The 123437-nt window shown below is 41.2% G+C and overlaps 4 protein-coding genes across 19 annotated transcripts in view; 2 read left to right on the top strand and 2 right to left on the bottom strand.

Moving 5' to 3' along the window:
* The window catches only part of LOC100556963 (galactosylgalactosylxylosylprotein 3-beta-glucuronosyltransferase 1), a 69412-nt gene extending 53097 nt beyond the window's left edge, over positions 1-16315 (top strand). For all 9 annotated transcript variants that reach the window (XM_062974749.1, XM_016992601.2, XM_062974748.1 and 6 more), the window contains one exon: positions 6109-16315. The gene's annotated coding sequence lies outside the window, so the exon portion shown is untranslated. The remainder of the gene's footprint in view (positions 1-6108) is intronic.
* Positions 16316-20068: 3753 nt separating this feature from the next.
* Positions 20069-33032, bottom strand: LOC134297378 (uncharacterized). 3 transcript variants are annotated; one of them, XM_062974737.1, is made up of 3 exons: positions 32925-33032; positions 30985-31177; positions 20069-29442 (listed from the first exon to the last, which is right to left on the bottom strand). In XM_062974737.1, exon 3 carries the CDS (start codon positions 25517-25519, stop codon positions 21173-21175), a length of 4347 nt encoding a protein of 1448 aa, XP_062830807.1. In that variant the 5' UTR covers positions 25520-29442; positions 30985-31177; positions 32925-33032; the 3' UTR covers positions 20069-21172. The 3 variants fall into 3 exon arrangements, with proteins under 3 accessions (XP_062830807.1, XP_062830809.1, XP_062830810.1); XM_062974739.1 differs by having other exon boundaries at positions 20069-28441; XM_062974740.1 differs by having other exon boundaries at positions 20069-26867.
* A 90-nt stretch (positions 33033-33122) lies between these two features.
* LOC100557158 (beta-1,4-galactosyltransferase 3) lies at positions 33123-51385 on the top strand. Of its 4 annotated transcripts, none has more exons than XM_008107894.3 (8): positions 33123-33209; positions 38010-38497; positions 42552-42787; positions 43699-43889; positions 45535-45657; positions 46957-47058; positions 48686-48763; positions 50981-51385. In XM_008107894.3, exons 2-8 carry the CDS (start codon positions 38242-38244, stop codon positions 50988-50990), a joined length of 996 nt encoding a protein of 331 aa, XP_008106101.1. In that variant the 5' UTR covers positions 33123-33209; positions 38010-38241; the 3' UTR covers positions 50991-51385. The 4 variants fall into 4 exon arrangements, with proteins under 4 accessions (XP_008106101.1, XP_008106100.1, XP_003219196.1 ...); XM_008107893.3 differs by having other exon boundaries at positions 50978-51385; XM_003219148.4 differs by lacking the exon at positions 50981-51385 and having other exon boundaries at positions 48686-49888.
* b4galt4 (beta-1,4-galactosyltransferase 4) lies at positions 51386-107695 on the bottom strand. 3 transcript variants are annotated; one of them, XM_062974742.1, is made up of 10 exons: positions 107546-107695; positions 106608-106726; positions 85602-85884; positions 84137-84315; positions 81080-81553; positions 79552-79784; positions 71707-71894; positions 69844-69966; positions 53762-53866; positions 51386-52595 (listed from the first exon to the last, which is right to left on the bottom strand). In XM_062974742.1, the coding sequence occupies exons 5-10, from the start codon at positions 81351-81353 to the stop codon at positions 52454-52456; spliced, it is 1065 nt and encodes a 354-aa protein (XP_062830812.1). In that variant the 5' UTR covers positions 81354-81553; positions 84137-84315; positions 85602-85884; positions 106608-106726; positions 107546-107695; the 3' UTR covers positions 51386-52453. The 3 variants fall into 3 exon arrangements, with proteins under 3 accessions (XP_062830812.1, XP_008106102.1, XP_062830813.1); XM_008107895.3 differs by lacking the exon at positions 106608-106726 and having other exon boundaries at positions 85602-85654; positions 85792-85884; XM_062974743.1 differs by lacking the exon at positions 106608-106726 and having other exon boundaries at positions 85602-85654.
* Positions 107696-123437: the final 15742 nt, after the last annotated feature.

Below are 123437 nucleotides of genomic sequence, written 5' to 3'. Positions count from 1 at the left end.
GCATGCATGCATGCATGCATGGTTTGGATAGCATAGGTGTTTGTTTTGCCATCTGTGCCCCTGTTCAGAAGATATCACCTCACTTTCTGACCCTGTAAAAATTGGATTTTGAAAAAATGGTTTGTTGGGAAAACAAAGATTGGTGATAAAGCTTCATTTGAGACACCTTTTCTCCATTATAACTCTTTCAAGAGTGATTTTCCCTTCCTAGGGGGAGATTTTTCTCACTTCCTGTTGTGTGACCCCTATTCTTAACGATGAGTAGTTTGGAAATAGAATGTTTATAACTCAGGAATCACCTGTATAAGAAAATAAAAACAATTTTTACAACTGAAAATGGCCAGTTCGGGGGGGGGGGGGGGGGAGAGAGAGAGAGATTGCTAAAAGTGATTTCCAATAATTTCTTCAGCAATTATTAAATTAAATCAAACTGTAAGAACCATGAGTACCTCTCTGACACAATGATTCCTCACCTCCTTTCTGTAAGATACAATTGGTGGATGTCCAAATAAAATTTTATACCCTTATGTTTTCTGCAGAAGATCCATCTATCTATCTATATTAAAATGTAATATGTGTTTTATTATGGAGTAAACAACAAAACTACTAAACCAAATCACACCAAATTTGGCCCCAAAAGACATAGTCATCCAAAATTTAAAAAAAACCAAGAAAAATAAAGTCCAAATTAGAGGAAGAGAAAGAACTGTTTTTTCCCCTTGCTGCCAGTTAGAAGGGTAGGCTCTGCCCACTTTGTCTCCTAGCCCTCTTCCACACTGCCTTTAAAATACAGATTGTCTGATTTGAACTGGATTATATGGCAACGTAGACTCAAGGCCCTTCCACACACCTATATAACCCATAATGCCAAGGCGCATAATCCACAGTATCTGCTTTGAACTGGATTATCTTGAGTCCACACTGCCATATAATCCAGTTCAGTGTGGATTTTATACAGCTGTGTAGAAGGGGCCTCACATAATCCAGTTCTAAGCAGATAATATAAGATTATAAAAGGGGAATTCCAGAAAGAAAACAACCAGGCCCAGCTAACACCTCCCAACAAAGGATTCCCCCGGACAGGAGGCAGCCAGGCTTTGAAGCTGCAATGCAATTAAATGCTAATCAAGGTGACTAATTGCAGCATTCATACTTGCTGCACTGAGACTATTCACTGCTGTTCAACCTGGCCAACCAAGATTTCCCCTAGATAGAAAACCCTCAGGTTTTGAAGCTACAAAGCTATTCCGTCCCATTCAACTTGCCCAAGGAAGGATGCCCCTATATAGAAAGCGACCAGGCTTTGAAGTAGCGAGGGTATTCAGTGCAATTCACATTAGCCAAAAAACCATTCCCCTAGAATGCAAGTACCTAGCCTTCCAAGCAGCAAGCCTATTCTGTTGTATTCCAGCTCACCAAACAAGGATTCGCATAAGAAGAAAATGGCAAGGCTTTGAGGCTGCAAGGCTATTCACTGCTATTCCACCTAGTCAACAAATGATTCCCATAAGCCACAGCAACATGTGGCCAGCCCCAGTATTTGTGAGGGACGCAAAACTCTGAATTAGAACCAAAAAAAACTATTGAAATGAAGGACTTCTGGATCAGGAATACCATAGAATTATGCTGGAGGATCTAGAAAAGGCCTAATAATTATCTTCATGTGTTTCTAATTCTGTTCTTTTATCCATTTAAGAAGTTTAATTTTGTTCGTTCATCACACAATATATTAGACTTTCTAATTTCAATCTTAAAACCTTTTAAAGATAATCCTCATAATCTCTCACATTAATATAAACAGCAGGAAACTCAGTAGGTATTGATGAAGCCCCTGAGCCAAAAAATTGTATTTGTCCAGTACATCTGATTGTTATCAGATTAAGAAAAGAGAATACTGTTTGCCAACTTCAGTGTTTGTTAAAAACTTGTATGTAGAACAGTGAGCTGATGTAGTTCATTGCATGATCTCCCCAACTTTGGTCACGGTTGACAGTCCCTTAGAGCTTGGTGGAGTTCTCAGGTCATTGTGGGCTATCTCCTTGATATCCCTTTGTCTAGAGATACATCACCAGTCAGAACCTGCTTGCAAACCAGTATAAGAGGTGTCAATCGGCCTTTTCCATCTTCCAGTCTGTGCTGGATATTATTTTTCTCAATTTGTGTTGGCCTTGAAGTGTCACCCAGCAGAGCTACCACAGCTGCACGCCTCTACTATACATAATAATTTAACTACCTTTACAGGTATGGCACCCACATATATCACATATATTCATTTTGAGCCACAAGCAATCATTGAGTCAGTGGGAGGGACTCTAAAGACAAGTGCTTTATTTCCCTTATTAGTTAAACTCGCCCAAAGGCATGAATCTAAAACTCCCTATATGCATTGGTTCGGTATAAACTGATCTTTTGTTCTCCAGAATAATTGTTTTCTTGCTTGCTTCTTTTTAAGTGAAAGAAGCAAAGGAGAGGAAAGATTGATGGTTTGTGTAGGGAGAAAAATAATCAGTTTTTATGGTTTTTGTAAACCAAAAAGATCCAGTCCTGTTTGCCTGGACACTGCACAATTATGGGAATCTAGAGAGCTAATGTGCCATTGTGCTCGAGAGCTCTAGTGCACATTCCTGAACCCCAGCACTAAAGCTCTCCAGCAGAGAGTTCTCAGCACCTCGTCAAATTAAAATTCTGATGAGTCTATGGATAGAACATTAAAATGGTATTAAAGTGCTATAACCCTCTTGTGTGAAAACACTCCTGGGCTATGCACAGTCTCAAAGAAGTCTATGTTGTGTGCAAGGAATTAATATCTGCTAACAATTCCAAAGCTTAACAGGGCTGCCAGCACAGCATTATGAGACAGAACCTTCTGTTCCAGTTAACTCCAGTGGGACTTAATGCAATTAATGTTCCTCAGAGAATGTGCCCTAAATTTGTGTGCAAATGAAACTGGGCTGCCTGAATCAGCTTGATTTGGGTAGATTAGGAGAATGAAAGAAGCCTGAATTATGGGTTCAAATTGATACTAAATGCAGACTATGGAAAATAGCTTTAGTCTACTTATTCAGTCAGACCTGAATTTATGTTCCAAGGAACATGTAGCTGTCCAACATGCCGGTGGCATCCATCAGTCTTAACTACCGTCAGCAGTGGTGATGGGTGAGTTTGAACAACATATGCAGGGTCACATTTTTAACTGTAACTGGCCCTGCTAGAGATTGTACCTGAATCTTCTGCATAGGAAATGTGTCATCAACCACCAGCACTATAACCTCTCCAAGATGTGTTTTCTTCTGCATCCACAATTTTGTAAAATAATGAGTTAAATCCATATTTAGTCATAATTATATCAGTAATTGATATAACCGTGTTAAAATAGAATATCATCTTCCTTTGAAAAACTGGTAGGAGAAGAATGGTGCGAGAAATCTGGGAGGGTCCCTGAGGCTAGATCATATAAGTTTGTAGAGTTACATGTGACCTACAGTTCCCATGATTTCCCCCTTGGTGTACTGATTAATTTTCTTTCATATGTTGATGTCATGACATTCTACTTTAATTCCTATCTCACTTTACATAATTCTCTGGAGATCATATATGGACTGGAAGAAACAAAGGAAGACTATCCCAAAACCAGGCCAGAATTGAGTTCAAGGGAACAAGGAGAGCACAGGTTTCAGAGTCCTAGTTCCTAGTATTTCCCAGAAGATTCTGCACACAATTAAAGTCCCTTGTTTGGCATTGATAATAAATGGTGGGGGTGCAAGGGGAAAGTGTATTTTTGATTCCCTACACTACCTGGCAGATGAAGTTGCACTGTGACATGGAAAAGTTTATTTAGCTTGGCAACTATTTGCATCTTGCTAGGCAGATCTGCTTTATATTTGGGGAAGCCTAGGGCTAAATGGACCATTTGCAAGATGTTCTTAACTACAGGATTGAAAATACTCATTTGCAGGGTTTTGTTTTTGTTTCTTGCAACTCCTCAAATGCCCTCCAGAAGAACTGAAAGATGAATGCAGTTCCTGTTTTATGATTATATAATAAATGCTCCCCACTCCCAAAAAGGAGGGGGAAAGGCTTCACCCTCCCTTCTTTCCTGTTATTTTATGCAGCTGCTGTGCCTCCATTCTACATTGCTGGAACAAAATGCAGCAGGCGTATGTCTGAGATGCCTTTGAATTCCCAGCAAATATCCTTTGTCTCTCTTCTGGGAGAGGATATTGATTGGAAGCACTGCTTGAATAACTGCCCTTAACCATGGAAGTGAAACTTGGTTGTTTCCCATGATTATAATATAAATTTTCTAGTCTGTGGAGGAAAGAAAAAAAATTCAAGAATTGTTATTGTACTCCATTAATTTCTTCAAGCCAGTAGCCACAGGCTGTTATAGATTTGAAATCATGCTTAAACTTATTGGAAGCAATGCCTGGAATACCCTATTAGCTATGTAGGAACACAACCATTGTAGTTACATAGGAACTTCATGTCTCCAAGCCTAATCCCCTGAGCCTCATTTAACCATGCAGCTGTTGATGTGATCAATCAGAGTCTGTTCCCCTATTAATCAGGGAGCATCTGACATTCACACCATCTCCCACAAGCACCCCATATTGCAAAAGGCAGAAGCATGTTCCCTGTTGTAATTTCACTTCACAGTGGAGTTCATTTGTGCAAGAGTGAATGGAAACATCATTCAGTTGCTTCCTAACAGGGGAACAGAGCCCTGTTGATTGCAGAGGCTGCTGCTGGGCAAGTATGGATTATGAGACTTTCAAAATCCCTGTGTATTCCCTAAAGGAGTAAATAGATGGTGAGCATGAATACAAGCCAATTATAAATGCATAATCCAGAATTTTGTCTTCCTGAGCTTCAAAGAGAATTTGAAAACATTATTTTGGGAGACTATATTTCCCAGTGACTAACATGCCATCTCAGCGACTCTGGGAGCTGTGGCCTAAAAAGTAACTTGCCTAAAGAAAATGAATATACTCGGATCCATTTGATGTTGCCTTCGATTGTCTTAAGTCAGTGGTTCTCAACCTGGGATCCCCAGATGCTTTTGGCCTTCAACTCCCAGAAATCCTAACAGCTGGTAAACTGTCTGGGTTTTCTGGGAGTTGTAGGCCAAAAACACCTGGGGACCCCAGGTTGAGAACCACTGTCTTAGGTGAAGCGAATGCTCCGGAAATTGATGTAAAGAGAATGGATGGAGAGTTCGATTGTTCATTCAGTTTTTAGGAATCTTGTTTCAGAGTCAGTGTGCTGCAGTGAGTACAGTACTGGTAATGCAAGAGATCTAGGTTCGTGTGACTGTCTGCCGGGACACTACCTGGATGTCCAGGAGTCATAGAATCATGGAAGAGACCTCATGGCCCGTCCAGTCCAACCCCCTGCCAAGAAGCAGGAAAATCACATTCAAAACACCTCTGACAGATGGCCATCCAGCCTCTGCTTAAAAGCATCCAAAGAAGGAGCCTCCACCACATTCTGAGGCAGAGAGTTCCACTGCTGAACAGCTCTCACAGTGAGGAAGTTCTTGTTAATGTTCAGGAGTCCGCTCCCACTGCTACCGTGGTTCAGGAGCAGAGCATGAAAACACCTCCATTTAATCTGAGGCCCATTTGAAGCAGCAATACTTTGAACTGGCCCCAAATTTAGGTGCCTATGTAGATGCGCCCCTTGTAATATTACCTTGAAAAGTCCCAACATGCAGGAGGCTAAATTCATTGATACATTTATATTTATATATGTGTGTGTTTGTGTGTGTATCCATTTTCATCTCTACCATGAGCAAATATTTTGAATCAAACTAGATCTACACTGCCCGTTCCAGATAAAGCCATCACACCACCCAGACATTTTTGTTCACAACCCTCATACCTCATAACCATACATTGTTGCTGTAAATGTTTGTTTTCGGGCAGAAAAAATTACAGCTAAGTCCAAAAAATACCCCAGAAAAAGCCAAAGGCTATGGCATAAAATGTAATCATCTCATCTAATCAAATATCTCCCAAAGCTTCAACCCTACAAGTTCTTTTTTCATTACATCACTGGTTACAAACCTGTATCTGTCTTTTCAAAGCCCTTTTTGTATTTATTTTGCAGGTGGTCACTTTTCACCGCTCTACAATTGCTCAGCAAGGCACTGAAGCAGCAATCAGAAACAAATTCCTCCTTGTGATCATATCTTCTAGCTTCCAATTCTCCTTAAGCCATGAAAGAAAGAAGCAAAATGAATGTCATGCCCAAGTCCTTTTGCTTTGTATTCTGACGATTCATCATAGAAAAAAAAAGAATCATGTTTCTGAAGTTGTATTTATTTCTTGAATGATATTTTAAAGACCAGAGCCAATTCTTTCTATACAACACCTTGGAGAATGCAAGAAGAGCCAGGTTTGCACAGAAGACAGAACTCTCTTTGCTTGATCCACATATCCGATAAGATTTTGAAATTTTGAGAAGCAATAAGATATGTGCTTCTACATATGTTTTTTTAACGCATGGCACTTCAAAAATAGGGCATCCCTACTATATTAGCAGTGAGATATTACTGCATCATGTAAAATAAGAGATACTGTCAGAATGGCTCGTTTAATCTGAGGATTCCTCACCATCACCCCCCCCCCCTCCCCAAGGATATGATTGGGCAGTTCTATATGTGATTCGTACTTTAGGAATTAGTTGAGTTCTCCACCAATTCTTCTGTTACGTTCCAAAATTCAGCACAAGGTTTCAATCACCACCAGTTATTCTTGGATCTAAATACCGACTGAGCCAGAAAGTGTGAGCCATAAAAATCATGAATCCCTGTCAGCGAGAAATGATCATCTGCTGTATTCTTTAGATCAACCCATTCTCATAGGGAATGCTGAATTAGCCTTTATCCAAAGGAGGAATGATACCTTGGGCAATAGCTACGTTTTGGTTTCCTGGATCCAGGGGCAAAGCTTTGGCAACCGTCGGGAAAAGATTACTGTGCTAGATGGATCTTTAATCTGAAACAGCAGGACTCTTTTTGTGTTCATGTAGTGTTGTAGACCTCTTGCACATTCTTAAATGATTTCTGTACATGCATGATCAATTTAAGTTCATTATCTGGCTGGACTGCTATGAGCTTTGATGAAGCAACAGGTTCAAAATGAGCAAAGAATGCTCAGTCATAGAGAATCATGGATACGAAGTTCAATACAAGTTTAATACAAGGAAAATACACTTGTAGAAGGAAATGGCTGAGATCAGAAATATGTATGCAACATGAAGCAAAAATGGAAAATTAACAGTTTGCAATTGTGTTTGTATTTAGAGAAGTACTGTCAGGAAATCAGCATAGTTTGGGGCAAGTATAGATTAAAGAGGGATTCATGGGTAAAAGAACTGGACTATAATGAACTGTAAGAATTTAATGATAGCACAATTGTTTGTCTCTGTGGTGAGCTCTGCTCACTTAAAAAAGAAAAAAGCACACCCTTGGGGTTTTCTGTTAGAAATTCTCACAATTAACTTAACTGAAAAAGGACTTTCCCATTTTCTGAGCCAGCCCTGAGAAAGTAGCAGGGTATCAATTTGTTTCATAGCTTATTTATAATATGGGACTTTTCTGCCTATTCCATTTATATTCATATGGATCATCTGGTATGTTTGTGAAGATCTTTTTTTCCTTCCCATGCTCTTCGGGACTCTGGTAGGAAATAAGAAACTATTATTTTTGCTTCCGAAATGTCTTATATTTAATGCTCACTGCATTGATAACAGGAGGGACCCAGTTTTTTAAATTAGTCAAATAATTAGAAGCACAGTAATAAGGTAAATGTGTAATTTTTAAAAAAAGAATTTAGTCTATGTGGGAGTTTAGGTTGGCAGAAAAGGATTGTCAAATTTCTCAGTTCCTTTACCAGCTGTTTCTGTGAGGGAAACCATGGAGATCACCTTATAATAGAACGAGCACTCAGCACATTCAAGGATATTCCTGGGTACATTTTCTTTCTCTTTATTATTAATGCAGATATATAATCTAGGGTCTATCTTATGCCCGCTACTGTAGGGAGGGGAAAGTTATAGTTGCGTTGCAACATACATTGTTCTTGTTCCAGCTAGGATTAGTGGAAGTTAAATCCAACATTTGGAGGGACAATTGCATTGGTGTCAGTAGGAAATCATCTTTATTTTTTTTCAGATTCTACCAGATAATAAGAGGAAATATTGAATATCATATCTTTTACACTACCAGTAGCAGGTCTGCTGTACCTTTGAGAACAAAACACAGCTTTTCCATTCAATATGTGCTTGCTGGTATGGCTATAAAGTGAGATAATTTTTACAGCAAAAAATAGCATTTGTGTGTGTGTGGGGGGGGGGGGGGGGAGAGAGAGACTAAGTCAGCAAGCACCCCTGAAGAAATAAGGCTAAACCTAGATGCCCTAACAGTTGGGAAGAGGCATCTCAAATATCTCATTGAAATTAACTCCTACTTCTTCTGGGCACATGAGGTGAAACACATCAACTTCTACCTGAGGCTGCATGGTTTTTCCAGCCCTGAACACATTCACTGTTAACAGTGGACTAAGGCCATAAGAATGGGAATCATATTTGTCAATATTAATATCCCAGGTGAAAAGGGTTCCCCCCTTCAAATGGTATTTTCTGTGTAGAAACCAGGCTTTCCATACAGAAAATATTTTATGTGCAGCACAAAAAGTTACTGAGCATAAAATGTGGTTTTTTGGCAAAAAAAAAGTGTCAGGTTTTTTTCTCAGAATAAATATTCAACTCCAAATAATTTTCAGACACTGCCAGGGACTTGATCACAGCAAGAAGAAAAGTGATTAATAATAACATAATAACATTTAATTTATATTTTGCCCTATCTCCCCAAGGGGACTCAGGGGAGATCACAGTACACATACACGGCAAACATTCAATGCCAATAGGACAGACAGTCAGAAAGGAGGTATGTTGTTTCCAGGTCCAGGTTCAGTGCCTTAGAGGTTGTGCTTGGATTCAGCCACAGGGGGTGCTGTTACTCCATTCTCTTATGACAAAGCCATCAGGACTTCCTCCTTCCTTTTGGTCACTGGCATTTCTGGTCTTTTTATGGTGTCGTAAAATACCTCCCCTGCTTAATTAGCTGAACCTAATTTCTCTACTTACAGCTCTAAGCTATTTTCGAACTGCTTAAGTAAACAGTGAGCTAGGCTTGAAAACTGGATGCTCACCCCAACTGGGCTACGAACTGGGCACCTTTTGGTTGGTAGATCTTATTACTGCTGGTGATTTACCAGCTGTGCTAAAACCCAGTTCAGATTGCGTTCTTGCCCATGGGAAAGAAATGTATGAAGATTTGCACCTCTCTCCTTTCAGCCACTCACGTCCCCCCACGCCCCACATCTTTGCACAATGCCACCTTATTGAGATTGCTGTTTAGTTCCTGATACTAGCAGCAGATAAGCAAAGGCCTTGGAAGCAGAAAACAGTTATTTTTTTCTCCCAATATTTGTAAAACAGCCAGGTAAGCAATTATCACCCACGGCATCAGGGCTGCAGATTGTACCTGTTCTATACAATACAAATAAATGCTACCTGCATGACAGAGGAAAAGAATGACCTCTTTTCCCCTGTTTTATGATGAAATAATATGGCTCAATGAGGAGGAGACCCACAGGCCAGCTGAGGTGGATGAAGGAAGACGAAGCATACTTAAGCTCAGATGGCTGGAGAATTTAAAAAGGAGAGTCTAGTGAGAGAAACTGAGTTGCTCGAAAAGAGCAGTACAAAAAGGGCTTTGTGGAATCTCCTTGGGGCCAGTGTTCTAGTCCTTGAATTTCATGAATACTATTAACTTTCTGTATTGCTTTAAAAAAAACCTGCATTGTTAACAAGAGAAAATGTCAATGAAGTCATTTCTGATGCTTATTTATAATGGTGGATGCTCAGTTATTATTAAACATTGTATAGAAATAGCACCACTCATTCCTCTGAGGAAAATGCAGCTAAGTGGTGAATGACAGAACATATTCCCCATTTCCAAATGGTGAGGACATATAGGAGATACTGGGGGGAGGGGTGTTGGAGCCCTAGAGACAATGGCTTTGTGATATTTGTTTTCTGTCCATGTGTTTCATAAGGATAATACATGATATAATTTCCACATTGACCAACCTACCCATCCAAAACTCAAGTTTCCATCACAGATTGAGCCCCATCCAGCTCACTCCCTAGCTAGATGTTCTCATATCTCCTTTCTTCCACTTTTAATTATATGTTAACCTGAAACCATTTTTGCTTTCCATTAGCCACGTGTTTCAAAAGCTGGACTGACATTCCTAACTTTTGGAAAACCATCTCCTGTAATCAGATCTCTTCAATGGAACATCAAGTTGACAGCAGTTAATCTAAAAGATGAATGGAATAAACTGGATCAAGAAATGCCTTCTGTTCACAAGGCCTTCCTAATTTTCTAGTTTTAAAAAAGGTTATCCAAATGCACATCTACCTCCTTCTAGGCATACTAAGTGCTAGAAAGGCATGTATATCTAACTACAGTATTTCTTATGTCCTAAAAATTTAAAAACATAGAAGGATGGCCAAATGGGTGAATGTGCTTCCTCTCCCAAGGCTGAAGATTGACTAACCACATTTGTCTACCCTAATTTATTTCAGGATAGCAAGTTGTTCTTAAGGCATTTACCTTTGATTTTTCCAAAATGGTATAGCAAACATGCCATGCTTCCATAAGGACACCAACCATCTTCCAGAATTCAATTTCTCCGTCCAATATCATCGTTGGTGTGTATAGATGGCTAACTGTGAGATAGATAGATAGATAGATAGATAGATAGATAGATAGATAGATAGATAGATAGATAGATAGATAAAAGAAGGTTCACACAGTCTCCTCTGTGGACTTTTACACAATGTTTATTTAATGAAGATTACTTTATACAGATGAAGATCATTACATAGTTTCTTATTTGCAGATTTGAATCCTCAGGGAGCAAGGGGAGGTTGCAAGTTGAAGATAAAATGGAATAGAAGTGGTCAGCTTACAAGATGGATGGTACAGGAACCAGAGTTTGTTACAATTTCTTTCTAAAATGTATTATCTTTATACCCACTACACACCCTCCAGGCGGCTGTTCTGAAAGAGGTGAAGAACAAAAGATGGGAATGAAAAAATTGCACATTCCCACTATTGTAAAATTACAGAACAGAGACAAGATCTGCTGAAAAATACTAAGACATAATGTACAAAACGTAACAGAAAGAAATAACTTTCATATTGGCAAATAGATACACAATTTTCTTGTAAAGCTGTTTGTGAGTATATGTGTCTTCATAAAAAGCAAGTAAAAAATGGAATCCAATTCCGAGCATGCAAACATTCATGGAATCAAAGTCTCTTCATGAATAACCAATTCAGTTCTTGCTCTGTCTTATCCCCAAAATATCCAAACTGAAACAGTAATGCAGCGAGAATGGCTTTGTATATCAAAAGTTCACAGACCCTTCTGAAGCCTGAAAATGTACTAGGAAAGCTATTCCAGCAAACTCATTTTCACATAATCACAGGTGCGAAGGACATTTGAAAGGAACCATTTCAAAGGCAGCATATTTGTTCATGTAGTCATGGCTGCTACAACAAAGCCTTTGGTAAAAGTGAATATCCCACCTATCTCTCAAAGAAGACTTCTCTCATAAGATAAATGGGATAAACAGATAAGGGTCAGTAAGATGTCAATAATGATGGATGTATATATTTATTAGAAAGCACTAACCTTGTGCAATTGTGCAGCTTATTAATCTTAGACTCTGAACTTAAAGGTCTTACATGATCTTGTATTTATTTATTTATTTATGACATTTGTACTTTCTCTACCCCAGCGGGGACTCAAGGCGGCTTTACACATAAGCAACTATTTGATACCTTAAAACAATGTACAATTAAAATAAACAGTTTAAAATTGAATTATATAATACATATAAAGTACCACTTGTATAGGGAGCCCCCAATGGTGCAGCAGGTTAAACCGCTGAGCTGCTGAGTTTGCTGACCAAAAAGCTGGCGGTTCATATCTGGGGAGTGGAGTGAGCTCCCACTATTAGCCCCAGCTTCTGCCAATGTAGCAGTTTAAAAACATGCAAAATGTGAGATCATGTGCTGGCCACATAACCTAGGAGGTGTCTACGGACAACGCCAGCTCTTCGGCTTAGAAATGGAGATGAGCACAAACCCTCAGAGTTGGACACGACTAAACTTAATGTCAGGGGAAACCTTTACCTTTACTTACCACATGTATTATTTCAACTATAAAACCCACCTTTCTATTCTCTTCCCTCATTTGACCAAGACCTTTCTTTACAACTGCTACAACAATCTTGACATATTAGATCAAAAACCCAACAGCCGATCCTGATTTAAAATAAGAAAAAAAAAACATATTATGAGCATATCCAATTTCACATTACAAACACACTTAAATCCTAGCACCATCATCACTATGGGGAGAAGATTTTTTTTCTGCTGACCCAGTATTAAGCACAATTTCTTTGGATTCATTTTTGTAAGGAAAGGCACTGCTTTTCAAAGGAAAAATATGACATTCAGTAAACATTCATCTAGCTATCCCTCAATGATAAGAATGCTACAGTGACCATAAGGAAATCTGATGGGATCCAACATACCCATGCTGACCCAAGGACTTACATGAAAGCTCTGCAGCCCCATTACTTGCCATTCAATGGTTCTGTGAAGTTGGACCCTGATCCATCTCCGTATCTCAGCTCCTTATGTGTAGCTCTAAGCCAGTGGTTCTCGACTTGAGGTCCCCAGATGTTTTTGGCCTACAACTCCCAGAAATCCCAGCCAGTTTACCAGCTGTTAGGATTTCTGGGAGTTGAAGGCCAAAAACATCTGGGGACCCCAGGCTGAGAACCACTGCTCTAAGCTTTACAGGTGCTCAGGAATAGCAGAAACTGAGAGATTACTCTTCACAACATGGAAGAAGGTAGGGAAGAATACATAGAAAGAATATCTCAACTGAACAGGAATATTATTGATCTTCCAAGAAATGTTTAAATCATTCTAAAGCAAATTGCCTGTAAAAAAAGAAAGTCTTCCCTGCTTCTTTGATACTAATGTAATTTATTGAGCCAAAGAAGTATAAGCTTTTCATAAAACGGATAAGTGAGGCATTGCAATAGATTATTGCACTGTATTCCCAACTTCTGTCAGGCTTGTGGGAAAACGAAAAAAAATGGTAAGACGGGGAAAGACAGCTAATTTACATTTAATATGTTGAGTTGTTATAAAACTGTCTCTAGGTTCAGCTGCCATCAACATTCTGAAAGTCTTAGAAGCACAAAGGATTTGTCATAAATGTTGTTTTCACTCCTTACTTTTAATTTACTAAGCTGCATGTGATGGAACTCTACAGACAGCACAAAATTTTGGGTGATGTGGTTAAGTTTCATTTCCAAAATCATCCTATTTAGGTACAGTATGATGACTGGGTAAGTCCTAAATGGATTTATGACTGCAGTTTCTATACACAGACACACGCAAATACACACACACAATAGCATGATGTAACAGTTTGAACATTGGACTACAACTATGGAGACCTTCAAATCCCCACTTGGAAAACCACTGGGTGACTGTAGTCAAGTCACATTTTCTCAGAGAGATACAAAGGCAAAATTCTTATGATCAAATCTTGCCAAGAAAACCCCTGATAGGGTCTTTTTAGGGTTGCCATAATTTGGAAATTATTTGAATATCCAAAACAACAAATATATGCTCACTCAGGAGTATATGGCTAAATCCAATTGCTAATCTCGAGTAAAGTAAATGAAATTCTACCTTCAGGAAAAACTTTAGTTGGTCAAATATTTGGATTTTAGCTGATCTCTGCTTAGTCCATCCAATATTCCTCAATATTTCTTATTTTGAAATCCCAAGGCATTCTATTGCTATAGTTCTCTGCTGGTCTTAGTTATGATTCCATTAGTTACTAATGATTAGTATGATAAGGGTAGTAAGAAACAACATGCAGCCTGCCAAACAACATTGTTCAATTGCATTGATACTGAACTTCACTCAGGCAGTTAATCAACTGCTCCAGAGAATAAGATGGATGATAGATATCCCAAAATAATAAACATAAAAGGTAAGAAATAATAAATACTAAAAGTATATTATTGATATAAATGTAATACCATTATGATTGGCATAGTTTGATTCTACAGCCTGCAGCAATAATAATAATAATAATAATAATAATAATAATAATAATAATAATAATAATAGCAGCAGCAGCAACAACAACAAAAACAACTTTATTTTTGTATCCTACCACCCCCAAGGCGACTCAGGGTGGCTCACATGGGGCAAGGCCCAACAACACAATTAAAATGATGCTTACATAAAAAGCAATTCATAATAAAACAGAATAAAACCTATGCATTTCATTTTTTTCTGTAGGATTCTATATTTAGGCAGAAATGCTGAAATGTACATAAACAGGATGGGTGACATCTGGCTCAACAAGTGTACATGTGAATGAGAACTTGGAACTTTAGTAAACCACAAGTTGAACATGAGCCAACAATGTGATGCAGCAGCTTAAAAAGCCAATGGGATTTTGGCCTGCATCAAAAGGAGTATAGTGTCCACTGTCTAGATCAGGGATCCCCAAATTTTTTAAGCCGAGGGCCAGTTCATGGTCCCTCAGACTGTTGGGAGGCTGGACTATAGTTTGAAAAAGAACATGCACACATTTGTATGTTATTTGTAATGCAAAAAATAGAAGAACAATATAATATTTAAAACAAAGAACAATTTTAAACAACATCAACTTACCAGAATTTCAATGGGAAGTGTGGGCCTGCTTTGGGCCAACGAGACAGTCAAGTTAATTAGGATTGTTGTTGTGTGCCTTCAAGTCGTTTCAGTCTTAGGGTGACCCTAAGTCTAAAGTTTAGGGTGGTAGATAAAAGACCTTGCAGGGTTGCACCCATCCCACAGGTTTTAGTTTGGGGACCACTAGTTTAGATCAAGGGAAGTAATGGTGCACCACTATTCTGCTTTGGACAAACCTCACCTGGAATACTCAGTCCAATTCTAGGCACCATAATTCAAAAAAGATATTCGCAAACTGTAATGTGTCCACAGGAGGGCGACTAAAATGATCAAAGGTCAGGAGACTATGCCCTATGAGGAGCAGATTAAATTGCTAGGTAAATTTAGACTGCAGAAGAGAAGGCTGAGAGGAGACCTGATAGCCATGTTCCTTATGAAAGGATATCATAAAGAGGGAGCAGGTTTGTTTTCTGCTGCTCTTGAGGCTAGGACTCAGAGCAATGGGTTCAAACTACAGGAAAGGAGATCTCACATGAACTTTAGGAAGAATGTCCTGACCGTAGGAGCTGTTCAACGATGGAACTCACTGCTTCAGAATATGGTGGAGGCTCCTTCTTGGGATGCTTTTAAACGGAAGCTGGATGGCCAATTGTCAGGTGCTTTGTGTTTTTCCTGCATGTCAGGGGGTTGGACTGGATGGCCCATGTGACCTCTTCCAACTCTATGATTCTAAAAGTCCTGTGATTTATCTTTTAAGTACTTAAGATTTTTCTGTTTATAGGTACAGAACATAATAGAATTCTGTGGTAGAGAAATCTACATATTTTACTAATCCAGAAATCTCAGGATCCTGTAGTATGAAGCCATGATAGATGAAGTGGTATGCAACAAACAATTGTATAGTGCAGATCATCCTAAAACTGAAATAAAGTTAAGCTCAGATACATTGTGTATATCGAAACCATATCCTTTATTGGGAAGCATTCATCCACATGGTCCTCCCCTCATGACCTGAAATGGAACAGTCCAACAACACTTTTAAAAGCTCATCTGCGTAAAGCAAGCTTTATTTGGTAATTTATTTGGGGTCCCATTGTTCAGATTGCAAAGGGTCAATCTTGTTTGTTTTCTGACAGCTTTCTTGTTTTATCTGTTTATTACAATATGTCTGCCCTGGACTAGAGACATGTAATAGAGAATCTTGTTGACAAAGAGCTTTTTTCTCCATAATATACTGTCCCGTATGGAAGACAGAGGGTCTTTCCAGATGTTTTACTCTGTGCAGATGTTACTTAGATCTCAAAACATTGTTCCTTATGGAATTCATTCTGTTGCAGAGATATTGTTATGCCCCCAAGCTGGAACATTATATAAGGGCAGGATATTTGTTACATCACTGGTGTTGTATCAGAGGCTAACGCTAATAAACAGCTAAAAATAAAGTCTTTTTGAAATCATTGTCTGGAAAAGTTCATGCACTTCATGTTTTGATTTTGTTTTGCTTCTCTCTCAACCTGTGTACTGCATAGCTATATGGTCCTAAGCAGCCACTTCTTAGTGCTTGTTTGTATATCTACAAAATGCCCAACTATGGCAATTTGTAGTATCAATGTCCTACCATGGCTGAATTTTAGGGGTGTTCAGAGGAAGAAACAGATTGTTTGTTGCATTACAAGCTCCTGTTTATCTCTTTTAATCATTATCATGATTCAACAATTATTTCTCCAAGATGTGGGATATGACATCAAGAATACTTTTACAGTGTTAGTTCTCTTTCAGTATGATGAAGCACTACTGCTTTTTTGGTAGAAAAGGCTAAACACTTTGTAAAATGACAACTCTCATGATTCTATAGCAAAAAGTCTTGGCAATTGAAATGGTGCCAAATACATTAATTCTACAGTGTACTGTATATGCACTCTTAGCAACTTCACCCCACTACTTAGCAGCTAAGGGATGGGAAACCTTGCCATAGGGCTTAGAATTCAGAAGTGTGACTGTGATTACAATTCCCAGAATCCCCTATCCTGTATGGACACTGGCAGCATGGAACGGTAGTACCCCAAAATAACATTTCCAAGATCTGTTTAGAACTGACATAGCTAACAGTTCAGATTAGAGACCATCAGAAAGAAGAGATGCTTTGGATTGAGCAGACTGAACGCCAGGATGTTTTATTATATGGCTTTCTTTCAGTTATTGCTGGCAGCAGAATTTACTGTCAATTTCCTGCTCACCTCGGTGCAGCAGGAGCTTGCACCATGAACCAACAGACAAACAGATCACTATGTTGGAAGGATCACTCAGAGAAGCACCAACATGCCATCTTAAAACCCTCCATCTGTCAACATGCTACAATGTTAGCCTTGTTTCTTTGCTCAAGTTCAAGACTGATTCAAAGAGAAATTACATTTCAAGGGTGTATGCGCAGGAGAACTGACACCTCCCTCAAATATCCACAATCCCTTGCACAAACTTAATTTCAAGCTCTGTTGAAGAGCGTATTTAGCTGCACTTTTAAAAACTCATCAGTTTAATTTCAGAAGCCATTGCATAAAACCGAGACGAACGGACCTTGGCTGAGAAGAGAGCTGCACGCTTGGAGCTTAAAAATTCAGCTCACACTGTCCTGCACTTTCCTAGGATGTGCAGGTGAGCTCTAGCGATGCGCCAAACAGCAGCTATACCTCTACCATGCTTCAGTGGAGATACGTTAATCCCTTTCCCTAGCTGAACCTAGTTGAACCTAAACATTATATAGCTAAGTTTGGAATATCTCCTTTTTGTCCAAACCAGTAATTCATAGTTTCACTTTTTGCCAGTTTGAATTTCAAGACAAACTTGGGTAAGGTGGTATTGGTAATCTCTGTCCTCTTGTATTGCAGAGTTATCTTGAAAAGATTTGTCATTGCCTTCCTTTGAGGCAGAGAGAATGTGACTTGTCCAAGGTTGCCCAGTGGGTTTCTATGGCCAAGAACCCTGTTCCCATTGTTTGAACCCAACACCCAAACTACTACACTACACTGGTTCCTTGTGTTCCCCACCTTTTGCTTTAACTTTCCCTGGCTAGGACATTTTAGTTCTCTAAATGCACAAAATACTATACTATTAATATACTTGTGTTCCCAAATCGCATGGAAATGCACAAACATCTGACACATCCATAAAGATTCCAACCATCACCCGCCATTTTTTCGTATGCACGATTAAAAGAACAATTTAAATTGATTCCAATTGCAGTCACTTCTTTGGAGATTGATGTTTTGACTTCCCAGAGCTAATGTAACATATAAAGTAGCCCACTTTGCTTTGCTTGCAAAAAAAAATAATCAGAAAGAGAGCACTAGATAAAAATGCCATCAACTGCTATGGAGATTAAAAGAGCTATTTTGACCCTCCCCCATAATATATCTGTAAATATTGAAAATTCACATTGTTTTTGCTCTTTGTGTGAGCATGATAATGGCCTTTGTTTATCTTTTGCTTCAAGAGTACTACGATGTGCACTGTGAACCTGTACTTTTTTGTCATGGCCTTGGGCTGCTGCTTTTTTTTTGGGGGGGGGGGGGTATCTTCTCTTTTGGATATTAGTATCTCACAATAATCCTGTAAAAAATGTTAGGCTGAGAGGTTGTGAATATCTTAAGGCAACCACATGAACTTACGGAAACTAAACTCTAAGCAGCGTGTTAGTATGTGTTTTGGCCATAACATGGTAGGGATTATACATAGCTCAGATCCCATTTATTAGCTGGTGACAGATTAGTTCCATACAGAGGAGGGCAGTGACTTGCCTCAGGCAGCAAAATACCTTCGGTCAGACTTGAAGGTGAGGTTTTAAACCCAGGCTTCTTAGCTTCAAAATCACTAATTGTTGGGACAACTCTGGCATAACATTTAATGGAGCTTTAGTTTCCTTAATGCACGGATGGACAACTGTATCTCTGTAGGTATTGTGTTGTCGAAGGCTTTCATGGCCGGGATCACAGGGTTGTTGTATGTCTTTCGGGCTGTGAGAGAGAATACTTCTGGAACATGGCCACACAGCCCGAAAGACATACAAAAACCCTCTGTAGGTATTGTTTGCCTACTGTTTTCATTAGATCCGAGGTGCTTCTACACTATATAATTAATGCAGTTGGACCCCACTTTGTCATGCTTCATGGGGGTTGTAGCTAAATTGGGTTGGTGACTGACCAAACTATAACTCTCATCATTCTGTTATCGAGCAATTTAGAGCAGGATTGGATAGTGAGATCCAAGCAGCTGCGGGTTAAGCCTAGTGAGAAAAAAGAAGCCAATAATTTCCAGAATATATCTCACCAAGTAGAAGCAGAAGTCACTAAGGTATTCTATTTAATTTCAGATGAAAGTGATGCCAGTCTGCGATAGTTCACCAAAATAAGCTGAGATCCATAACATAGCAAAGCATGCACTTTTATACAGTTTTCAGGTTCAAAATTCTCACCGCCTCCGGCTGGACCCAGCCTTGCTGTGATTGGCAGGGGATCCCTGGAGAGGTGGGAACCTAGTGCACCTCGTCCAATGAGAGAGTGCCGCCTGCCTGCGATGCAAATTCTCCCTCTGTCAAGTGATGAAAAAGGGGCTGGCAGGTCTCTGAACAATGGGGGAGGTGATGGCTGATGATAGGATTAGGTGATTCAGGATCCAGGGAAAGGAAGATGGTATTCTCTTGGAACAGCTGGAGCATACCTGCCTCTCCGCAGAGGGGATATTCCATTCATGAAAGATGATTAAAATGTCCAAAGGTTGCTCAATTCTTAAATGGTCTGGCTTTGCCCTCCAAAGCTTAAGAAAGAGTCCATTGAGTTATTGCAGATGGTGATCATGATAAGTCCATTAAGCAAGAATGTGAACTTGGGGCTGGGTGGTGGCACCCAGGTCAAAAGGAATGCTGGCCAGAGTTCACAATGAGGTCACTTGCTTCACTTTATAAGAAATCATAAAATATAACAAAAACATAATAATATTGATAGAAGACACATATAGAGTTCATAATGGAGGAGAAAGGATATTCAGCATCTCCATCATGGTGAGAGACAGATGCAAGTTTCATCCAAGATGCTAAAGGGGGCTCCGATCTCTCCTGCGCTTCCCCTGGGGGGCAACGTAGGGGATCCCACATAAGGAATCCATAGGGGTTGAGGGGGACCCAAACTTGTGGAGGTCTGGGGTTACACACAGTTGGGGCCCACAAGGGCTTTTGAGGGGCTCCTCCCTCCTTCATGCCTTCTCGTTGGGGAGAAATAAGAAATTACAGAAAAGGATAGTAGGGGAAGTGTCTCTTGTGTCAGAGGCAACGCGCCCAGAAACAAAGGAAAACACACGAGATGGGATAGGAAATCCGGCACAAGGGGATTATGGGTGTGAAGACTTGATGTGATGACAGGGATGGAATCTTTTTGGATCCCACCTCTGCCACCAAATTGCGAAGGATTCAACTTCTACCTCTATGTATCCTACTTTTCAATGTTGTCGCTGCCACCACCTTTGAAAGATGCTTTGCTCAAATAATAAGCAACATTTGAAGAAACAGTAACTTGTTTATTTTTAGCACAAAGCTTGATGGTTGCAAGAATGTTATATCTTAAGTTGAACGATGTTACTTCTGTACAGTAAGTGTTGCAAGACTTCTCAATAGTTTCACTGAGCTTAGTATGGTATCAGCTTTATATTACTTGTTTCTTTCAGTTAGGAATACTGTCCTTCTTGAACTTAGTTGACCTGTACCCGATCAAACTTGGATTGGGGAGTTTAACTGGTTAACCCTAGTCCTCTTTGACTTAGGGATATAGCCTCAGCTCTTTAGTTATTCCTACTAAAGGCTCAGCAACTTTAATTTTAGCCCTTCTCCGCTAAAACTCTCTAGCTGCTCAACTTCCTCCCACAATCTCTTTTTTTCGATCACACTCCTTTCTCACTGAACAGAACCAACTGCTCTGCTCAACCGACAAACTCCAACTGCCCAATTCCAACTGCTAAATTTTGAATTCTAAGGCTTCCACCAGCAAGGTGAAGCCACACCCCTTTTCCTGGCCATGCCTTAGAGGCTCTCAGCTTCTGTATAAGAATAGCTGAAATATATAACCTTAAACAGTCAACCTAAACATAGCAATCATGAATAAAACACAATGATCATGACATCTTTACATACCTTCCAACCCGGAAAGATTATTTTTGCTTTTTCTAGACCCAGAATAAGCAAAAATAATAGAGAGTAACACAAAATACATATCTATACATAAACATAGCATCATACCTTAAACTCTAAATACAAACCTGTAAGTCTTCCGATCAAGGTGCTCTGGATAGAGCATCAGCTACTACATTACATTTGCCCTTTATATGTTTAATATCAAATGTAAAGTCCTGTAGTGATAAACTCCATCTCAATAATTTGTTATTGGTCCCTTTTACATTATCCAACCATCTTAGGGGTGCGTGATCAGTTTGTAACGTAAACTTCCTTCCCCACAAGTATGGTTTCAGTTTCTTTATGGACCAAATTATCGAGTAACATTCCTTCTCGATTGTGGACATGCTAAGCTCATTAGAATGCCACTTCTTACTGAGGAATAGTATGGGCCTATCCTCTCCATCTTCATCAATTTGACTTAGGACTGCTCCTAGTCCAGTGTCTGAAGCGTCACAAGTTAAAATAAATGGGTTATCAAAATTTGGGGCTTTCAAAACCGAATCAGAAGTAAGGGCCCTTTTTAAATTGTCCATGGATTCCTGACACTTGGAAGACCATATTACTTGGTTTGGGTGTTTCTTTTTTGTAAGGTCTGATAATGGGGCAGCTAAATTACTGAAAGACGGAATGAACTTTCGGTAATATCCGGCCAAACCAAGAAATGATCTAATTTGTTTTTTTGTTTTCAGGATTGGCCATTGGTGTATATCTTTGACCTTGGTAGGATCAGGTCTGATACACCCTCCACCTATAATATGTCCCAAATACTTAGACGTATGGTTTCCTAACTTGCATTTAGAAGCTTTAATAGTTAACCCAGCTTCTAATAACCTGCCCAACACACAATCAAGATGCTTAAGATGGTCCTCCCAACAATCACTATAGATACCTATGTCATCCATGTAGGCTAAACAGAACTCACCTAAGCCATAGAGAACTTTGTCTACCAGCCTCTGAAATGTCGCAGGGCTATTTTTTAATCCAAATGGTAAAACTACGAACTCGTAGAGTCCTCCCTGAGTTCTAAAGGCTGTTTTGGACTGGTCTTCAGGTGCCATAGGCACTTGCCAGAACCCCTTAGTCAAATCAATACTACTTATAAATTTGGCTTTTCCAATTCTTTCTAGTAAATCATCCAAACGGGGCATCGGATACATGTCGTTTTGGGTGATTTTATTTAACCGCCGGTAATCTATGCAAAACCTTACGGTTTTGTCTGGCTTCTTTACTAACACTATGGGCGAAGCCCAAGGGCTGTTAGATGGCACGATTATATCCAAATCTAACATCTCCCTGACCTCTTGCTCTATGCATTCGCTTATCTTACCCGTTACCCTATAGGGAGGGGATGCTATCGGTGCGGCGTCGCCGGTGCATATTTTATGTTGCACTCCCTGCACTCTCCCGGGTAAATCCGAAAACATGACTTTATACTTAGCCAAGATTCCTTTAACCTCTCTTTGTTGTGATGGAGATAAGTCTGAATTTATGGTTACTTTATCCAAGTTTCTATGTATCTCCCTATTACCTTCCCAAAATGAAAAAGGACCTGTATCTTCCTCTGATACTATACAGTAAACATTTGCCGACCTATTTACATACGGCTTAATCCTGTTTACATGCACCCGTTTCTCAATCCCCAATCGTTCATCTAGGATGTCACAGTTCACATGGTTCTGCTTCCTGACGATCCTCCACGGTCCAGTCCAGTCTATCTGTAGTTTGTTGTTCTTGTTGGGTGTTAAAAACAGGACCTCATCTCCGACGTTGAAGTCTCGGGGTCTCGACGTTGCATCGTACCGGATCTTTTGTTGCTCCTGGGCCGTCATAAGATGTTCCTGGGCGATGTCCCTGGCCATCTTTAATGTTGACTGAAGATCCTTGATGTAGTCGTCGACAGGAACAGGATCTGGCGTAGGACTTGCTTCCCAGTGCTCTCTGATCAAATCAAGGGGTCCACGAGCCTTCCTTCCGAATAACAATTCAAAAGGCGAGTAACCAGTGCTGTCCTGTGGGACTGATCGATATGCGAATAACAGCTGCTGCAACTTGGTGTCCCAGTCGTGGGGTCTCTGCTGGCTATAGGCCTTGATCATTTTCACTAGTGTTTTGTTCAGGTTTTCTACTAGGCCATTCGTTTGCGGATGATAAGGTGTGGACGTTAGGTGTTTAATTCCGCACAACTCTAATAACTTCTTCATTAGCTGCGAGGTGAACTGAGTCCCCAGGTCTGACACAAGCTCTCTGGGAAATCCAGTCCTTCCCCAAATTGATAACAGCGCATTGGCTATGGTGGAAGTTTCAATATTGGTCAAAGCCACTGCATCTGGATACCTGGTTGCATAGTCTATTACTGTGAGGATATATTTGTATCCTCTCCGACTGGGCTTATACAAAGGACCAACTAGATCAATCCCTACTCGGAAAAAGGGTTCCCCAACAACCGGCATGGGAACTAAAGGAGCTTTGGTCTTATCTCTTCCCGTGCTAAACCTTTGGCAAGTATTGCACGACCTGCAAAACTCCTTGATATGTTGATACATGCCAGGCCAGAAAAAGTTCTTGCTGATTCTTTGGGTGGCTTTTCTAACCCCCAAATGCCCTCCTTGTGGATTGTCATGGGCCACATCTAACAGTTGTTTCCTGTAGTTTACAGGTACCACTATTTGGGTACGTGTTTCTGGCTTATTCAAAGTCTTATGGCTTGTACTTTTCCTGTATAAAACTCCCTCCTTAAGTACGAACTTAGGAGTTTTACTTTCTTCTGTTCCTGTGGCGCTCTGAGCTTGCAAGAACAAAGGTTGTAATGTTTCATCTGCTAGCTGCTCTCGCAGTATCTCTTGTTTTCCCTCTATTCCGCTGACCAACTCAATGATGCTCGAACTAGACTCAGGAAGTTGCTCTGAGCTAGCTTGGATGGTCAAACACTTGGCTTTTGGAGTGTGGACCTCCATGTTGCCTTCATGTTTATCAGCTTCTTTCTGCCAATTCCTAACTTTTCCATTTAAATCATTCCCAATCAAACATTTGTATGGGATATCCGCGCAGACAGCGAAGTCCCATAATCCTTCCCAGCCTTTGTACTTGATGGGTAAGGATACTACAGGGGTTGGTATCGACGGGCCTATCCCCTTTAAATTTATCTCTGAAGAGGGATGTTGGTATCTCTGTGGGACCACTTCAGGACGTATAATACAGACATCCGACCCAGTGTCTCTCCATCCCTGCGTGTGTATCTCATCTATGACAATAGATTCTAAATAGTCTTCAGAGACTTCTCTTGAAAGGATAAATAAACATTGTTTTTCTTTTGGCCTCGCATCAGGGCTTCTAGACTTAACTTCAGGTTCCACTTCTTGTTCTATTGGAGCTCTATTTACAAAGAAAGTAGACCTGTCTTTCTTGATTAAGTTACATTGATATCTAAGATGCCCTGGCCTTCCACAATGGTAACATTTTATCTTTTCCTCAGGCCTGGCTTGGCCTGCAACTGCCTCATGCTTCCTATAGGTGGTGTTTTCTCCTGAACCTCCCCTTTGCATCTGTGTGCGTGCGTGAGGGTAAAACGTCGGCTTTAGAGGTTTTTTCTCTTTTGGTTCTTCCTCCTTCCTAAAACCTTCTTTCAAGGTAATTAGCTGGTCAATCATAACTGCAGCTTCGTTGGCTGTCTTTGGGTTTCGGTCTTGAATTAGCCATCTGTATTCTGAGGGAACTAGGTGAAAGAGCTGCTCCAGCTTCAATAGTTCCTTAAGTTGCAGAAAGGAATCTACTTCAGAAGTCCTCACCCAGCTGTCAAAGTATTGAGCTTGCTTTGAAGCAACTTGCGCAAAACTTTGGTGTCTGTCCCTCTTTAAAGTTCTGAACTTTAATCTGTAAAATTCAGGCGTCAACTGAAACTTTTGTTGTACCTGCAGTTTAAACATCTTATAATCTCTGTGAGTGTCTTCAGCCATATCACTATATATTTCCAGAAGCTTTCCACTAATTTGTGGCCTCAGATATAACATCCATTTGTCTTCACTCACTTCAAAATCTTTACAGCACCTTTCAAAGGATATAAGGAACTTTTCTATATCATCTTCCTTGTTATATCTGGGAAACCTTTTTAAAATTACATCAGGTGCTTCAGCTCTCAAATCCCCTTCTTGGGTATCAGCATGAGGTTGAGAGTGTGTCAATCTTTGCTTCTCCAAATCTATTTCCATTCTCCTCAACTCTGCCTGCCTGGCCCTCTCCTCAGCTTGTCTCTCTTTCTCTTTTTCCTCAACCTCCATCTTTTTCATTTCCAATTCTCTCTCTCTTTGCTTATCCCCCAATTCTAATTTTCTCAATTCAATTTTATATTTAAGGGTTTCCCTTGTCTCAGGGGTTTGCTCAGAGTTCGAACTATCTCCTTGGTATTCACTAGCCTCTCCTGCTAACTTCTTCTGTTTCCTGGTGGCCATTTCCAGACAAGTTTTACCTCAGCCCTTTTACCTAAAGCTGATCTCCGGCACCAAACTAACCTTTGCCAAACGAATTTCAGGCACTGAATCAGTTCTTGTTACACGTATCCCAGGCACTGAATCAGTCTTTGTTACACAGATCCTAGGCACTGAATCAGTCTTTGTTACACGTATCCCACCGCTGCCACCAATTTATGTGAAGACTTGATGTGATGACAGGGATGGAATCTTTTTGGATCCCACCTCTGCCACCAAATTGCGAAGGATTCAACTTCTACCTCTATGTATCCTACTTTTCAATGTTGTCGCTGCCACCACCTTTGAAAGATGCTTTGCTCAAATAATAAGCAACATTTGAAGAAACAGTAACTTGTTTATTTATAGCACAAAGCTTGATGGTTGCAAGAATGTTATATCTTAAGTTGAACGATGTTACTTCTGTACAGTAAGTGTTGCAAGACTTCTCAATAGTTTCACTGAGCTTAGTATGGTATCAGCTTTATATTACTTGTTTCTTTCAGTTAGGAATACTGTCCTTCTTGAACTTAGTTGACCTGTACCTGATCAAACTTGGATTGGGGAGTTTAACTGGTTAACCCTAGTCCTCTTTGACTTAGGGATATAGCCTCAGCTCTTTAGTTATTCCTACTAAAGGCTCAGCAACTTTAATTTTAGCCCTTCTCCGCTAAAACTCTCTAGCTGCTCAACTTCCTCCCACAATCTCTTTTTTTCGATCACACTCCTTTCTCACTGAACAGAACCAACTGCTCTGCTCAACCGACAAACTCCAACTGCCCAATTCCAACTGCTAAATTTTGAATTCTAAGGCTTCCACCAGCAAGGTGAAGCCACGCCCCTTTTCCTGGCCATGCCTTAGAGGCTCTCAGCTTCTGTATAAGAATAGCTGAAATATATAACCTTAAACAGTCAACCTAAACATAGCAATCATGAATAAAACACAATGATCATGACATCTTTACAATGGGTTAGGTAGTTAGAAACAGAGAGAGGAGGGGGGAAAGAATGGCAAGGGAAAAGGAGCAAAATGGGCAGTGGAATCTAGTCTAAAGGAACAGAAAAATGTGTCAACGGTGATACAGAGAGACAGAAAGATAGGAAGGATACATTTCAAATTTTGAGAAATAAGGGCAAGATTGTAAAGCTGCTGCTGCTCAATCACAGTTGTTTCCGACTCTTTGTGACTTCATGGACCAGTCCACGCCAGAGCTCCGTTGGCCGTCGCTGCCCCCAGTTCCTTCAAGTTCATGCCAGTCAATTCAAGGATACCGTCCATCCATCTTGCCCCTTGGTCAGCCTCTCTTCCTTTTTCCTTCCATTTTCCCCAGCACTATTGTAAAGCATATTGTTTAAAATTGGCTTTTTTCCTTTGCTAACCTTTAGCCTAGATATGTCTCAACTCTAGACAAATGGGAGTCCTTATGTTTGTGAGTCATTGACTGGTGTAGGAAAGGATTAGGAGAGTTGTTAATTCTTGCCTCAGGCTGAAAGATCAAACACCCATTGTGCCAGGGTTTTCAGTAAATTGCAGTAAACTCCAGTAAAATACCTATTACCTTCTGCTATAAATAAATGAAATGTGAAATACAGAATATAACCCTTGGTCAAAAGTACACCAATTTAACATGGGAAGCATTCCTTGTGGTTGTCCAAGATTTAACTCTTATTACCCAGCTTGGTGTCCTTGGCAAAACTGCAGGGTCCCTGATTATAAACTATCTTCTATTTGGGGGGGGGGGGGGGGAGGGTCACCTTCAACTTCAATTCCACAGCAACCATGGCAGGTAAGGTGCTACAGGAGATATGCCACCCATTCTAGAAACTTTCATCTTAACCTTTAATGCAAAGACCTAAAGCAAATGTCATGCTTGTACAGACTTCTGATTAAATAACAGCTGTATACTGCTTTTTGTATAACGAGTCAGTTCTGGGGGTCCTATGCAGCTTTTCATTACATAGGTTTCTTGGAGTAATGACTACTGATAGTCTTATCTCCTTGTAAATTTGTGTAAGACTGATCTAAGCCATTCTAATTGATAGCTATAATATATTTTGCTAGTGAACTCCTTAATTAAATTACATACTTGTTCTGTCCTGAATCGCTCTCTATACATTTTCAATCCAGTAATCTCCAGCTATACTGTGAGTCAGAATAAATATCTTTCCTCCCACTTCGTATATAGCTATATCATGCTTGCCCACTTGTCTTCTTTTCTCCCTAAGAAAAAAAGCCTCAAGTAATCTATCTTTTCAAAAAGTAAGAAGCTGCTCTAGCCTCCCAAGTCATTTTGATTCCCTTTTTCTTCACCTACTGCACCCTTTTTCTGTTGAGAAAATTGGAAGAAAAATAGTAAGATTCTCAGCTCTTTATGGCAGAAATGTCATTTGCTATATATCTTTGCATTAAAAGGTAAAGATGAAAGTGTCTAGAATAGGTGGCAGTTGGGAAGTGCTGGCAAAAATATATGGCTGGCTAATGAATATGGGTGTCAGTTTCCATTTCATTTATAGACAGACACTAAAAATGCTTTCAAAGCTTTATATTCATTCTCATCAGGAAGGAAAAGGAGATCTAAAAGATTCACAAGTTGGACAGATTCTGTATGTCTAGAAATTAAGTTAACAAGGAAAGTGGTGTGTGTAAGTACTTATCAAATATTTTAATAAGTCATTTCAATTATTAAGAGCAGCTTTAGCTTTATAACCTTTAAGCCATTTGGGCTGATTCTCATTTTCCACCTGATTTCTTTCAGTTTCAGAAATAAAATGAGTTTGCGATTTCTATAGAGCAAGAGGTCTAGCTGTGTTATTTTACTGCAGCAATAACTACTATGGGGGGGGGGCTGTTTACTCTGATCCACAAAATATTGGTCATCATAAAGATCACTGTACGTAGGGGTCAACCTGAAAGAACAACACCAATTAAAACAATACTAATAACAATTATAGTAATTATTAAACTACTACACTAATAATACACTAACAAGAAATATAATTTTATACATGTATGTATGTCTGTTCTGCAAAGGCTCTTACATGGCTTAATGTATCTGGACCAAATTTGGTATATATACCCTTCATTATCCAACTTAAAATACTATTGGGACTGAAAAAAAGCCACCCCATTTGGGAGTAGGGCCCCAAAACAAATAAATATATATGTATGCAGTGCTCACATGCAACCACAACAGGGCAATATGTATACAGTGTTCCCTCACTACTTCGCAGTTGGCTATATTTACTAGAGTCTAAAGTGCAATCAGATCTAATGCACACCTCAATTTCAAAACCCTGAACCCAAAAAAAGTATTTGCTGGCAAATGTAATGTACATCAACAAAGGTACACTCTTTGTAATACGCTCATTACACTTGCTACCTGTTTAGAATTCCTTCTTTAAAAACAATTATGTTGGATCACCAAACTTTCAGCAATGGAAAAGAAACCTTGGGGTGCATCTATGCTGCAGGATGAATCCACTTTGTCTGCCTTGGTTCAATGCTATGGAATCATGGAGGCTGTAGTTTTACAAGGCCTTGAGTCTCCTCTGGCAAAGAGTGTGGATGCCTGACCAAAATACAAATCCCAGGATAACATAGCATTGAACCATGACAATTAAATTACAAATGACATCCTTCAAATAGAGGCTCCAGGTGCTCCTGATACGTACCCTGATTTTGGAAAAGTGATTTCGCTCAAAATGTGAGTGTTAGATTCGAGTAAATACATTATACAGAAAAAAGCTATCTCAAAGAGAGAGCTAACAAATGGAAGAGGTCTGGAACATCAGGAGGGAGATACTCTAGGGTTCCTTCTACATTGCCATATAAAATCCAGATTATTTGTTTTGAACTGGATTATTGCAGTGTTCCCTCACTTATCGCGGGGGTTACGTTCCAGGACCACCTGCGAAAAGTGAAAATCTGTATTATTTGGCAGAAGACTTTAAAGACTTCGCAAAACTACAATTCAGTATCACTGAGCTTTAAATTATAATAGTGTCAAAGTATACTAATTCTGCATCAAGATGCACCCAACAAAGATTATTTATTTATTTATTATTTGTATTTGTATCTCGCCCTTCTCACCCAATAGGGGACTAAGGGCAGCTTATAATAAAAGCACATATATAAAAATAATACAGTACATTTCAAATCAATTAAAATTAAATTACATTAGGCATTCATAAAAATACACCTATAGATGTACAATTGGTGCGTTTCGAGTCTAAAAAGACTGGGTCTGTCATTGAGTTCTAAAAAACATAGTAGTAGTTGATGCTGCTATTATTGTTCGAAGGCCTGATCCCACAACCAGGTCTTAACTCTTCTACGGAAAGATAAGAGGGAGGGAGCCTGTCTGACTTCACTTGGGAGGGTGTTCCATAGGCGGGGAGCCACTACTGAAAAGGCCCTGTCTCTCATCCCCACCAGCCACACCTGTGAGGCTGGCGGGACCGCTAGCAGGGCCTCACCTGAAGATCTTAAATTACGAGGTGGGTCGTAGTGGGAGACAAGCTCAGACAGGTAAGCTGAGCCGGAACCGTTTAGAGCTTTATAGGATAAAGCCAGCACTTTGAATTGTGCTCGGTAGCTAATCGGCAGCCAGTGGAGCTGGCGTAACAGGATAGTACGCTCCCTGTACGCCGCTCCAGTTATCAACCTGCCTGCCTCCCGTTGGACTAGTTAAAGCTTCCGAACAGTCTTCAAAGGCAGCCCCACGTAGAGTGCGTTGCAGTAGTCTAATCGGGATGTAACAAGAGCGTGGACCACCGTGGCCAAGTCTGGCTTCTCAAGGTAAGGCGCAGCTGGAGCACGAGTTTTAACTGTGCGAAGGCTCCCCTAGCCACCACCGAGACCTGGGGCTCCAGGCTCAACAATGAGTCTAGGATCACCCCCAGACTGCAAACCTGTGCCTTCAGGGGGAGTGTGACCCCATCCAGCACAGGCTGTAACCCTATACCCTGTTCGGCCTCCGACTGACCAGGAGGACCTCTGTCTTGTCTGGATTCAGTTTCAATTTGTTCGCCCTCATCCAGTCCGACACAGCAGCCAAACACCGGTTCAGGACCTGGACAGCCTCCTTAGTGACAGGTGGGAAGGAGTGACAGAGTTGGACATCATCTGCATAGAGATGACACTGCACCCTGAAACTCCTGATAATCTCTCCCAGCGGCTTCATGTAAATATTAAACAACATGGGGGGACAATAAGAAAATTGGATTTGTGGAAAAAGATACATTTTGGGATAAAATCATAATAATGCAAAATAAAATAATTACTGAAATATATAAGAAATTATTAGAATGGAACACCAAAAAAATAACAAGTCAAGGAGTGCATGATCAGATGGACTAGGAACATTGGCAGACCAATCCAAATGAAAGAATGGGAGCCTCTGATGGCCTAGGGGATAAAAGCCTTGTGACTTGAAGGTTGGGTTGCTGACCTGAAGGTTGGCAGGTTCGAATTCCACCTGGGGAGAGCGCGGATGAGCTCCCACTATCAGCTCCAGCTCCATACGGGGACATGAGAGAAGCCTCCCACAAGGATGGTAAAAACATCAAAACATCCGGGCGTCCCCTTGGCAACATCCTTGCAGACGGCCAATTCTCTCACTCCAGAAGCAACTCCTGTTGCTCCTGACACGAAAAAAAGGAAGTTAATATTATACTAATTACTAACCGAGAACAGAATAAATAGAATAGGAACAATGTAAGATAGACAAAGAGAAAATTTATTTATTTATTGATAGTATTTATATTCCGCCCTTCTCACCCCGAAGGGGACTCAGGGCGGATCACATTATACACATACAGGGCAAACATTCAATGTCCATAAACACATCGAACCGAGACAGAGACAGACAGACAGACATACGCAGAGGCAAGTTAACCTTCTCCTGAGGGAATGTTCGATTCTGGCCACAGGGGGGAGCAGCTGCTTCATCATCCACTCTGATGGCACTTCCTCATTCCAGTTTTAAATTAGTTAAATTTGCCTCCCCACTTTTTATAAGTGGTACCTTATTTCCTACTTGATAGATGCAACTATCTTTCGGGTTGCTAAGTCAGCAACGAGCAGGGGCTATATTTTATTTTTAATTGATCCCGCCACGGGCTGGCGAACTCATGACCTCATGGTCAGAGTGATTTATTGCAGCAGCTGCTTAACAGCCTGTGCCACAGCCCGGCCCATGAGAAAATAAAACCAGATCAACAATGACTGGAAGTGACATCTTTTTTTTCTTTCTTCTCCCCTCCCCTCATCCCCCTACTTTCTTCCCTTATTTCTCTTTTTGATCCTATCCCTTGTTCCCCCCCCCCCTTTCTTTCGTTTTTAATTATTGCTGTTTGTTGTTTATTCGTTGTCGCTTCCAACTCTTCGTGACCTCATGGACCAACCCACGCCAGAGCTCCCTGTTAGCCGTTGCCACCCCCAGCTCCTTCAAGGTCAAGCCAGTCACTTCAAGGATACCATCCATCTATCTTGTCGTTGGCCACGAGCATGAGCCCAAACTCTGCCAGTGTCCTCCACAAACACCATTCTGCCCCCCACCCAAGTGAAGGCTTTCATGTGGGGCCCATTTTATCCTAGAATGGACATCCCAGGGTTCCTGGGAATCTGGAAGTTATAGTTCACCCTTATCCAGACAACACTGAACCCAGCCAACGACGGATCTGGACCAAACTTAAGTGATATTTCCTAACATCCCAAAACAAATAGTGCCTTCTTCTAATAACCGCCAGGCCCCCAAGCTAGTAAAGATTTTAAAAAATCAAAACATTACACATTAAGGCATTTAAACATTTTTAGATGTCATGCTGTAAGTTGCTGTAATACGTCGGGTTATTTTGGGTGTTGTTACATTGAGGCATTGAATGTTTGCCTTTTTGTTGTTGTTGGAATCCGCCCCGAGTCCCCGCGGGGAAATAGAGCGGAATATAAATAAAGTGTGATTATAATTACAAATTCACCACTAACATTTTCTGTGGTGTCAGGCTAAACTACAAATCCTAGGATTCCATAGCATTCAGTCATGGTAGTTAAAGTGGTGTCAAACTGCATTGATTATACCATGTAAATTGGGCATGAGCAAACTTAGGCCCTCCAGGTGTTTTGGACTCCCACATTCCTAACACCCTCAGCCAAGTGGCTGAGAAGAAAAAGGAAAGGGCCTGAGGCTGTTAGGAATGGTGGGAGTTGAAGTCCAAAACACCTTGAGGGCCCAAGTTTGCCTATGCCTGATGCTTGATGTAAATGCATTTTAACCTCTTTGAATCTCTTTAAGGAGAGCAAAGTTGAGTAAAATATTATTATTATTCACAATAATAACGTCAATGGCGGTTGGAGATGCCCTTAGAGACGACAACACCCTTCCCTAGTAACCTGCTTCGACGACGGATCACTCAGAAGTGAAGAAAAAAAAAAGAGTAAAGCTTCACTCGCTTTTATAGACTCCGACGACTCCCGTCATGCAACGCGCTGCGTTCGAAGAGTTCTAAGCCTCGCTTTGCATCCTAGGAACTGTAGTCCTGCGAACGGCCCGTTGTTATGCAAAATATAGAGAACGGAGGGAATAAACAGAGGGGGCGTGGCCAGGGGGAGGGGGCGTGTCCTTGGGAGGGGAGCCGTGTGGCGGAAGTGCTGCTCGCGCGCGCGCCGCTCGAGCAGGTGAGCCGTTGCTTCTCTCTTCTCTCCCCCTCCCCCCTTATTGGTCAGGTGAGGAGGGATGGATGGAAGGGGAGATGATTGACATGTGAGCCCCCTCATAGATAGAGTCGGTTGCCTTCCAGCCCATATCGGTCTCCAGTCGGTGAGAGGCCCAGGGGAGAAGTTCACAGCCCCACTGTGGAATGAATTCAGTTTGACACTACTTCAACTCTCCAGGCTCAATACTGTGTGGTCACTGGAGTTGTGGTTCTGCCAAAGAGTGCTGTTTCCTCACCAAATCAAAACTCTCACTATGCCATAGCATTGACCCATAGCAGTTAAAGTGGTGTCAAACTGCATTAATTCTACTGTGTAGATGCGTCCCACTTTTAGAATGCTGGGTGTTTCCCCCTCCCCCTTAAATTAGTAAGTGGAATAGTGCTGTGAGTCCCCAGATGTTTTGGCCTTCAATTCCTAGAAATCCTAACAGATTGAGAACCACTGGTATACTGTAGTGGGTTGCTGTGAGTTTTCTGGGCTTTATGGCCATATTCCAGAAGCATTCTCTCCTGATGTTTCACCCACATCCATGGCAGGCATCCTCAGAGGTTGTGAGGTCTATTGGAAACTAGGCAAGTGGGGCAATTTTGTGGGTGCTCAGGTTGTATGCAGTGGCGTAGTAAAATGGTGTCAGGGTTTGGTTTTTATAATTTTGTAAACATATTTTCAAGCAATGGATGGTTGAATTCATGGATGCCAAATCTGTGGGTGTAAAGGGCCAACTGTGTACTTTTGGGGGGAAAGAAAATTGGGGGGAGGGGAGAAATCCATAATTATAAGCTGTTGAGTGTATATGTTTTGAAGGACATATATTTGAAGAGAGAGAAGTTTAATCAATGGGGGCCTCATCTAAGGCCCTTCCACACAGCCATATAACCCAGAATATCAAGGCAGAAAATCCCACAATATCTGCTTTGAACTGACCTATCAGACTCCACACTGCCATATATTCTAGTTCAAAGCAGAAAATACGGGATTTTATTCATCTGTGTGGAAGGGGCCCTACACTGCCATATAATCCAGTTTATTAACCCAGATTATCTGCTTTGAATTGGATTATATGGCAGTGTGTAAACTCATTAATTTAATCCAGTTCAAAGTGGATAATCTGGATTCAGATACTGGATTATATTGCAATGTATGTAGATCCAGCAGTATTGTGACCTGCTTCATGTTCCTCCCTTAAGTTTCACTTCATGGGATAAATTGGATTTTGAAAAGTGAAAACTCTTTAAAAAGCACAAGACCAGTGCATTACCAAACCTTTCCGCATAACCCTTTTGTACTGAACCGGTTGCAGACAAAAATAGTAAGGAGGTGGGAGTGTCTTCTCCCATTTACATGGAGAGAATGTCTTTGAACTGGAGCAAAAAGGTCTCTCCAACAACCCTGTGATTCCAGCCATGAAAGCCTTTGACAACACAGTGGTGATCTTTTTATTACCTTCTCCTTTCTCTCCTCACTTTCTTACATGTTCTTGAGCAGGGATCCCCAAACCCTTTAAGAAGAGAGCCAGTTCACTGTTGATTGTGGTTTGTTGTTGCCTTCAAGTTGTTTCAGACTTAGGGCAACCCTATCACAGAGTTTTGTTGTCAATATTTATTTAAAGGAAATTTGTCTCCGTCTGAGGCTGAAAGGAAAGGAGATTTAAGAAGCAATCCCTTTGTTTGGAGGGAGATAAAGGAAAGGAGATTTAAGGAGCAAGAAGAGGGTAGAGGTAGCAGCAGGACGTGAATGGCAGAGGCAGCTGTAGTCTAAAGTTTAGAGCGGGATCCAGGTAAACCATCTTGGCTGAATCTGCCTCCCAGGCCTTAGTTTGGGGACCCCTGTTCTTGAGAAATAAAAGAAAATATTCTTCAGAAATCACCTTCCCTGTAAAATGGGTATAATGTACAGTAGCTTAGAACTGCAAGCGAATCATAGCTCCCCGTAGGCCCTAAATACACTATAGGTACTAGATCCCATAGTCCTGAAATCTAAGTGGAGTCAGTTCTGGTTAGTAGTAGAAGAAGAAACTGATAAAACCACCTCGGTATACCTCTTGCCAGAGAAAGCAGTGTGAACTAAATTGGGTTGCCATATAGGTGACTTGAAAGCATATGGAGGAAGTAGAGATTGAATCTCCAAGTAGAAATCGGTTCAACAAAGTTATCTGCTTGGGGCAAAAGACAGAGGGATCTTTCATACTAAATTACAGCACTATCTTTGCAGACTTTGCCCCGATTGCCAAATTGATGTGAGTTTCAAAAGACAAACCAAACAGGGTTTTGAAGGTTAAGTTAAATATTGAGATAGTAAGGTATAATAAAAGAAGTTGTTTAACATAAGAAGTTAGCAGGATGACAATATTTTCAGCGTTCGTGTTTAGGTTGGGAGGTGGGAAGTCCATTTTCACCTTTTATTTTACTTATGATTATTTTTATTTTATTTATGACTGATTATTATTTGTAGGTGATGGAAGGTGGAGAATTTAGTCTTAATGCATATATTGGTGGTACAAGTGATATATTGCAAAATTCGTAACTTTACAAATTGTATAATTATACTGCTGAAAAAATGAATAAATATATATATTAACATTATTTAAAAATAAAACAAAAGACGAATCAATTGAAGGTTTGCTGAAAGATGGGAAACCATTAATGGGCTTTTTGAGCTATAAGACATCTAATGATGTAATAATCTGTAGATATGGTTACTATTAACTCTAGTCAATTGAATTTAGTTAGATCTGTAATGGTGCATTAATATATTTTTATTGGTTTTTCCTTTTTCTCATCATTTTATGTAGGGAGGGGTGAGAGGATTCAGAGTTCTTTTGTGTTCCAGTTAGTGATTGGTTAGGTTGTATTTATTGTAATAGATTAGTGTTTTAGTAATATATGGTCACTTTAGTTTAGGTTAGGGTTAGCTTTGTGTGTGTGTGTGTGTGTGTGTGTGATAATATACTATATAACTTGCTTCTCCAGGACTCATTATCCACAGTTTCACTGACACTTCTAAAATATTTCTCTGTAAGTGTTTGTGGACCTCTCTAGGTCATTCAGTGCAATCCTATGGCATTCTTCCAGCCCATTCTTTCAGGTCCTGTAGTAGTATTCTATGGTATGCTTCCAGCCCAAGTATAGTCAAAATTTAGGGTTCGCTATTATCCATACTTTCAGGTATCCACTGTGGAGTGTATCCCCAGCAAATACAGTGTCATACTATGTGTGTGTGTGTGTGTGTATAATGTTTTTCTTTTTCTTTCTTCCTTGTCTCTCTCTGAATATTGATTATTCTGTAGTGACTTATTTTGTATTAAAAATCAATAAATATTAAATCTTAAAAAAGAACGACCAATCATCGCAGTATGATTCCACTATCACGATTCAGTCTTATGGAATACAAGAATTTGCACTTGAGGGATGCACATATGCTAGATTTACACTGCCATATAATGCAGTTTGAACTGCATTATATGGTAAGTGTGTGGACTCATATAATGCAGGTTAGTGCAGTTCAAACTGGATTATATGGCAGTGTAGACCCAGCCTTAGAATTCATAGCCAGAGAGCTCTAGTGCCTCACCCAACTATAAAGCATGTGATGTCCCTGTGTCAATTAAACTGGAATACAGTGCTGCAATTGTGTAGTGAAGCACCCAGATTCAGACTATTCAGACAACAGGGTTGGAGTATGAGGGAGAGACGCCAGATGATTGGAGGCGAAAGGTAGGATGAAAAGAAGTGAGTAGATGAGGGTGAAGTTCTGTATGTAAAATAATTGAAAAGCTGTTATGGAGGCACAAAACATGAATAAGAGCTGACGTTAAGCAGCTACGGTAAATTAACAAACAAGAAATGTAAAACTGTAAAGGTATAGCAATATGCTGGAATAGTTTGCAAGGGTGTAGCTAATTAGTACCTAGAACTAGTGTTAATCTGTCTCATTTAAAATAATATTTCTATAATAGAAAAGAGCATTATTGGTTATCCCTCTCAATACGTTCATCTGGAGTGTGAAGGTCTATATTTGTCTCAGAGATGTCGTTAACATCTGCATTTTGAAATAGTTCTCCCTTCTTTGACAGAAGGAAGGGAGAATGGATTGTATATATCCGGAATAACAACTAAATGAGAGAGCCAGTGAGATGTAATGGTTTGATTGTTGGACTTGGGCTCCATCTACACTGCCATATAATGCAGTTTAACTGCATTATATGGCAGTGTAGATGGGACCTCTGACTCCAGGAGACAAGGGTTCAAATCCCTATTCAGCTTTGGAAACCCACTGGGTAACCTTGGGCAAGTCATGCTTTTTCAGCCCCAAAAGTAATAGCAACCTTTCCTTCCCATCCAGATCTTCCCAAGTAAACCATACGAGTGTCTACATAAATCAGAAACTATAAAATTTTTATCTTAGCCACCTTGTTGTGCTCATGTTTCACATTAAATAACTTTAAAGGCTTATACATTTATATAAATTAAGAAAGTAAGTGAACAGAGATTCACAGTTCTCACTTCTAGTATATATAGATCATATACATTCAACTCTTTTGTCCAAATAGTCCAGTATTTGCTAATTTTGATTGACAGTGGCTCGCTCAGGCCTCAGAAAGAGGTGATTTGGAGCCATATTACACTTCATACAGAGATTGCAACCTTTCTTAATCTAAAATCATCTTCATAGGAATCAGTGCTTTTATATTGAGTTAGAAGAGAAAAAAATTGTGAAATTCCGTATTAATACATTTTTATGTTTCTCTCATATTTATTTCAGATTGAATAATGGAATATTGGGTGAAGATGCACAGAAGATGGCTAAAATCTGAAATGTTCCTCTGGAATAATATGTGAATTATATAATATTGCACTGAAGATGTAGGATACTTCCCAAAAAATGCTAGCTCCCTTACTCTGCTGTCCAACAGGAATATTTATTGCTTTTAAACCACTGTAGCCATGAAACACTGAAGTGTCCTGAAGAATTTAATATTTTGTACAGTTGACTTATGGCGTTTTGGAGGAAATCCACACTTTCTCGCATTGAAAATCCTTGTTTCCTAATTTTCTTGATAATCTTTCAAGCAATATTTATCTTGCTACTGTACAGAGGCAGCTCTTCAGTTGTGCTTCAGGATCATTTAGATATACCTAACCAAGTGGACTATTCAAAAACAGAAGATGTGTATACAAATCTCAGTTTGTATGCCCCTGTTCTTGATAAAACAACTATGCGATACTGCACATCCGATACTGTGATGAATGGTATGTATGACATTAATTTGTTGAAGTGCAGAGTAAAATACCCTTTTTTCTTCCACAGACCTAGGGTCATAAGTTGATCTGGGTCAGTGCAACAGCTTAATTATTTGACTAAGATGTGGAAACCATATACAGATGTTATGGGCACTACTCAACAGGCTGTGTCTATCAATAGATGTTGTATGAGGGCAGTTTCCTCTTCTTTCTGCAATTTTCCATGTCTTAAAATCCTGTTGTTGGGGCTGGGAAATTATCTGGTGTGAGTGAGCAGGGTGAGGAGCCACCTGCCACTTTTACAGTATCATTGAATGTATGTCTTTGTAGTATATAGATATGTGTCCATTTTGTGCTGGGATATGCCCCAGTTGTACTGATGTGCTGAAGCAAGCTCAGTATTAGTTACTAGTATTGGAAAAATAGATGGAAATAGATAACTTTTTGTCTGGTTTTTAAGAGAGAAAAGTCACCTGTGGCTTTTCTAATGATGGGATTTCAAAATATATTTCCATCCAGTTTCTCTATCCAATAGAAAATATTTGCATTTCTCTTTCTATATTTTGAGTCTAGGCAACAAGTATATATTCTCATGACCATGTCTGCTACTTTGTGTCTTTGTCTTCTTATGTGCTACATTGCATATGGTGGGATCTCAATTACTAACATAGAGTTGAAACTGGATAACCCGTTAATGGACCAAATAGTGCTTACCTTAGGCTAGTTGACAAGCTGTTTAAGATGAATTATTAAGTCATTCTTTTTATAGATACTGTTCTTTTCCTTTTCAGCCAAATTAGAAAACTGAAAAATCTGAAATATTGTAAGAACAGTCAAAATACCTATTTGATAATGAATTCTTGAGGATAGGTCAGACACTATTCTTTTATAGTGTATTTATGCGAGACTGCTTATATTAAATACAGTAGCTGGTTTGTAAGTCATATTTTTGGAACTTTTCTGTATTGTAGCAATGTTTTGTAGATAATAATACTTTACAGTATTTAGAAAAGATCTAATTGTAGATTTAGTGAAAGTTCAGGTACAACTGAAGGAGAAAGAATTATTATTTCTTGTCTATAACACAGTTTGGACTGTTTGCAGAACTTCAAAAGGCAACTTATGTTAGGAGCAGTTCTAGTTTTGTACCCCCAAGACAAAGACACTGAAGTAGATTCTTGACTTGGTTCCTTCTAATAGCAGATGCTTCAGGATGTGCCTGCATGATGATTTTAGCAAGTATAAGACCATCCCTGGGTTATATTGTTATATCACTCACATAACATTCACTACCAGCCTTTTTGATGCATGACATCTGTTTCCAAGGGTACCTATGCTATCTGAATTGATCAAACACAACATTCTGTTCCACTGCATTTTCTCATGATAATGCAAATGTCTTTGTACATTATTATTGTTTATGTATTTCTCACTTTTTTTCTATCCATAAGGAAGACTCAAAGAAGCTTACATTAAAATAATTTCAATACAATTTAAAATCTAAAAATATACAAACATTAAAACATAATTAAATATCAATGGTATTAAAACATTCACAGTTAAAATCCATAAAAACATAATCAAAGCTAAAAACCACAGCACCCCCTGGCTTGATGTTATAAACCTTCTTATTTAAAAGCCTATCTGAATAAAAAGCTTTTAGCCTGCTGACAGAAGGACAACAGGGAGGAGGCCATTCTGGCTTTCCTGGGTATTGTGTCATCTTCTGTGATTTTCCACTGCTCCCCAACATAGTCTCTGTTTTGGAGACATCCTTCACCCAGCAAACAGAGCCCAGCTATAATGATCCTGACAGTAGACAAAATCACAGAAAAACTAGAAAATTGCAGCATCAAACTGTAGAATTGGAAGTTTCCATAAATTATAATCTACTCCAAGGCTGTGATAGTCAATATAAAGGTTGGTCCCCTTCCTGCTTCCTTCTCTTGGCCAGATTAGAAATTCACAGGACAGGATCAAGCAACTAAGTAGGTGGCAGGCTACATACATACAATATTTCCTTTCTCTCATTTTACATGGGCATTGTTAAGTGTAGACTTTGAGCTTTCAGTAGATGGCAGGATTAAAAAGCAGAACTGTAGCATCAGTAAATGATAACCTTAATTAAAATGCTACCAAGAAGAACAAAGAACAATATCCACCATACTTTATTGAGGATGTGCGAATAATATGGACATTTTGCAACTACTTAGTCAAAGCTAGGAATTGAGCATTATCAAGCCTTATTCAGATACTTTTTGTATTATCAAAATGAGCTTGTCTTGGCAACAGTGATAAAACCCCAATTTTGAAATTTGGGCTGATGTTCTCTGCCTTGTCTTAGAATGGTGTCCTGGCTAGCTCTTGCTATGAAGTATCATCTAAAGAACTATTAAGAAATGTAAAGCAGATGTTTTAAGGGTGTTTAAGTTATAAGGGCTAAGAGTCACAAATATCTGTCAAGATTGCAATCCTTTAGATGCAAAATCATACTGGTGTCACACAAATGTATGGTAAATGAACCAACCTAATATAAATAAGAGCTTCTAAGAAATAATGCTTCAATTAGACTTAACAATTCAAAACCAAAATGTTCTTTTTACCACTTGAAGCCTATGGAAGTTATAGAAATGTCCTAATCTTAAAATTCAGATGTAAAGTTACTCAAGTAATAGTTTAGAACCTGATTTAAATTATGCAGAAATGGAAAATTGAAACTGTCATAATTTCATTGTTAATATTGCATGTTAGTCATCATCATCTCTTAATTTCATCCTCATTAAATAAATATTTTGAATTTCCTCATTTGATGTTATTGGAATTTTCAGTATTTTCTAATCTGTTCTAATTGTCTGGTATATAAAACTGTTGAAAGAGACTGCCATACTGTTTGTGTTGGTTTTGCTCGTTTCATTGCTGACCCATGGTACTTTGTCTTACATGTATATGAAATAACAAAGATCTGTTCCATTATGCAATGACAATCCATAGACTTGCTTGAATTGCATGAATCATTGATTTGCTCCATATAAATCTTAAACTGTGGGGGATACTTTGATATGCATTACCTCTCTTAGCTCTAAATCCTTTAGCTCTAAACCAGCACATTTCTGCAACGACCTTGCTCTGCTGGTGCAATGTTATGTTCATCTACATGCTCGCCCAGCAGTTGGAATAGCCCTATTATAAGCAGGATCAATCTATCAGAATATTAAGTAGTTGGTCAATGTATGGTTTTGTTCTAACCTCTGGTGTCAAGGCTTTTGTTTGTGAAAATGGAACATTTTTAATTTTAAAATGTTAATTGAAGTGCTGTGACTTGAGTGACCCTGGGAAGCTGCATTGTATACTTAATAGCATTTGCTATGTAGAAACGAATTAAGGATTGATTCCACAGCTTTATTTTTCCTCGTTGAAGGAATAAGAAACATGATACAACTGAAAAATTCATATGAAGTTGATTAGCTTCTTTATGATGCCTGCTCAATGTAGATTTTACATCCTGTCATAGCCACCAGATGGAACGTTTACAGGAATAATTCTTGGATTATGTTCCCTTTCTTCCTCTGTTGTGGTTGCAATGTGTTCAGAATAATTTGTTTTTATTTAAGACTATCTGCACCTTGATGTGTGTCCAAACCTGGACAAACTGTGATTTAGTTATTTACTAAATTGAGATCATAGTTTACAAAGGCAGGTGGGTATCTTGTTGGTTACCACCATTTACAGTAGGCATATTGAATCAACTGTAGAATAGCGAGTCAACACAGAGATTAATCTCATTGTTGGGAACTAAGAATAGAATTCAAGCCATAGACATTAAACGCCTCCAGAGGAAGAAAATAACGTGCATGAGAGCTCAAGGCTTATATACCATCCTTTTATTGTTAAAACAAGGCTTTTAGAAGTACTGTCTGCTAGAAAAACAATATACCTGACTCTTCTCCAAATTGCCACCATCAACGTTGGAGAATGATTTGTCCCAGTGAATGTAAACACTGATCATGAAACTTGTATTTCACAGTAGTCTTCTCTCACTCACACACAAACTTGTCTTCTACAGTTGGACCCTTGACTATCACCTTCGATATCCTACCCAGTGAAAGAACAATAATTGACAAAAACCCATATGTCCAGTCGGGTGGCTGCTATAGCCCTCCTCATTGCCTAGCCAGTTACAAAACTGCTGTCATCGTACCCCACAGGAATCGTGAGAGGCAGTTGCACCACTTTCTCTATTACCTTCATCCCTTCCTCCAGCGTCAACAGCTTTACTACTGTATCTACTTGATCCATCAGGTAAGCCCAGCCAAAGGCATATTTGAAGTCCCTAGCTCAGCTCACATGTATATGTAAATGAATTATACTAACACAAACATGTGTATTTGTCATTCAGTCTACTACTTGCGATTGTCTACAAAATTCATAGTAAGAGCAAAAGTTGCTTTATATGAAAACTTAGAGAGATGAAATTTCAAGGATGAAAGAGCTTTCTGAATTTTATGTGGGTTATCTTTTAATCAGCCATGCTGTTTTTTGTGCCAGGCAGGAGAAATGCTGTATATTCTGCCTTGTCCAGACTATTACCATGCATCCTTTTGGGAAAGAAGCACTCAGTTCATGTGGTCACTTGATGATTTTTAAAAATAATTATTGGTAACCAAGGGAAAATATTAAAGGGGATGCTTGTTAGGAAGGGAATATTTTTGTGTCATGCACATTCAGCCTTGTCTTTTACAGCTATGAATCCCAAAAATTCCCATTTCTATTCTTCACTTTAGAACTGCTGCCTCTTCAGTGTAATAAGAATCCTGAAGATGTCAGGATGCTTGGTCCAGAGCATGATTATTCTGTTTCTTCTGTCCCTTCCTTCGCTTTGCATTATCCATTTTCAGGATCTTACTATTTAATTCATTTGTTATTCTGCACTTCTGATTCAGTCCTCCTTTTCTCATGATTGGACCTCTTCCCAGTGTTCAGCCTGTTTTGTTTGAAGTGTTAATTCCACCAATAATAATACTAGCTCTTCCCACTGATATTAGACAGCAGAAGGTCTACTTTTCTTTTAAAAAAACATTATATGACTCAACCAATCACATAATTATCTTCTGTATCAAAAGGGTGATACAATCTGCATTTTGTGAGTAGACATTGCCTTGTTATCACTTTATTCATTTAGTCTGTGACTGAATTGCATGCTCTCTTACCAGGATGGAAGTGGTCCATTTAACCGAGCAAAACTCCTTAATGTTGGAGTCCGTGAGGCCCTGAAGGATGATGACTGGGACTGCCTGCTTCTGCACAATGTGGATCTCATTCCAGAGAATGATTATAATGTTTATATCTGTGAAGAATATTACCCCAAACTCATGTCTTCTGCCATTGACGTGTTAGATTACAGGTAATTTCATTTTTATTGTGTTGAGAACTTTCAGTATGATTAGGGCAAATATTGTCATGTAAATCAGTGCTTCTAGAGAATTAAAAAGAGCCAAGAGGGAAGATTTCTTTCTGTTTTTAAAGAACTGTATAGTTAATGTAAACAGTAAAGAATGGATGCATAATTTTATATGCCCTTCTTTGTGTACAATTCCTATTATCTGTTTCTGATTTAAATGAGTAGGAATTTAATGAGTAGGAATTGGTACCAAAATTAGAAATATTAATGTTGTGAGGAAAAGGATACAGTTAATGCAAACAGAAAATCCAAATAGTTGTGGTAAAATTAAAACTAGCTAAATCTTCATTAACAATGCTAAAATACTGATGCAAAGAATTAAGTGCTGAAGCTATTGGTGAAGATGATGGAAAGTGAGATAATTTTTCAGTAAATTGTGGGTCTGCTGTCTCTATACATTTCCCTTTTGCCAGTAAGTATACAGACTTCTGTATAACAGAAAATAACCAATTTGTTGCATGTGAATCATCTATTTGACACTTTTGGGTTGTAATCTTATACACACTGTCTTATGTTACGTTCTCAGTATAAATATGTTTTAGGCGTTTATTGCATGTTGTCCTGATAAATGCCCAGATTGCTTCTGTGGAGTTAGATTTATCTTCATAGAGGGCCAAATCCAACTTTAGTTCTTTCTGGAGTAGACCCACATAAATCAACGAGAAGTTAATTTAGTTGTGACTGACAAGAGCCATTCATTTAAGTAAGACATATATTAGATTTAGTCTAGAGAAATTTATTATCGTACTTTCAGCAAAACAGTGTTAACTTATTTGTACTTTAGTAAGAATTAAGTATTTGTTACAAAGAAAAGCAAGTTCCCTTGTAATGGTAATTAAAAATCAGTACCAGTTCTAGGTCAGAAGAAGGCAAAGGCAAACTCCTTCTGAACAAATCTTGCCAAGATAGTTTTGCCTTTGGGTCACCATTAGCTGGAAATGACTTGCAGGCACACAACAGTCAGTTCCAGGGTGCTTCTATAGTTCATACCGGTATATTGCCAGTTGAACTCAACCCTGCCTTTCAAATTTGCTCTTTAGGTCATTTCTTAAATAATTTAATTTTGGGAGGATGGTTTTCGAAACCGTTAGCATGTCTCACTTCTATGAAAGTACTGTGAATAACTTAACATCACTAAATTTTTGCCCAAGGTATTTGCCTCTATGTCTGGATAATATTTTGTAATGTTTTACTGAAAAGCTATGTAGTTGTTGCTCAGCACCTTGAAATTAAATGTACAGTAATTAATCAAGACTCATTGCTGTTTATCCAAATAAGACTTACTTCCATCTCAACTATATGTAGGATCATAGTCTTAGCATTGGGGTGCAGCAGCATTGAAACTTGATAGAACTCTGTATGATGAACCCATGAACTTTTTCCATAAGCAAATATACACACAGTTCTTTCTACTCTGGTGTGAATGCTAAATGTGCATTAATATGAAAACTACTTCAGTTTATGCTGCATGTGAAACTGAAGAAAAAGTTATTATTCTGATATTTTATAGCCATTTGATGACAACTCCACAAGATGTTTTGTTTTGGTCTATGTTTGTATACCGCCCTGAATTTATTTTTGTATGTAGCTTGCCCTACTGGACATTTTTTGGTGGCGTGACTGCTTTAACGCCAGAACATTACATGAAGATCAATGGATTTCCAAACACTTACTGGGATCGAGATGGTGAAAATGATGACATTGCTAAAAGGTATGATTGAGGGACGGAGTCACTGAAAAAAGATGAAAATGTACACCAGCCCCAATTTGGCAGTTTTATTTTCCCATGCACTATTTTTAAATACTGTACTACTTTTCAAGGACAGTTATTAAAGACCGGGAGATACGTAAGTTAAGTATCTAAATCTCAACATAAAATTCATTTGAGTTTTATGTATACCTTACACACATAACTTAAAAGTAATTTTACATATAATACATTTGATAATTTTGTCCATAAAACAGAGTTGGTGTACATAGAAGCACCAAAAAGTAGTCTTGTGTGGAGAATTTTGGATTTTGTAGCTTTTGGAATTTCTAGATAAGGGATACTCAAGTCTGTACGAGCTTGTCTGGTTTGTTTATACCTAGAATATTAAGAATAAGCCAAGCAGCTGCTTTCACCGCCTCCACTAAACTGCTGCTTTTACCAGTTGGAGTCGGCCTCTCCTCCCTTTTCATAGGCTTAACTGTCCTTTGAGGAAGAGCAACAGGACTATCTGCTTTGGGAGCATAAAGGTTTTATTTGTATGCTCTAGAGTCTTAATTGCTGCAATAGGAATAAGATGACATTAGTTTCTTTCTAGCAAACTCCCCATAATGTCTACCTGAAACAACAATATCAAGCTGTATTATAGCCACTTTCAGGAAGATCAGGTAGCCAAATATTTTTGCGGTGACTGCAGCTTGGAAAGGGGCAAAGACAAACTTGGATATTTTTAAAAATGATTTGTGACCTGTACTGGGAGATTTCCTACCTAACAAGGGAGGTCAAATGCTTTATATAAAGTATGGAGGAGTGTAACAGTAGAGATATTATACTAACAATATATCCTTAACAGCTAAGACACTATTCAAAATGGGCTCAGTAAGCATTCAGTTCCTTCCTGTATGCTGTGGTAGATGGTGAGATTTAGCAGTCTTCTGCAGAGCATACTCAAGGCCTATCATTGACTGTCCCCAGGGTTTTCTACATAAAAATGTTTTGAGTTGAAGGAGCATCTTGCAGTGCTGTGCTGTTGTATAATGTGACACAACTGTCAGAAAATGAGGCTTGTTCAATTTAATTCCACCCATCCTGTATGAACAAATTAACCAAACCGAACTCGGTATGGTCCTGCTGTACTGAAAATGTTTTACTTTAGAAAGCTGGAAAGGGAATTGTATATACTGAATTGTTGCACTGTACTTTATCTTGGTTAAAGTGTTTTCTTATTGAGAAGCACTCTTCTGTGATGCATTGTCCTTATGCTCTGAAATAACATTTTCCATTATGTCTTCTTTTCAAAAGGATACAAATTGTAGGAATGAAAATAGTTCGGACGCCACTTGTTATTGGACGATATAAAACGGTGGATGGTACACAACTGTCTGATTTTCCACAGGAAATAAGGTGACTACAGGTTTTTCTTTGATCCTGTGCCTTTCTCCTCCCTGTAGAAAGGCCAATCAGACATGGAGCACTAGCATGAAATTGTCCTTAGATCAGTACATAATTCTAGATCAGAGGTGTCAAATTTGTGGTCTTCCAGATGTCCCCAGCCCTCAGAAGCCCTAGCCAGCTTGTCCAGTGGCAAGGAATTCTGGGAGCTGAAGTCCAAAACACATGGATGCCTACAAATTTGACACCACTGTTCTAGATGATACAAACAGGATCCTTCGCATTTCCAATAGTGTATATCTGATGAATTGCCAGCAAAATGTGGTTTGTGTTTGAACTGAAGTGTTGCAAACAAAAGCCTGTGGTACCTGGCAACTGCATAAGAAACTAATCTAAATCCTATCAGTACAAACTGCTTCTGGCAGTTTAGAAATGTGAGGGGACACTCTATATATGCTGAAAGACATATACATTTGGTTGTTCAATTACTTCACAGCAGTGAGGAATGAAACCAGAACAATTCTTAGGGGCAGAAAACACTAGCCAAAAAAAGCAATTGTAAGGGTAAGTTTTCAAAGGACTTTTCAGGAACTTGAAGTGGGAGCTCTCTTCTCCAACGTCAATAGTTTTTTTGGGGGGTGGGGGTGCTTTGCTTCCACCAAAACTCTTTTTGCAGTGGTGGACTGTATCTGGAGCCAGACCACAGAATGTGGCAAAATGCTAGCATTTCATCTGCCAGTCTTCATCCACATTTGGTAGATAGGTGCTTAACTCTCTAGAATTTAATTATTAATTTCATAAGCTTATTTTATTGCTTTGCCTGTTGACTTTTATGAAGGGCATTCTTTTGTACACCAAATATCCTGTTGATGAACATCCCATATTGGGAGGAAGCCAGGATATAAATGTCTTCATCCTGTCCCTTGATTTCCTTGAAAACTCTTCATGCTTTGTAGTGTAAGAAAAAATATTCATTTATCTTTGCTGAAAACTCAAGCTATTATATATTAAAAGACATACAGTAATCTAGTCACCAAATTTGAGACTCAATATGAAAACTGAATTTCTAGCATTTTGTTTTCACTTCATTAGATACACCCATAGACAGTAGTCCATGAAAACATGTTCAAAATTTCTTTTTTCCAGTCAGATTGGCTTTTAAAAAGTCTTTTTGTGTTAAAACAGTGTAACACACGTGACACTATGAATACTATTGGACATTGTCAGCTATTCCATTTTTATTCTCTACTATCCTTGGGGGCCCCTGGTGGCACAGTGTGTTAAAGTGCTGAGCTGCTGAACTTGTGGACCAAAAGGTCCCAGGTTCAAATCCCAGGAGCGGAATGAGCACCCGCTGTTAGCCCCAGCTCCTGCAAACCTAGCAGTTTGAAAACATGCAAATGTGAGTAGATCAATAGGTACCACTCCGGCGGGAAGGTAACGGCGCTCCATGCAGTTATGCCAGCTACATGACCTTGGAGATGTCTATGGACAACGCCGGCTCTTCGGCTTAGAAATGGAGATGAGCACCAACCCCCAGAGTCGGTCACAACTGGACTTAGTGTCAGGGGAAACCTTTACCTTTACCTTATCCTTGGGATGCATAAATTCTGCATTTTTTGCTTTCCTTTTCCTTCAGACCCCAGTTACACACGAGGGAAACATGGAAAGATGATGGAATGAATTCTCTTGACTTCAAACTTCTGGCAAAGAAGAAGTATCCTCTTTATATGAACATTACTGTGGATATTGGGGCTGCACCCATGATCTCTCTTCAGGGCAAAAAAGAAGGGAATAAAACAAGTTTTGGCAACTTGTGAGCCTTTTTGCAATGCTGAAGTTCTCTCAGGAAAAAAAAAAGATGTGGGTGGGTAGATGTAGCTGCCCCTCTGAGGATGAAGCTTTTTTTTTTTTTTTTTTTGGGTAAGCTACCTGTAAGCCATAACAATTTCAGGAATGAAAATCACACATCTGACTGAGAGATGTAGGAAGCATGTCAGGGAGCCAGGCAGCAAGATGACATTTCCGTCACCAGAGAGTCCCCATGGAAAGCTGTGTGATGGGATAAAACACAGCATTCTCTAGCATATTAAAAGTCAAGGCATCCTAATAATCTTTGTTCTGACAGCATACCCCTGAAAAAGCACCCAAATTATGCAAACACTGGACTTGACTTAGTCACTTCCTTTTGAACTCACCAAAAGGAAAATCCTCTTCCCAGTCTGACTGCAGAAGAACCTGGGAACGAGCAGTAGGTCTTCTATACAATCTTCCCATGGATTTGTTGTATATGTGTTGTGAAGTGCAGTATCTACTGAAGCCTACACTCCGTCCTGATTCTTGAACAATTCTTAGATCAGCCTTCCATGTGAGGTCCCTGTAGATGTTTTGCTCATAATTCCCATCAGCCATTGACAAACTGACCAGGACTGATGTGAGCTGTAAACTAAAAAACTTAAAGAGAAGGCTAACTTTGGTTATAACAAGTAGAAATTGTGCATCCGTCCAGATGTTGCTGGATTTCAGTTTCCAGTATTCTTACAACTAGTTTGTAGGAGTTGCAGTCCAGCATGTGAAAAGACATGTAATTCCTATTCTAGATTTAAACTCATAGGTACTTACTGTTATTATACCCTCCAGCAACTGGCTGGAAGATAAATGGGGATATTTGACCTATTTTAGGCATCTCATTGTAGCTTATTTTTCACTGGAAATCAAATTTTCTTTCAGCAGTGTTAAGGCTTTAAGAGTACAGTTAAATGTTAACTATATTTCAGAGTATTACTTTTGTAAAAGTGTATTTTTCAATGAATTTAAATAAACCTATTGGCTTATGAAAGAACTCAGATGTGCCTTGGCTACTTTCAAAGGAAACCTTTCTTACCAAGTTTTATTAGCTGAACTTTTGAGACTTCTGTGTCCCAGGAGCTTCTGTTACACAAATATATCAGGCGAGACCTGGTGAGGCAGCCCTGATTCTCCAAATACCTCACTGTGAAAGAGGCGCTAGGCAGGCTCCATCAGTTTCAAATAAACACAGGTTGCTTACCTGTAACTGGTTCAAGTGGTCTTCTGTGAATTCACACCTATGGAAAAAATTGTGCCTGCACAGTGCAGTTTGGAACTTTCTAGTTCTCTCCAATACATTTTGGCGGTAGCCTCATTCATGCTCCTTAGTGTATATATACTATGGCAGTCAACAACATAGCCTTTTTTCTCCACCATGCCAGCAGCTAAGAACCTTCACTTTTCATTGCAATTCTATGGATAAACACGGACTTCGGACTTGACAACAGACCAGCCTGAAGATTTGGCTTTGAAGAACAGCTTGGCTACTACTTTTAAGAAGCACCTCAATTGCAAAGGCAAGATCCCTAATAATGACGGCCGCTCAAAATGCTTATTGTGTTTGGGGAGGTGCATATTATGTTATGTAAATATTACCAAGCATTTTCCCCAATGGCTAGAAAAAAATAGAGAGCAACACCTCAAAGCACTCTTTTATGAGACAGTCTTCTCTGCCAAGCAGCCGGCAAAGGGCTAGATGCTCTCGACATCAGCAGCTTCTAAGCCCTTGACCTCAGGATCGTCATTGGCTGTCAGCAGTCTGAGGAAAATCCCAAAGGTTCCAAACTCTGCAGGCACAATAATTCCCATAGGTGTGGATTCACAGCAACCACAAAGAACATTGTTTTATTATTTTTTGTTTTTGCAGATTGGTTCATATTTTCAGTTTGACTTGTTATAAATATTAGAATGTAAAGCCAGTAATAATGCATGAACTATTTTACAATACATTTCTTAAGAGCAGGATGAGGAAGCAAAATTGTTTTGTAGCGTACTACTATAATCCTAATCAAACATTGATCTCATTTTCTGACAAATGTCAAAACACAAAAAAGAATAGCAATATTTTCCTCAAAGCATTTAGCAGAAACCTTTAACCCAACACTGGAAAAACTATGTGCCCTTCTAGATATTGTTGGACTGCATATCCCAGAAGTCCTCAGAGGTATAGCCAATTAGGAGAAAATGAGGTAGCAACAATCTAGCAGCCTCTGGAGATCACACTGCCTAGCTTTTATCCTTTTATCCTATCATTGGTCCAGGAACAAGTAGTAATAACTAATTTGTTCACTCAACTAACCTAAGCAGCCACTTTAATTTGTATTTCATCCTAAATTACATAGATAGTATGAAAGATGTGAATTTGCTTTGTGTACAGGTGGTAAAGACACAAATCTCATCCATGGAGTTTGCAAAGCGACACCTTGATATTTTCTCATAATTTTATTTTTGAACACTTTTTACATCTCAATAAAAGTAACACCCAAAAATATTTTCTTTAATGATTCCAATTAGTTTTTATTTCTTTTTAAAAAATAGAACTGGTAAACAAAGATTGATTTTCTTCTAACAGAAATATCACTGTTGAAGTCCTTGTAGCAGTTGTGATGTTTCACTCCTCCCAATAAAACCTGCTATACTTTTACATAGAAAATGCAGGGTTAATTAAAGGCCCCCAGAAGTCCTTTCCTCCACAAGACACTTGCTGTGTTTCTAGGCAATTCTGCATCGGAACAGTGTGCCTATCATGCAGGGAGTTTCAAATGCCTACCTGTTGTTAATTCTGTATTCATTTGCCATCCTTCTTAAATACAAAAAAACAACTTTGCAGCTGCCATTATTACAAACTAGCTGACGAATAAAATAGGCTTCTGACATATTCTTAAACTGACACACTAATTGGAAAGCTTAACTAAGACAACAGACTCCTCTTTGGTGAGACCTGCTACATTCTAGTGAGTTTTCTGCTTTCTCTCGTTCTCACTGCATCTGTTCTTACAGGGAAGTACTATATACCGTTCTCTCAGATATTGCTTATGATGATCACCGATTCGTGTAAGAACCTGCCATTGTCAACATTGTTAGCCTATTTTGTATAAAATGTAGGAAAATTGAATTCATTCTGTTGAATGAAAAAGCCCTTGTCTCATCTTTGCACGTTTGAAAAAGTGTGGCAGTGCTGTTTGTATAAATCCCTCTTTCCACTTCAAAAAGGTGGAGATTCAATGTCAACTATAAAAAAGATAGCTTTCAGATGGAGGGGAGGGACGAATTCCTCTCTGAAAAAAAGAATTGTTTTTATCAAAAAAAATCTGACCGATACAAATGTCCCCCCAGTTAAACTCAATCATGAAAAGACCAGTGCTATCCTCAGAGAATAGCTATCAAAATTACCAGGGATTAAAAATGTTATTATTTCTCTCCCCCCCCCCCCCCCACTACCACCCCATGTATTTGCTGCTGGGGAATAATCCAAAACAAGGATGTCCAGTTGCCCTAATGCTAGAAGACGCCCCTTCCCAATCTTTCCAACAAAACCCATTAGGCACAAAAGAGATGGTTATGAAATCTTCGTTGGCCTGCCAAAATCCACTGTAATGTTGGTATACAAAGGGTTGTACTCCATAGAGAGCAGGTTATAAGAGCAGGAGTTGAGGCCATCCATTTTCCATACTCTAGATACCTGACGCAAAAGATTCATCCTAAACAAATAAAAGGAATGATAGATTATAAGATAAGGAAACCCCTGTTTCAGACCAATGAAGAGAATATAATATCTTGAAAGCAGAGGAATTTAAAGTTCCACTATGTAATTAAATTGCAACTTTGGAGATAAGATGCACCAAAACAATGAGTTTTCTGCACTCGTTTTGCAGTTTTGAACTGGCACATCCAAATATGTGGCAATAAAAGGTGGTGTACAGCAATTATCTGATTGAGTTTAACAGTCTCAGCTTCAGTAGTAGCATCAGAATTTTTTTTCAAGTTAGGTGGGTTTCTCTTCCCTCCCTTCTTCTGCTTATCTTTTTTATATTCCCCTTCCCCCATTGTCTCTTATTTGCTGATTCTTTTATTTTTTTCTTAAATGAAATATCCTTAGGTTTGTTTGAACAGAACCAGAAGGGTCTTTCCCATTCTTCCAACCTCTCCCATGCCCTCCCCACAACCCCTTTCCCTTTTAAAGTCCTGCACTGCTCTGTCCTTTTTATCTTCTTCATTAACACTGCCTTTTTTTACTCCTCCCATTTGGTTATCTGCATGTCCCTGACATCTTTCTCCCTCTCACTCTGTCTCTTTAACCCCCCTCCCCCCGCCAATAGACAGAAAGAGAAGAATTAAAGCTGCATACACAATACAGTGGAAAGGCGGAAGTGTTTGAATAACTTCTTTCTGACTTTCCTTTTTCAAAACCAGGGAAGAGTTAGAAGAATGAGTTAAGAGCCTTGAATGCACATAGGCAGAAGTGTTGTAGAGAGTTGGGTTGTTGGGCTGAGGGTGAGATCTTACATGCTTTTCCTTGAAAGCAAATGTCTCCAGAGATCAGGGGTCATTCAGGGAGGGACTGGGGGAGAGAGAGAGGAGGGAGGAAAGGAGTCCATCCATTTGGCTGTTTTCATTTGCTTTGGCAAAGCTATGATCAGGGCAAATGGGAGTCTCTGACTTCCTGCAGGCCACATAATTGACATGGCGGGCTGGATTTGACCCACGGGCCTTGTGTTTGACACATGTGGTATAGGCCAAAATGGTATTCAACTTGAGGAATTACAACTTCCACCATTCCCAGTCAACAGTACACCAAATTGTGAAAATTGTGTCCATCCTATATCCCATCAACCTGCTTATGCTTCTGAGCAGATCCCTGTCTCACCTCTGTCCATTTGCCTCATTCCCTCGGTCTCTTGTATGAAAGATCATTGTGTACTTGGCTACACTGGGAGAAGGCCTGATAACCTTCATTTTCTGCATTTCAACCCTGAAAGCAAGAACATAATGATTAGGGAGCAATAAAGTTAAAACCTATAGAGCAGGAAGTGTATACTTCAATGACTAGTCAGGAGGGATACAGTATATGCAACCTTTTAAAATTTATCACTGTCAGCTAACGACACCTGGACACATTTATGAAAACAAATAAGAGAACTGGTTGTAAGTTTTCTTTCTTAGGTTACCTGCTCATCAGCCTATCTTGAGTAGAATTCTAAGATGTGCCAAAATAAGGAAAATATAACAAGTCACCAATTACATGGAAATTAATAGAAATCAATAATTCTACTAATGGTAATGGGGTAGTTCCATAAAGGACAATGAAACTTTCCTAAGACACGTATGTCATTGTTTCTTAAATGTTTAAATTACAACAATTTTTAAATAAATGCAGGAAAGAAACTGTGACTTGTTTGCTGTTACTAGAACAGTCAAGCTAGAGAAGAATTCCCATGAGGATATAATGCAATGATTCTAGCTTGAAGACAAAATATATGGAACCACAGAGATATTAGGATACCAAAATATCCACAGCAACAATTAATTAATTATTAGAAAATTACAGCCAAAGGATTCCTCACAACGAGGGCTACGGAGCAATATTTTCTTTAAAATAATTTATATTTAGAAGTGAATAACTAATAAATGCCAGGGCTAAGACGAACCCACCACAACAACCAGTTTATTGCTATAGAAAGAGACAGTAATTCTGGAAAGCATTTACTGCAAGGAATGTATGCAGCACTTTACAGAATTCTCTGCCTCTTGTACCCAAAACTCTAGCTGTCTTTAGAACTCTGTGAAAATAGTATACAGATGCATGTTTTAAAAATCCCAAATGCCATTGTTTTTCAGAAGAAGAGGAAATAGTTTTGTGAAGAATTGATATGAAGCAGAGAAGGCTGCCCACATATCTCCTGCAACTTCTTTGCCTCCAGGGACATCTTCTCTGCAGAATTCTAGATGAGCCTTTGCCCCATTAAAATGCTAGCAAAAACGTATAATAGAGGGAAATGAATAGAAAACCGAATTGCCAGGTCATACAGCTGAAACACAACAGACATTTTTTTAAAGGTTGCTCATCTGGAAAATATATAAGAACTATAATAACCCAGAAAGAAGGAAGAGATCCAGTAATGTATAAAGATTCCCAAATAAGCAAGGAATATTATGTTTCAGTATAATCCTTGCAGCATTAGGGAACATGCTAATCAATTACAGACACTTGGTGAACTGGACCCAAAGACCTACTGCATACACTCATGAATCGGTCCAGAAATTTTAGTCAAAAAATTGACCCCCAAAACCGGGTTGACTTATCCATCACAGATCAATGTAAATTTTATACCTTAAATTTAATTTAAAAGGAATCATCCTCTTCTCTGAGTGGGAAAAGGTGAAAGCTTAGTCGATCAATTGACAACCTATAAGAAACAGTTACACCTCTACTCTCTTTGCCATGACACTGCTTCTGGCCTTTCTGAATGCCTGGGTGGGAAAATTGTGATGGCAGCCAGGGGTGGCTGGCCCCCAATACAACACTGCTGCTCTCTCTGTGGAATGACCCTTATCCATAGGTCATGTCAAAATCCAGGATTTTGGCCCCAAAACTTGCCCTTGACTTATACATAAATATATACTGGACTCCAAAGTAGAATAGATCTACTGAGTCTTTGCTGTCAAATTAATACTAATGCAAATTCTACACCTTCAACAGGTCTACTCTATTTTGGACTAGTAACTGGATTTAGTCCTGGCTGCAGAGTATGCAGGAAGTTAATTTATGCTGAATGAGGCCATGGGCACCTTACACTGCATTGTCAACAAGGAGTGACATTTCACTCTTTTAATGGTGTCTTTTCCCGCAGTTATACTTGGCAATAGCAGGATGTGATGACCCATGGGCCTTGTAGTCCTGCTCAGGACATTGTAATTCCTGATGAAGATGAAAACTTGGGTTTTTTACCTTCCCAGTCTGAACTGGATTCCTCTCAGCCAGATCTTTCCCAGGCAGATCTGGGAACCTTGCACCTGCAAGAAAGTTGTCTCCCAGAAGTATGTCAAACAAGCCCAGAGCCTACTTCTCCCGTATTCTTGCGCCGGGAGTTTTGTAAACAACAGAGAAGTTTGGATTCAGCTTCGCGCAGGAGTGCGAGGATTGCAGCTAAGAATGTGGCCAATTAAGACTGCTTCTCGTGAGAATCTTTGGGGAGTCTCACATCTGGTCTCAGAGTTAGCTTTCGGTTCTGATTCCCAGAGAACTGCTTCGGCGGGAAAGCTAGACTCTATTTAGGTGTTTTACCCGCGTAGTAACTTCGCGGAGTCAATTCGTCAGCCTACGGAGCGAGTTGTGTCTGGACAGCGCGCTCCGGTTCAAGCCTCGCTCCTGCTCAAGCCTTGCCTTGCTATCCAGCCTTCGCCTTGCTTCCCAGCCTTTGTTTATCTACGGACCTTGCCTTGTTTCCCAGGATCAATCCTTGCCTTGTTCCACGGATTTATCAAGTTATTCCACGGACCTTGTTCTTGTTCTTAGTTACCTTGTTCCACGTTCAAGCCTTGTTTTAAGTATCAAGTTACTTCCTAGCCTCGCTCAAGTTTCATGGACTAAAGGACCTTGTCATCTCCCCTCACTTTGCTTGGCAAAGTGAGTGTTTCGGTTATTGGATTACAACTTTGGACCTTAATATTTCTTATTGGACATTGCTTTTTTGGACTAATTCTGACCTTTCCTGAAAGGTCTAATTCTGAACTATTTTCTACACTTGTTTTTATTAACTTTATATATTCCTTCAATAAAGATATTAGATAGATTCTGGCCTCTGTGTATGGTTATTGGTGCTCTGCAGCCTGGGTCGTGACAGTTTGACTCCGCCACCCTAAGCACCAATTAACCTCGGCCAGAATGTCTACCGGAGTCGTACCTGGGCCGAGCGGCCAGCCGATTACCTACACCATCGACAAGGAAGAGGTGGACCGAATCCGCGATAAGCTCAATGCACAGGATGGAGAAATAAGGGGTTTGAAGGAACGCGGAGTTCGTCTTCCGGCCATGGCGTTGCCTGAAGGGGTCACTTGGCCTTGGCCAAAGTGACTCCATTTTAGAATGCCTGTCTGCTTTAAAAATCCAGGGATCAGTCTGTCCCCCATAAGTATAAAGTTTGCAAACTTGCTGTCTTAGGACATCATGTGTTTATGTTTAAGCAAGAATTCAGTTGTGGTCAGCCGATTCTGAGAAATGTATGCAATATATAAATTACATGTGTTTTGCTTGCACCTGTCGAAAGTTGTGGTTAGAAGTTGTTGACAACTCAGGAAATTCTAGCTCACCACAAACTGAACTGGGAATTTCCAGTAAAATTTAGTTCAGAAAGAGGAACTAGAAATCTGTAAACAACCAGGGTATAAAAAGGACCCCAGAGCTTGAGTCGGGGGAGACGATCTTTACTGACCCCACCACTACGTGTGGTCATCGTCTACCTGTAGCTACAAATAAAGGTGTTTTTGTCCTCAACCTTTGGACTCCGAGTGATGACTCATAACAGCTTGGTAAGAACCCGGCAATTTATAGAGTGATTGGGGGGAATTCCCAAATCACCCCTTTCATTTCTGGCGCCCAACGTGGGGCCCGGAATTTTGGGATTTGTAGTTTTGCCAAGACTCTGTTGAAGTCCACTCGGAGTTGCTCTTGGGAGCAAGGCGTGCTCCCTCCCCTTCCAGGGTGCTGCGTACGGTCCGCACCGAGACGTGGCCACGGCCTCTTAATAGAGGTAAAGACCGGTGGTTCCCTTCACATCACCCGAGGTAAGGGAAGGCGTGCTCTCCTCCAAAACAGAAGTTGTGAGACAACCACCACTCGTGGAAAGGCGGCCGCCGCGGGACGGGACGAAAATTAGGCAAGTATACCTCTTGAACCGCTTGTTGTTGTTGTTGGGTTGATCTTTCACACCCCAGTGGGTGGGAAAGAAGAAGCTTTGCGGGGAGGGAAGTTTTAAATTGTAAAGATAGTTCCAGGTCCCGTAGGAATCCCTTGGGAACCAAGAGAACCCCATAGGGAGAAAAGAGCTCTAGGAAAGACCTGAAAAGGGAGATCCAATCGGGTCTAGGAGGCAAACCCTAGTAACAAGACGTGCACGGGTGATCCAAACACGGTCCGGGGGCATACTCCATTAGGAAATTGGTTTTTTTACATACCACCATGGGTGGGAAAGAATCAAAAGAATCGGGAGGGTCCATGACCCCCCTCCAATGTATGTTAAATAATTTTGAGCAATTTAAGAAGTACACTACTGAGAAAGGAATGAGGCCAAATAAGTTGCGTGCGTTGTGTGAGTTAGAATGGGTCTCATTTCCCCTCACTCCCCAGTGGCCTTCCAAAGGTTCACTCGATCCTGTTCTGATTTTAAGTGTTTATAGATTTGTTGCAGACGTGCATCCAAATCAGTTCAAATACATCTCTGCTTGGTATGATGTGGTGCGAAAACAACCTGAATGGTTGGGAGAATGTGAATGCATGAATGTGGATGATGTGATGACCGAGAGGAAGAGAGGAGTTGGTTCAGGTGATTCCCAAAGGGAAATTGACACCCCAATGGGAAAGAAATGGGGAAGGCAGTACCTCCCCTATCCAAATTCAGGGGATCCGGCCCATGAACCTATGCCGGCTCGCCCATATACACCTGCCCTCTATCCTCCACTGTCACCACTTAAAGGGGGAGGTGCAATGGGGAGATTCCACCCCACTGCAGCTGCTAGAGTCCCTGTGCGGGAGCCTGTGATGGGTTCTAGCCTCGGACCATACCTACCCCCGGAAGAAAGTGAATGGAATCTGAATGGAGCAAAAGCACAGGCACTTGAGGAATTGGAGCAAATGAGAAGGGCTCGTAGGTATGGAAAGTTAAGTGAAGTTGAGTCACCACAGCTGGTGCCCATTTCTCCAGATGATCAAGGGAACCATAGGTTTGGAACTGGGAATCTGTTTCAGTATAAACCCTTCACCTCTCTAGATATTTTGAATATCAAAAAGGCCCGCCCCGCTTGGACAGAAGATCCAAGGGGCATGGCAAATCTGGTTGAAGGTATCATTCTGACACATAATCCTAGTTGGATGGATTTGAAGCAGTTGATAGAAATGTTGCTGACCGCAGAAGAAAGAGTGTTGTTGACTCAAGTAGGTAGACAAGAGGCTGTGAGAGAACATGCAAACTCAAATAGTTTAGATGCTGTTGATGTATACCAGGAAAAAGTGTTCCCAGTGAGAGTAGACCCTCGATGGGATCCAAATACAGCAAATGGTAGGGATTCTTTGAGATTGTACCAGAAGTTAATTGTTTGTGCTTTGAAGAAAGGAACTCCAAGAGTTCCCAATGTAAGAAGGATTTACCAGATGGAACAGGAGCAGGATGAAAGTCCGGTGGCATTTTTGGAGAGGCTTAGAGAAGCATTTGAGAAGTTTTCTCCTTATGATATGAAGGATTGGAATGATCATGCCGATGGAAAGATAGTGTTGAAAAGTGTTTTCATCAGCCAATGTTGGCCAGACATACGGAGAGAGTTGCAGAAGGAGGTGGGGTTGGCCCACCTGACATTAGAAAGGATATTGGAAATTGCAAATCAGGTTTATTTGTCTCGAGAGGCTATGCAAGTGAAACGGGAGGAGGCGAGAGCGTCTCATAGAGCCAAGGTTTTGGCTGCTGTGTTCCAGGGAGACCAGCCCAGTTGGGGCCCGGTTGCAGCCGGGCTAGTGGACCCAGCCCTGGATGTTTATGGGCTGGCGTCTTGTTGTTAAAATGTAATTCTTTAAGTCCTTAGTAGTTGATTTCGCCGAAGATGCCAAGGGTCTAGAGTTTTGTGATTATATACTCAGGGTGGGGGTGCCAACCACTGCTGAGAGAGTTGTAGAGGTCAGGCGTGCCATGTCAAGGGATGCAATCCCTAGGTACGGGATGCTCTACACATTGGGGTTGACAATGGCCTAGCCATTTGTTCACCAGGTGGCAAAGGCTCTGCCTTTGTGCACCAGGTCCTTGGGTGCCTAACTCAGTTGTTAGGAACCGCTTGGAAGTTGCACTGTGTTATTGACCTTAGTCTTCGAGGAAAGAACGAACAGGGCTCTGAAGGGAAGTCCAATCTCTGGACATGTTGTTAAAATAAACTATATAAGTATGCTGGTGTCATCCCTTTTCCCGTTACTGCGCTACATTTTTTCTTACCAGGAGACCAGGGTTGGCTGAAAAATTGGCAGTGTAATCCCCTCGGCTAAGGTGGAAAGAACCACTGGAGGCGTTCGACCACTGGAGGTGGTCCTGATAACTCCTACTACTGTGAAGTTAAGAGATGTGAAGCCGGGGTACATTACACTTGCATCAAAAAGGGACTACACCACCAAAGATCCTGACTCCTGGAAGGTAAACCTGCATAAGGACAATCCACTCAAACTCACACACCCTAAGGGTCAAGCTACCAAGAGCTGCCCTGAAGAGGAGGGGCCCGAAGCTACCTAGAGCTAGCCCCAGAGGTCAGGTTACCAAGAACCGCCTTGAAGAAGGAAGGAGGGTACACTTCCGAGAGTGTCCCAAAAGACCGAATGGACACTTGGGTTTGGGTGTGGGGAATTGTGGGTACCTGTGTGGGTTGTATTCTGTTTCTGTGTTGGCTAAAGTGTTGTAATATTGAGGACAAACACAAGGGTAAAGATGAGGACACAATTGTGCTTTTTAATGTTGATCATGATGCCGTTGGTGCAGGCACATATGGGTTGGGACAGGAACATGTTCCACCAACTAATTAAAGATATAGTAAAGGAAGCAGAAGTAAAAGACTGCTGGGTTTGTGCCCATAGCCCTCGTTCCCAATATGAGGGTTGGGTCATGAAAGCAGGTCCATTGCTGGATCTAAGTGGATGGAAACTGTTCACCCCTTGGACATACGCTGACCATGAGGGGTTGACTGATTCAGCTCAATTTATGTTGGCCCATGATGAATCTGCACCAACCGCATCAGCTTGTTTGACACGATCAAAAGATGGGATCTCAGAGATTGAACATAAGAATTATCCCCAAGCCACCCTTATAGAGGTAGGAGATTACCCCCATTGTAATTTCTCTCTCCCTGTATACTATGACAATATACACCATAGAGTTAAACAGCCACAACCACAAAGATTAAGAAGGCAAGCTTCCTCGCCAGAGGGTGATGACAAGACACCACCCTCTCGTCCGGCACGTAATGGGAAAGCAAATAACCCCCCTAAGATGTATGTGGTTAAGCCCGGGTCGGAGCTGCCTCAGGCAGCAATTCAGCCACCTGTGGCGGGAGCGGCGGCTCCACCACAACTGCCTGTGGGTGGTGCTGAACCTTCACCACGATCACCAGTGGCGAGAGCTGCACCCCCACCGCGGCAAGATCTGGTCCGGACACGAGGAAACTTCCCAATGGAATATCAAATTCCTGGTAGGCCAAGGCCCGGTATTTTGCTTGACAACCATGCCATGGGAGGATTGCCTCCGGGATATTTCTGGATATGTGGGAAGTGGGGAGGTAAAGTCTTGCCCCCACTGTGGGTTGGTACCTGCACCATTGGTACCCTAGTCCCCACCAATATTGAGATACACCCGCGAGAGCAGCCCCTGCAAGCATTGGGAGCAACTGACCGGTGGAACAGGCCTAAAAGATCATATGATGAAAAACGTGGCTACAATCCTGATAATACGTACCTAAATGAGGGAGAACGATTTGGAGCAATTCTGTTTCCTTGGGTGGGAGCTGCCCTAAATGTTAAACAACTGAGAAGGATTTCCGCACAGCTGGAAATTATGGCTAATCAGACTGTCTTTGGCATAAAAGCACTCCAGACCGAAATTGATTCATTGACAGGAGTTCTCATGCAACACAAGATGGCGCTAGATTACCTTTTGGCGGCAGAAGGCGGTTTATGTGTATGGTTAAATATAACCTGCTGCCATTACATCAATGAGTCTGGAGTTATTGAATCTGATGTGGCCAAGATTAACAGCGTTGTCTTCACCATAAGGGCTAAATACACCCCAAAGGGAACCGGCTGGATTGATTGGCTTTTGAATTTTTTTCCGGATATCTGGTGGCTGAGGGACCTCATCAAAATATTGTTTGTAATTTTGCTGATTGTAATTCTTGCCTTGCTTTTTCTGCCATGTATCATGTTGTGCTTGAGAAACATGGTTGCCAGACTGATCACTGATATTTTCACTCAGCGCAGGGAAGTTCAGCGTGTCATGTACATGCAGTTAAACACCATGGAACAAGACACCACCCCACTGTAATTGGGAAGGTGAAATAGCCTGTGTAACCAAGAAAATGTCTTCCTTGGTTACAAGAAAAAACGGGGGAATGAAGGGGTCACTTGGCCTTGGCCAAAGTGACTCCATTTTAGAATGCCTGTCTGCTTTAAAAATCCAGGGATCAGTCTGTCCCCCATAAGTATAAAGTTTGCAAACTTGCTGTCTTAGGACATCATGTGTTTATGTTTAAGCAAGAATTCAGTTGTGGTCAGCCGATTCTGAGAAATGTATGCAATATATAAATTACATGTGTTTTGCTTGCACCTGTCGAAAGTTGTGGTTAGAAGTTGTTGACAACTCAGGAAATTCTAGCTCACCACAAACTGAACTGGGAATTTCCAGTAAAATTTAGTTCAGAAAGAGGAACTAGAAATCTGTAAACAACCAGGGTATAAAAAGGACCCCAGAGCTTGAGTCGGGGGAGACGATCTTTACTGACCCCACCACTACGTGTGGTCATCGTCTACCTGTAGCTACAAATAAAGGTGTTTTTGTCCTCAACCTTTGGACTCCGAGTGATGACTCATAACAGCTTGGTAAGAACCCGGCAATTTATAGAGTGATTGGGGGGAATTCCCAAATCACCCCTTTCATGCCAACCAAGTTTACTGGAGAAGCTTCTAAGGTTCATGTCTTCCGTCGCCAATGTCAAGCTTATCTGGAGGCCCGTGCTGCCGAGTTTCCCCAAGAAGACATCAAAGTGGCATGGGTTTACAGTCTTCTAGACGGGCCAGCGGCCAGCTGGGCGACGGCACTGTTCGACCAAGCCTCTCCACACCTAAGATCAGCGCAACACTTCTTGGACCACCTCAAGGAGACTTGGGGAATCGAGGACAATTTGGAGGCAGCCGGTCACAAACTCCGTCGCCTTTTCCAAGGAGACAGACCTATGTCTCAGTATATAGCCGAGTTCCGAGTGCTGGCCCACAACACCGGCTGGAACGATGTAGCCCTCAGGGGACAATTCCGGGAGGGTCTCAACATTGAAATGCTGGAAGAAATCTCCAAGGTGGATCCTCCCCAGACCCTCGAGGCACTCATTGATCAATGTTTACGGGCTGAAGTCATGATTGCCAACAGAAAACAGTGGGTTCGAGGCCAGGGCAGTAGAGCCGGGGCAAAACCCCCCGCTCCCGCCAGCGTTCAGCCACGTCCGGTGTGGAGACCCCCACCGCCAACCCCATACCCCAGAGGAGGCGAGGAGGTGCCGATGCAGTTGGGCAATGTGCGTCCCAGACTAGATGCCGCCGAGAAGGCCCGTCGTCAACGCTTAAACCTCTGCTGGTACTGCGGGAACGGGGGCCACTTCGCCAGAGAGTGCCCAGCCAAAGGGAAGCCTGCCGCCCGTCTTGCGGCGGCGTCCTCCACGGAGACGAAGGCGTCTGAGCCGACTGGCACACAGCCGGCGGGGGAAGCCAACGACCGGGTGTAGAGAGGCTCGCCAACCCGGTCAAAAAATCCATCCAAGAGCCGCCAACCGGGGTCCTGTTCCTTCTCGTGGTCACATTATGGTCAGCAAAAAGGGGACCCGTCATGATCCACGCCATGATAGACTCTGGAGCTACCAACAATTTCATCGATAGAGAGTATGCCGACTCTCTGGGATTACAATATCATGATTTCAAGAATGCCCGTGTGGTGCAAGCCATAGACGGCCGTCCCCTCAAGACGGGCCCCGTAAGTCAGTGGTCGGAACCCACCAGGATGTGGATAAGGGAACATATGGAAGAGATTTCCTTCTTTGTTACCGAGGTCCCCCATTTCCCTGTGATTTTGGGAATTCCATGGCTGACTCTCCACGACCCTAACATTTCCTGGTCCAACAGAGAACTGCAGTTTGCTTCACCGTACTGCCAAAACCATTGCCTCGTAGCCAAGGTATGCCATGCCACAGACACCGAGCCCATCATCACCTTGCCAAAGAAGTACTCCGAGTATTGGGATGTATTCAATGAGAAAGAAGCCGAAAAATTACCCCCACATAGACCTTATGACTGTGCCATTGACTTGGTGGAGGGGGCCCCGATCCCGCGAGGGCATCTCTACTCCCTGACTGAACCAGAGCAAGAAGCTCTCAGGGAATTCCTAGAGACAAACCTTCGCAAGGGATTCATCAGACCCTCTCAATCCCCAGCCGCCTCCCCAGTGATGTTTGTGAAGAAGAAGTCAGGGGAACTACGCTTGGTGGTGGACTACAGAGCATTGAACAATATCACCAAGCGGAACAGCTATCCCCTGCCCTTAATCTCGGATCTACTGGATCGGCTTCGAGGAGCCAAGGTTTACACCAAGCTGGATCTTCGGGGGGCTTACAACTTAGTTCGCATCAGGGAAGGGGACGAGTGGAAGACCGCCTTCCAGACCAAATTCGGATTATTTGAGTCCCGAGTTATGAATTTCGGTTTATGCGGAGCCCCCGCAACGTTCCAGCATTTTGTCAATGACATTTTTCAGGACTATCTAGACAGGTTCTTGATAATCTACCTGGACGATTTTTTGGTGTTTTCCAGATCACAATCAGAACATGAGAACCACGTCAAAATGGTGTTACAACGATTGCGGGATCATGGACTTTATGCCAAGCTGGAAAAATGCGCTTTTGATCTACAAGAGGTAGATTTCCTTGGTTACCGCATCTCGCCTCTAGGGCTTTCCATGGATCCAGCCAAAGTTTCAGCAGTATTGGAATGGCGGGCGCCAACTAACAAGAAAGAGGTGCAGCGTTTCTTGGGGTTCGCGAACTACTACCGCAAGTTCATTCCAGATTTTGCCCGCTGGTCCGACCCCATCACTAGCTGCATCCGTGGAAAGCAGCCTTTCCGCTGGACTGATCAAGCAGAGAAAGGGTTCCAGCAACTAAAGAAACTATTCACCTCCCAGCCAATTCTACAGCACCCAAATCCTGGAACCCCTTTTGTGGTGCAAGCGGACGCCTCTGATGTGGCAATTGGGGCTGTACTCTTACAACCGGTGGGAGATCACCTCCACCCCTGTGCCTTTTATTCTCGTCAACTAACCACACCAGAGAGGAATTACACCATTTGGGAAAAAGAACTACTGGCCATAAAGGCAGCCTTTGAAACTTGGAGACATTGGCTAGAAGGGGCCAAATTTCCCATTGAAGTCCACACTGATCATCGTAATCTAGAACATCTAAGAACTGCCCGCAAACTAAATCAGAGGCAGCAACGTTGGGCTTTATTCTTTGAACGTTTCAACTTTCAGATCCATTATGTGACCCCAGCCCAAACCAAGCAAGCAGACGCCCTGTCACGTAAACCGGAATACGCTGCAGGACGCAAGGAGACCTTTGAATCCCAACTGCTACAACCTGAGAACTTTGCCACGCTCACGGTGGGGAACACCAAATCCATTCCCATTGGTTCAACTTCCCCTACTCCAGGACCCATCTGTGCTCAAGAAATCAGGGCTAGTCAGCAAGCAGATGCCTGGGCGCAGGACCAACTTCGCCAAGGTCTGCATTTCCCCTTTTCGCTTAAAGATGGGCTGCTCTGCTATAGAAATCATGTTTATATCCCACCCGGACCGGGCAGGGAAAAGGCGCTTCGTCTGTGTCATGACTGCAAACCAGCAGGACACTTCGGACTATTTAAAACTATGCATTTGATCCTAAGGGATTTTTGGTGGCCCAAGATCCGCAAGGATGTGGAAAAATATGTCAACACCTGCCCAGTATGCCAGCGCTCCAAGATACGAAGGGAGAAGCCCTCAGGACTTTTACACCCCCTTCCTACCCCATCTCGCCCATGGGAAATAATTTCCGCGGATTTCATCACTGACCTACCACCTTCCTGTGGATTCACCACGATCTTAGTGGTGGTGGACCTATTCACCAAGTTAGCCCATTTCATTCCCTGCGAAGGCCTCCCCACGGCCAAGGAAACTGCGGATCTATTTCTTCAACATGTTTTCAGACTACATGGATTGCCCAAGAGTTTAGTCACAGACCGTGGATCTCAATTCACCTCTCGTTTTTGGAAGGCACTACAAAAACTATTGGGCATAGACTCTCGCTTATCTTCAGCTCATCATCCCCAAACAGATGGGCAAACGGAGCGCACCAATGCCACTTTGGAGCAGTATCTTCGCTGTTATGTAAACTATCAACAGGACAATTGGGCTTCTCTGTTACCACTGTCTGAGTTTGCCTACAACAATGGAGTTCAAGCTTCTACAAAAGAAACGCCGTTCTTTGCAAACTACGGCTTCCATCCACGTTTCTTCCCCCCTGTCATTGAAACTTCAGAGGTTCCCGCAGCAGAGGATTGGCTGCAGGAACTCACAGCGGTGCAACAACTTTTGCTCCAGCAACTGGACCAAGCCAAGGAGGACTATAAACGCCACGCTGACAAACATCGCCAGCCGGGCCCCGAAATCAAGGTAGGAGATCGGGTTTTCCTGTCCACTCGCTTTCTGCCCTCCCACCGCCCTTGCCGGAAGTTAGATGCCCGTTTCATTGGTCCCTATCCAGTGGTGGCGCAATTAAACCCCGTGACTTTCAAACTCCAACTTCCGCGTTCAATGCGCATTCACCCCGTGTTTCACCGTTCCCTGCTCCTTCCGGCGGATGGTGTGCGACCTGATACAGACCAACCGGCCCCCCCTCCTGTTTTGATGAATGGGGAGGAGGAGTTCGAGGTTGAGGACATTTTGGATTCTCGCTTTCACCGCCGCCGCCTACAATATCTCATTGACTGGGTGGGTTTTGGCCCTGAGGAACGCTCTTGGGAAGACGCCTCCACAGTCCATGCTCCTGATCTAACCCGTCGCTTTCATCAGACCTATCCCACCAAACCACGACCTCGCGCCTCGGGGAGAGGGCCCCAGTTTGGGAGGGGCCTTGAGGAGGGGGATAGTGTGATGACCCATGGGCCTTGTAGTCCTGCTCAGGACATTGTAATTCCTGATGAAGATGAAAACTTGGGTTTTTTACCTTCCCAGTCTGAACTGGATTCCTCTCAGCCAGATCTTTCCCAGGCAGATCTGGGAACCTTGCACCTGCAAGAAAGTTGTCTCCCAGAAGTATGTCAAACAAGCCCAGAGCCTACTTCTCCCGTATTCTTGCGCCGGGAGTTTTGTAAACAACAGAGAAGTTTGGATTCAGCTTCGCGCAGGAGTGCGAGGATTGCAGCTAAGAATGTGGCCAATTAAGACTGCTTCTCGTGAGAATCTTTGGGGAGTCTCACATCTGGTCTCAGAGTTAGCTTTCGGTTCTGATTCCCAGAGAACTGCTTCGGCGGGAAAGCTAGACTCTATTTAGGTGTTTTACCCGCGTAGTAACTTCGCGGAGTCAATTCGTCAGCCTACGGAGCGAGTTGTGTCTGGACAGCGCGCTCCGGTTCAAGCCTCGCTCCTGCTCAAGCCTTGCCTTGCTATCCAGCCTTCGCCTTGCTTCCCAGCCTTTGTTTATCTACGGACCTTGCCTTGTTTCCCAGGATCAATCCTTGCCTTGTTCCACGGATTTATCAAGTTATTCCACGGACCTTGTTCTTGTTCTTAGTTACCTTGTTCCACGTTCAAGCCTTGTTTTAAGTATCAAGTTACTTCCTAGCCTCGCTCAAGTTTCATGGACTAAAGGACCTTGTCATCTCCCCTCACTTTGCTTGGCAAAGTGAGTGTTTCGGTTATTGGATTACAACTTTGGACCTTAATATTTCTTATTGGACATTGCTTTTTTGGACTAATTCTGACCTTTCCTGAAAGGTCTAATTCTGAACTATTTTCTACACTTGTTTTTATTAACTTTATATATTCCTTCAATAAAGATATTAGATAGATTCTGGCCTCTGTGTATGGTTATTGGTGCTCTGCAGCCTGGGTCGTGACACAGGAATTGAACCTTGTGCTCTCCGTATGCAACTCATGTGCTCTGCTTCCTAGTTTCTTTTCCTCCCTAAAGTTATTTATTTATTTATTTATTTATTTCCAGCATTTATATCCCACCCTTCTCATCCAGAGAGACCCAGGGCGGCTTATACAACTGGCAACAATTTGATGCCGACAACATAGTTAAAATCATAACAATATATAAAATCCATTAAGAACAATTAAATACAATATAAAATATAAGACATATGGTTAAATCCGTTCATCCAAGATCCTCAGTTATCATCAGGTCATCTCTAGAAAAATATTTCTGCTTGATCTTAGACTGCCCCATTGCTAGTTTCCTGTTAAAAGAATACTTCTAAGCCTTCCTTTTTATTACTTTTTAAAAATAAACAACAGATTCAAGGACAAAGGCAAACAAAGACCAAGAGTAACAGAAAAATAGGCATCAATACAGAAATTTGGTTATGGTATTCATTTTACAGGAATCATAGCTCACAATGTGAATGGTGTTTTTTCACATAGGATAGTCCTATGAAAATGTCAAATACAAAGTTATACCACTATCATCCCTTCAATTTAGAATTTTTAAAAAGAGTTGATGGTGCATGGCATAACTCAAACACTACACACATTGTTTAAAGTTTCACACCTTTATCCTTTTTTTACAGTGAGGTAAGTGTGTTGGTACATGCCAGTGTGTGAGAGAAAAATGTAGCGTGCTTTATTTTCCTGCTTCTTTTTGGTTATTTGCATGCTACACCATGTAATGGTCTCTAGAAATAGTCAGGAACTATATGCTCTAATGAGGTCCTCCCTAACATATATCAAGGAGGTTATACAATTTTTGTCCTTTGATATTATCTTTTCTATTTATAATAACATGGAAACTCAGACTTCTTTAAAGTAATAACTTTTAAAAAATATAATTATTTCTCAACAGTCAATATATAGTACTGCTGGTACGATCTGCTCTCAAGAACTACAAATTACTCCTAAAAACAGAGTCTCTGATCCCCAGACATCTATGTGTTTTTAGTTTAAATTAGTTTTTAATATATCTTTCATGGTATCTCAAAATTTACTAATTTTAACTAGTCACACAGGCAAGCTACACTGTTAACCTAGAGCATTGGTTCTCAACCTATGGGTCCCAAGATGTTTTGGCCTTCAACTCCCAAAAATCCTATAGCTGGGAAACTGGCTGGGATTTCTGGGAGTTGTAGGCCAAAACACTTGAGGACCCACAGATTGACCCACACTGACCTAGAGACTAGTTATGTTACAGTATCATTTTGTTCTGTGCTATTATCACAGGCACGTTCTAGATAGTGATGATGATTTCACCCATCTCCCTGCACCATTCTAAATGCCCTGGCAACTCAAGAGTCCTCCCCTGCTGCACCTATAAAAATACTTCTCTGCTGGTTTGTGTTCACCGACTCTAGCACTCAGAAGCCACATTAATTAGGGCAAAGTAGCTTTGCCCTCTTGGAAAAGGGATCATGAAACACTTATGATATGTAAATCAATATAATGACAAAAATATATATTGAGGCAACAGTCTCATCTAAGTGTAGCAATTTCAGTCTAGTATCTGTATTCCCAGGTTTTATAATGGAAAGCTGTCAAAGCTGCATATCCCAAAGTAGACTGTTTGCAGCCTCCCCCCCCCCAAAAAAAATATATTGGATGACCTACAAAATACCTTCTGCATTTTAAAGTAACCTATACATTACCTACACCCAAAAAGTTATCTTCACAACCCAGGCTGCCCGCTTTGGCTTAGATATGCAATTACCTGATCCGGAGGTCATCGTCCTCTCCTCCCCAGCCCCAGTAGTTGTTAGAAAATCCATTCACCTTTGAGAATTGCTCCCTTGTTAGAGCAGTTACACCCCCAAAGTATCCTTGGTAACGCAACCTAAACATGAAGTAAAAGAGATAAGGATGTGTTTTTTATATAAAAATAGGCATAAATCTTAACAAAAGCTTTACATTCAAGCAATTTACATTCAAGCAACAATTTCCACCTTCCTAACATAAAGAGGACAACTATGTAGCTTCTTGCGTCCAGAATGCTTATTATTTTCTCTGCCCAAGAGGAATAGTCACATCGTAGTGATTGGAACAACAACAAAAATTGTCCTGGGAAGCTTTCCCAGGAAGTAGCTATCCTATCTCACAACTGCTGATAACCAAACCCAGGTTCATCCACCAAGGTTTTGTGACCGTCAAAATAGTGCTGTGTGACCCCCTTCAGTGACACATTCATGCTCACCACAAACCTTAGTTTTTTTTTAAAGTATTCATCCATTGATTTTTAGTTTTTAAGCTGTTTGCTAACCTCAGACTGTATCCGAGAATATACATCCATCAAGCTTTAAAACCATTTAAAAAATGTTTAACTAGGATGTAACCTTTCTCAGTCAGAAAGCCTAGTTCCAAATTATTCCTTTTCCTTTTCATGGTGAGAAATACTATTTCACATTAATACTTCCATCTACCAACATGATCATGAGAAAGCCCAATCTCTCCAAAAGCAACTCAGTAGCGGAAGACACAATTCCAGTTCTACTGGGTGTCACATTCAGCCATACAACGAAGAGATTTCAAGTCCTCCCAATGGCACATATTTTCTAGAGTCTTCCACACCTTTCCTTTGAAGCACTTTAGAAGTTCATCCAGCAGCAAGTACAATACAGTAGCAATAGATGTTGGAAGTGTCACTAAGCTGACACTATCATTTTTCATCTGGAAAAAAAATCTGCTGCCTCTCTGCTTTGATCCATCACTATACAGTTTGCCTACACAGCCCAGATCAATGTGGTGTGTGTGTGTGTGTATGCAGGTGCCCATACTCTTTCTTCCAAACTTCAAGTATGAGTTTCTGCCTGTGCTATACAAGAACTGGGAAGTCCTAGCACTTGAGTGTTTTAACTGGAAGTCAGCTGCTATGGATTTTGAAGAGACACAAATATAGGGCAAAAGGAAGAAACATTTCAAGAGAAAGATGCATCAAGCAAACCCGTGTCATGACTACCTTCTATCTGGAAATCTATGTCTTCGATGTGGAAGACCATGTGGATCCAGAATAGGTCTTCACAGTCATTTACGAATCCACCACCAAGATTCTACCTCTGGATGATAATCATATTCGGCCATGAGTGATTGCCCATGATCACAACAACCACCTCTATTCGTTTTCTCATTTATACCTAATGACATTTACACCTAATGACATTTAGATTCAGACTTAGTCATATTTGAGAACTGACTCACTGAAATCAATGTTAGTTACAGCTACCCTAAATTTTATTGATTCCCATGGCTGGGTGCAACTGTATATAACTTTATGTTGTTTTAACTAATTTTTAAATGTTGCCATGAGAGAATTGTGCTCTTAAATTCAACAAATATATTCATTTAATAAATAAAATAAAGCCAGGTGTTTATTCTAGACCACTGGCTTCTAGACACATGTTAAGTAACACAACAACCAGAACACAGACAGAATGACAGAGAGATTTGTCACCTTCAAAGATTTCCACCTCAAATGACAGGCACACACACAAAAAGCAAAGAATCACTTACTGGTATGCAAATGGCGTGCAAATCAGGAATGCTTCATAACATGTTAAGATTTCTCTACCAACTTTCCTACCTGTAGCCTGTGCTGTTTCTGCCCACTACTAAGTGCTTTGGCTGACTACCACACACATATATGTTGAAGTCATTCTCTGGCACCAGGTCAACATCGTGGAAGATGAAGCAATCCCAGTTCTCTTCCTTCAGGGCTTCTAGGTATCCTACATTCAGCAGTTTTGCCCTGTTGAACTTAGCATTGCCAGCCTGCAGATAAGAAACTCACATCAGACTCACTGAATGAGGCAAGTTTTCTCAGCCTAAAGAAACAGTATCAGAAATACAATGAAAAATATGTGGACTATTAAGTCTTAAACTGTGGGTCCCGATCCCAAATGGGGTCCTCTTAAGTCAATGCTGGGGTCACGGAAAATTTGGCAAGAGTAAAAGATATTTGAATACCACTGATTTACACAAATCAGTTAGCAACAATTTGTAGGGGGTTTACAGTGGAATCTGCAGAAAATGCTTCAGCTGTACTTCATAAAAAGGAAAAACAGTCTGATTAGCAAGTCTGATTTATTATCACCAAATGTTTGATTGTTATACCTGGGAGTCATGTAAAAATGTTTTGAGCAAGAAGGAGTTGCAAAAAAAAAAAATTCTGATGGAAAAGGGTGTTTGAGAAAAATTTAAGAAGCCTGGGGCTAGAGATTCAAAATAGATCATACATACTAAGTATGTGAGAGCCCCTGATGGCGCAGCGTGTTAAAGCACTGAGCTGCTGAACTTGCAGACCGAAAGGTTGCAGGTTCGAATCCGGGGAGCAGAGTGAGCACCCGCTGTTAGCCTCAGCTTTTGCCAAACTAGCAGTTCAAAAACATGCAAATGTGAGTAGATCAATAGATACCGCTCCGGCAGGAAGTTAATGGCACTCCATGCAGTCATGCCAGCCAGATGACCTTGGAGGTGTCTGCGGACAATGCCGGCTCTTCGACTTAGAAATGGAGATGAGCACCAACCCACAGAGTCGGACACGACTGGACTTAATGTAAGGGGAAAACCTTTAACCTTTACCTACATGCTAAAAGTCACTAGGTTTTGAGACCAATGTCACTCTTGTTAGAGACAAGGAGAGATGCACCCAAGATTATAACACATAATACACAGTCCTCTTTTCTTCCCAGAAATCTTTTAATCAGATGCCTTTTCACTTGGCTGCCTCAAAGGGAAACATGCAACTGCACAGGCCATCAACTCAGCTAGAACAAACTAACACTTGGTTCCTCCTGCCTCTATCAGTAATCTTTCATTATCTGAATACTGTGTTAACAGTGGAGGTCAATGGAGGTCATTTTCCTCTTCTCCCTCCATTCTCCCCCCCCCTCCCCTTTTGCACCAAGTTTCTTAGGCTGCAATCAACTAGAGTCCTATTCACACACTTAATTATTTGCTTGGGTTCAACATGTGAACAAGCCCTGTCCTCTCCATTGTAATTTCTTCATGGGAGTATGATGTGTTTGAAGATAAGAGGTTGGATTCAGAAGTAAATGCCCATTCCAACAGTACTAAAAGAGGAAAACGTGGCATTAAAGCAGTGATGTTCTCATCATGTTCTCTGAAGGAAGACATTTATGTGGGCAGGCAGGCTGGTACACCACAAAGCACCCAGCTTGGTTACACTGTGGTGGCAACACTACCTGAGTCATACTTTTTAAATACAATGAATGAAAAGTGGTAGCAGGCATTTTTTCATCAGTTTGGAATTTCCTTCCATACCGCCAAAACACTTCTGTGGATATAGGGGAATTTTGTCCCCTGAAACTCACTGAAATTCCCATAGTGTCAGAAAACTCCCAAGTATGCTTATCTATCAAAATAAGGTTTAAATTGTGAAAAACTCAAATGTTCAGTTTAAAAGACTACATCTGTGATGGGGACGAAGATTTCCTGTGGAGACACATATATAAATAATTCAGAACCCTTCTAGAGTAAAAATAATCAGGAAACAGGAAATGAATAAAAGATTAAAAGTCTTTTTTTTAAAAAAAAAAGTCTTGCACTCTTTATTTTAAATATGAAACTGATTTTGTAAATCAAGGACTGTTGGAAAAATATTAATGTCATACAAGTAATTGCTTTCGTTGTAAATTACTTATGCAGTACATTTACTGCAAACTAGAACAGATGCGAATAACAGCAAGTTGTCACTTTAGAAGCACACTGAGCAAATTTGTGAAACTAAGTGCATGTCACCTGAAGAACCTAAACTGCCATCTGCACAGACTGGAATAACTCTCTATAGCATTCCAAACTGGCCTTTTTTCTAGTTCTACTTCGTGTTATTAGGAATTAAAAGTGGAATTTTTGCATGTAAAAAACATTCTACTAAGGAGCCACCTCAGTGAAGACACTGATAGAGAAAAGGTTTCACTTGTTCATTTATACTCAATTAGTTATTAATTTGAGAGCCAGTGTGGTGTAGTGGTTTGAGTGTTGGACTCCAGAGACCAGAATTCAAATCCCTGCTCAGGCAGGGAAACCCACTAGGGGATCTTGGGCTAGTCACACTCTCTTAGGGCACTTCTACACGTGCTTTAAAATCCAGAAGTTACCGGGTTTAAAAGGGGGTGGCTAAACAACATTTAGCCAAAGTGCAGGTGGATCGGGTTAAGAGCTAAATAGCACATGTTAAAAAGGTGCAAAGAACACCTTTGAATGACTATATATCCCTGCAGTCATGCAAAACACTTGTTTTCCTTCCCTCCCCCCTGTATAGACTGTTCCAGTGCACGTTCATTTTTAAAAGGCCCAAAACAGCTGATCTAGCTGTCGAATGGACACACAGGTAGTTTAAGAAAAGCACATGGAGAGCCATTAGAACTCTCTGAAACTATTTTACACTTTATAATCTTAAACAGAGGTCAAATGAAGAATAGGGGGAAAAGAGAGATCTGACGGAAGCTTTTTTTAAAAATTACTCCATTATGCGCATGACCTCATATGCGCATACGCACACCTCATATTCGCACATGCCAATTTGCTTGTGTTTATATAGATATAACAGAATGATTTTTAAAAAAAACTTCAGCCAGATGTCCCCCTTCTGTTCTCCATTTTGATCTGCTACAGGACCATATCCCAGGAGAGGTGCGTGGGCCTGCTGTCAGATCCTGGGAATATTTGTCTTAGATTTAAAACATGGATTTCGTGCTGTCTGGATTCGTCCTTAGTCTCAGAGGATAGCAATTGCAAATCAGATTTCAACAAATCTTGCTAAGAAAATCCTTTGATAGAGTCACGATAAACCAAAAATTACTTGAAGGAACCAGATTAGTGGGTAATAACTATTTTATTCCTAACCCCTCTCATTAGTGTGGGGTCTCCTGCTTGAATTTTGACACTACTACCACCATCCCAATTATCATTTCTTTTCTCCAGAAACTTTTCACAGCATCTCACTTAACTCATGTTCTTTGTTTCAGAACTTCCAGCTTATACCTTTAGAAAGAACTAGCTGTGCCCGTCCACGCGTTGCTGTGGCGAAGTCTGGTGGTATGGGAAATAAAGTATTGAGGAATTGGTGGTAGTTAAGGTAAAGGGTAAATGTTTTCCCCTGACATTAAGTCCAGTCATGTATGACTCTGGGGGTTGGTGCTCATTTCCATTTCTAAGCCAGCGTTGTCCATAGACTCCTCCAAGGTCATGTGGGATGACTACATGGAGCGCCGTTACCTTCCCGCGGGAGCACTACCTATTGATGCACTCACATTTGCATGTTTTCGAACTTCTGGGTTGGCAGAAGCTGGGGCTAACAGTGAGGGCTCACTCTGGTCCCCCAATTCAAACCTGCGGCCTTTCGGTCCAGAAGTTCAGCAGCTCAGCGCTTTAACATGCTGCGCCATCAGGGGATATTATTTCCTAAAGGTTGTGAATATACAATATTTCTGGTTGTTGTTTTTTTTGTTTTTTTTTGTCTGTTGGAGGCAAGTATGAATGCTGCAATTAGGGAAAATGATTAGGATGTAATGGCCTTGCAGCTTTAAAGCCTGGCTGTTTCCTCCTGCCTCTGAAAACAGCCTTTGGAAGCAAATTCCTGAGTGAATTTTTTGTTGGGAGGTGTTAGCTGGCCCTGATTGTTTCCTGTCTGGAATTCCCTTGTTTTCAGAGTGGTGTTCTTTATTTAGTATTCTGATTTTAGAGATTGTATTGTTCTGTTTTATTATACCACATTAATTTTTATATATTCTGATTTTAGTGTTTTTGAATACTTGGAGCCAGATTGTATTCATTTTCACGATTGAACGCAACACAATAATAATAATAATAATAATAATAATAATAATAATAATAATAATAATAATAATAATATAGTAATGGTAGTAATAATAATGACTTTGGTAATACACAGTGCTTCACTCCCTTCTCAGCTTCCTTTCTGGAAGAATCCTTTCTTGGGAGGTGTTAGCTGGCCCTGATTGTTTCCTTTGTGGAATTTCCAATTTCCCTGCTTTCAGAGTGTTGCTCTTTATTTACTGTCCTGGTTTTAGAGATTATATTGTTCTGCATTATTCGATCCCAGTAATTATTTTATGTTGGATAAGTGAGACTCTACTGTAATTACTACATAGCATTACTGCGCATGGAACTACTTTTTCTGTCAAATTTGTCGTATAATATGATGTTTTGGTGCTTAATTTGTATAACGATTACCTAATTTGATGTTTAACCTGCTTTTCCTGAAACCCTTCTTATTATCCAACATATTCACTTATCCTGCCAGCCTGTTTATGTTGGATAAGTGAGACTCTACCGTATATTGATAATCTTATATTATCTGCTTAGAACTGGATTATATGAGGCCCCTTCTTCACAGCTGTATAAAATGCACACTGAAGTGGATTATATGGTAGTGTGGACTCAAGATAATCCAGTGCAAAGCACATAATATAAGATTATAAATGGGTTATATAGCTGTGTGGAAGGGCCTTGAGTCTACACTGCCATATAATCCAGTGCAAATTAGATAATCTGTGGAAGAGGCCTCAGGCCTAAGTCTGCCTGTCCCCTGGGCTGAGTTGGTTGCTAGGAGACCAAGTGGGCAGAGATTAGTCCTCTAACTGGCAGCAATTGGATAAAAACAATTATTCCTTTCCCTCTAATTAGGACTTTATTTTTCTTTTCTTTTTGTTGTATCAACCTAGAGGCATGGATGATGGGTTGTGTTGTCAAATTTCGAGGTTGGGGGGCCTGTAGTTTTGTTGTTTTGTTGGTCGCCGTGATGCCATCACTCATTTATATACATAGATAGATGAAGGCAGAGAATAAACCCCTAGTACATAAGTTACTGATTATTCATTATTGCAAAATGGCTGTGATTTTGTGGCTGAACAAGTGAAGTCATTAGATTTGTGCTGTGCTTACATCTGGAGCTAGCTCCTGTGTTATTCTCAATGTCACTCCATTACTCAGTCACTCATAAAACAGCAAATATGAAGGAAATTCAAACTGCTGCATTTATCAATGGAGTAGCCTTGGCAATAAAATACACAGCAAGAGATATACTGGCTATGTTGCCTGGAATACAGCAAGACTCCCATATCTGCAGGGAATATGTTTCTGGACAGATCGTAGTTATCTGAAACCATGGACATGACCAAACACCATTAAATTAATTTACTTCCAGTGCTAGCATGCCACTGAGATGCACTGGAGGACCTACAAATGCCTAAGGAAGTATGGTAACTTCTATGGGAAGCATAGCACAGAAATGCCTGGAGGATCTAGCAAATTCCTGAAGATAAATTATTTTATGGGCAAGGGTAAATGAAACCACATATATGGGTTCAAGGGGTCTTACTATAATGGCTTTTTAAAAGGTCACACAATTAAACCAAAGAGAATTAAAACCCAGATTTCTCAAGTTTATAGTGTTTTTTATTAATCCAGCACAACCATCACCAAGCTTCTGTCCTTATGTGATATAGCAATAGAAAACTCAATATATAACCTGTATACCACTTTCTGATGGGGCTCAGGAAAACCATCACATTTGCAACACAAAAACCATGAGGGACCGAGCAAGCTCAGTGAGCATGAATGACAGACTGTCTACCGTAGTTCGAGGAGGAGAAGAAAAATGCTAGCAAGAGTGAATGAAATGGAATAATCTTAAAGGCTGACTGGGATTGGACTGAAGACTGAACTGGAGTACTACTGTAAAACTTTACTATAGCTCCTATTTTGAATAATAACAACTTGTTTGAATCACCACACCAATGAAACTGTCCAGAAATAGTATGAGGACATATGCTCAGTTAATAGATCCTGTTCAACTTTACAAGATCATGCAGAATTCCATTCCAAATCCCCTTCTCTGAAGTCAAAGAAAAGGAATGGCTACTTTTCCCAACAGGGTTATAGTTTCAGGTAGAAAATAGATCTATCCTGACAATTTTACTTGAAAATTGAAGTAGAAAAATAGAGACCCAAGAGAAAGAAAAAAAGAAATATAAATACCTAATCATAAATCTCACTAGATCCAGTGCCAGTAGACCCCTTAATCATGAATGGTTTTGTAGTTCTAAAGACCCCTACAGTCTTTTATTCATTACTGCTGCTGTTATTCAAGCAAAACTTGCAGCAGCTAGAATCATTTCACACTGCTGAAAGGAACAGTGCATATCACTTGTAAGCCATTTCAGCGTACACTTGTCTGGAATTGTCTCTTCTTAAAATGTAGACCAACTAGCCTGGTTAGATACCAAATACATGCAAAAATGTTGCCTAGTTTCTTCCTCTAATCTCCCTATTTCAGAACAAATCGAACTATTCCAGTATTTCTGGATGTGGTCACTATTCCATATTAGCAATTAGAGGCTGCCACTAAGCCAAAATGTATTTTATTTATTTTATCCTACCTTTCTCATGATATAGGGATTCAAGGTATGTATGAGAGTGCCAAAAATACAGCTGAAACCAATCAAACTTAATGTCTTTGTAAATCACTGTTATTCCAATTTAAACCCGAGGTAGAACATGTAGCATTTCACAGAATCAAAAAGTTAGAAGATAATGTAAGGGCCATATAAAGCACTCTGTAAACTCTAATCTCAAATCGGAGCAGATCTAGATCTGTTGATCCAAGCGACTTCAGGTCTCCACAAATTATATCCTGATCCAGAGCTGTGATATTGGGCAGGTCACACAAAACAACAAGAAACAAATTTCTGAAATCTACTTTAGCTTTTTAACTATTTATTTTTAACTGTATATTTTGCAAACCTTGCAAATACCCCTAAGTTGACTGCAAGCATTTAGACACAAAATAAATAAACTGGAACCAAAACAACTAAACAAATGTCAAAACATGAAAATATTAAGATGTTGAGAGTTAGTTAAAAAAATCCCTTAAACAATAAAAGCAAGAAGTCAAAAAATACATGCCATTTCTCCTGATGGAAAATTCGCATCAATGAACTTGACAAAAACCACCACCTCTAGGGAAGAGAATGCAAGACGTGAAACTCACCAAGCATAGCCTTTGAAAGAGAAGTCAGATGCAAAAACGTGAGCTGAGCCCCAGGATGCAAACAGGCAATTATTTGGACAAGATACATTTTTCAGGCCTAGCAGCTTTGAGAATAACAACGCTCTACCAACAGTGCATAAAGTTAATTTGCCACCCGCTCTGTTTAATTCATTCGATCCATTGTAAGCTCTTGCAGCAGAAGGCATAAGAAACTCATCAGCTCTAGTACACATAGGGGCTCCTAAGAGCTGGTAACACACTGAGATGGATTTGTATTAGAGTTAGGGAAAAGTGATCTGGGACTTGCCTGAGGCAGCATACTGATTACAGATGAACAAAGAGACACAACAAGAAATCACAAGAGAGCCAGAACTATCTTCTATACAGACTCACCTGGTGGATGACATATATGCCATAGTCCAGCTGTTGCCGCTGCAAAAAAGGGTGAAGGTGCTCCAGCAGGTACAATAGATGCTTCTCACGACTGCGGTGCGGAATCAATATAGCAACTCGTTGCAGAGCTAAGCAGTCTTTGGGATGAAAGCGTCCTTTTGTGACCTGAGGATTTTCTTTTTGCACCTCTTCTAGGGTGAGAGATGCTTTGAATGTAAGCTTGCTGGGGCCTCCTATGGGAAAAGGTTAAGTGTCATCATCATAAACCTAGTCGCTAGAAACATTTTCAGCTGCTTAAATGGCCTGGTACTCAATGAAAACTTTTTAAGGCATTCCTGGGGAGGATATTTATTTCATGCTTAATTAATTAAACTTAGCATTGTACACTAACATTCTTACTAAATAGCTAGATTTGCTGGTAGGTTATTTGTACAACTAACTGAGGATGGGTTAGAAGACATTTTGTTTCTCACATGTTGTCAGCAATTGACATGATTTATAACCTCCAAAATCAGTTTTGGTTTACAGATTTGGCTCCTTAAGACTTTCAGTTCCCAATCTATAATGCAAATACATGCAAAAATGTTGCCTAGGCACAGATGACATTCCCTTCAGATGACATTCCCTTCAAAAGTAGCCAAACATGGACCATGTAAAACTTGATATTTTTCAAGGCGTGTCCAAATATTAGTGGTCAAGTAGAAGAGCTATTTTTCAGTGGTTGGACGCCACTGTGGCAATCATGGAGCAATGCATGAGGAAGAATAGCTAGACCATGGGGAAAACATGAAGGTGTCAGCAATTTGGCCAAATTATCTAGCCTGTTTATTTACCACCACAAGATTCAGTCACAGCACAGCAAGAAAACAATCAGGTTTTTAAGATAGTCCTAAATCCACATGCCAGAAGAACAACAACAACAAAACAAGAAGATTGGATTTTACAAAAGAGATGAAATCATATTTAATGAAAAATTAAACTTAAGGAGTAAGGAAAAAACGACCTGCTTTATGTTACTTAACTTGAACCCCTGAGTGTCAGGCCCTGCATGAACTGTCAAAACAAACAAGAAGTGGCAGAAAGTGCACTTCTGTTTTTTTTAAAAAAATGTTAAACACTGTAAGGAAGTCCTGCTAACCTTTAGAATATGGATTTCCACTCCTGAAATCATAAAGTTGGAAGAGACTATAAAGGCCATCCAGTCCAACCTCCTGCCATGAAGGAAAAGTACAATCAAAGCACCCCCAACAGATGGATATCCAGCCAGTTTAAAAGCCTCCAAAGAAGCAGCCTCTATCACACTCTGAAGCAGTGAGTTCCACTGTTGAAAAGTATTTACAGTAAAGAACTACTTCCTAATGTTCAGGTGGAATCACCTTTCTTTTAAATTGAACCCATTTCTCCGAATCTCAGTCTCCGGAGCAGCAGAAAAGCCTGCTCCCTCTTTCATAAGACATCCAGAAAAGGGAATTTGCATACATATATACAGCCATATTTTGCCCATCCAATATCTAAAACTACAACTTACGCAGATAGGGAGACTGGGAGGGACAAGGAGGCATCATCATATTGGGCAGTTTCACAGTAGACATGGTATCCCTGTCTGAGTTTCCGTTTTGCTCCCCTGCAGCAGTGGTTGCTTTTCTGTCATTTCGTAATAAGCTTTTTGTCTTTGGATTCTCATGGACAGCATACAATAGATAAGAAGAAGTGACCCAACCCACCAGCAAGATACACAAACTGAAGAGCATCAAGAGTTTGAGCTTGTAGGAGACTTGAAGCTTGCCATAGCTCAAGCCCATGGCCCTTCACTGGCTTATGAGCTTCTCCCTTGACACTGCCCTTGATGTATCCTTGTTGCAGCACACTTCAAGGAAAGCAGGAAAGTCAACAAGAAACAAGAAGTGATGTGGTGCTGCATTCTGACAAGTGCCCTCGGGCTTTTGAATGCATGTCTTTCTAGCTCAGCAAGGAGTTGAAGGTGGACATTACAAGAGGAGACCTGTTCAGAAAGAAAGAGAGAAAAATATTCAGTTTCCCTCAATCAACCACCCCACCCATAGAATTCACCAAAAGCAGAAATTATACACATATGTTGTTGTATAAACATAAATTACCAAAGAGCAAGCCTCACTTCCATATGTTATAATCCAACAAATTGCAAGGCCCTCAGGTTTAGGCAGGAAAAATGCTTCTGAACATTCAAAAAGGATCATAGCTAACTCATAAAGCACCTGCTTGATATGGAGAAGGCCTTCAGTTGAATTCCTGGCATTGCCAGCTATAACTAAATCAGATGAATATGTGAAAAAAGTCTCACAAATATTTATCAGGCATATTTGGTTCTGAAATACAGAAAGACCCTTATAAAAACCCATATCAGTAGTTTCAATAACCATATCCATGGTTTCATTTATTCTCACCTGCTGGGAAAAATTCTCTCTACGAATTTGCTAAATCCTCCAGGTGATTCTATGGTGCACTTCCCCTAGAAGTTACCATAGAATGGCACTGGGGAAAATTCCTGAAGAGGACACCTCTCTAGAAATTGTCAAGTCCTCTAGCACAACTGTATGTTATATTAAGACCAAAAGTGAAGTAATTTAATGGCATTATGTTGCATTCGCAGAGTCATGTAACTACGGCCAGCTGGGAACAAAAGGTAAGACAGCAAGCTCCATTTTCATAGCTAGTCATATCTGAGTAAAAGGCTACCTGCAAAGAAAGCCACATACTCACAATGTACTCTGAATACAAAATTCAAAGACAGTAGGTAATTAAGATACACATTGTTAGGAATGTCATACTGAACCCAACATGTAGCAAAGGAAATAATCATGTAAAAATGGATTCCTAAAAAACTGAATAGAAACAGAAAAGTAAAAATTAAAAAAAATCCTATTGCATTATCAGTTGTGCAACAGAGTCAAAAGACTGAGATGAGCACAATTAATTCACTGTCTAAAAATGCTCAGTGTGACAATGTGGATAGTCATATGCAACAAAATGCCTCGTCTTGTCCCTTTCTCCACTCACACCAATTGCACTTAATTATTTTACTTTTTCGTGGAAAACCACAACTTGGCATTATGGTCAAATCTTGCTTTTCAACAGGTCTCCAATGTAAGATCGAAAATTATGATTTGAGATTTGCAAGTGTGGATGGTCTCAAGCTTCTGAGCAGGATGACAAGAAGGAAGAACAAAAACAAAAGGCTTGTTCAGTTAATATTAAGCCATAGTTTGGCATTACCATGAGAGCCAACATAGCATCTGCTGTTTGTTTCTGTACTGTTATCAAAATTTACAAAGAAAGGGCAGGCAATTAAAGTGTGAATCAACTTCATTGTTGATGTTATCGGAGAGGTGTAAAATGTCCAAGTTCAAGATTAAAGGAGAGTACATTCAGCAAGATCAGAACAGTGGGTTGCATACAAATGCCATCAGCATTCCATCTGTAACTTATGACATCTTTCACAGGACTTACAACAAAATGACTACCTATCACATAACCAGCAAGATAAATTATTATGGTAATAAAGCTGTATAGTCTTATCAAATCAGCACTGTAATAACAAGACCTCAGAGTGCAGCACTGCTACAATTTAAGTAAAGGATATTTGAAGGTGTTTTTCCCCCCGGTTGCCAACTACGTACTACGAATTTGACAGTAGCAGTTACTCATTTAACTCTCAATTATATAGCATGATGGTATTTTTATGTACTGAGAATGAGCTACAAGTAGAAGGATCCGTGTGTCTTTACTGGCTTGGCTAGGCTATAGATCATTTATTAGAAATGGTCTGTGTTTCACTCCACTGATAGTTAATGGCCCATTTAGACACGGCATAGTTAAGCATTTAGAAATCAGTAAAAAACATCTTACACGACAGAAGCAAGAGAGCCATAGAAACTCACACAACACCTGAAGGGGTGGAGAAAACAGGATAGGCAGAAAGAAAGAAAAAAATAATCAAGTAGTAGATACCATAATTAGATGTTCCCTGTTTTAGTTCCTTGCAATAATACCTTTTTAAATGAAATGATACATTGATAAACCAGCCATCTAGGACACCTCTGAGAACCAATACCAGGTGGATATAGATGAAGTGTTAGGATTGATGTCTTATAAAAAAAGACAAGTGAGATAAATCGCCACTGACATACTGAAATGCAACTTTAGAAAGTCTGAAGAATGTGCAACAAATATAGCACCTTTAGCATTTTCCATCCATAAGTGGGAACATAAATTGGATACCTGCAAGCAGTATGATCCAAAAGAAGAAAGTCTCTCAAATACAACCCCCCCCCCCCAAAAAAAAAATAGGGCAAGTCAACTGAAATCTGACAACTGAACCTAAAACAGTTTAACAGGGCAGTTCTCCCTTCCTAATTTTTAAGGAACACATAGCACAGATTCAGCTGTCATTCTTATGCCCAACACTAAAAATCATGTTGCTCTGTGATGAAAATGCAGCCAAGCATCCATTCAGCCTGCATCAAAGGAGCACACCAGTCAAGAGCACAACTTGCTGCTATTTTTCTTAACTCTTTAAGCCAAGAGAAAGTGAGCTCATTAGACTTACTTGATCCTGCCTCTGCTTTCCTTCCTGTGGTGAAGCTGTTTTGTTCTTCCCGCAGCAAAGACAGCTCCTGTGCCAAGTAGCAGGGGCACTTTTCAGTAGTGAAATCCCACACCATAAAGGGCTCTCTGTTGCCTCTCACAGATCCAGAAGGAGGAGTCGACTCAAAACTGCACGAACCACTAAAAGAAAAGTCAACAGTTTCAGCTTTTTCCTATTAGATGCCACTCCTCTGCTTTCTATGCATGCAGTTCCCTCCACCCCTTTCTTTCTTTCTATTCAGAGATGACACTTCTTAAGATTTTCCAAACTGCTCAAAGCTGGAGGATTCTGGAAATCTTAGTCTCAAAAGTTACTTTCCCATGTTCTGACAAATAGCTCAAGCATATTTCTGTTCTTCAGGGTTTTATTTGTGTGAAGATTATTCTGAAGATATTTCACCTGCCTTCCTATTTTGCATCCTAATTGTGATATGAAATCCCTCTCAAACAGAAAGGATGTTCAAATAACCAAGGTGATTTCAGATGTAAAATTCTTATAAGCTGAAAGCTGGCTAGAGTTACTCCAACTCTCTCAAAATGGACTTCAGATGAACTCTTCAGAACTGAAAGTTACTTTGAAGGAGCTGAATGTCAGAATTTGAAGGCTCAAAATTTTCTTTTTAATGAAGTTATGTAAAAACAAGGGAAACCCAGTCAGAATATAAATGACAAATCAGTAAAGTGCAAACAAACCAACAGGACACCAGTGCACAAATGAAAAGAGTCACTGATGCTCTTACAAAAGGCAAGAAGACTTCCCTTCAAAGCTAACGGGAATAAAGAGACAGAGCTCTGGCCAACAAATATAGGTGACAACAATAAGAAAAAGGAAGGGTAATCTGAGGAACAACTGTTACAAATAGATGCTAACCATTTCTTTAAACACATCCGAAGCAAGAATCTAATAATTAAGGCAGCTGAACTTTTACATCACAAAGGAAAATGTATTTCGACAGAGTTATTTCCACTTTAGTTTCCTCTTTTTATGTACAAATGTTTTTACTGTATTATGCTTGTAACTCAACTAACAATATAACAAAATATAATATTTTTAATGTGTAAAAAATAAGCAGGGGTCAGATCTTCATCCAATGGTTTTGCCGGGAGCAAGAGATCTTTGCTAATATCTCCTTTCCAGTGCAATTTTCTGCATCACCCCTCACAAAGAACAGTTTTTGGGGGAAATGGGAGAAAAGCTATCAACAATGTCACTTCTGCCCTTCTGCCAGCAGAAGAGCTCCATGAACAAAGTTTTACTCATGAAAACCCAAGGAGACTTCAGATAATACATTCCCAACATTTTTCACTACAGAAAAACTAAATATCCACAGTTGATTATTTTTTCCCATAAAAGAACTGAATTAAACAGAGGTAACGAATTGATGGATTTTAGAGTTCATAAAGAACACCAAAAGAAGGGAACTTACCTTCAGCCGTCATTCAATAACTTGAATGTGACATTTTTTATTATCCCTTTGTCCTGACAATAAGAAAGCAGTATGTGTATTAGTTTTCTGATGCAAGAGTCAGGAAATCAGGATATATCTGCTCCCACTTCAATTTAGTATCAGGTTGGATCATATGACTGAAATGAACTTGGTCACTCTGACAACCTACTCCAGGTAAAAGTTGAGGGAGTCCACACACTTGGTGATAGTGCTTGGGATCAGTGGAAGCCATTACAGTAATCCAGCATGGCAACAAAAATCACTGGAAGACAAAGATCAACAATGAAAAGAGTCACAGATGTTTCCACAAATATTCCCACCGTAACCAATGGTTCCTGAGTTTGACTTTATTCATCTTATCTCCCCATCAGTCACCATTATCCTCGATTAACTGCTGCCATCAAGGCATTGTATTTGAACACAAGCTTTCCAATATTCCTTATGTAATCTCAAATGTATAACGATTACAATTTTAAAATGAATATATCAAAGATCACTTATTTAACACACTTATATCCTGACTGCTACTACTGTAACTCAAATCTCTCTCCCTCATATCCTAATTCTGATTCTGACTAACTAATCTTCCTGACTCTAACCTCTCTAGCTTCTATCCAAACTCTGACTCTTAATCCTAACCTTGACTGACATACAGCCAGTCACCAGTCATCTCCAAAATCCCATACTCTCATGCCCACATGTCCTAATCTCATTATATCTACAATATCTTATAATATTTTACTATAATTTAGCTAATAAATGATACAACGTATCATCTCAAAAGTCCATAAAATGACAACCAGCTCCATCAGAAGGGAGTAGAGGGCACTGTCTTACAGTAGTTCTGCTATTTATGGGGCTGGTTCCATAAATGGTTCAAGTAGCAAATGGTTCGGGCTTAGGCTATTTAACTAACAGCATCTCCGCATATAAACAAGCACAAATACTGCGGTTAGTGGAGGAGGCCCTGCTCTCAGTCCCACCCCTGTCACAAGCACAGTTGGTGGGGACGAGAGAGGGGGCCTTCTCCATGACCGCTCCTTCCCTCTGGAACACCCTCCCCATGAAAATCAAAACCTCCCCTTCATTCTCCTTCAAGAAGCAACTAAAAACACACTTTTGTACTTTGGCCTTTGGAGAGGAAGATGATTAGCTTCTTATTAGCTTTTATTGCTTATATCCTGTCTGACGATGTTGACCAAGAATATATTGCCTTAACTTATTAGAGAGCCGCATCTTTATATTGGTATTTTTTTGTATTTTTTCATACATTTTGTTAGCCTGTTGTGTTATTTATGAGGTTGGCCAACTATTTGTTTTAGAATATAGGTTGTTTTATTGGCTAGCCCCCATCTTCTGCAGGGATTTGAAAACCTGGATGCTGTGATGACGGTTAGGCCCTGTTCATGAATGCCCAACCCTAATCTACCAATAGGGTTACCCAGCATTTTACCCCCAGCTCTAACCCTATAGTCTTCTTGTTGCACAAGTCCATGCCCAGTCCTCCTAGTCTGATCATGCCCAACATGATCAGACTAGAGGGCGGGTTAAAAATAAAGTTTTATTATTAATATTATAGCATTGGGAAATTTCTGCTGTGTGATGCTGTAGGATTTCATTCTTTGTCCTATGCTCCTCAATATCTATATGAAGCCACTGGAATAAGTCATAAGGTGGGTGTAGCGGGTAGGATGCCATCAGTATGCTGATGACACCCAGCTCCAATTCCCCTTATCATGAGCAGAGACTGTGCAGGTGGTGGACCAATGCTTGAATGCTGTAATGGGTTAGATGGAGGTCAATAAACTGAAACTGAATCCAGATCAGATGGAAGTTCCATAGACTGGTGGTTCTAAGATCTGGGCACTTGAAAGCAACCTGCTCTGGATGGGGCTGTACTCTCTTGAAATAACAGATGCACAGGTTGAGAGTTTTCTTAGCTCCAACTTTGTCACTAGAGACGCTGAGACCCCTAAATGGTTTAGAATCTCGATACTTGAAGGAGCATCCCTCCATATACGTCCCTGCCCAAGATTTAAAATACGTTGAGGGTACTTTCCTTGTGTCCCATCAGTCAGGGCAATATGATGTGAGGGAACCTTCTCTGCTATGACACTCCTTAGAGGCTTGAATGGTGCCAACATTCCTGTTTAGGTGCCAAGTAAAAGAATGATTATTAATTTTTGGGGAGTCTAAATAGAATTTTCAAAAATTCCTCCCACACATATGGTTTCAATTCACACTAAACTAAACATTTAAATCATTTTGTTCAGATATGTTGATGACACATTTACCATTTGGAGCCATGGAGAGGACGAGCTCAGCAAGTTCCTGGACCACCTTAACAGCATCCACCCAAACATCCAATTCACCATGGAAAAGGAAAAGGAAGGAAAACTGCAATTTCAAGATGTTCTGGTCATCCGCAAACCCAATCAACAATTGAGCCACACAGTTTACAGAAAACCTACACACACAGATAGATACCTTCATAAAAACTCCAACCATCACCCAAGTAAAAAAAGAAGCACAATCAAAGCCCTGACAGACCATGCACAAAGAATCTGTGAACCCTACCTCTTCCAAGGTGAACTAAACCACCTAAACTGGGCTCTACAGGCCAATGGTTACTCCACCACAGACATCAGAAGAGCTGCAAGGCCAAGAACAAGCCATGAGAGTCAAGACAAAGATCCACCCAAAGGTGTTCTTACCATACATCAAGGGAACCACTGACCGCATAGGCAAACTGATGAAGAAGCACAATCTACAGACCCACAAAGAAAATCCAACAAATGCTACAGTCAGCAAAGGACAAGAGGGATCCTCTCACCTGTGATGACTCATGAGCATTGTAGTCCCATTCCTAGTGCTGTTGTGACTGACGAAGAGGAGAACTTGGGTTTTCCTCCATTTCAGCCAGAAAGGGAACCATTTCAGCCAGAAATTGAGCCTTTGCACCTGCAGGAGGTTTGTCTTCCAGAAATCTCCCAAACAAGCCCGGAGTCGAGTTCTCCCCCTTTTTCGCGCCGTAATTACATTCTCCAGCAGAAAGGAGTGCAACAGGCTAATCGCAGGAGTTTGAGAATAGCAGCAAAGCATTCAGATGATTAAGCCTGTTCCCATGAGAAATTTTAGGGAGTCATACATCTGGACACAGAGATTGACTTTCGGTTCTGGTTCCCCAGAGAAGTGTTCTCTGGTGGGGAAAACAAGGCCTATTTAGGTTCCTTGCTCCCGGAGGGTTCTTGCGGAGTCAATTCGTCAGCAACTGGAGTAGTGTGTGTGGACAGCTACTCCGCTTCCAAGCCTTTGTTCCTGATTCAAGCCTTCGTTTTCCAGCCTTGTTCTTCCACGGATTTTGCCTTGCTTTCCAAGACCCAGCCTTGCCTTGTTTCCCGGATTTTGCCAAGTAAACACCACGGATCTTGTTCTTGTTTCTCGTTCCTTGCTGTCTTGTATTCAAGCCTTGTTTTTCCGAGAGTCAAGTTATTTCCTAGCCTCGTTCAAGTTCTTGGACTAAAGGACCTTGCCATCTCCCCTCACTTTGCCTGGCAAAGTGAGTGTTTCGGTTATTGGATTATAACTTTGGACCTTTATATTTCATATTGGACATTGTTTCTTTGGACTAATTTTGACCTTTCCTGAAAGGTCTAATTCTGGACTATTTTCTACACTTGTTTTTATTAACTTTATATACTCCTTCAATAAAGATATTAGATAGATTCTGGCCTCTGTGTATGGTTATTGGTGCCCTGCAGCCGGGTCGTGACATCACCTTTGCAGGAGTCTACCGTATACCATGCAGCTGTGGACAAGTCTACATAGGGACCACCAAACACAGCGCCCAAACACGAGTCAAAGAACACTGCAGACTAACTCAACCAGAGAAATCAGCCATAGCAGAGCACATGATGAACCAACCTGGACACAGTATATTATTTGAGAACACAGAAATGCTTGACCACTCCAACAACTATCATGTCAGACTACAAAGAGAAGCCATTGAAATTCACAAGCATGTGGACATGCACAAGAAGTGGAAAAGGGGAGAAATCACCAAAGAAGAATTCAAACGTATAGCCAACACCTGTAGGGAAAAGGTTCGCAAGGCTAAAGCACAAAATGAGCTCAGGCTTGCCAGGGACATAAAAAACAACAAAAAAGGCTTTTTTGCTTACGTTGGTAGAAAAAGGAAGAAAAAGGAGGCGATAGGGCCTCTGCAAGGAGAAGATGGGGTGATGGCGACAGGGGACAGGGAAAAGGCAGAACTGCTCAATGCCTTCTTTGCCTCGGTCTTCTCACAAAAAGAAAGCCATCTTCTACCTCAGCAACATGGAATGGACGAAGGATTGGGGGAAATCCAACCCCAAATAGGGAAACAAGTTGTCCAGGAACACCTGGCCTCTCTAAACGAATTCAAGTCCCCAGGGCCGGATCAGCTACATCCAAGAGTATTGAAGGAATTAGCGGAAGTTATTTCAGAACCACTGGCAATTATCTTCGAGAGTTCTTGGAGAACGAGAGAAGTCCCAGCAGATTGGAGGAGGGCGAATGTGGTCCCTATCTTCAAAAAGGGAAAAAAGAACGACCCAAACAATTACCGTCCGGTCAGCCTCACATCGATACCAGGCAAGATTCTGGAAAAGATCATCAAGGAAGTGGTCTGCGAACACTTAGAAACAAATGCGGTCATTGCTAATAGTCAACACGGATTTACCAAAAACAAGTCATGCCAGACTAATCTGATCTCTTTTTTCGATAGAGTTACGAGTTGGGTCGATACAGGGAATGCTGTGGATGTAGCCTACCTGGATTTCAGTAAGGCCTTCGACAAAGTCCCCCACGACCTTCTGGCAAATAAACTAGTAAAATGTGGGCTAGACAAAACTACGGTTCGGTGGATCTGCAATTGGCTAAGCGAACGAACCCAAAGGGTGCTCACTAATGCGTCATCTTCATCATGGAAAGAAGTGACAAGTGGAGTGCCGCAGGGCTCCGTCCTGGGCCCGGTTCTGTTCAACATCTTTATTAACGACTTAGACGAAGGGTTAGAAGGCACGATCATCAAGTTTGCAGATGACACAAAACTGGGAGGGATAGCTAACACTCCAGAAGACAGGAGCAGAATTCAAAACGATCTTGACAGACTAGAGAGATGGGCCGAAACTAACAAAATGAAGTTCAACAGGGACAAATGCAAGATACTTCATTTCGGCAGAAAAAATGGAAATCAAAGATACAGAATGGGGGACGGCTGGCTTGACAGCAGTGTGTGCGAAAAAGACCTTGGAGTCCTCGTGGACAACAAGTTAAACATGAGCCAACAATGTGATGCAGCAGCTAAAAAAGCCAACGGGATTCTGGCCTGCTGTGATGACCCATGGGCCTTGTAGTCCTGTTCAGGACATTGTAATTCCTGATGAAGATGAAAACTTGGGTTTTTTACCTTCCCAGTCTGAACTGGATTCCTCTCAGCCAGATCTTTCCCAGGCAGATCTGGGAACCTTGCACCTGCAAGAAAGTTGTCTCCCAGAAGTATGTCAAACAAGCCCAGAGCCTACTTCTCCCGTGTTCTTGCGCCGGGAGTTTTGTAAACAACAGAGAAGTTTGGAATCAGCTTCGCGCAGGAGTGCGAGGATTGCAGCTAAGAATGTGGCCAATTAAGACTGCTTCTCGTGAGAATCTTTGGGGAGTCTCACATCTGGTCTCAGAGTTTAGCTTTCGGTTCTGATTCCCAGAGAACTGCTTCGGCGGGAAAGTTAGACTCTATTTAGGTGTTTTACCCGCGTAGTAACTTCGCGGAGTCAATTCGTCAGCCTACGGAGCGAGTTGTGTCTGGACAGCGCGCTCCGATTCAAGCCTCGCTCCTGCTCAAGCCTTGCCTTGCTATCCAGCCTTCGCCTTGCTTCCCAGCCTTTGTTTATCTACGGACTTTGCCTTGTTTCCCAGGATCAAACCTTGCCTTGTTCCACGGATTTTATCAAGTTATTCCACGGACCTTGTTCTTGTTCTTAGTTACCTTGTTCCACGTTCAAGCCTTGTTTCAAGTATCAAGTTATTTCCTAGCCTCGCTCAAGTTTCATGGACTAAAGGACCTTGTCATCTCCCCTCACTTTGCTTGGCAAAGTGAGTGTTTCGGTTATTGGATTACAACCTTGGACCTTAATATTTCTTATTGGACATTGCTTTTTTGGACTAATTCTGACCTTTCCTGAAAGGTCTAATTCTGGACTATTTTCTACACTTGTTTTTATTAACTTTATATATTCCTTCAATAAAGATATTAGATAGATTCTGGCCTCTGTGTATGGTTATTGGTGCTCTGCAGCCTGGGTCGTGACAGTTTGACTCCGCCACCCTAAGCACCAATTAACCTCGGCCAGAATGTCTACCGGAGTCGTACCTGGGCCGAGCGGCCAGCCGATTACCTACACCATCGACAAGGATGAGGTGGACCGAATCCGTGATAAGCTCAATGCACAGGATGGAGAAATAAGGGGTTTGAAGGAACGCGGAATTCGTCTTCCGGCCATGGCGTTGCCAACCAAGTTTACTGGAGAAGCTTCTAAGGTTCATGTCTTCCGTCGCCAATGTCAAGCTTATCTAGAGGCCCGTGCTGCCGAGTTTCCCCAAGAAGACATCAAAGTGGCATGGGTTTACAGTCTTCTAGACGGGCCAGCGGCCAGCTGGGCGACGGCACTGTACGACCAAGCCTCTCCACACCTAAGATCAGCGCAACACTTCTTGGACCACCTCAAGGAGACTTGGGGAATCGAGGACAATTTGGAGGCAGCCGGTCACAAACTCCGTCGCCTTTTCCAAGGAGACAGACCTATGTCTCAGTATATAGCCGAGTTCCGAGTACTGGCCCACAACACCGGCTGGAACGATGTAGCCCTCAGGGGACAATTCCGGGAGGGTCTCAACATTGAAATGCTGGAAGAAATCTCCAAGGTGGATCCTCCCCAGACCCTCGAGGCACTCATTGATCAATGTTTACGGGCTGAAGTCATGATTGCCAACAGGAAACAGTGGGTTCGAGGCCAGGGCAGTAGAGCCGGGGCAAAACCCCCCGCTCCCGCCAGCGTTCAGCCACGTCCGGTGTGGAGACCCCCACCGCCAACCCCATACCCCAGAGGAGGCGAGGAGGTGCCGATGCAGTTGGGCAATGTGCGTCCCAGACTAGATGCCGCCGAGAAGGCCCGTCGTCAACGCTTAAACCTCTGCTGGTACTGCGGGAACGGGGGCCACTTCGCCAGAGAGTGCCCAGCCAAAGGGAAGCCTGCCGCCCGTCTTGCGGCGGCGTCCTCCACGGAGACGAAGGCGTCTGAGCCGACTGGCACACAGCCGGCGGGGGAAGCCAACGACCGGGTGTAGAGAGGCTCGCCAACCCGGTCAAAAAATCCATCCAAGAGCCGCCAACCGGGGTCCTGTTCCTTCTTGTGGTCACATTATGGTCAGCAAAAAGGGGACCCGTCATGATCCACGCCATGATAGACTCTGGAGCTACCAACAATTTCATCGATAGAGAGTATGCCGACTCTCTGGGATTACAATATCATGATTTCAAGAATGCCCGTGTGGTGCAAGCCATAGACGGCCGCCCCCTCAAGACGGGCCCCGTAAGTCAGTGGTCGGAACCCACCAGGATGTGGATAAGGGAACATATGGAAGAGATTTCCTTCTTTGTTACCGAGGTCCCCCATTTCCCTGTGATTTTGGGAATTCCATGGCTGACTCTCCACGACCCTAACATCTCCTGGTCCAACAGAGAACTGCAGTTTGCTTCACCGTACTGCCAAAACCATTGCCTCGTAGCCAAGGTATGCCATGCCACAGACACCGAGCCCATCATCACCTTGCCAAAGAAGTACTCCGAGTATTGGGATGTATTCAATGAGAAAGAAGCCGAAAAATTACCCCCACATAGACCTTATGACTGTGCCATTGACTTGGTGGAGGGGGCCCCGATCCCGCGAGGGCATCTCTACTCCCTGACTGAACCAGAGCAAGAAGCTCTCAGGGAATTCCTAGAGACAAACCTTCGCAAGGGATTCATCAGACCCTCTCAATCCCCAGCCGCCTCCCCAGTGATGTTTGTGAAGAAGAAGTCAGGGGAACTACGCTTGGTGGTGGACTACAGAGCATTGAACAATATCACCAAGCGGAACAGCTATCCCCTGCCCTTAATCTCGGATCTACTGGATCGGCTTCGAGGAGCCAAGGTTTACACCAAGCTGGATCTTCGGGGGGCTTACAACTTAGTTCGCATCAGGGAAGGGGACGAGTGGAAGACCGCCTTCCAGACCAAATTCGGATTATTTGAGTCCCGAGTTATGAATTTCGGTTTATGCGGAGCCCCCGCAACGTTCCAGCATTTTGTCAATGACATTTTTCAGGACTATCTAGACAGGTTCTTGATAATCTACCTGGACGATTTTTTGGTGTTTTCTAGATCACAATCAGAACATGAGAACCACGTCAAAATGGTGTTACAACGATTGCGGGATCATGGACTTTATGCCAAGCTGGAAAAATGCGCCTTTGATCTACAAGAGGTAGATTTCCTTGGTTACCGCATCTCGCCTCTAGGGCTTTCCATGGATCCAGCCAAGGTTTCAGCAGTATTGGAATGGCGGGCGCCAACTAACAAGAAAGAGGTGCAGCGTTTCTTGGGGTTCGCGAACTATTACCGCAAGTTCATTCCAGATTTTGCCCGCTGGTCCGACCCCATCACTAGCTGCATCCGTGGAAAGCAGCCTTTCCGCTGGACTGATCAAGCAGAGAAAGGGTTCCAGCAACTAAAGAAACTATTCACCTCCCAGCCAATTCTACAGCACCCAAATCCTGGAACCCCTTTTGTGGTGCAAGCGGACGCCTCTGATGTGGCAATTGGGGCTGTACTCTTACAACCGGTGGGAGATCACCTCCATCCCTGTGCCTTTTATTCACGTCAACTAACCACACCAGAGAGGAATTACACCATTTGGGAAAAAGAACTACTGGCCATAAAGGCAGCCTTTGAAACTTGGAGACATTGGCTAGAAGGGGCCAAATTTCCCATTGAAGTCCACACTGATCATCGTAATCTAGAACATCTAAGAACTGCCCGCAAACTAAATCAGAGGCAGCAACGTTGGGCTTTATTCTTTGAACGTTTCAACTTCCAGATCCATTATGTGACCCCAGCCCAAACCAAGCAAGCAGACGCCCTGTCACGTAAACCGGAATACACTGCAGGACGCAAGGAGACCTTTGAATCCCAACTGCTACAACCCGAGAACTTTGCCACGCTCACGGTGGGGAACACCAAATCCATTCCCATTGGTTCAACTTCCCCTACTCCAGGACCCATCTGTGCTCAAGAAATCAGGGCTAGTCAGCAAGCAGATGCCTGGGCGCAGGACCAACTTCGCCAAGGTCTGCATTTTCCCTTTTCGCTTAAAGATGGGCTGCTCTGCTATAGAAATCATGTTTATATCCCACCCGGACCGGGCAGGGAAAAAGCGCTTCGTCTGTGTCATGACTGCAAACCAGCAGGACACTTCGGACTATTTAAAACTATGCATTTGATCCTAAGGGATTTTTGGTGGCCCAAGATCCGCAAGGATGTGGAAAAATATGTCAACACCTGCCCAGTATGCCAGCGCTCCAAGATACGAAGGGAGAAGCCCTCAGGGCTTTTACACCCCCTTCCTACCCCATCTCGCCCATGGGAAATAATTTCCGCGGATTTCATCACTGACCTACCACCTTCCTGTGGATTCACCACGATCTTAGTGGTGGTGGACCTTTTCACCAAGTTAGCCCATTTCATTCCCTGCGAAGGCCTCCCCACGGCCAAAGAAACTGCGGATCTATTTCTTCAACATGTTTTCAGACTACATGGATTGCCCAAGAGTTTAGTCACAGACCGTGGATCTCAATTCACCTCTCGTTTTTGGAAGGCACTACAAAAACTATTGGGCATAGACTCTCGCTTATCTTCAGCTCATCATCCCCAAACAGATGGGCAAACGGAGCGCACCAATGCCACTTTGGAGCAGTATCTTCGCTGTTATGTAAACTACCAACAGGACAATTGGGCTTCTCTGTTACCACTGTCTGAGTTTGCCTACAACAATGGAGTTCAAGCTTCTACAAAAGAAACGCCGTTCTTTGCAAACTACGGCTTCCATCCACGTTTCTTCCCCCCTGTCATTGAAACTTCAGAAGTTCCCGCAGCAGAGGATTGGCTGCAGGAACTCACAGCGGTGCAACAACTTTTGCTCCAGCAACTGGATCAAGCCAAGGAGGACTATAAACGCCACGCTGACAAACATCGCCAGCCGGGCCTCGAAATCAAGGTAGGAGATCGGGTTTTCCTGTCCACTCGCTTTCTGCCCTCCCACCGCCCTTGCCGGAAGTTAGATGCCCGTTTCATTGGCCCCTATCCAGTGGTGGCGCAATTAAACCCCGTGACTTTCAAACTCCAACTTCCGCGTTCAATGCGCATTCACCCAGTGTTTCACCGTTCCCTGCTCCTTCCGGCGGATGGTGTGCGACCTGATACAGACCAACCGGCCCCCCCTCCTGTTTTGATGAATGGGGAGGAGGAGTTCGAGGTTGAGGACATTTTGGATTCTCGCTTTCACCGCCGCCGCCTACAATATCTCATTGACTGGGTGGGTTTTGGCCCTGAGGAACGCTCTTGGGAAGACGCCTCCACAGTCCATGCTCCTGATCTAACCCGTCGCTTTCATCAGACCTATCCCACCAAACCGCGACCTCGCGCCTCGGGGAGAGGGCCCCAGTTTGGGAGGGGCCTTGAGGAGGGGGATAGTGTGATGACCCATGGGCCTTGTAGTCCTGTTCAGGACATTGTAATTCCTGATGAAGATGAAAACTTGGGTTTTTTACCTTCCCAGTCTGAACTGGATTCCTCTCAGCCAGATCTTTCCCAGGCAGATCTGGGAACCTTGCACCTGCAAGAAAGTTGTCTCCCAGAAGTATGTCAAACAAGCCCAGAGCCTACTTCTCCCGTGTTCTTGCGCCGGGAGTTTTGTAAACAACAGAGAAGTTTGGAATCAGCTTCGCGCAGGAGTGCGAGGATTGCAGCTAAGAATGTGGCCAATTAAGACTGCTTCTCGTGAGAATCTTTGGGGAGTCTCACATCTGGTCTCAGAGTTTAGCTTTCGGTTCTGATTCCCAGAGAACTGCTTCGGCGGGAAAGTTAGACTCTATTTAGGTGTTTTACCCGCGTAGTAACTTCGCGGAGTCAATTCGTCAGCCTACGGAGCGAGTTGTGTCTGGACAGCGCGCTCCGATTCAAGCCTCGCTCCTGCTCAAGCCTTGCCTTGCTATCCAGCCTTCGCCTTGCTTCCCAGCCTTTGTTTATCTACGGACTTTGCCTTGTTTCCCAGGATCAAACCTTGCCTTGTTCCACGGATTTTATCAAGTTATTCCACGGACCTTGTTCTTGTTCTTAGTTACCTTGTTCCACGTTCAAGCCTTGTTTCAAGTATCAAGTTATTTCCTAGCCTCGCTCAAGTTTCATGGACTAAAGGACCTTGTCATCTCCCCTCACTTTGCTTGGCAAAGTGAGTGTTTCGGTTATTGGATTACAACCTTGGACCTTAATATTTCTTATTGGACATTGCTTTTTTGGACTAATTCTGACCTTTCCTGAAAGGTCTAATTCTGGACTATTTTCTACACTTGTTTTTATTAACTTTATATATTCCTTCAATAAAGATATTAGATAGATTCTGGCCTCTGTGTATGGTTATTGGTGCTCTGCAGCCTGGGTCGTGACACCTGCATCAATAGGGGTATAGCGTCTAGATCCAGGGAAGTCCTGCTCCCCCTCTATTCTGCCTTGGTCAGACCACACCTGGAATACTGTGTCCAATTCTGGGCACCACAGTTGAAGGGAGATGTTGACAAGCTGGAAAGCGTCCAGAGGAGGGCGACTAAAATGATTAAGGGTCTGGAGAACAAGCCCTATGAGGAGCGGCTTAAAGAGCTGGGCATGTTTAGCCTGCAGAAGAGAAGGCTGAGAGGAGACATGATAGCTATGTACAAATACGTGAAGGGAAGTCATAGGGAGGAGGGAGCAAGCTTGTTTTCTGCTGCCCTGCAGACTAGGACACGGAACAATGGCTTCAAACTACAGGAAAGGAGATTCCACCTGAACATCAGGAAGAACTTCCTCACTGTGAGGGCTGTTCGACAGTGGAACTCTCTCCCCGGGGCCGTGGTGGAGGCTCCTTCCTTGGAGGCTTTTAAGCAGAGGCTGGATGGCCATCTGTCGGGGGTGCTTTGAATGCGATTTCCTGCTTCTTGGCAGGGGGTTGGACTGGATGGCCCATGAGGTCTCTTCCAACTCTACTATTCTATGATTCTATGATTCTATGATTCTAACTTCAACAGAAAGGAGGAAACCATGAAAATGAACAAAATCTGGCTACCAGTATTAAAAAACTCAAAAATCAGAACAGTAAATAAGAAGCAACACTCTGAGACATGGAAACTAGGGGCAGTTAATAAAGGATGCCCCCAGGCAGAAAGTAGCTAGTAGATGTAGCCATTAAATGCAAATTAGGGTGATTAACTGCAACATTTACGCTGGGCTTCAACTAACAAGAGTTCTTCCCTCACCCTGGACTTCCCACAGATATATATAAACCTTTCTTGCTTAGTTTCTCCATACCTCACAACCTCTGAGGATGCCTGCCATAGATGTGGGCGAAACGTCAGGAGAGAATACTTCTAGAACATGGCCATACAGCCCGGAAAACATACAACAACCCTGTAAACCATTTTAATCTGTCTTTTGTTAATTAATTTGCTTTTAGCATTTTAAAACTATTTTATTAATATTGTTTTTAAATTGGTTAGATTGGTTTTAGTGTACACCACACTTGAGTTCTTCAGATAAAAGTAAATAAATAATTTAATTAAATAAAATTTAAAACACATATATTATCGGAATCTAAACCACTATTCTAGAAGTTCAAACCATTATTATAGAAAAGCCAATCAACTTGATTTCCGCAAAGGGAAATCTTTCATTAACATTCTAGAATTCTTTGTGAATGTCAACAAGGATATTGATTGACCCTTTCAAAGATGCTGATTTAATTGTTTGTGAAAGTGTAAATGTAGAGTTCATGGCAAAAGACAGGTCTACTGAAATAACAAAATACTGTGGCGCAGGCTGGTGAGCAGCCAGCTGCAGCCGGCTGCAACAAATCACTCTGACCAAAAGGTCATAAGTTCGAGGCCAGCTCGGAGACTGCATTTGTCTCTGTCTTTGTTCTATGTTAAGGCATTGAATATTTGCCTTATATGTGTAATGTGATCCGCCCTGAGTCCCCTTCGGGGTGAGAAGGGCGGAATATAAATACTGCAAATAAATAAATAAATAAATAACTACGAAGTCTCTCCCCCCCCTCCCGCTGTTCCCTCCCCCCTGTTTATTTTTTGCCAATGGAAAGAAGTCAGATCCCTCAAGGATAAATGAGCTGGAATAAGGGTTCAAAAATGACAGTAGCCAAACTACTCAAAAGTGAACCATTAAGATCTAAAATGATTTTTTAACTGAATGAACACCCAGCAAAAAAAGCAAACAAGGAAAAGGTAGGGAAAATGAAAGCTGAACAAATGTAGCAGGAAGTGTGGAAAAAAGCAAAGCACAGAGAACATCCCATAGTAGAATGCAAATTGACTGTCAGCAGATTGAGGTAAAATTTAGAAAGTATTTAACACAAAATTAGTTACATAATTTATTGCACCAAATGTGATGTTAAATACTTTTAAGGGGGACTAGACCTATCAACGTGGATTAGAAGGCCAAGACCGGCCCCTTCTACACTGCCTTATAAAATCCAGATTATCTGCTTCAAACTGGATTATATGTCAGTACAGACTCATATAATCCAGTTCAAATCAGATAATGTGAATTATCTGATTTAATAATCTGGATTACAGTATATGGCAGTGTAGAAGAGGCCACAGTTAAAAGGAAACTCTACATCAGTGATTCCCAAAGTGGGCACTACCGCCCCCTGGTGGGCGCTGCAGCAATCCAGGGGAGCGGTGATGGCCACAGGTACATATATCTTTCTGTTTAATTGTTATTTAAAAAATTAAAAAATAATTTCCAGAGCACTGAGTAATATTTTTTCTGGAAAGGGGGCGGTAGGCCAAATAAGTTTGGGAACCGCTACTCTACATTAAGAAGCAATGGAAATTAATTGGAAATTAATTTTTAAGCGGAGGGATTACAAAAGCGTACTCTTGTTTTCATATGTGGCTTCTAGGCTTTCCAGAGGTATCTAATGCCAAATTTGATTGACTGGGAAATCTTATCCAAGAGGTTTCTTCTTACATTTATCCAAAAAGAGACTCGTCTCCCACTCATGTTGTTTCCACTGAGGGGACTGGATTAATTTGCATGGTTAATATTTTCACTGCTGCCACTGATTAGTTGACGTACTGTATTTCTCATGAACTCAGTATTTTTTTCCTTCAGTTTGCTTTTCTCTTAACTCTTAGACAATAGTAATGAGTTAAAGGATATGTGCACGGGGTATTCATTTATTGCAAGAAAACATTAAAACAATATCATCATCATCATCATCATCATTATTTAATTACTTATTAATCGCCCTCCATCCACGATGCTCTAGGCGATTTACAAGATAAAACTGTAAAGGATAAAAATACATACATACAAATATTGATAAAATTAACATAGATTAAAAGCTCTAGTAAAGAACCAGGTCTTGAGTGCTAGGGTAAAAGGCCCTAACTCACGCATGGCTCTCATATAGGGCGGCAAGGCATTCCATAAGGCAGGGGCAGAAATAGAAAAAGCTCTGCGTCTGGTCCTTTCCAAGTGCACTTCTCTAGGACCCGGTACATAAAGTAAGTCGCGTTGGGATGGTCGTTGTGACCTCCGATGATGGGAGAAGGAGAGACGGTCCCTAAGGTACGATGGGCCCTGGCCGTAAAGAGTTTTAAAGGTCAGAACTAGCATCTTATATAGACCACGGTAATCGGTTGGAAGCCAATGCAGATGCTGTAGCACTGGTGTTATGTGGCATTTCATGGGTGTTCTTGTGAGTAGCCTGGCTGCTGCATTCTGAACAATATGGAGCTTTCGGGTCGTGGACAAGGCTGGAATTAAACTTGATTCTTGGCTAGATTCATAACTGGAAACAAAGGCAAAACATGAGCGTGGAGCAGGGTCCGTGGTAAAACTGCAAGGCTAGGCAAGGCTTGAAAACTTGATCCGAGAAGCAAGGAACTGGGGTACGAAGTCCACACACGATCTCTCTCCTGAAGCTGATCAATTGACTCCGCAAAGAATTCCTCGCGCCAACCACCTATATTGGGTCTCGTTTTCCCGCCAACAGAACTCTTTCCCTAGAGAACGAGAAGCGAAACCCAACTCTGTCCAGATGTGTGACTCCTTAGAATTTCCCAAGGGAAGCAAGCCTAATCAGCTTGATTTCTGGCAGCAATGCTTAAACTCTTCCGTTGAGCTTCTCTGATTCCCCTTTCTCTGGAATAAGATTCTTTTCTGGGAAACGGGGGGGAGTTCTGCCCAAGGCCTGTTTGGCTGAATTCTTGAGGACAAACATCAACATCCTGCAGGTGAAGAGACTCCGGCTCTTGCTGAACCGGCGAAAACCCCATGTTTTCCTCTTCGTCTGCCACAATAGTACTAGGAACAGGACTACAAGGCCCATGAGTCATCACAGGTATTGACGTTGCTCCAGGCTCCAAGCACAGAAGGAGTTGGGTGTCGTCCGCATATTGATAGCAGTCTAGGCCGAAACTACGAGCCAAACTAGCAAGGGGTCTAACGTAGATGTTGAAGAGAAGAGGGGAGAGAATTGCACCTTGGGGTACCCCACATAGGAGGGGAGATCTGTCAGAGACTTGATCCATATACTCCACGCATTGGCTCCGGTTTCGCAGAAATGAGTTGAACCAATTGAGGGCCTGACCGCGAACTCCGGACATGGCGAGACGGTGAATCATTAGATCGTAGTCAACGGTGTCAAACGCTACGGTAAGGTCGAGAAGTACCAGTAGAGCTGATCCGCAGCTATCAGACTGGCGACGAAGTTCATCTGTAATGGCAACCAGGACTGTCTCCGTCCCATGGCCAGGGTGGAAGCCTGACTGGAAAGGGTCAAGGCCGGCTGTATCATCCAGAAATTGTTGCAATTGTCCCAGTACAGCCCGCTCTATCATCTTACCCAAGAATGGGAGGTTGGAGACAGGACGATAGTTGGCAAGGGTCATGGGATCAAAGCTAGGCTTCTTTAGCAAGGGACGAACCCTTGCCTCTTTTAGGTTGTCCGGGAAGACCCCCTGTTCAAGAGAACCATTGATTATATTACTCAACGGATCGAGCAGACCTTCCAGGCAGCTCTTCACCAGCCAGGAGGGACACGGATCAAGGGGACAGGTGGTTGGTTTTGCAACAGCTAGGATTCTAGTGACATCTTCCTTGTCAAGCGAAGTAAATCGGTCAAGGATAGGTCCACTAAGCGGCCACAAAGTCTCAAGCTCACTTAAGGTATCAACTGTAGGGGGCAGTTCCTGCCGAAGCACGGTGATTTTATCAGTGAAAAACTTCTGGAATGCCTCTGCTGTAAGAGCCGTGGTTGCTGGGTTTTGGACTAAGGGAGCCGGACTGGTCAAAGCACGAACGATTTTGAATACTTGAGCTGGGCGCGATCTAGCAGAGGCTATTAAGGAGGAATTGTGAGATTTTTTTAGCATCCTTGACGGCTGATTCGTAGGACCTGCGAAAAGCCTTGAAGGCGGACAGTGACACCTCGTCGGGTTTCCATCGCCACTGATGTTCCAGGTGTTGACTAGCTCATTGAGAGTGACGCACACAGTTCCCAGGCCCTTAAGGGCATTCAAGAACCTAGCAGGTTCCATGAGTCTCCTAGACCGAGCAAAGATTGGTGTGGCAGGATGGGGAGGAGGAGATGGAATCTCAATCCGGGCCTTCAGGACAGCGTGATCAGACCAGGGAACATCAATTACCGCAGATAGAGATATTAAAAATCAGGTCCAGAGTGTGGCCGGCCCGATGAGTAGGGCGAGTCTTGAGTAGTGAGAGCCCCAGAGCTTCAAAGGTTGGTACTAGGTCCTTAGTCACAGATGAAGATGGCAGTGCCTTGACATGTACATTAAAGTCACCCAGAACAATAAGTCTGGGGAACTTCAGGACCCAGTCCGCCACAAGATCTAATAAATTCAGCAGACTCTCTCCCGGAGACCCAGGCGTGCGGTAAACTACAAGAATGGCTAGGGATTCCCTGCTAGCCAGGACCACACCAACACACTCAATACCGGCTATCTTTGGAGTTGGAATAGCTTTGATGTTAAAATAATCACGGGAGAGTATTGCTACCCCTCCACCCCAACCCCCACTCCGTGGCTGTTGAAATATCTGGAAGCCTGGAGGTGTCAGTTCATGTGAGGGAATGTTATCACCCTCACGGATCCAGGTCTCTGTAATACAAACCAGGTCCGCTGCTTGATCGAGAATGAAGTCAGAGAGGGTAGCAGTTTTGTTGACAATAGACCTAGCATTGAATAGTAGCAGGGACAGGAGGGGCATTGGTAGCACCTTCTCGGCCGTATGCCTAGGGATGGAACGCAAGTTGGAAAGAGAACGAGTTTCCAATCGACTCGACCTCACTCTGTATGTACGTAATAATATTACATCTGTATTATCCAAAACCCTATTCAAAAACCCACCATAAGTTTCCATTTGTACAGAAGAAACACATGGAACTCCCTACCACAGATGATGCAATTGGTCCTTTTTCCACTCTCTCACAGGCAGATGTTTCATTTAGGTAGAACTTTGGTTCTTAAATTGTGTGATGGAAATGTGTCTTCAATGTTGGGTGCTGGGTTTTTGTTCTTTTAATTTTGTTTTAAACCGTTTTAGCTATGTGCTTCTTTAAGAGAATTGAAAGTTTAGCTGTTTTTAAAGTTTGAAAAATAAAATTTTGGCTGAACTTTGTTTAAAATGGTTGTAAGCTGCTTTGGATCCCATGCACGGGGAAAGGATAAATATTAATGAAATAAATAGTTGTTTCACTTCATTTTTATGTGGCACCTATTACGTCAGTCATGCGTAACTTATCATGCTGCCATTCTTTCTGCAAGGTGTTGGCAAGGACAGGCAACAGATGCTTACTGAAATGGAACTGTGACTTCAACAATGCAATGACCGGCAATAGATCAGTAAGCAACAACTCACATTAAAATTAGAGGAAGTAAATAGACTTGAGGAACAGCTGAACACAGTTTTTCAGTTTAATATTAAACTACTGTAGTTTAACCAGTGCCAAACATAATTACATGTTACTGTCTGAAAGGTACACTTATCTGGATCAAAGTTATTCATGGTTTAAATAGGCCCCAAAATGACCTCAATTTTGTTAAAGATAAAGACTGAGGTATGAGGGCATATAGAAGAATTCCTCCACTACAATATCGAAAGTATCTCAAGTATTCGAGTATGAGTATATCTGAAAAAATAAGTGAGAGGAGGAAGGGAGAACATTCCAAAGGCAGATAGAGTAGAAAAAAGAGTCAGGGGAGGTAGCCCTACAAGACACAACTCTTCAACAAAATATCTGGCATATCATGCATATTATGTAATATGGCTAGGAATTGAATGCTCAACAAGTAGTGTAGTTACAGGAACTGTCTTTCAATGCCATACTTGGGTTATATGTGGTCTTCTTCCTACAGTGCAACAAGATTATAAATATCCACCCCTCTTTCTTTCAATTTTTTATTCTTTTTTTTAAAAAAAAGAAAAGATGAATGTCACTCACAACATCACAAGTTCATAAACCTGCTCTTTATCAAATGTACACACCAAATGCGCGACTGCCTTCTGCATAGGGAAAACTGATAAGACATCAATCATGCAAAAGTATAAATGGAAGCAGATCTGACAACAGAAATGATAATATCCAAAATATAGTGACAAATGGTTTAGGTTCCTATGATACTATGTCTGTGACCTCAAATTCTAGAAAAAAAAGAATTTCAAAGATGGATTCAAGCTTTTTTTTTTTTTCGTGTCAGGAGCAACTTGAGTTGCTTCTGGAGTGAGAGAATTGGCCATCTGCAAGGACGTTGCCCAGGGGACGCCAGGATGTTTTTTGATGTTTTACCAACCTTGTGGGAGGCTTCTCTCGTTCAAGATTTCATCAACAGATTAAGGTATATAGCCTGTGGCTTAAAATTACAAGTGTTAAGCAACTGATTGGCGCAAAGATGTCTGTGTTTTCAGAGTATTACTAAATGATATTTGCATTTTTGGTATTTCATTTTGAGCTGACCACACTGCACACATGTACACAAAAAGTCAGGTAGATACATAATAATCTGCCAACTGAGGCATAATGTCATGTATCTGATGATGTGTACTACAGAGACCTTGTGGGCCATCCAGTCCAACCCCCTGCCAAGAAGTAGGAAAATCGAATTCAAAGCACCCCGACAGATGGCCATCCTGCCTCTGTTTAAAAGCCTCCAAAGAAGGAGCCTCCACCACACTCCAGGGCAGAGAGTTTCACTGCTGAACAGCACTCACTGTTAGGAAGTTCTTCTTAATTTTCAGGTAGACATTGCACTAGTTTCTGTTCATGTTGGTATCCTCCTCATGAAAACTGGACAGCCAAGGATCAATTTCATTTGGGAATCTTATATTATTGTTCAAGCACCATGGTCTTGCTGAACAGTAGTTAAGAACAGCTATCATGCTCCCACATACTGGAAGCAAGGCGGGGGAGGGAAGTAGTTTTGTAACAATGTTAAAACCAAGAAATTTATTTCAGCACAATATTTTGTGGCTTACAGTCCACATCTTCAGATGCATGGAATGTAGTTCAGGTAGACAAGCATTTATGCACAGGTGGGTATATGTGAAACATAACAGAAATGTGAAGAAGTGGTGATAAGGTGGTAAGCAGAGATATTAAAAGCCTATGCACAGGCTTTCCAACACCTCTGGAAAATGTACTGCACAGTTTTCATAGGTGGGTCACCTGCATCCTTTCTACTACCCTTTAAACTACCATTAAGATCTGTACTTGTTATCCCATCACCATCCTACCAGATTCTATATTTCCGCTACTGTTCATATGAATGCCCTTGTATTGGCATCCCTGTTTGTTCAGTTAGATTGGACTCCATGTACCTGAAGGACAGTAAGCTATAAATCTTGTGCTTAAATTAACTGGCTAGTTTTAAAATTACAACAAGGCTACTTTTTCCCTCTCTTTCCTATAAATTTCAGTAAAAGAAGAACATTTTAATAGAATATTAAACAGCAACCTTCAATCTTTAAGATACTACACTAATGCGTATCACCTGAACCACTGGCACCAAATAGATGTTCACTAATGTGCCCCGCCCCAAATCTCCCCCCCCTTTACACTAATCTGGAAGTAACTTATGTTGCACTTTCAAGTAATATACAGAAGAACCTTATAAGGCAAAGGTAATAACACCAGTGTAAAAATTCCCTCCCCCCCTTCCAATCTAGTAATCTGCAACACCCAGATGTGATAGGTGCCAACTTGTGGCTATGTCAGTTACTGCCATCAAGAACTGTAATTATAAAAAACATGAGAGTGATTTAGTTTGGAATAATTTTGTAGTAAAGATGCGAAATTAGAGAAATTGCTAATCTAAATCTCTACTGTCCGATTTATGATTCACACACATATGCCCCATGTCTGCTTTTTTTCTTTCTTCCATATGAGTTGCTTCTCTAGCCATCTTCTTTAAACCTCATATTTTGGCAGTAAAGAACATTTTATGACTTCTAGGAAAATTGGGTAATTAAGGATGGTTGCTTTATATTTTGTTACAATGTTCTTGTTTTATTTTGTTTTATGTTATTGTCTATGTACTTGCTATGTACTATGTACGTACTTGAGGCCCCAGTGGTGCAGTGTGTTAAAGCGCTGAACTGAACTTGCAGACCGAAAGGTCACAGGTTCGAATCCGGGGAGTGGAGTGAGCGCCCGCTGTTAGCTCCAGCTTCTGCCAACCTAGCAGTTCAAAAACATGCAAATGTGAGTAGATCAATAGGTACCCCTCTGGTGGGAAGGTAATGGCACTCCATGCAGTCATGCCAGCCACATAACCTTGGAGGTGTCTATGGACAACGCCGGCTCTTCGGCTTAGAAATGGAGATGAGCACCAATTCCCAGAGTAGGACACGACTGGACTTAACGTCAGGGGAAACCTTTACCTTACCTATGTACTTAGTATGTTATATTTTAACAATGTTGTTCAGGCACATCCCCATGTAAGCCAGTCTGGAATGGCCCTAAGATGTTAAGACTCTGGGGATCAAGGTTTGATTGCCCCTTCAGCCATGGAAACTCGCTGGAGGTGCATCTACACTGTAGAATGACTCCAGTTTGACACCACTCTAAATGCCCTGGCTCAATGCTATGGAATGTGGGGGTTATCGTTTGATGAGGCATCATCACTCTTTGACAGAGAAGGTCTTGTAAAATTACAACTTCCAGGATCCCATAGCTTTATGCCAGAGCAGTTAAGTGGGGTGTCAAACTGCAGTAATTCTACAGTGTAGAGAGGCATCCTGAGTTCAACAGGGCAAACACTTATGGGGTTGCCCCCTTCTCCTCTTCAGTAGAGCTACAAACGTACTCTTCTACGGGATGCCTCTGAACTAAACGTGAAGGAGAGAAGGTTGCAGCCCTTCGCGCCCTCACTTCCTCATGAAGTCCAATAAAAACAAGGAGCCCTTCAGAGTCAACTGTCCCTTTGCGACTCCACACGTCGCCACGGAAGTAGGGTACGGTCTCCCGGGGCAACGGCTGCCCAGTCCCGCTACTTACCTGCCTTGACGCCTCAGCCGACGAAGCCCTTAGCCTCCTGTTACTCCTGAGATGAGGACGGAACGGCAGCCTCTCAGCACCATAGAGTCTCCTCCCGGCCGGATAGAACGTCACCGAGCTTCCCCGCTCTGCGTTGCCGTAGCAACGGAGAACCTTTCCAGGCCTGCAGCGTCTACTAAGGCCTTATTATCCCCATGTGTTGCCTGGGCCAACTTGGGCCCTCCAGGTGTTTTGGATTTCGACTCCCACCATTCCTAACAGCCTCAGGCCCCTTCCTTTTCCCTCTCAGGAATGGTGGGAGTCGAAGTCCAAAACACCTGGAGGGCCCAAGTTGGTCCAGGCCTGCCTACACACAATGAATGGAATTATATTTCCTGTCTATGTACTCTGTGATGCTACAGAATTGGAAATTTAAAACAGTTATTAAATATTGAAACCCATTTCTGATTGTCGGCCTACTCCGTATGACCAAGAAAAAAAAAACATGATGCATTACTTGAATGCCTTCATTTCCTGCAGCTGTTCATGGTCTTTTGACAATTTACCAAAGACTGAGGCCCAGCCTCTTCACTTGCAAGTAACTGTCACTTAGGGGAGTATTAATTAAGAAGCATATAATTCTACTTGCGTGGGCCCCTGGTGGCACAGTGTGTTAAAGCGCTGAGCTGCTGAACTTGTGGACTAAAAGGTCCCAAGTTCAAATTCCAGGAGCGGAATGAGCGCCTGCTGTTAGCCCCAGCTCCTGCCAACCTAGCAGTTCGAAAAAATGCAAATGTGAGTGGATCAATAGGTACCGCTCCATCGGGAAGGTAACGGCGCTCCATGCAGTCATGCCGGCCACATGACCTTGGAAGTGTCTACAGACAACGCCGGCTCTTTGGCTTAGAAATGGAGATGAGCACCAACCCCCAGAGTCAGACATGACTGGACGTAACATCAGGGGAAAACCTTTACCTAATGCTCCTTGCAAAACATTCCAGCCAGAATAAGTGGGTTTGTGCATATGCAGTCCCCACGTTACAAACATCCCACTTACAAATGGCTCATAGTTAAGAACTGGGGTTGAATAAAATCCCACATTATCTCCTTTGAACTGGGGTATAGGGCAGTGTGGACCCAGCTCAAAGCAGATATTGTGGGTTATTCCGCCTTGATGTTCTGGGTTATATGGCTGTGTGGAAGGGCCCTGAGAGAAATCTACCCCTTGGAAGGGATATTCACTCCTGAAAGAGCTATCATGGGGGGAAATAGGTCTCTGCTGAAGCTTTCTCGCCAATCCTTGTTTCCACAACAAGCCAATTTTTTTCAAAATCCAATTATTACAGTGACAGAAAGTGAGATGAAGTTTTCTAAATAAGGATACAGACAGCAGAACAAACACCACAGGGGTGTTAACTCTTCCCTATGCTATCCAAACCTTGTATGTGTATGTACGTACGTATGTATGTATATGCGTATATATTGTTGAGGGTTGTAGAAATAAATAAATAGAAGCTTTACCACAATTTCTGAATCATGATAAACCCTGCAATATAATAAAATGACACTCAGGCTTGTGTAACAAGTAACAGTATCTTTACTTCAGTTCAAAAGTTCAAACAGGGCAACAATATATATAACAGTCTTTTTGAATGCACACAGAGAACATAGGGAATAAATTAACAGTCCCTTTAAATATGCCTCCTTTGCCTTATAAATAATCAGGCTTCAGAGCGTATAGTAGCCATTTCCTTCCTGACCAATTTCCATTCAGTTGCTCTCTTCCCTCTCCAAGATGAAAGTGACAATTAAAACCGTTTGCCTCAGCACCAAGCTAGAGACAGCAGCCAATCGTAATTCTGGCTGCTGGCTGGCTCAGCTGTCGCCACATGCCCTTTCCAATCAACTCACCACATCATGGTGTCTCTTTTACAAATCCTCACATATATGTGTGTATGTACATATATATGGCTTTGAGGGAGACGTAGTTTTACAAGGGAATTTTCAGGGATGCTTTCAATTACTGTAAGTCCCATATGTCCTGATTTACTGCTATATGTCCTGATTTGCAGATTTGATGTTTCAAGGATAAAACTCATCAGAGTGTAACCGGCTAGCTAGCACTCCCTAATTTCCCAGCTGCTTGAAGTCTGTGCTTGAAAAGCAGATAAGACCGACACATTCAGGGCCCTTCCACACAGCTGAATAAAATCCCACATTGTCTGCTTTGAACTGGGATATATCACTTCACTTTATTTCATATGTGGCAGTGTGGCCTCAGATAATCCAGTTCAAATCAGATATTGTGTCTTGAAATCCTGGGATATAGGGCTGTGTGGAAAGGCCCTAAGACAGCCAGGGTCAGAGACATGAAAGCATAGTTGTGCCATTGTTGGCCACTGCTTGTTTGCCTTCCAGGTCATTAGAGTCATAGAGAGCCAATTAAAATCTGTATTAGCCAGCTTAGACCAATGAAATAATTGATCTTTGTGCACCAATGAGAACATGCTTTCATTTTTCTGTGAAAGTGATAAAGGCCTTGCAACCCCATTTCAAGTTGCAACAAATTTTTGTGTGATGGGCACTTATTGTCGCCTTATTGCTTAGCCTGCAATGAATAGCCTTTGTAGTAAGACTTCAACTTATGGCATCCTCCTTGCACTGCTACCCAGTCCTCTAAGGCAATGGTTCTCAACCTGTGGGTCCCCAGGTGGGTCCCCAGGCCTACACATTCCAGAAATTCCAGCCAGTTTACCAGCTGTTGGGATTTCTGGGTGTTGAAGGCCAAAACATCTGGGGACCCACAAGTTGAGAACCACTGCTCTAGGGGACTCCTGAGCTCGTGCAGAGTTTGTTTGGAGTGCTAGTGAGCCAGAGACCCTACAGCTGGAGTTACACTTAAAACATGTACCTGTTCCGACTTACATACTAATTCAACTTTAGAACAAACCTACAGAACCTATCTTGTTCGTAACTTGGGGACTGCCTGGACCTTAATTGCTCCAATATGGATTTAAAGCACAAACTGTTATTGTATGTATTTGTATCCCACTTCTTCCCCATATTGGGGCATAAAGTAGCTAACAATGTAAAATGCAATATGGTTAAAAAGCATATAAAAGGTAAAATTTAAAAGAGAATGAATTGATTATTTGAATAATTCAGTTAAAATTGCACTTAGTTAACAAAAGGGAGGGGGACAAAATCTTGCTCTAGGTTCAGGCAAAAGCAAATTGCTGCAGCTTCTCTTCACTGGTCTGTTTTTTGTTATCTAAAACTTCTGCCCTCTCAACCAGACTCTGGTATGGTTTAGTTGCATGTGTCCCAGCTTTCATCTATGAAATGTTGGAGGATATGATACTTTATACTCCACACACAGAGCCCAGTTCAATGGAAAAGATTTCTTAAAGTCTCCATATCAGATGGATCTCTCCACGTTTTCACACATTCTTTTTTAAAGCAACATGCAACAATTTCGTGATTATTCCTTACATCCCCGAATGAAGCAGAGAGTGTTTGATGATCAGGACATCCGTAGGGATACCAAGGTGTTTGTTTATAAAGCTATTGTCCTCCCAACCCTGTTATACACATGCGGAACATGGACTGCCTACAGACATCACACACAACTCCTGGAACGTTTCCATCAGCATTGCCTCTGAAAAATCCTGCAAATCTCTTGGGAAGACAGGCGAACAAACGTCGGTGTGCTGGAATAAGCAAAGACCACCAGCATTGAAGCAATGCTCCTACGCCATCAACTCCGCTGGACTGGCCACATTGTCCGAATGCCCAATCACTATCTCCCAAAGCAGTTACTATGCTCCTAACTCAAGAATGGAAAATGGAATGTTGGTGGACAGGAATTTTTTTTTTAAGATGGGCTTAAAGTTAACCCTAAAAACTGTGGCATAGACAACGAGAACCGGGAAGCCCTGGCCCTAGTACGCTCTAACTGGAGGTCAGCTGTGACTAGCAGTGCTGTGGAATTCGAAGAGGCACGATTGGAGGGCGAAAGAGAGAAATGTGCCAAGAGGAAGGCAAGTTAAGACAGCCCTGACTGGGACCGCCTTCTACCTGGAAACCCATGTCCTCACTGTGGAAGAACATATAGAATAGGGCTCCACATTCACCTACATGTCCACCGCCAAAACATTACACTTGGAATGCCATCATACTTGGACAATGAGGGATTGCATAAGCTGACCCCAATCTTTTCCAAGAGTATTATCTTGTGCCTAATTTTAGGCAAGAAGAGAAGAGCGAAATAAGTCATGTTTAAAACGTTTTCTCTTAATTCAGTAACTTGCAACAAAAACAAGTTGTCTTGAGCACAACTAGCTTTGGCAGATAAAAGAGTGCTATCACAAATTGGCCAGGAGAAGGTATGTGCCTGCTCTCACGAGTGGGAAGATTAGACTCAGAGAAAGCAAGGCATGAAAATTGCGGGAAGGAAAATCAACAGGTGAAACCACATTTCTTGCAGAAAATAGCAAAGATCTGGAATGTCTCCTGAGGAAAGGAGGAAGAAAGTGCAAAACAGGGTTACATTTGAATGTTAAGATAAAATCATTATTTGCATAACTTCAAAGTAGTTAATAAAAACACGGAAATAGTTAAAGATTTTCTACATGTTGGCTCATTCATTAACAGAAATTGAGACTTTAATCAAGAAATCAAAAGAAGACTAGGACTTTGAAGCAGAGCCATGAAGGAACTAGATAAGATCCTTAAGTATAAAGACATAGCACTAAGGCTCCTTCCACACAGCTGAATAAAATCCCACATTTTCTGCTTTGAACTGGGATATAGGGCAGTGTGGACTCAGATAACCCAGTTAAAGGAGATATTGTGAGTTTTTCTGCCTTGATATTCTGGGTTATATGGCTGTGTGGAAGGGGCCTAAATACCAAAGTCAGAATAATCCAGACCATAATATTCCTGATTTCTGTGTATGGCTGTGAAAGCTGGTAAATGAAAAAAGTTGCATGGAGAAAAATCAAACCACTTGAAATGTGATGCTGGATACCGATATAAACGGATCTTTGATCAAGTCAAACTTGAACTCTCAGGCTCCTTCCACACAGCTGAATAAGATCCCACAATATCTGCTTTGAACTGGAGTATATGGCAATGTGGACTCAGATAACCCAGTTCAAAGTAGATATTGTGGGATTTTCTGCCTTGATATTCTGGGTTATATGACTGTCTAGAAGGGCCCTCAGAAGAAGTAAAGGCAACTAAACTGAAGTTGTTGTACTTTGGACACATTGTGAAATAATTTCACCCATTGGAAAAGGCAATGATAGGTAAATTGGAAAGCAGTAAGCAGTGAGGTTGGCCTCATTCAGGGTGGACTGATTCAATTACGAAAGCTACAGCCCCAAGTCTGCAAAACCTGAGCAAGACAGTTTATGACTGAGGTTCTTGGAAGTCTTTCATTCATAGAGTTGCCATATGTTAAAGTTGTCTTGATGGCAAATAACAACAAGAAATCACAAATATGCATTCAGCTATGGATTGCCCTGGCTTCGATTTCTATCTAGGAAATGTAATACCACATTCTCCCAGCTTGTCCCTGCATTTCAGGGGCCAGCCCTTCAGATGTCTGAGTGCAACTCTCAAGAGCCCTAGCCAGCAGAGCCAATGATGACAAATGCTGGGAGTAATAATCCGACAACATCTGGAATTGTTGCCACACAGTTCCTACCTCTTCTGAATATTGTGAGCCAGTCAGGCATGCCACTAATATAGGCTGGATATACATTGCATGGCAGCGTACATCCAGCCAGCGACCAAATATGCCTGAATCTAGTTCCAACTTGAGTGCACCCATTGCATTAATGACATTTCTTTACGTGCAAATAAATAATTGATCCAATGAGGTTACTTTAGTGGGACTAACAAATAGGATTCAGACAATATGTTCCATAATTTTTCTCAGGAAAAGCAGTAATAAATGTGTAGTATATTGCTTAGAACAGGCATAGGAAAACTTCAGCCCTCCAAATATTTTGGACCTCAACTTGCACAATTCCTAACAGCCAGTAAGCTGTTAGGTATTGTGGGAGTTGAAGTCCAAAACACCTGGAGGGCCGAAGTTTGCCCATGCCTGGCTTAGGATTTAGAAGACAAGGGTTTGAATTCTCATTCAGCCCTGGAAACCCACTGGATGATTGTTGTCAAGTTACACTTTCTCAGCCTCAAAGGCAAACCCCCTCTAAACTAATACTGCCAAGAAAATCTTAGGCTTGCCATACGCTGGAAATGACTTGGAGGCATGACACCACAAGACTTACCTTATATAGAGAGCCTATAAATGACTTCAGTGAATGCATAAATAAGAGCGTTGGGAACTATTGACTTAGAAGTTCTTGTCATGCAGAACCAAACCCTATATTTCATATTATCCAAAGGCAAATTCAGGGAAATATTTTCATATGTTTAGTATTTGTTCTAAATAATAAGGCTAGTATAACAAATAGCTCAGTAATAAAAACAGATATTTTGCCTTTCAAAGTCCCAAGGTCCAACATAGTCCATCTCTCCTTTTTAGTATGATGGATGATAATGACCTCAATCTTGATCTTGGAAATCCACTGTCTGTTGAATCAGATATACACAGTTCTGAGCTAGATAATTTGAACGCCCGGTTAGTTTTCAACCAGGCCCTAAAATACCCACATTTAATCTTTTTATGGTAAGCATTTCTAAAGTCTTTTAATTTCACTTGCTCATCAAAATATATTTCAGGAAAATAGATTACAGTACTTAATCAATCATGCAACAAAAATATTTACAAAGCTTTCTAAGCTTTTCATGAAGCCCATGATCTTTGTAAGATGTTCTTTACCATTTGCACTGGGGAACCTAGAAATTCCTAGAGAGAACATTTTAATCAAATCTGTGAATAATAAAATTAGCAAATTTGAATGCTGATTGTATTCCAGAATCGGGGGGAGGGGGGGGGATACATGAAATGTGGAATACTTCTGCTCCAAGCATTTCAGAAAAGGAACACTCAATTTGTATTAAGTATCAAACACTAGGTGGTGCTATCTAGTTGATATATCACACATAAATACTTTTCCCAGAAGAAGGCAAGGTAGTAAAGCAAAAGTTTCAGTAGGGTTTCAATTGAGTAGTTTAAGTAAAACTTCTGTAAAAATATTGAGGGAATTTTTTAATACAGCTATTGATCATCATCATCATTGTGGCAATTATATTAGTAAAATTTCTTAGGGGAATTCTGCACATATTTCCTGATTTTGTTGTTTCTTCCCAAAATTAATGTTTAGTAAGTTGTCGTTTTCGTTAGGTTACATTGTCTTCAATACTTTCTCAAATTAAAAAAAAGGTAAAATGAAAATTAAATTACTTCTCTCCTCTACTCCCTATTGTGTATATAAACCAATGAGCTGCAGAACTTGCTGACCAAAAGGTTGGCGGTTTGAATCAGGGGAGTGGGGTGAGCTCCTACTGTTAGCCCAAGCTTCTGCCAACCTAGCTGTTCAAAAGCATGTAAATGTAAGTAGATCAGTAGGCACCGCTTCGGCAGGAAGGTAACGATACTCCATACAGTCATTCCGGCTACATGACCTAGGAGGCATCTATGGACAACGCCGGCTCTTCGGCTTAGAAATTGAGATATGTACCAATACCCAGAGTCGGACACAACTAGACTTAATGTCAGGGGGAAACTTTTACCTTTGCCTTATTGTGTATATAACAATGAAATATGTAAATCTAGTGTTGTTTACATTAAGAAGCTAATTAGTATTTGCAAGAGAGATAATCAGCTCAAATACAAATGTTCATAAAGGCCTAAGAGTTACAGTATTCAATTGCTGAAGTTAAATAAGATAGTAATAGGCCCAAAGCTATATTTGTATTTGAGCCAAGTGTAATTATTAAGACAGTTGCTAATAAATGCACTATTAAACACCATAAATATTTGTATTACATATCTTCATATTATAAAGTACTACAAACTTACTAAAATTGATTAGTTTCCAGTTATAGTACTCTATAATATAATTTAAGACCTAAGAGATATAAAATGATTGCTGTATGGGATGGAAATAACATAACCATTGTTCACATTTTTTATTTAGAACACTACTATTGACAGTACCAGAGTTCTTAGCTTGAAACATCTAATAGGATAGAGGATTAAATAACTAGTTATTGGAATGCATCTACGCTGTAGAATGAATCCACTTTAAATGCCTTCATTCAATGCTATAGGGGCCCAAGGGCTGTATATTTGGGATCATGGGCACTGCAAATAATGCTGATGCCTCACCAAACTACAAATCCCAGCATTGCATAGCATTGAGAAATGGCAAATTGGAGAGGATGTCCCTCAGATAGGAGACACAGGTTCTCCTGAAGTAGCTTCCTCTTTTGCTTTGGCTCAGCAGTAAGATTACCATATTACACAAATCTAATGTGCACCCTAATTTTGGGAAGATAATTCAGTCAAAAAGGTGAGCATTAGATTCGAGTAGATATAGTAAATACCATGATACTGTGTCCCTTTAAATAATTTCTGGCATATATTGGCCCTAGATAAACCTATAACAGAACTTTACTGGCAACGTATTGTCGAAGGCTTTCATGGCCGGAATCACTGAGTTGCTGTGAGTCTTTCGGGCTGTATGGCCATGTTCCAGAAGCTTTCTTCTCCTGATGTTTCGCCCACATGTGGCAGGCATCCTCAAAGGTTTTGAGGTACATCTATGGCAGGCATCCTCAGAGGTTGCGAGGTATCTCACAACCTCCAAGGATGCCTGCCACAGATGTGGGCAAAACGTCAGGAGACAAAGCTTCTGGAACAGCCCAAAAAAAAATCACAGCAACCTTTACTGGCAATATTTGTTCAGATAAGGTTTGCCATTGTTATCCTCTGAGATGAAGACAGTGTGACTTTTCCAACCCAGCAGGGTTTTATGGTCTTAGCAGGTATCTGGTTTCTGGAGTCATAGTACGACTGCTATTCCACATTGACTCTCAAAACAGTTTACAGATCAATACAAAACAGAGTGACGATAAAATGAATAGCTTCACCTCTGCACGGAAAATTACAACCTTCCAGATGTTTTTGGAGTGGATTTCCATCTTCCTTAGGTTATTGTAATAGAAACTCCATCACCTTGGAGTGACTATTATTACAGCAACATTGGAAGGGTCACACTTCGCCTACTCCTGCCATAGAGAATAATGGACACAGCAGGTTGCATTGTGTGGTGTTTATCAAGCAGCAGATAGGCATTTATAGCAGCATGCATTCCGTCTCAAGACTATTACCTTCTTGTGTACACAACACATTTGGTCTCATCGTTAGGAAACTCGTTGGAGAATATTTGTGAGGTGAATGAGCAAACTGAAAACGGAAATAGAGCCAAGGGAGTCCCACTGCATCTACCAGCTTTATCCCATCACATTGTTTTTAATGCATTTATTTCTACTGCTCTTTTCTTAATTAACAGTATGAAGGTAGAAATAATACTGAGAAAATTATAGGAATGTAATGTTAAGCATTCATCAGTTTGCATCAGATTAGTAAACTTAACTGAAGAGTAAGTTAGAATCATAGAGGGGTTTTGAACAGAGGTGTTAACAGCAAAATATTTCTAGACCAATTAAGTTGACCTGTCTTACAGGGTAGTGAGAGAGTTTTCACAGTAGTGGCACAAATAAAGGAGGGGTCAGGAACTTCCAGATGTTATAATATATCATCTTTTTTATCTCTTCATTGAAAGGTGACATTGAATTTCAGCTTTTCCTGTTAATGTCATTTAATTTTACATATTTTACCATTTTACATATTTTTGGAAATAGCATCCTTTACTTCAGGCAGCCGGAACAGAAGAACTATCAAATTTGTTTGGACAGCAAATCTTATCACAGTCCAAGACAGCATGGCCAATAGTCAGGGAATATGGGAGTATACCAACATCTAGATGGTATGAAGTTCACTGATCCTGTACTGTGAATTTGTCATGCCCCTTCCTTGTGCAATTTCTCCCCATCCTAGTTGGTAGTGCTCAAGCATAAGGACATCAGCGCCAAACAGTCCAGTGATCTCTGATGCCAATCTCATATTTCCTGTTTAAGAGTTAATTACACTAAATGCCTTTAAAAGCACAGAGGCTGGATGGAAAATGAGTATATCATCAGGGAAGACAGACAGGAATCCTTAACCTTTGGATGTTATTCTTGGCAACGCTAATGACTCTATGTGATCTTAAACATTTCAGTGGCATCTCTGTAGCTCAGTTTACCCTTCCATCAGATAGTTAAAATATTTTACATGCCTAAATGTTAAGGTGATGAGTTACAAGAGTAAAATCTAGCCAAAACCTCACGAAGGAATTCTTAAATGAAGATATGGCAGTGTAATTACCATGTACACAAAAATTTGGAGGGGGGTAATTTTATATAATACTACCATGCTTGATTATTTTTAGTAGTTCCTTTTCATAATCTCCTTGCATTCTTTTGCCTATCAGCCTGCACTTCTCAAAATGTATGTGTGACAGATCAGATACTCTGCCATGACACAGTGGTAAATGTTGGATGTGAGCAATGCAACAACTTGGTCAAACATCAAAAAATCCAATGAAAACCAGACCCCTGGAATAAGAGATGAACATTACTGGAGAGATGCATTTAGTAATTAAATGTATGGTTTTTGTTTTGCTTACCGATTGTACTAAAGTGTTTTCAAATGAGAATGCTAATTTTACTGCAGTAAGTGATTCCTGTGATAATGGCTAAGAAATTGAAGAGACAAGAGTCTGGTCTGTTGTCGTTATTAATCATCATCAATTCACCTTTGGATTACAGCAACCATGTGATTGAGAGACCTTCAAGAGCCCCAATCACTATTATTATTATTATTATTATTATTATTATTATTATTATTATTTTAGCAGCAGCAGTAGTGGTATTAATGTATTGCTGTTGTCATTATTATTTCTATTATTATTATTATTACTACTATTGTTATGTTGTATTATCATAATTATCATTTATTTAAGTAGTGCCATCTGTGAACATGGAGTTTACAATTGTCTGGGGTAGCCACTGAGAAGATCCTATTACACATCTCATTGAAAATGCATGTGAAGTTGATAAAATTTAAATAAAGATCTCTCCTAATGATCTCTGTTCCCAGTCTCACATAGAGAGATACAATTTGTAAGGTAGCCCAGATATGGGGCATTACAGGTCACAAGCAATAGCATAAACTGTGTTTGGAAACAGTCCAGAAGCCAGTAGAACTGCTGTTGTAACCTGTAAGTACAGTATGACCCACAGTTTCACCTACCCGCATCCAACAAAATATGTATTCTCTAGGAATTGTCTAGGTCCTCCATCGTAACTTTATGGTATCTTCCATCAGAAGTCACTATTCTAGGGTTTCCCATTTTCACTGTATGTTCAGAAATTAATAATCAATAGGTAAAGGAGCAATACCATATTGTAGGTTGAAGAAGGTCAGGATTGGTTTGCAGAGCCCTGTTAAATGTACAGAACTCAGGTTTGTCATGTAAGGTGTAAAGTGGTTCTCTCTCAGTTCTAATCTATTCCTGTTTATTACCCGAGTTTTGAATTGTTTGAGTGTCTCCAATACATTCTTTATAAACTCATCCCAGTAACATAATGTCAGATACCACAGCATAAGTCTTTTGAAGTCAAAATAAAGTCTTCCATAAATTGTTCATCATTCAGGCGCTATCCTTATGTGATGTCACTTAAAACCATGCTTTAGATTTAATTTTAGATTCCAATAAAAAAAGAGGGAAGCAAATTAATAAAGTGGTGCACCCATGAAGAAAGCTCATTCGGGGGATTTTTATTATATAATATGCTACCTCAGGGCAAGAATCTGTACTTGTTTGTCAACTCTGTTGTAAGATACAAATTACATATTAATGGAGAATTAGCATTTGCAAATAATTCATAATAAACTCATAATATTGTTACATCAAACAAAACCTATGTGATAAAAACCTGCCTTTATAAAAATGGAAATGTAAGTACAGCCCATATTTGAATACAACATTGTGGAATAGTGTAATCTGTAAACCAACTGGGTGTATAATTATTTGACCCTTTGTTGTCTATGTAACCTTTGGTGCGTAAATGTAAACTTAGCACCAATTAGGAGTACACTATGCTAGAGAAATTGCATAAAACCGAACATTGGGTTGTTACATCTCAGGGTCTGGCCCTGATTTTCTAGTTTTCGTGGGTCATTTCCAGGTGGAGACAAGGGTGCAACATCTTCAGTTTTTGAGGACCAACTCTAGGCAAGAAAAAGGGCCCTGGGCAAACTTCCCACTCAGTGAAACAAATGTGTTACTAATTAATTAATTGCTGTCTTGTTACAACATGCAAAGTCTCTCCACTAATTAGTTTGCTTTCTTCTTCCCGGTCTTTCCTTGTGGCACAGTGGCTCACCCTTAATACTGCTCTGGATCCATCTTCTGACTAGAAGCAGGCAGGATAAATTAAATGTTCCTCAACCTCCCTATATAAATGAAGGAATAATCCCCTTATTTCACCATGATCTGGGAACAGCTTCTTTAACATTTCTGTCTCCATTTCCAAATCTGTGTGACAGAAAGGCAAGTTGTGAACAGTTGTGATTGATGTAGAATATTTTAAGAGACCTGAGAATGATGATCTGTCTCTGTAGCAATCCTACCAACAAAACGCACACCTATCTCAAGAAACATCTTCTTTGCCTCAGCCTTCTCCCAAAAGGTGAACAAATACAGTTCAACTTGAGAATAATGGGCCAGATGGTGTAGTAAAGGAAATTCAGAATAAGTAAAGTGGTAGTTCAGGGATGCCTCACTAGTCTAAATGAATTCAGATATTTAGATGAACTACAATAATTGGGTGAAGTTATTTCTAAACCATTGCCAATAATATTTGAGAATTCCTGGAGAACAAACTATTGTCCTCACCTTCAAAAAGAGAGGGAAAAAATGAGTACTTAAACATTTAATGCCCAGTCAACCTGACATCAATACCAGGAAAGAAACTTGAGCAGATTATCAATCAGTCTGTGAGCACTTAGAAAGGAATCCCAGGATCACTAAAAATCTAGATGAGTTTCTCAAAAACAAGTAATGCCAGACAAATCCTATTTTAATCAGAGGTTGTATAGCAGGCGTGGGCAAACTTCGTCTCTCCAGGTGTTTTGGACTCCAACTCCTACAATTCCTAACAGCCTACTGGCTGTTAGGAATTGTGGGAGCTGAAGTCCAAACCACCTGGAGGGCCCAGGTTTGCTAATGCCTGCTGTATAATCATCTGCTAGGAGTGCTTTGATTGTGTGTTCAGGCATGGAATAGAGTTGGACTGAATGGCTCTTCAGGTCTCTTCCAGTACTATGATTCTACCTGCCAGCCTTTTAACTTCTAAATCTTAACTCTAGGACCTATCTCTCCATACATACATACAAATACCTTCCACTAAGAGGTGCCTTTAAAACAGTGGTTCTCAATCTGTGGGCCATGGCTCAGCAGTGGGCTGCAAGAACGAAAATCCGGTCTACGAAGCTTATTCCTCTTTATTTATTTATTTTATTTTATTAATTTTATTTCCACTCCTTTCAGCAGAGCTGACCATTGCATTGGATAGTTCTAGATTATTAAATATGGTTTTCTGTGGGTGTGCAGATGGTGACTACTGAATGGCATATGTTCTGTATCAGAAACTAGAGCTGATGTGGTCTATCCAGTGCAGTTTTCTGAATCAGCACCTCAAGTAACCAAACCGAATCTAAAGTTGACCAGAAACTGCTTCGTAGCCCTTTTTGGTACTAATGTTGGAGAGTGGTCCCTGGTCAAAGTGGTCCCTGGTCAAAATGGGCCTTGGTCAAGTGGGCACTGGTCAAAACAAGGTTGGGGACCACTGCTTTAAAAATACATCAGGCATGAGCTGATCTTATGTTATAATATTTAGCAACCTCTTTTGTGATATACTAAAATATGTCAAAGCAGACAAAAAAAGGTAGCTGAACCATTTAGCTTTCTTAAATGCATACAAGTCTCACTTCTTTGAAACAGAAACCAATGCTAGCTTCTTATTCCATTAATATGTCTGCAGTATTCATTCAGGCAGACCACTAACACCCTAAAAGCCACTCAAGTGGTTGTGGAGCAGTGGTGGTAAAGCAAAATTCTGCTGACTCAGTCGAAGTCTCTGCAATAAATATTTATACATACACATAAACATATGGATAATGTGAAAACCTGGTACAGGATTATATAATATAACCGTGCTGGCTGAAGTGCCTTTCAGATGTCTTATTTCTTTTTGTACTTACATATTACTTATTTTCTGTTATCCTCTGCCTGGTGTAGCTGCTTAAATGTGTTATAGGGACAGAATGGGGTAGGGTTGCCAGGTCAGGACTATACCAGGCCTTGAGATTTCAGGACCAAACCCTGAGAAACCAGGATTGAGCCCTTATGATGTTAATGCATTACACATCAAGCATGGGCACACTGAATGTACCATCTATCTCTCTATGCACATTTCATAAAAATGAAAATGAAAAATGTGTCTGTGCGTATGTGGAGAAAATGTCTCCCACCTCCACAAACAGCTATAGTTCCCACTGAGCAGGAGACACCAGTGGCCCTCCCTCCACTGACATGCAGGTTATAGTGAGCAACATGAACATGTAGCCCAAACCCTGTCCGTGTCCTCCACAAACACCATTCTGCGTCCCACACAAGTGAAAGCTTTCATGTGGGGACAATTTCATCCTAGGGCCGAGATGTTTTGTTTTTCCTCCAGAAAGGACATCCTAGGGTTCCTTAATTTGCATGACCCCACCCACTTCCTCTACCTTTACCCTTTCCTATGGCACACAGTTAAGAGAGAAATTTATCAGCAACTGAACAAGGGGTCTGGGGAGAATTCACCATGATTTACAAAAGTTATACTTGTAGAGAGCACTGTGAACCCAACCAACGATGGATCTGGACCAAATTTGCCACAGATAATGGCATTTGCAGTAGCTTCACTGATACTGTGACCCCCACTGACAATACACAGGAACCAAACTGGGCACAGAGAAGCCCCACAACCAACTGAACATACTGCAGTGGTTAGTGGGAATGGACCTTGATTTTTAGAGTTATAGTTCACCTACATCCAGAGAAACTGTGATCGCTGCCAACAGTGGACTGGGAACAAACTGGGCACAGAGAAGCCCCTTGAACAACTGAACATACTGCAGGGGTTTAAGGGAATGGACCTTGATTTTGGGAGTTGTAGTTCATCAGCATCCAGAAAACACTGAACCCAGCTGATGTCAGATCTGGACCAAACTCGTCACAGGGTCCCAATATGACCAAATGTGCATACAAATGTCCATCCGTCTTAACAGAATCAATTCAGTATTGACTTGTATGAACTCAATATTCAGTAGTATTGCCAAGTTCTTCCCATCTTCTGAATATGAAATAAAGAGAAGGCAGTGCTATATTGGTGACTAGCTTGGGAACCCGGCGGTGCCCGGGTTATTAGAAGAAGACATTGTTTGTTTTGGGGTGTTAGGTAATATCACTTTATTTGTCAGAGAGTGCTGGTGCCTCAATAAACTACAAACCTAAGGATTCCATAACATTGAGCCATGACAGTTAAAATGGGGTCAAACTGTATTAATTCTATTGTGTAGCACATATGGTACGTACTTTGTTCTTGTTAAAGAATGCCAAGTTGACTGACTTATGGCGACCTAATGAATGAAGTTCTTCAAATCCCTCTATCATTAACAGCCTGCTCAGATCATGTAGACTCAGGATCCTGGATTCCTTTTCCAAGTCTATCCATCTGGATTGTGGGCATTTTCTTTTCCTACCTTCTTAACCAAGCAGTG

The sequence above is a fragment of the Anolis carolinensis genome, chromosome 3 (genome assembly GCF_035594765.1).
Source record: "Anolis carolinensis isolate JA03-04 chromosome 3, rAnoCar3.1.pri, whole genome shotgun sequence".
Classification (NCBI taxonomy): Eukaryota; Metazoa; Chordata; class Lepidosauria; order Squamata; family Dactyloidae; genus Anolis; species Anolis carolinensis.
The sequence above is the reverse complement of the archived record's forward strand: the minus strand, read 5'-3'. Positions and strand labels throughout refer to the sequence as shown.

What these genes read in the sequence shown, in the direction of transcription:
- LOC134297378 (XM_062974737.1), bottom strand. Translation starts at nt 25,519, where the DNA reads ATGGCCACCAGGAAACAGAAGAAGTTAGCAGGAGAGGCTAGTGAATAC.
- LOC100557158 (XM_003219148.4), top strand. Translation starts at nt 38,242, where the DNA reads ATGGCGTTTTGGAGGAAATCCACACTTTCTCGCATTGAAAATCCTTGT. An exon ending in ATCCGATACTGTGATGAATG is followed by an intron (nt 38,498 to 42,551) that starts GTATGTATGACA and finishes TGTCTTCTACAG; the next exon opens with TTGGACCCTTGACTATCACC. An exon ending in GTATCTACTTGATCCATCAG is followed by an intron (nt 42,788 to 43,698) that starts GTAAGCCCAGCC and finishes CTCTCTTACCAG; the next exon opens with GATGGAAGTGGTCCATTTAA.
- b4galt4 (XM_062974742.1), bottom strand. Translation starts at nt 81,353, where the DNA reads ATGGGCTTGAGCTATGGCAAGCTTCAAGTCTCCTACAAGCTCAAACTC. An exon ending in CTCCCAGTCTCCCTATCTGC is followed by an intron (nt 79,785 to 81,079) that starts GTAAGTTGTAGT and finishes CTTTTCCCATAG; the next exon opens with GAGGCCCCAGCAAGCTTACA. An exon ending in GACGATGACCTCCGGATCAG is followed by an intron (nt 53,867 to 69,843) that starts GTAATTGCATAT and finishes TCTTGCTTTCAG; the next exon opens with GGTTGAAATGCAGAAAATGA.